At 44.4% G+C, this 114,177-nt stretch overlaps 2 protein-coding genes across 5 annotated transcripts; one reads left to right on the top strand and one right to left on the bottom strand.

Annotated features, from left to right (window-relative positions):
- Positions 1-11,151: 11,151 nt before the first annotated feature.
- alg9 (ALG9 alpha-1,2-mannosyltransferase) lies at positions 11,152-78,327 on the bottom strand. 4 transcript variants are annotated; one of them, XM_065024028.1, is made up of 15 exons: positions 78,090-78,325; positions 63,841-63,976; positions 54,872-55,006; positions 53,220-53,290; positions 52,873-52,961; positions 47,052-47,187; positions 46,558-46,645; positions 46,305-46,410; positions 43,655-43,777; positions 37,941-38,095; positions 37,043-37,172; positions 31,754-31,901; positions 30,526-30,655; positions 20,687-20,814; positions 11,152-11,522 (listed from the first exon to the last, which is right to left on the bottom strand). In XM_065024028.1, the coding sequence occupies exons 1-15, from the start codon at positions 78,230-78,232 to the stop codon at positions 11,399-11,401; spliced, it is 1,842 nt and encodes a 613-aa protein (XP_064880100.1). In that variant the 5' UTR covers positions 78,233-78,325; the 3' UTR covers positions 11,152-11,398. The 4 variants fall into 4 exon arrangements, with proteins under 4 accessions (XP_064880100.1, XP_064880099.1, XP_064880102.1 ...); XM_065024027.1 differs by having other exon boundaries at positions 46,305-46,645; positions 78,090-78,327; XM_065024030.1 differs by lacking the exon at positions 53,220-53,290 and adding an exon at positions 77,699-77,732 and having other exon boundaries at positions 46,305-46,645; positions 78,090-78,156.
- Positions 78,328-83,245: 4,918 nt separating this feature from the next.
- mia (MIA SH3 domain containing) lies at positions 83,246-113,558 on the top strand. Its single transcript, XM_065024031.1, has 4 exons — positions 83,246-83,440; positions 109,516-109,649; positions 112,840-112,950; positions 113,289-113,558. The coding sequence occupies exons 1-4, from the start codon at positions 83,317-83,319 to the stop codon at positions 113,310-113,312; spliced, it is 393 nt and encodes a 130-aa protein (XP_064880103.1). The 5' UTR covers positions 83,246-83,316; the 3' UTR covers positions 113,313-113,558.
- The last annotated feature ends 619 nt before the right edge of the window (positions 113,559-114,177 follow it).

Below are 114,177 nucleotides of genomic sequence, written 5' to 3'. Positions count from 1 at the left end.
CTATACAAACCCCAATACGAAAACAACATATAAACCCATGTCACACCCTGGCCTACCCAAACATATAACAAAAACACAAAATACCATGACCAAGGCGTGACAGAACCCCCCCCCCCTAAGGTGCGGACTCCCGGACGCACCTCAAGAGCATAGGGAGGGTCCGGGTGGGCGTCTGTCCATGGTGGCGGCTCCGGCTCGGGACGTGGACCCCACTCCATGAATGTCCTAGTTCCTCCCCTTCGCGTCCTGGGATCATCCACCTTCTCCGCCGACCATGGCCTAATAGTCCTCACCCAGATCCCCACATAACAGAGGGGCAGCTCGTGACAGAGGGGCAGCTCGTGACAGAGGGGCAGCTCGTGACAGAGGGGCAGCTCGTGACAGAGGGGCAGCTCGTGACAGAGGGGCAGCTCGTGACAGAGGGGCAGCTCGTGACAGAGGGGCAGCTCGTGACAGAGGGGCAGCTCGTGACAGAAGCAGCCCGGGACTGAGGGGAAGCCCAGTACTGAGAGGACGCCCAGTACTGAGAGGAAACCCAGCACTGATATAAAGCTCAGGCAGGTAGTAGGCTCCGGTAAATCCTGGCTGGCTGGCGGAACTGGAAGATTCAGGTTGACAAGCAGATCTGGAAGATTCTGGTTGTCTGGCAGATCTGGAAGAGACTGGTTGTCTGGCAGATCTGGAAGAGACTGGTTGTCTGGCAGATCTGGAAGAGACTGGTTGTCTGGCAGATCTGGAAGAGACTGGTTGTCTGGCAGATCTGGAAGAGACTGGTTGTCTGGCAGATCTGGAAGAGACTGGTTGTCTGGCAGATCTGGAAGAGACTGGTTGTCTGGCAGATCTGGAAGAGACTGGTTGTCTGGCAGATCTGGAAGAGACTGGTTGTCTGGCAGATCTGGAAGAGACTGGTTGTCTGGCAGATCCTGGCAGACTGGCGGCGCTGGGCCGACTGGCGACGCTACGCAGACTGGCGACGCTGGGCAGACTGGGAGCACTGGCGGCGCTGGGAGCACTGGCGGCGCTGGGCAGACTGGGAGCACTGGCGGCGCTGGGCAGACTGGCGGCGCTGGGCAGACTGGCGACGCTGGGCAGACTGGGAGCACTGGCGACGCTGGGCAGACTGGGAGCACTGGCGACGCTGGGCAGACTGGCGGCGCTGGGCAGACTGGCGACGCTGGGCAGACTGGGAGCACTGGCGACCCTGGGCAGACTGGGAGCACTGGCGGCGCTGGGCAGACTGGCGGCGCTGGGCAGACTGGGAGCACTGGCGGTGCTGGGCAGACTGGGAGCACTGGCGGCGCTGGGCAGACTGACAGCTCTGGCTGCTTCATGCAGACTGACAGCTCTGGCGGCTTCATGCAGACTGACAGCACTTGGCAGACTGACAGCTCTCTGCAGACTGGCAGCTCAGGCTGCTCCGAACAGGCAGGAGGCTCCGGCAGTGCAGGAGAGGAGACAGGCTCTGGCTGCGCTAAACAGGCGGGAGACTCCAACAGCGTAGGAGGGAAGGAAGGCTCTGGCTGTGTTGAACAGGCGAGGCGCACTGAAGGCCTGGTGCTGGAACTGGTGGTATTGGATTGAGGACACGCACAGGAAGCCTGGTGCGGGGAGCTGCTACCGGAGGACTGGAGTGTGGAGGTGGCACAGGATGCGCTAGACCGTGAAGGCGTACAGGAGATCTTGAGAGCAGTGTGGGCACAGGACGTGCAAGGCTAGGGATGTGCACAGGAGGCCTGGTGCGTGAGGCTGGCACCAACTTCACCAGCCGACTAACACGCACCTCAGGTTGAGTATAGAGCGCTAACTCAGGTGCTATCAAATCCCCGACACGATCCGTCGGACGAATATTGTATCTATAGCACCAAGCTAGCAACTCCCTCATTACTCTCCACTCCACTTTCCCCATTAACTCCTTCACAGTCTCTGCTTCGCTCACCTCTAACACCGGCTCTGGTTCTGTTCTCCTCCTTGGCTCCTCACGATAAACAAGGAGAGTTGGCTCAGGTCTATCTCCTGACTCAGCCATACTCTCCCTGAGCTCCCCCCCAATACATTTTTTGGGGTGACTTTCGGGTTTCGCTCTGCACCGCCGTGTTCTCCTTTTCGACTCCATACGTCTATAGCCCTCTTCGCATTGCTGCAGCGAATCCCAGGCAGGCTCCTGCACTCTCTCTGGATCGGCCGCCCACCTGTCGATTTCTTCCCACGTCGTATAATCCATGCCTCTGCTATCCATAACGTCCTCCCTTCGCTGTTCAAGCTGTCGCTGCCTGTAACCACGCCACTCGGTCCGTTTAGGGTGGGTGATTCTGTAACGTCGTTCTTCGTTTGTAGAAAGAGAGTCGGACCGAAATGCAGCGTGTAGGTTACTCATGTGCTTTAATAAAGGAAATAGCGATACATGAAATAACTGTGAGAATACAAAACAACAAACGGAACGTGAAACTATACAGCCTATCTGGTGAATACACAAAGACAGGTACAATCACCCACGAAATACAACGTGAACACAGGCTACCTAAATACGGTTCCCAATCAGAGACAACGAGAAGCACCTGACTCTTAATTGAGAACCGCCTCAGGCAGCCCAGCCTAACAACACCCCTACTCAACCGCAATCCCAACTATACAAACCCCAATACGAAAACAACATATAAACCCATGTCACACCCTGGCCTACCCAAACATATAACAAAAACACAAAATACCTTGACATTTACATTACATTTACATTTAAGTCATTTAGCAGACGCTCTTATCCAGAGCGACTTACAAATTGGTGCTTTCACCTTATGACATCCAGTGGAACAGCCACTTTACAATAGTGCATCTAGGTCTTTTAAGGGGGGTGAGAAGGATTACTTTATCCTATCCTAGGTATTCCTTAAAGAGGTGGGGTTTCAGGTGTCTCCGGAAGGTGGTGATTGACTCCGCTGTCCTGGCGTCGTGAGGGAGTTTGTTCCACCATTGGGGGGCCAGAGCAGCGAACAGTTTTGACTGGGCTGAGCGGGAACTGTACTTCCTCAGTGGTAGGGAGGCGAGCAGGCCAGAGGTGGATGAACGCAGTGCCCTTGTTTGGGTGTAGGGCCTGATCAGAGCCTGGAGGTACTGAGATGCCGTTCCCCTCACAGCTCCGTAGGCAAGCACCATGGTCTTGTAGCGGATGCGAGCTTCAACTGGAAGCCAGTGGAGAGAGCGGAGGAGCGGGGTGACGTGAGAGAACTTGGGAAGGTTGAACACCAGACGGGCTGCGGCGTTCTGGATGAGTTGTAGGGGTTTAATGGCACAGGCAGGGAGCCCAGCCAACAGCGAGTTGCAGTAATCCAGACGGGAGATGACAAGTGCCTGGATTAGGACCTGCGCCGCTTCCTGTGTGAGGCAGGGTCGTACTCTGCGGATGTTGTAGAGCATGAACCTACAGGAACGGGCCACCGCCTTGATGTTATTTGAGAACGACAGGGTGTTGTCCAGGATCACGCCAAGGTTCTTAGCGCTCTGGGAGGAGGACACAGTGGAGTTGTCAACCGTGATGGCGAGATCATGGAACGGGCAGTCCTTCCCCGGGAGGAAGAGCAGCTCCGTCTTGCCGAGGTTCAGCTTGAGGTGATGATCCGTCATCCACACTGATATGTCTGCCAGACATGCAGAGATGCGATTCGCCACCTGGTCGTCAGAAGGGGGAAAGGAGAAGATTAATTGTGTGTCGTCTGCATAGCAATGATAGGAGAGACCATGTGAGGTTATGACAGAGCCAAGTGACTTGGTGTATAGCGAGAATAGGAGAGGGCCTAGAACAGAGCCCTGGGGGACACCAGTGGTGAGAGCACGTGGTGAGGAGACGGATTCTCGCCACGCCACCTGGTAAGAGCGACCTGTCAGGTAGGACGCAATCCAAGCGTGGGCCGCGCCGGAGATGCCCAACTCGGAGAGGGTGGAGAGGAGGATCTGATGGTTCACAGTATCGAAGGCAGCCGATAGGTCTAGAAGGATGAGAGCAGAGGAGAGAGAGTTAGCTTTAGCAGTGCGGAGCGCCTCCGTGATACAGAGAAGAGCAGTCTCAGTTGAATGACTAGTCTTGAAGCCTGACTGATTTGGATCAAGAAGGTCATTCTGAGAGAGATAGCGGGAGAGCTGGCCAAGGACGGCACGTTCAAGAGTTTTGGAGAGAAAAGAAAGAAGGGATACTGGTCTGTAGTTGTTGACATCGGAGGGATCGAGTGTAGGTTTTTTCAGAAGGGGTGCAACTCTCGCTCTCTTGAAGACGGGAGGGACGTAGCCAGCGGTCAGGGATGAGTTGATGAGCGAGGTGAGGTAAGGGAGAAGGTCTCCGGAAATGGTCTGGAGAAGAGAGGAGGGGATAGGGTCAAGCGGGCAGGTTGTTGGGCGGCCGGCCGTCACAAGACGCGAGATTTCATCTGGAGAGAGAGGGGAGAAAGAGGTCAGAGCACAGGGTAGGGCAGTGTGAGCAGAACCAGCGGTGTCGTTTGACTTAGCAAACGAGGATCGGATGTCGTCGACCTTCTTTTCAAAATGGTTGACGAAGTCATCTGCAGAGGGAGGAGGGAGGGGAGGGGGGAGGGGGGGAAGGGGGAGGAGGATTCAGGAAGGGGGAAGGGGGAGGAGGGGAGGGGGAAGGGGGAGGAGGATTGGCAAGGTGGCAAAGAGCTTCCTAGGGTTAGAGGCAGATGCTTGGAATTTAGAGTGGTAGAAAGTGGCTTTAGCAGCAGCGACAGAAGAGGAAAATGTAGAGAGGAGGGAGTGAAAGGATGCCAGGTCCGCAGGGAGGCGAGTTTTCCTCCATTTCCGCTCGGCTGCCCGGAGCCCTGTTCTGTGAGCTCGCAATGAGTCGTCGAGCCACGGAGCGGGAGGGGAGGACCGAGCCGGCCTGGAGGATAGGGGACATAGAGAGTCAAAGGATGCAGAAAGGGAGGAGAGGGTTGAGGAGGCAGAATCAGGAGATAGGTTGGAGAAGGTTTGAGCAGAGGGAAGAGATGATGGGATGGAAGAGGAGAGAGTAGCGGGGGAGAGAGAGGGCGAAGGTTGGGACGGCGCGATACCATCCGAGTAGGGGCAGTGTGGGAAGTGTTGGATGAGAGCGAGAGGGAAAAGGATACAAGGTAGTGGTCGGAGACTTGGAGGGGAGTTGCAGTGAGGTTAGTGGAAGAACAGCATCTAGTAAAGATGAGGTCGAGCATATTGCCTGCCTTGTGAGTAGGGGGGGAAGGTGAGAGGGTGAGGTCAAAAGAGGAGAGGAGTGGAAAGAAGGAGGCAGAGAGGAATGAGTCAAAGGTAGACGTGGGGAGGTTAAAGTCGCCCAGAACTGTGAGAGGTGAGCCGTCCTCAGGAAAGGAGCTTATCAAGGCATCAAGCTCATTGATGAACTCTCCGAGGGAACCTGGAGGGCGATAAATGATAAGGATGTTACCTTCCTGTTTGGCCCTGTCCGGGGGTGTCCTCGGATGGGGCCACAGTGTCTCCTGACCCCTCCTGTCTCAGCCTCCAGTATTTATGCTGCAGTAGTTTGTGTCGGGGGGCTAGGGTCAGTTTGTTATATCTGGAGTACTTCTCCTGTCCTATTCGGTGTCCTGTGTGAATCTAAGTGTGCGTTCTCTAATTCTCTCCTTCTCTCTTTCTTTCTCTCAGAGGACCTGAGCCCTAGGACCGTGCCCCAGGACTACCTGACATGATGACTCCTTGCTGTCCCCAGTCCACCTGACCGTGCTGCTGCTCCAGTTTCAACTGTTCTGCCTTATTATTATACGACCATGCTGGTCATTTATGATCATTTGAACATCTTGGCCATGTTCTGTTATAATCTCCACCCGGCACAGCCAGAAGAGGACTGGCCACCCCACATAGCCTGGTTCCTCTCTAGGTTTCTTCCTAGGTTTTGGCCTTTCTAGGGAGTTTTTCCTAGCCACCGTGCTTCTACACCTGCATTGCTTGCTGTTTGGGGTTTTAGGCTGGGTTTCTGTACAGCACTTTGAGATATCAGCTGATGTACGAAGGGCTATATAAATAAATTTGATTTGATTTAATGTAGGGTATGTAAACATTATATAAAGTGGCATTGTTTAAAGTGACTTGTGATACATTTATTACATCCATTTTTCCATTATTATAGTGGCTGGAGTTGAGTCACTATGTTGGCAGCAGCCACTCAATGTTAGTGATGGCTGTTTAACAGTCTGGTGGCCTTGAGATAGAAGCTGTTTTTCAGTCTCTCGGTCCCAGCTTTGATGCACCTGTACTGACCTCGCCTTCTGGATGATAGCGGGGTGAACAGGCAGTGGCTCGGGTGGTTGATGTCCTTGATGATCTTTATGGATGATAGCGGGGTGAACAGGCAGTGGCTCGGGTGGTTGTTGTCCTTGATGATCTTTATGGATGATAGCGGGGTGAACAGGCGGTGGCTCGGGTGGTGGATGTCCTTGATAATCTTTATGGATGATAGCGGGGTGAACAGGCGGTGGCTCGGGTGGTTGTTGTCCTTGATGATCTTTATGGATGATAGCGGGGTGAACAGGCGGTGGCTCGGGTGGTTGATGTCCTTGATGATCTTTTTGGCCTGATCTACATGATCAGTCTCTGTGTGTAAAATAAAAAGTGGTTAATGTGAGCCTAACTCACATCTTAAGTCTTGAGTAAATACAATACACTAATATTGCAGTTAGCCATGACAGCCTTTATAATAGAACGCTTGTGACCACACACATCTAAATATTGCACATGGGGAAAAAAGATCTTATAAGTAGAAATAGAATGAAACAAACAGGCCTTCTATTTTTGCTCTATTATAGTGGCCACACCGGGCATACCCCTTTTTATTCACAGTATTGAAGAAGTGAGAAAGAGGGTAAGTGTGTGTTGTTCCTTTCACCTCTATAGAGGCATCCAGCTTTAGCCAGGCCCAGCTCCAGCTACACTTGTTTAACAAGCAACGCCTCATTTTCACCTAATTCTCTCATTCTGAAAATTAACCACATACTTGTTACTGTAATTTAGTTATTCCAATATGTTTTCATTAATTGAATTCCCTTAATCTATTTTATGAGAATTTGTAAGCTTCTTGTTTGCATAAAATAGACGGAGACCAGTCTTATCAATAATAGATAATAGTATTTATTCTCAGAGCGCGCTGCCACGTTACCATGAGCAACAGTTTATATACAATAACATGTCATTTCATTGCTTCTAGAATGAGTCCCCTCCTCCCGACCTAGAATTAAGTGAGTTTAAAAGTTCATTCCAACTCACTAACACACTCACAGGTCACACAAGATAACTGAATTAACTCTTGACCCCTCACCATTATCGATCACCACTTAGCTGACAGTTCTAATTAACAGAGAACCTAGGAATGCACTCACAGCCTTATCTAAAACACCCCAGAGCTCAGTTTCGTCGGTTCAACCACAGGTTAACGACCCTATCTGCTTACTTAACCCACAACCCACTCCTCTCCAGACTAGTTTGGAATGGTGTTCGTTATATTTAATTACTCCTTGTCCGTGTCACATAATCCCTTCTTATGAACTCATATTGTTAATCAGATATAATAAAACAGAGTATAAGTTTACTTAAGTTACAGTTTCATTTAAAATAAGAATATTGTTTAGTCATTTATTCATAATATTCCTAACAATACTGTAGAGGGAAAACATTACTGTTAGTAGTTCAGGTCATTAGCTGTTAGTAGTTCAGGTCATTAGCTGTTAACTAGTTAACGTCATTAGCTGGTTAACTAGTTAACATTTCACATATATTGCCAGGCTCCAGTAAGCAACTTAACACATTATAACTTGAGGAACGGCAACGTTACCAGTTTATACTATAGCGAATTAGTTAGGTTACTAACGTTAGCTAGCTACTGATCAGATGAGCTAAGGTTAGCGGTCTGACTTTATTAGCCAGCTAATCTTCACACCATAAACTTAATTATTTGATCAGTTAAGTTGGTTAATGTTGCTCAACATTTCTCTGGCTAGCTAAGGGAGAATTTGATCCAGCTAGCAAGATACTTAACAATGCTAACAATACTTGTTCCACCACACTTTCTCCCTCACCTCAAACTTTCCAAATGCCACTTGTTTTTCGGTTACGGCTCATGAAGTGTGCTTCATCACCCCCATCTCTTTGATCAGGCTTCTCACCCACCTCTTCGTTATCGGTCAGGGGTCATGTTGCTAAGTTACCTGGCAAACTGCCTTTCCACTTCCCCGCTGTCTTTCCAGAGTGCGCGCTGATGCTGAAACTAGCACATTGGTTGTCTCTTCTCTCTTCAGCCGCTTGCTGTATTCTGTTGTTAGAACAATTGGCTTGAATACAGACAGTATTGCTCCAAACATACATCACTCGATCACATACAGCCAGTAGTCATTCAACCCCCCCCAACCCCCCATCGGATCCAGACAGTATTGCTCCAAACATACATCACTCGATCACATACAGTCAGTAGTCATTCAAACCCCCATCGGATCCACACTAATCACATAGATCCCCTATTTTGGATTCATAACGGCGAATTTCGCCAAAAGGTGACTAGTTAGCATCCCTGGTTTGTGTTGCTGCCATGTTGTGCTGCTATCATGTTGTTGTCATGGTGTGTTGCTACCATGTTGTGTTGCTACCATGTTGTGCTGCTACCATGTTGTTGTCATGTTGTGCTGCTACCATGTTGTGCTGCTACCATGTTGTGCTGCTACCATGTTGTGCTGCTACCATGTTGTGTTGCTACCATGTTGTGTTGCTACCATGTTGTTGCTGCCATGCTATGTTGACGTCTTATGTCTCTCTTTGTGTAGTGTTGTCATGATGTGTGTTTTGTCCCATATTTTTTATTTTGTTTTACATTTTTAATTCCAGCCAGCCCCGATCCCGCAGGAGGCCTTTTGTCTTCTGGTAGGCCGACATTGTAAATAAGAAAATAACTTGTCTAGTTAAATAAAAATAAAATCATAACTGCAACAGAGTGATACTTCTGAAGATGGTAGATAAAGTGGGCAGTGTGAACAGTACCCTCTGTTCTATTGGCCGTCATTGTAAATAAGAATTTGTTCTAAACTGACTTGCCTAGTTAAATAAAAGGAAGGAAGGAAGGAAGTCTTGACGTTCTGCTTGCCTGAGTTAGAAAAACTCATGACAATACTATTTACCAAGAGAGTTTTCATCTAAATGTTTTTGTAGCTGTCTATTTACCACCACAAACCGATGCTGGTACTAAGTCTGCTCTCAATGAGCTGTATAAGGCCATAAGCAAACAAGAAAATACTTAACCAGAGCTCTCCTAATGGCCTGTTATTTAAACGTATGAAAACTGAAATTCGTCTTACCTAATTTCTACCAGCATGTCTCGTGTGCAACAAGAGTACTACACTGGCTCTGAATCTTGTCGGATGTGGCAGGGCTTGCAAACTCACGGATTACAAAGGGAAACCCAGCCGTGAGCTGCCCAGCGACACGACCAGACAAATCAGAGACCTGGTGGTGTGGTGCCAGCACAACCACCTCTCCTTCAAGACAAAGGAGCTGATGGTGTGGTGCCAGCACAACCATCACTCCCTCAACGTCAGCAAGACAAAGGAGCTGATCGGGGACTACAGGAAACGGAGGACCGAGCCACGCCCACATCCACATGTTTTATATATGATATATAGCTGGGTCTGATATTATACATGACATATAGCTGGGTCTGATATTATACATGACATATAGCTGGGTCTGATATTATACATGACATATAGCTGGGTCTGATATTATATATGATATATAGCTGGGTCTGATATTATATATGATATATAGCTGGGTCTGATATCTTCTCCCTCACCCCCCCAATCCTCCACCTTTCTCCCTCATTCCCCCACCCTCCTCCTCCTCCCCATCTTCCACCTGTCCCCCTCTCCTTTTCCCCATCCTCCACCTTTCTCCCTCCACTCCTCCTCCACCTTCCCCTCCACCCTCCTCCACCTTTCTCCCTCCTCCTCCACCTTTCTCCCACTCTTCCTCCAACTTTCTCCCTCATCTCTTCCCATCCCCCACCCTCCACCTTTCACCCCTCCCCCGTTCTCCCACTCCTCCCCATCCCTCACCTTTCATCCCTCCTCTCCTCCTCCCCCATCTTCTTTCCCCATCTTCCACATTTCTCTCTCCTCCTCCCATCCTCCACCTTTCTCCCTTCACTCCTCCTCCCATCCTCCACCTTTCTCTCTCCACTCCTCCACCTTTCTCCCCCTCTCCCATATTCCACCTGTCCCTCTTCTCTTCCCAACCTCCACTCCCCCTCCCCTCTACTGTCCTCCTCCCATCCTCCACCTTTCTCCCTTCACTCCTCCTCCCATCCTCCACCTTTCTCTCTCCACTCCTCCACCTTCCCATACTCCACCTTTCTCTTCCCCTCTCCCATATTCCACCTGTCCCTCTTCTCTTCCCATCCTCCACTCCCCCTCCCCTCTACTGTCCTCCTCCCATCCTCCACCTTTCTCCCTTCACTCCTCCTCCCATCCTCCACCTTTCTCTCTCCACTCCTCCACCTTTCTCCCCCTCTCCCATATTCCACCTGTCCCTCTTCTCTTCCCATCCTCCACTCCCCCTCCCCTCTACTGTCCTCCTCCCATCCTCCACCTTTTCTCCCTTCATCCTCCACCTCCTCCCATCCTCCACCTTTCTCCCCCTCTCCCATATTCCACCTGTCCCTCTTCTCTTCCCAACCTCCACTCCCCCCTCCCCTCTACTGTCCTCCTCCCATCCTCCACCTTTCTCCCTTCACTCCTCCTCCCATCCTCCACCTTTCCCATATTCCACCTGTCCCCCTCCTCTTCCCATCCTCCACCCCCCTCCTCTCTACTGTCCTGTTCCCATCATCAAACTTTCTCCCCCAGTCCCCCTCTTCTCCTCTCCTTCCTGTTGTTACTGTTCAGGATACTGTATATCTTCTGTTCACTTTTATTTATACTACTACTGTTATTCAATTTTACTTTATAGTTTAATGATTGTACTACTGTAATTAATTACTGCATTGTTGGGGAAGAGCTTGCAAGAAAGGTATTTCATTGTCCTTGTACACGGGACAATAACATTTGAATAGATAACAAGGAAATGAGAACTATGGTTAAAGTGTGTGTACTCCCTAAATAAAGGTATCTGAACTCAGTCTGTTTTACTTAGAGGTTTTTATTCTCCAATTAAAGTCTCGTACACTCGCTCTCTGACACACACACCTTACGCTATCACACATGTCAACATCACTTTCAAACATTTGATGGTCAGGACATGTCTCTTTCACACTCACATGACTTATGTTCTTAAAGGGTCAGAAATCTTTAAAACACCCATCCCACCCAGAGGAATGAGTGGAGATGTGTGGGGTGGAGGGGGAACAGGGCAGACTTCGGATCAGAGGTCAGGCATGGCTGCGTTTGCGAGGCTGCTTTGGTCGTCGTGGTTTCAAGATGACGTATCGTGTGTATGTGGTGTGATGCTCAGAGAGGAAGGGAATGAAGAACGCTCTGAACAGAGGAGACGACCTGAGAGAGAGGGAGAGGACAGAGGAGGAAGAGGACAGAGGAGAGAGAGAGACAGAGGACAGAGGAGAGCGAGAGAGGAGAGAGAGGAGAGGAGAGAGAGGACAGGAGGAGAGAGAGGAGAGAGAGGACAGGAGAGAGGGAGAGGACAGGAGGAGAGGACAGAGGAGGAGAGAGAGGACAGGAGAGAGGGAGAGGAGAGGACAGAGGAGGGAGAGGACAGAGGAGGAGAGAGAGGACAGAGGAGGAGGAGAGAGAGGACAGAGGAGGAGAGGACAGAGGACAGAGGAGGAGAGAGAGGAAGTAAATATCACATTACCATTATATTTACTGCTGTCACACATTTAACCTCTCATTGTATGTGTCTAAATTAAAGAACAAACCAGTAAAAAGTTGACACCTACTCATTCAAGGGTATATATACTCATTCAAGGGTACATATACTCATTCAAGGGTATATATACTCATTCAAGGGTATATATACTCATTCAAGGATATTTCTTTATTTTCACTATATTCTACATTGTAAAATAATAGTGTAGACATCAAAACTATGAAATAACACATATGGAATCATGTAGTAACCCAAAAAAAAGAAGGAAAAAAAAGAAATTAAAATGTGAGATTCTCCAAAGTAGCCTCTCTCAACCAGTTTCATGAAGTAGTCACCTGGAATACATTTAAATTTACAGGTGTGCCTTGTTAAAAGTTAATTTGTGGAATTTATTTCCTTCTTCGTGCATTTGAGCCAATCAGTTGTGATGTGACAAGGAAGCGGTGGTATACAGAAGATAGCCCTATTTGGTAAAAGACTAAGTCCATATTATGGCAAGAACAACTCAAATAAGCAAAGAGAAAAGGAGTTTATTGTGGACTACAGGAAAAGGTGGGCCAAACAGGCCCCCATTAACATCAACAGGGTTGTAGTGGAGAAGGTCGAGAGTTCTATTTTTCTAACTTAATTGAGGAAAATAAGAACAATCCGAAATTCCTTTTTGATACTGTCGCAAAGCTAACTAAAAAGCAGCATTCCCAAGAGAGGATGACTTTCACTTTAGCAGTGATAAATTCATGAACTTCTTTGAGGAAAATATTATGATTATTAGAAAGCAAATTACAGACTCCTCTTTAAACCTGCGTATTCCTCCAAACCTCAGTTGTCCTGAGTCTGCACAACTCTGCCAGGACCTAGGATCAAGAGAGACCCTCAAGTGTTTTAGTACTATATCTCTTGACACAATGATGAAAATAATCATTGCCTCTAAACCTTCAAGCTGCATACTGGACCCTATTCCAACTAAACTACTGAAAGAGCTGCTTCCTGTGCTTGGCCCTCCTATGTTCAACGTAATAAACGGCTCTCTATCCACCGGATGTGTACCAAACTCAATAAAGTGGCAGTAATAAAGCCTCTCTTGAAAAAGCCAAACCTTGACCCAGAAAATATAAAAAACTATCGGCCTATATCGAATCTTCCATTCCTCTCAAAAATTTTAGAGAAGGCTGTTGCGCAGCTGCCTTCCTGAAGACAAAGAATGTATACGAAATGCTTCAGTCTGGTTTTAGACCCCATCATAGCACTGAGACGGCACTTGTGAAGGTGGTAAATTACATTTTAATGGCATCAGACCGAGGCTCTGCATCTGTCCTCGTGCTCCTAGACCTTAGTGCTGCTTTTGATACCATCGATCACCACATTCTTTTGGAGAGATTGGAAACCCAAATTGGTCTACACGGACATGTTCTGGCCTGGTTTAGATCTTATCTGTCGGAAAGATATCAGATTGTCTCTGTGAATGGTTTGTCCTCTGACAAATCAACTGTAAATTTCGGTGTTCCTCAAGGTTCCGTTTTAGGACCACTATTGTTTTCACTATATATTTTACCTCTTGGGGATGTTATTCGAAAACATAATGTAAACTTTCACTGCTATGCGGATGACACACAGCTGTACATTTCAATGAAACATGGTGAAGCCCCAAAATTGCCCTCGCTAGAAGCATGTGTTTCAGACATAAGGATGTGGATGGCTGCAAACTTTCTACTATTAAACTCGGACAAAACAGAGATGCTTGTTCTAGGTCCCAAGAAACAAAGAGTTCTTCTGTTGGATCTGACAATTAATCTTGATGGTTGTACAGTCGTCTCAAATAAAACTGAAGGACCTCGGCGTTACTCTGGACCCTGATCTCTCTTTTGAAGAACATATCAAGACCATTTCGAGGACAGCTTTTTTCCATCTACGTAACATTGCAAAAATCAGAAACTTTCTGTCCAAAAATGATGCAGAAAAATTAATCCATGCTTTTGTCACTTCTAGGTTAGACTACTGCAATGCTCTACTTTCCGGCTACCCGGATAAAGCACTAAATAAACTTCAGTTAGTGCTAAATACGGCTGCTAGAATCCTGACTAGAACCAAAAAATGTGATCATATTACTCCAGTGCTAGCCTCTCTACACTGGCTTCCTGTCAAAGCAAGGGCTGATTTCAAGGTTTTACTGCTAACCTACAAAACATTACATGGGCTTGCTCCTACCTATCTCTCTGATTTGGTCCTGCCGTACATACCTACACGTACGCTACGGTCACAAGACGCAGGCCTCCTAACTGTCCCTAGAATTTCTAAGCAAACAGCTGGAGGCAGGGCTTTCTCCTATAGAGCTCCATTTTTATGGAACGGTCTGCCTACCCATGTCAGAGACGCAAACTCGGTCTCAACCTTTAAGTCTTTACTGAAGACTCATCTCTTCAGTGGGTCATATGATTGAGTGTAGTCTGGCCCAGGAGTGGGAAGGTGAACGGAAAGGCTCTGGAGCAACGAACCGCCCTTGCTGTCTCTGCCTGGCCGGTTCCCCTCTTTCCACTGGGATTCTCTGCCTCTAACCCTGTTACAGGGGCTGAGTCACTGGCTTACTGGGGCTCTCTCATGCTGTCCCTGGGGGGGGTGCGTCACCTGAGTGGGTTGATTCACTGTTGTGGTCAGCCTGTCTGGGTTGGCGCCCCCCCTTGGGTTGTGCCGTGGCGGAGATCTTTGTGGGCTATACTCGGCCTTGTCTCAGGATGGTAAGTTGGTGGTTGAAGAAATCCCTCTAGTGGTGTGGGGGCTGTGCTTTGGCAAAGTGGGTGGGGTTATATCCTTCCTGTTTGGCCCTGTCCGGGGGTGTCCTCGGAAGGGGCCACAGTGTCTCCTGACCCCTCCTGTCTCAGCCTCCAGTATTTATGCTGCAGTAGTTTGTGTCGGGGGGCTAGGGTCAGTTTGTTATATCTGGAGTACTTCTCCTGTCCTATTCGGTGTCCTGTGTGAATCTAAGTGTGCGTTCTCTAATTCTCTCCTTCTCTCTTTCTTTCTCTCTCTCGGAGGACCTGAGCCCTAGGACCATGCCCCAGGACTACCTGACATGATGACTCCTTGCTGTCCCCAGTCCACCTGGCCATGCTGCTGCTCCAGTTTCAACTGTTCTGCCTTACTATTATTCGACCATGCTGGTCATTTATGAACATTTGAACATCTTGGCCATGTTCTGTTATAATCTCCACCCGGCACAGCCAGAAGAGGACTGGCCACCCCACATAGCCTGGTTCCTCTCTAGGTTTCTTCCTAGGTTTTGGCCTTTCTAGGGAGTTTTTCCTAGCCACCGTGCTTTTACACCTGCATTGCTTGCTGTTTGGGGTTTTAGGCTGGGTTTCTGTACAGCACTTTGAGATATCAGCTGATGTACGAAGGGCTATATAAATAAATTTGATTTTGATTTGATTTGATTCAAAGTTCCTTGGTGTCCACATCACCAACGAACTATCATGGTCCAAACACACCAAGACAGATGAGAAGAGGGAACAACACCACCCTTTCCCTTTTAGGAGACTGAAAATACTTGGCATGGGTCCCCAGGTTCTCAAAAAGTTCTTCAGCTCCACCAGAGAGCATCCTGACTGGTTGCATCACTGCCTGGTATGGAAACTGCTTGGCATCTGACCGTAAGGCGCTACAGAGGGTAGTGCGTACGGCCCAGTTGATGGCAGGGGCCAAGCTTCCTGCCATCCATACTAGGTGGTGTCAGAGGAAAGCCCATAAAATTGTCAAAGACTCCAGTCACCCAAGTCATAGATTGTTTTCTCTGCTACCGCAGAGCGGTACCGGCGCGCCAAGTCTTGGACCAAAAGGCTCCTTAACAGCTTCTAACCCCAAGCCATAAGACTGCTGAACAATGAATGAAATGGCCACCTGGACAATTTACATTGACACCCCCTCCATGTGTTTTGTACACTGCTGATACTTGCTGTTTATTACCTATGCATAGTCACTTCACCCCCACCTACATGTACAAATGACCTCTATCCTGTACCACCGCACATTGACTACCCCGTACATAGCCTCCACATTGACCGGTACCCCTGTATATAGCCTCCACATTGACTCGTACCCCTGTATATAGTCCACCGGTACCCCCCTGTATATAGTCTCCACATTGACTCGGTACCGGTACCCCCTGTACATAGCCTCCACATTGACTCGGTACCGGTACCCCCTGTACATAGCCTCCACATTGACTCTGTGCCGGTACCCCCTGTATATAACCTCCACATTGACTCGGTACCGGTACCCCCTGTACATAGCCTCCACATTGACTCGGTACCGGTACCCCCTGTATATAGCCTCCACATTGACTCGGTACCGGTACCCCCTGTACATAGCCTCCACATTGACTCTGTACCGGTACCCCCTGTACATAGCCTCCACATTGACTCTGTACCAGTACCCCCTGTACATAGCCTCCACATTGACTCGGTACCGGTACCCCCTGTACATAGCCTCCACATTGACTCGGTACCGGTACCCCCTGTACATAGCCTCCACATTGACTCGGTACCGGTACCCCCTGTACATAGCCTCCACATTGACTCGGTACCGGTACCCCCTGTACATAACCTCCACATTGACTCGGTACCGGTACCGGTACCCCCTGTACATAGCCTCCCCCTGTATATAGCCTCCACATTGACTCTGTACCGGTACCCCCTGTACATAGCCTCCACATTGACTCGGTACCGGTACCCCCTGTACATAACCTCCACATTGACTCGGTACCGGTACCCCCTGTACATAGCCTCCACATTGACTCTGTACCGGTACCACCTGTATATAGCCTCCACATTGACTCGGTACCGGTACCCCCTGTATATAGCCTCCACATTGACTCGGTACCGGTACCCCCTGTATATAACCTCCACATTGACTCTGTACCGGTACCCCCTGTATATAGTCTCCACATTGACTCTGTACCGGTACCCCCTGTATATAGCCTCCACATTGACTCTGTACCGGTACCCCCTGTATATAGCCTCCCCATTGACTCTGTACTGGTACCCCCTGTACATAGCCTCCACATTGACTCGGTACTGGTACCCCCGTACATAGCCTCCCCCTGTACATAGCCTCCACATTGACTCGGTACCCCCTGTACATAGTACCCCCCTCTGTACCATAGCCTCCACATGCCTCCACATTGACCGGTACCCCCTGTATATAACCTCCACATTGACTCTGTACCCCCTGTACATAGCCCACATTGACCTGTACCCCCTGTATAGCCTCCACATTGACTCTGTACCGGTACCCCCTGTATATAGCCTCCACATTGACTCTGTACCGGTACCCCCTGTATATAGCCTCCACATTGACTCTGTACCGGTACCCCCTGTATATAGCCTCCACATTGACCCCGGTACCCCCTGTATATAGCCTCCACATTGACTCTGTACCGGTACCCCCTGTATATAGCCTCCACATTGACTCTGTACCGGTACCCCCTGTATATAGCCTCCACATTGACTCTGTACCGGTACCCCCTGTATATAGCCTCCACATTGACTCTGTACCGTAATACCCTGTACATACCTCCCCTGTATATAGCCTCCACATTGACTCTGTACCGGTACCCCCTGTATATAGCCTCCACATTGACTCTGTACCGGTATACCCCCTGTATATAGCCTCCACATTGACTCTGTACCGGTACCCCCTGTATATAGCCTCCACATTGACTCTGTACCGGTACCCCCTGTATATAGCCTCCACATTGACTCTGTACCGGTACCCCCTGTATATAGCCTCCACATTGACTCTGTACCGTACCCCCTGTACATAGCCTCCACATTGACTCGGTACCCCTGTACATAGCCTCCACATTGACTCGGTACCCCTGTACATAGCCTCCACATTGACTCGGTACCCCTGTATATAGCCTCCACATTGGTACCCCCCTGTATATAGCCTCCACATTGACTCGGTACCGGTACCCCCTGTACATAACCTCCACATTGACTCTGTACCGGTACCCCCTGTATATAGCCTCCACATTGACTCTGTACCTGTATATAGCCTCCCCCTGTACATAGCCTCCACATTGACTCTGTACCGGGTAGCCTCCCCCCTGTACATAACCTCCACATTGACTCTGTACCGGTACCCCCTGTACATAGCCTCCACATTGACTCTGTACCCCCGTATATAGTACCACCTGTATATAGCCTCCACATTGACTCGGTACCGGTACCCCCTGTATATAGCCTCCACATTGACTCGGTACCGGTACCCCCTGTATATAACCTCCACATTGACTCTGTACCGGTACCCCTGTATATAGTCTCCACATTGACTCTGTACCGGTACCCCCTGTATATAGCCTCCACATTGACTCTGTAGCCTCCACATTGGTACCCCCTGTATATAGCCTCCACATTGACTCTGTACCGGTACCCCTGTATATAGCCTCCACATTGACTCTGTACCGGTACCCCCTGTACATAGCCTCCACATTGACTCGGTACCCCCGTATATAGCCTCCACCCTCTGTACATAGCCTCCACATTGACTCCACATTGACTCTGTACCGGTACCCCCTGTATATAACCTCCACATTGACTCTGTACCTGTACATAGCCTCCACATTGACTCTGTACTGCCCCTGTCTATAGCCTCCACATTGACTCTGTACCGGGTACCCCTGTCCACATTGACCCTGTATATAGCCTCCACATTGACTCTGTGCCGGTACCCCCTGTACATAGCCTCCACATTGACTCTGTACCCCCTGTATATAGCCTCCACATTGACTCTGTACCGGTACCCCCTGTATATAGCCTCCACATTGACTCTGTACCGGTACCCCCTGTATATAGCCTCCACATTGACTCTGTACCGGTACCCCCTGTATATAGCCTCCACATTGACTCTGTACCGGTACCCCCTGTATAAAGCCTCCACATTGACTCTTGTTATTGTATTATTTTTTACTTTTGTTTATTTGGTAAATATTTTCTTAACTCTTTCTTGAACTGCACTGTTGGTTAAGGGCTTGTTAGTAAACATTTCACGGTAAAGTCTACACATGTTATATTTGGCGCACGTGACAAATAAAGTTTGATTTGATGAAGGTCAATCTGGCAATCCGGAAAATTTTAAGAACTTTGAAAGTTCCTTCAAGTGCAGTCGCAAATACCATGAAGTGCTATGATGAAATTGGCTCTCATAAGGACCGCCACAGGAAAGGAAGATCCAGAGTTACCTCTGCTGCAGAGGATAAGTTCATTAGAGTTACCAGCATCAGAAATTGACACTGTCTGTGATTTATTTAGAATTCAAGCACACTTAACCAGCATGGCTACCACAGAATTCTGCAGTGATACGCCAATCACCTGACCTCAACCCAATTGAGATGGTTTGGGATGAGTTGGAACGCAGAGTGAAGGAAAAGCAGCCAACAAGTGCTCAGGATATGTGGGAAATCCTTCAACTGTTGGAAAAGCATTCCAGGTGAGGCTGGTTGAGAGAATACCAAGAGTTTGCAAAGCTGTCATCAAGGCAAAAGGGACTTTGAATAAAATCAAATATAAAATATATCTAGATCTGTTTAACACTTTTTTGGTTACTACATGGCTCCATATGTGTTATTCCATAGTTTTGATGTCTTCACTATTATTCTACAACATTGTTACATTACAGCCTAGTCATTTTAATAATGTTTACATACTGTGTTACTCATCTCATATGTAAATACTGTATTATATTCTACTGTATTTACTAACTATTTTGGTTTCATCTGACCATATGACATTCTCCCAATCTTCTTCTGGATCATCCAAATGCTCTCTAGCAAACTTCAGACGGGCCTGGACATGTACTGGCTTAAGCAGGGGGACACGTCTGGCACTGCAGGATTTGAGTCCCTGGCGGCGTAGTGTGTTACTGATGGTAGGCTTTGTTACTTTGGTCCCAGCTCTCTGCAGGTCATTCACTAGGTCCCCCCGTGTGGTTCTGGGATTTTTGCTCACCGTTCTTGTGATCATTTTGACCCCACGGGATGAGATCTTGCATGGAGCCCCAGATCGAGGGAGGTTATCAGTGGTCTTGTATGACTTCCATTTCCTAATAATTGCTCCCACAGTTGATTTCTTCAAACCAAGCTGCTTACCTATTGCAGATTCAGTCTTCCCAGCCTGGTGCAGGTCTACAATTTTGTTTCTGGTGTCCTTTGACAGCTCTTTGGTCTTGGCCATAGTGGAGTTTGGAGTGTGACTGTTTGAGGTTGTGGACAGGTGTCTTTTATACTGATAACAAGTTCAAACAGGTGCCATTAATACAGGTAACGAGTGGAGGACAGAGGAGCCTCTTAAAGAAGAAGTTACAGGTCTGTGAGAGCCAGAAATCTTGCTTGTTTGTAGGTGACCAAATACTTATTTTCCACCATAATTTGCAAATAAATAAATTAAAAATCATACAAATGTGATTTTCTGGATTTTGTTTCTCATTTTGTCTGTCATAATTGAAGTGTACCTATGATGAAAATTACAGGCCTCTCATCTTTTGAAGTGGGAGAACTTGCACAATTGGTGGCTGACTAAATACCTTATTTACATACAGTGGGGCAAAAAAGTATCTGTTTTTATTTTGAGAACATTTGCAAAAACTTCTAAAAACCTGTTTTCGCTTTGTCATTATGGGGTATATTGTGTAGATTGATAAGGGGAAAAAAACATTTTCCTAATTTTAGAATAAGGCTGTAACATAACACAATGTGGAAAAGGGAAGGGTTCTGAATACTTTCCAAATGCACTGTGTGTATAAATATATATCTATCATCTATATATCTCATGTCTGTTTGTACCTGGCAGCGTTTAGGAAGGGTTTCGATGCGATGACGCTCCAGTCTGTGTTGTCAGCGTAGCGCGGCTCTCTGGGTGCTGAGGTCTCTAGGTCCAGATCCACAAGGTAATGGCACTGACGCACGTCCACCTGAAACAACAACACAACCAGAAGCTCTGTTGGAATCACTTTTACAGGAATGATGGAGTCCATCCAAATCATTTTGGCTACTGGACTCTGTCCACGCTTTTCAAGGCTGTGTTGAGAGATTGATTTGTCAATGATTCAAGCCCAGCTTAGATAATCCCTACCATTGTGTCGCTGAGTTGTCATAATGCTTCATTAAATGTACATTATACCAGGGGTGTTGGTAGACACAATGTAAGTAACCTAATGTGTGCCCCTCTTAACTGCCCTGAATGCCTCTGCTGTTGTATGCAGTAATCATGTGCCTATGAACCAGAGTTATACTGTTAACACTGAGGAGGTGTGTCCTAGTAGGAAGACCACTGAGGGGGTGTGTCCTAGCAGGAAGACCACTGTTAACACTGAGGAGGTGTGTCCTAGTAGGAAGACCACTGTTAACACAGAGGAGGTGTGTCCTAGACCACTGTTAACACAGAGGTGTGTCCTAGACCACTGTTAACACAGAGGAGGTGTGTCCTAGTAGGAAGACCACAGAGGAGGTGTGTCCTAGTAGGAAGACCACTGAGGAGGTGTGTCCTAGTAGGAAGACCACTGAGGAGGTGTGTCCTAGTAGGAAGACCACTGAGGAGGTGTGTCCTAGTAGGAAGACCACTGAGGAGGTGTGTCCTAGTAGGAAGACCACTGAGGAGGTGTGTCCTAGTAGGAAGACCACTGAGGAGGTGTGTCCTAGTAGGAAGACCACTGTGTGCAGCTCCCCCTGCACTATCAGCTCAAACATAAATAACATTGTCAGACCTACTTCTGACAAGCCTCCAAGTAAAGCAGTGAAAACAATAAAGCAACCCAGAAGTGCTAAAAATAGCCCATATTAACATATGTAGCCTAAGATACAAGGGTCATGAAGTCAATAACTTACTAGTAACAAATGACACTCATATTCTGTCATTTGCATCTTTCTTTTGGTGTTTTTCAGTCAGTAGAAAGGTCTCTTTAGTGTCCTAAGTTTTCATGTCTGTAAGCTGTTAGTGTCTTAACGATCCGTTCCACAGGTGCTTGTTCATTAATTGTTTATGGTTCATTGAACAAGCAGGGAAACAGTGTTTAAACCCTTTACAATGAAGATCTGTGAAGTTATTTGGATTTTTATGAATTATCTTTCTAACCCTAACCCTGAATTTATATGGAAAAGAAGAAACTGCACTGGGCCGGAAGTTTCCGGGAGAGAGATGGACTTTGGATTATTAATGGGACAAGGACGTGAGGCGGAAAGCTGGAGATATACATCTTACAAACTAGGCGTGGACTTCCATTTACAATTACAAGATGACAGACTGAGAATTGGATTGATTAAGTGAAGTTTAGGAAACGCAAAAAAACGTGTGGCCATTCTTCCCCAAGCTCCTGACTGAGATAAAGGTATGTAGAAAATGAGCATTAACCACCGGTGTAGTAATGGGTGCTGTGACCATTCTTCCCCAAGCTCCTGACTGAGATAAAGGTATGTAGAAAATGAGCATTAACCACCGGTGTAGTAATGGGTGCTGTGACCATTCTTCCCCAAGCTCCTGACTGAGATAAAGGTATGTAGAAAATGAGCATTAACCACCGGTGTAGTAATGGGTGCTGTGACCATTCTTCCCCAAGCTCCTGACTGAGATAAAGGTATGTAGAAAATGAGCATTAACCACCGGTGTAGTAATGGGTGCTGTGACCATTCTTCCCCAAGCTCCTGACTGAGATAAAGGTATGTAGAAAATGAAAATGAGCATTAACCACTGAGATAAAGGTGAAAATAGTAATGGGTGCTGTGACCATTCTTCCCCAAGCTCCTGACTGAGATAAAGGTATGTAGAAAATGAGCATTAACCACCGGTGTAGTAATGGGTGCTGTGACCATTCTTCCCCAAGCTCCTGACTGAGATAAAGGTATGTAGAAAATGAGCATTAACCACCGGTGTAGTAATGGGTGCTGTGACCATTCTTCCCAAGCTCCTGACTGAGATAAAGGTATGTAGAAAATGAGCTGTTAACCACCGGTGTAGTGAGCATTAACCACCGGTGTAGTAATGGTGTGGACCATTCTTCCCAAGCTCCTGACTGAGTGTAGAAAATGAGCATTGTGACCATTCTTCCCCAAGCTCCTGACTGAGATAAAGGTATGTAGAAAATGAGCATTAACCACCGGTGTAGTAATGGGTGCTGTGACCATTCTTCCCCAAGCTCCTGACTGAGATAAAGGTATGTAGAAAATGAGCATTAACCACCGGTGTAGTAATGGGTGCTGTGACCATTCTTCCCCAAGCTCCTGACTGAGATAAAGGTATGTAGAAAATGAGCATTAACCACCGGTGTAGTAATGGGTGCTGTGACCATTCTTCCCCAAGCTCCTGACTGACTGAGATAAAGGTGTTGTGACCATGTGAGATAAAATGAGCATTAACCACCGGTGTAGACCATTCTTAATGGGTGCTGTGACCATTCTTCCCCAAGCTCCTGACTGAGATAAAGGTATGTAGAAAATGAGCATTAACCACCGGTGTAGTAATGGGTGCTGTGACCATTCTTCCCCAAGCTCCTGACTGAGATAAAGGTATGTAGAAAATGAGCATTAACCACCGGTGTAGTAATGGGTGCTGTGACCATTCTTCCCCAAGCTCCTGACTGAGATAAAGGTATGTAGAAAATGAGCATTAACCACCGGTGTAGTAATGGGTGCTGTGACCATTCTTCCCCAAGCTCCTGACTGAGATAAAGGTATGTAGAAAATGAGCATTAACCACCGGTGTAGTAATGGGTGCTGAAAATGACCATTCTTCCCAAGCTCCTGACTGAGATAAAGGTATGTAGAAAATGAGCATTAACCACCGGTGTAGTAATGGGTGCTGTGACCATTCTTCCCCAAGCTCCTGACTGAGATAAAGGTATGTAGAAAATGAGCATTAACCACCGGTGTAGTAATGGGTGCTGTGACCATTCTTCCCCAAGCTCCTGACTGAGATAAAGGTATGTAGAAAATGAGCATTAACCACCGGTGTAGTAATGGGTGCTGTGACCATTCTTCCCCAAGCTCCTGACTGAGATAAAGGTATGTAGAAAATGAGCATTAACCACCGGTGTAGTAATGGGTGCTGTGACCATTCTTGAGCATTAACCACCGGTGTAGTAAAGCTCCTGACTGAGATAAAGGTATGTAGAAAATGAGCATTAACCACCGGTGTAGTAATGGGTGCTGTGACCATTCTTCCCCAAGCTCCTGACTGAGATAAAGGTATGTAGAAAATGAGCATTAACCACCGGTGTAGTAATGGGTGCTGTGACCATTCTTCCCCAAGCTCCTGACTGAGATAAAGGTATGTAGAAAATGAGCATTAACCACCGGTGTAGTAATGGGTGCTGTGACCATTCTTCCCAAGCTCCTGACTGAGATAAAGGTATGTAGAAAATGAGCATTAACCACCGGTGTAGTAATGGGTGCTGTGACCATTCTTCCCCAAGCTCCTGACTGAGATAAAGGTATGTAGAAAATGAGCATTAACCACCGGTGTAGTAATGGGTGCTGTGATTCTTCCCATTCTTGAGCATTAACCCCCAAGACCATTCTTCCTGACTGAGATAAAGGTATGTAGAAAATGAGCATTAACCACCGGTGTAGTAATGGGTGCTGTGACCATTCTTCCCCAAGCTCCTGACTGAGATAAAGGTATGTAGAAAATGACTAGAGATTCTTAAGCTCCTGACTGAGATAAAGGTATGTAGAAAATGAGCATTAACCACCGGTGTAGTAATGGGTGCTGTGACCATTCTTCCCCAAGCTCCTGACTGAGATAAAGGTATGTAGAAAATAGAAAATGAGCATTAACCACTGAGATAAAGGTATGTAGAAAATGAGTGTAGTAATGGGTGCTGTGACCATTCTTCCCCAAGCTCCTGACTGAGATAGAAAAGGTATGTAGAAAATGAGAGATAAAGGTATGTAGAAAATTAACCACCGGTGTAGTAATGGGTGCTGTGACCATTCTTCCCCAAGCTCCTGACTGAGATAAAGGTATGTAGAAAATGAGCATTAACCACCGGTGTAGTAATGGGTGCTGTGACCATTCTTCCCCAAGCTCCTGACTGAGATAAAGGTATGTAGAAAATGAGCATTAACCACCGGTGTAGTAATGGGTGCTGTGACCATTCTTCCCCAAGCTCCTGACTGAGATAAAGGTATGTAGAAAATGAGATAAAGGTATGTAAGAAAATGAGCATTAACCACCGGTGTAGTAATGGGTGCTGTGACCATTCTTCCCAAGCTCCTGACTGAGATAAAGGTATGTAGAAAATGAGCATTAACCACCGGTGTAGTAATGGGTGCTGTGACCATTCTTCCCCAAGCTCCTGACTGAGATAAAGGTATGTAGAAAATGAGCATTAACCACCGGTGTAGTAATGGGTGCTGTGACCATTCTTCCCAAGCTCCTGACTGAGATAAAGGTATGTAGAAAATGAGCATTAACCACCGGTGTAGTAATGGGTGCTGTGACCATTCTTCCCCAAGCTCCTGACTGAGATAAAGGTATGTAGAAAATGAGCATTAACCACCGGTGTAGTAATGGGTGCTGTGACCATTCTTCCCCAAGCTCCTGACTGAGATAAAGGTATGTAGAAAATGAGCATTAACCACCGGTGTAGTAATGGGTGCTGTGACCATTCTTCCCCAAGCTCCTGACTGAGATAAAGGTATGTAGAAAATGAGCGGTGTAGTAATTACCATTCTTCCCCAACTGACTGAGATAAAGGTATGTAGAAAATGAGCATTAACCAGTAATGGGTGCTGTGACCATTCTTCCCCAAGCTCCTGACTGAGATAAAGGTATGAAAATAGAAAATGAGCATTAACCACCGGTGTAGTAATGGGTGCTGTGACCATTCTTCCCCAAGCTCCTGACTGATGGGTGTTGTGACCATTCTTCCCCAAGCTCCTGAGATAAAGGTATGTAGAAAATGAGCATTAACCACTGAGATAAGGTATGTAGAAAATGAGCATTAACCACCGGTGTAGTAATGGGTGCTGTGACCATTCTTCCCCAAGCTCCTGACTGAGATAAAGGTATGTAGAAAATGAGCATTAACCACCGGTGTAGTAATGGGTGCTGTGACCATTCTTCCCCAAGCTCCTGACTGAGATAAAGGTATGTAGAAAATGAGCATTAACCACCGTGTGTAGTAATGGGTGCTGTGACCATTCTTCCCCAAGCTCCTGACTGAGATAAAGGTATGTAGAAAATGAGCATTAACCACCGGTGTAGTAATGGGTGCTGTGACCATTCTTGCTCCTGACCATTCTTCCCCAAGACCATTCTTCCCCAAGCTCCTGACTGAGATAAAGGTATGTAGAAAATGAGCATTAACCACCGGTGTAGTAATGGGTGCTGTGACCATTCTTCCCCAAGCTCCTGACTGAGATAAAGGTATGTAGAAAATGAGCATTAACCACCGGTGTAGTAATGGGTGCTGTGACCATTCTTCCCCAAGCTCCTGACTGAGATAAAGGTATGTAGAAAATGAGCATTAACCACCGGTGTAGTAATGGGTGCTGTGACCATTCTTCCCCAAGCTCCTGACTGAGATAAAGGTATGTAGAAAATGAGCATTAACCACCGGTGTAGTAATGGGTGCTGTGACCATTCTTCCCAAGCTCCTGACTGAGATAAAGGTATGTAGAAAATGAGCATTAACCACCGGTGTAGTAATGGGTGCTGTGACCATTCTTCCCCAAGCTCCTGACTGAGATAAAGGTATGTAGAAAATGAGCATTAACCACCGGTGTAGTAATGGGTGCTGTGACCATTCTTCCCCAAGCTCCTGACTGAGATAAAGGTATGTAGAAAATGAGCATTAACCACCGGTGTAGTAATGGGTGCTGTGACCATTCTTCCCCAAGCTCCTGACTGAGATAAAGGTATGTAGAAAATGAGCATTAACCACCGGTGTAGTAATGGGTGCTGTGGACCATTCTTCCCCAAGCTCCTGACTGAGATAAAGGTATGTAGAAAATGAGCATTAACCACCGGTGTAGTAATGACTGCGATGGGGAAATGATTCATGGGTTAAATTAGTGGGTTGATGGAAAGTTATTATTATTATTTAAATTGTCTTGATATAAGTTTGAAGACCATTAGAAAATAATTAGCCTTGAAGTATATGACATTTGTTTAAGGGGAATTCCTTTGGTATTGGAATGAATAAGAGTACTGTTGTAACTCAGTGGACTCCTTTTACACCTTCCTAAATGTTTTAAAATCTACAAGGACTGTAGACTGTACTTTTACAAACGTATAACTAAGCTACTGACTGAAGGAGTTATGACTGATTTGGAACAATACCATTTTCTGTCCGCCTGCTTGTGAAGTGGTGGCAGTATTAGTACCAACTAACCTTTGCTTCACAACACTACCGGTAAAGATTCTAGAATTCTATGTTTTAAAAGTTAATGATTTGAGCTGCCCCCCCCACACACACAGGTCTGTTTCTAGTCTGCCCCCCCCACACACACACAGGTCTGTTTCTAGTCTGCCCCCCACACACAGTCTGTCCCCTGAGATACATGTAGTACCACCGGTGTAGTAATGGGTGCTGCACTTCCCCAAGCACACAGGTCTGTTTCTAGTCTGCCCCCCACACACACACAGGTCTGTTTCTAGTCTGCCCCCACACACACACAGGTCTGTTTCTAGTCTGACCCCCCTCACACACACATGTCTGTTTCTAGTCTGCCCCCCACACACACACAGGTCTGTTTCTAGTCTGTAGAGAAGGCCTGTGTACAAAATGTTGATGTAACTGATTCCTGGTTTTCAAGTGAGTTGACACAGGTAGTAAGAATACCTGAAATCTCAGGAATTTAATTGATGTAGTGAGAATTGAGTTGACAGATGATATTTGGAATTTAATTTAAGCGAACCAAATTAAAATAAGCCTGGAATTAGTTAATTGATTGATTGCTGTTAAGACATTTAAATACCGTTAAAGGGGTACCCCATTAATGAATGTGTGGACACACATGAATGAGTGCATCGTGAATTCATGTTTCACACTAATGTCACCCATGGCCACAAGATGGAGATGAAGGACAAGATCAAGTCCTGAGGGTTTGCAGCCACTTGACAAACGTTTTAGCCCTTTTTGTTTGTGAAAACGTGCCAACTAACTGTCCATGTCGTTCATGCTCTCATTTCACAGGCACAGACTGCTCACTTCAGCCCAGCAAGGCTGCTCCATTACCACAATGTGCTGTGAACAATGTCTCATGTCACACTGAAGCACTGAGCGTCCTAAACCCTGCCACTCTTTACCAACTGATGATGATGGTGAGCCCTATGATTGTGCTGTCTGAGTTGAGCAGGTCTGTGAGCCACGCCCCGATTTATCTGATGTGAATTAAATGCTGATTTGGAACTATTTGTTGATGGTTCCGCTCAAAAATCACCACAAGGTGAACCATTCGTGGCTTATGCAGTACCTACAGCTGCCACTAGCTTAGAAAGTGTTAAACTACCACCTCATCTGTCAGCTCAGGCTGCAGAATTGTTTGCTCTTACTAGAGCATTGATTTTGGCTAAGGGTAAAACTGATACGATTCATACTGACAGGTCATTTGGAGTTGTGCATGACTTCGGAATGCTCTAGAAGCAACGTGGGTTCCTCACCTCATCTGGTAAGACAATTTCACATTCTAAATTGGTTGAAAACTTGGAGGCTATTTTGTTGCACTTCCTTTCTCTGTTAAAACCTCTCTGGGATATGTGGGATGCTAACGTTAACTATTCATGAAAATCGCAAATGAAATGAAATCAATATGCTAGCTCTCAAGCTTAGCCTTTTGTTAACAACACTGTGATCTCAGATTTTCAAAAATATGCTTCTCAACCATAGCATTTAGCGTTTAGCATTAGCATTTAGCGTTAGCATCAGCAGGCAACATTTTCACAAAAACCAGAAAAACATTCAAATAAATAATTTACCTTTGAAGAACTTCGGATGTTTTCAATGAGGAGACTCTCAGTTAGATAGCAAATGTTCAGTTTTTCCTGAAAGATTATTTGTGCAGGAGAAATCGGTCCGTTTTCTGCGTCATGTTTGGCTACCAAAAAACCCTGAAAATTCAGTTATAAAAACGCCGAACTTTTTCCAAAATAACTCCATAGTATCGACTGAAACATGGCAAACGTTGTTTAGAATCAATCCTCAAGGTGTTTTTCTACAGATCTCTTCAAAGATATATCGTTCGTGGAAGCGTGTTTTCCCCTCTGTATCCCATGGGAAAATGCATGCAGCTGAGAATTACGCACCAATTTAGACAAAGGACACCGGGCGGACCCCTGGCAAATGTCTCTTATGGCCAATCTTCCAATGATATGCCTACAAATACGTCACAATGCTGCAGACATCTTGGACGAACGGCAGAGAGCATAGGCTCCTTCACGATGTTTAAAATCAATCCTCTGGTTGTTTTTGTCATAAATAATCAATGATATTTAAACTGGACAAAAGCTTTGTGAATAGGAAAGGAGAAACAAGAAAGGCCGATCAGGCGAATGGCTGATGAATGGAAATTTCCACTGGCCACTGATTGAAAGTGCTGTATCTCCCTCATTTTTCAGAGTAAAAGACTGAAACGATGCCTAAAGACTGGCCACATGTAGAGGAAGCCACAGAGCCCGTGGACTGGATCCTAAGTCTTTGTATGGTGGATAGGCTTTCAATGGAAAAACAGCCTTTCAAAATAATAGTACTTCCATGTTGGATTTTCCTCAGGTTTTCGCCTGCCATATCAGTTCTGTTACACTCACATACATTATTTTAACAGTTTTGGAAACTTTAGTGTTTTCTATCCAAATCTACTAAATTATATGCATATCCTAGCTTCTGGGCCTGAGTAGCAGGCAGTTTAATTTGGGCATGCTTTTCATCCGGACATCAACATACTGCCCCCTACCCTAGTGAAGTTAAAAACATGTTTTTCTTTACAGGATATATCTGACCTGCAGTCTACTGCTGGGCCAATGGAATTTGGCATTTGACGCTTTAAAAAAAGACTAAGAATGAAAGTGGGAGTCTATGGGCCTTAGGCATAGGCTATTCACAATCACAGCTTTATGAGAGGTGCATATTAAGAGACGATGAGGCAAATCAAGTTCTGAAGACGGTACACTTCGCTTCTGTCCAGCCCACGATTTATAACCTAACTCATGACACACAACCTAGGCTTCAACGGTAAGACAGCCCGTTCCTCATCAGGTGACTCAACTTTGTTCCATCATGACCACACAGACACACCTGTTCCATGCTGAAGCTCCACCACAAAGGAATTACTGGAAAAGATCTGCCTCTACTTCAGTTGAGCCACTTTGCCCAGGCTTTCAACAACATTATCTTTCAACATATTTCTTTTTTATACCATCGTATATCACAATGTTTTATTGAGTACATAACCACCATATTACAAAGGTTGACATCTCCCAACCCTACTTTGTACGTGACAAATAAAAGTTTATTTGATTTAAGTAAATTTAAAACTTGATGGCTTTACTCAATACAAGTAGTATTTTACTGGGTGACTTTCACTTGAGTCATTTTCTATTAAGGTATCTTACCTCTTAAGTATGACAATTGGGTACTTTTTAAACCTCTGTCAACACACCCGCCACACAACAGAGGTCAGAGACTCACGTATCTTGTTGGTTCCTCCAGGTTCTGGTCGTTCATGTGGGCGGGGATAGTTTGAGTAGCAAATGGGCCGTCAGCGTACGGCTGGGGCAGCTGCCCTCTGAACTCTGATTGGATGAACTGCAGCTGCCAGCTGAAGAGAGGGCGGAGTCACACACTGGCATTCTAACACAATGAAATCAAGAACACTCAGAAACCGAAAGCCTTGTGGAAAGCTGCTATAGACCACTCAGAAACCTAAAGCCTTGTGGGAAGCTGCTATAGATGACACAGAGACACTCAGAAACCTAAAGTCTTGTGGGAAGCTGCTATAGACCACACAGAGACACTCAGAAACCTAAAGCCTTGTGGGAAGCTGCTATAGACCCCACAGAGACACTCAGAAACCTAAAGCCTTGTGGGAAGCTGCTATAGACCACACAGAGACACTCAGAAACCTAAAGCCCATTATTGTGGGAAGCTGCTAGACCACACAGAGACACTCAGAAACCTAAAGCCTTGTGGGAAGCTGCTATAGTCCACACAGAGACACTCAGAAACCTAAAGCCCATTATTGTGGGAAGCTGCTAGACCACACAGAGACACTCAGAAACCTAAAGCCTTGTGGGAAGCTGCTATAGACCACACAGAGACACTCAGAAACCTAAAGCCTTGTGGGAAGCTGCTATAGACCACACAGAGACACTCAGAAACCTAAAGCCTTGTGGGAAGCTGCTATAGACCCCACAGAGACACTCAGAAACCTAAAGCCTTGTGGGAAGCTGCCATAGACCACACAGAGACACTCAGAAACCTAAAGCCTTGTGGGAAGCTGCTATAGACCACACAGAGACACTCAGAAACCTAAAGCCTTGTGGGAAGCTGCTATAGACCCCACAGAGACACTCAGAAACCTAAAGCCTTGTGGGAAGCTGCTAGACCACACAGAGACACTCAGAAACCTAAAGCCTTGTGGGAAGCTGCCATAGACCACTCAGAAACCTAAAGCCTTGTGGGAAGCTGCCATAGACCACACAGAGACACTCAGAAACCTAAAGCCTTGTGGGAAGCTGCCATAGACCACTCAGAAACCTAAAGCCTTGTGGGAAGCTGCCATAGACCACTCAGAAACCTAAAGCCTTGTGGGAAGCTGCCATAGTGCTAAGTCAGTATCTAGATAATATGTGTGAAATGCTAGACAATGTATGTGGTATCAACAAAGAGACACTCAGAGAGAGCGAGAAAGACTGACTTGTTGGGCAGCAGAAAGCTGGAGGGGAACCGGTACCACTCTTTCCCAACACAGACACTGACGGGCCGGCCCTTTGGGACCGCGTGGAGAGTCGGGTCTCGGGAGATACGGTGGAACTCTGGGTACAGATCCAGTGGCGCGTGGTAGCCTGGAGGGATAAAAACACACATATTCAAGGGTTTTTCATTTATTTTGACTATTTTCTACATTGTAGAATAAAAGTGAAGACATCAAAACTTTGAAATAACACATATGGAATCATGTAGTAACCAAAAAAGTGACAAACAAATCTAAATATATTTTATATTTGAGATTCTTCAAATAGCCACCCTTGATGACAGCTTTGCAGTTTGGCCAGCTCTAGGAAGAGTCTTGGTGGTCCCAAACTTCCATTTTAAGAATGATCGAAGCCACGTTGTTCTTGGGGAACTTCAATGCTGCAGAAATGTTTTGGTACGTTAAAAGGGTGTCCTGACTCTCTGTGGTCTGTGGTACCCTTCCCCAGATCTGTGTGTCGTCACAATCCTCTCGGAGCTCTACGAACAATGCCTTCAACTCATGGCTTTATTTTTGCTGACATGCACCGTCAACTGTGGGACCTTATATAGACAGATGTGAGCCTTTCCAAATCATGTCCAATCAATGAAATTTACCACAGGTGGACTATAATCAAGTTTATTTAACCAGGTAAGTTGACTGAGAACACATTCCCATTTACAGCAACGACCTGGGGAATAGTTACAGGGGAGAGGAGGGGGATGAATGAGTCAATTGGAAGCTGGGGATGATTAGGTGGCCATGATGGTATGAAGTCCAGATTGGCAATTTAGCCAGGACACTGGGGTTAACACCCCTACTCTTATGATAAGTGCCATGGGATCTTTAGTGACCACAGAGAGTCAGGACACCCGTTTAACGTCCCATCCGAAAGACGGCACCCTACATAGGGCAATGTCCTCAATCACTGCCCTGGGGCATAGGGATATTTTTTTTAGACCAGAGGAAAAGGTGCCTCCTACTGGCCCTCCCAAATTGTAGAAACATTTCAAGGATGATCAATGGAAACAGGATGCACCTGAGCTGAATTTCGAGTCTCATAGCAAAAGGTCTGAATACTTACGTAAATAAGGATTTTATTATTTTTTATAAATTTGAAAAAGAAAAATATATATATATATTTTTACTTTGTCTTTATGAGGAATTTTGTGTAGATTGATGAGAAAAAAAAACAACAATTTAATACATTTTAGAATAAGGCTGTAAAGTAACAACATTTTGAAAAGGGAAGGGGTCTGAAGACTTTCCAAATATTGTTCATAGTTTTCTCCCAGGCAATTAAAAAAAATCAGATGTGTTTTATGCATCGACAAGGACTCAGAACATCCAGTTTCGTTGTTCCTGTAGTTAAGTATTCAGAGTAAAAAAACAAAAGATCAAAAACCAAGAAAATAAAACTGAGAAAACAGAATTTGGCAAAAAGTATTAATATTAACATAATTTAGTGTTTCCAATTGGCAATTACAGTCTTGCCCCATCGCTGCAACTCATCTACGGACTCGGGAGAGCCATGCCGTCCTCCGAAACACGACCCTGCTCGCCCATCGCTGCAATGCTTCTTGATACACTGCTCGCTTAACCCTTGTGGCCAGCCGGACCATTGTGCCGGAGGAAATACCGTCCAACTGGCGACCGGGGTCAGCTTGCAGGCACCCGGCCCGCCACAAGGAGTCGCTAGAGCAAGATGGAACAAGGAGATCCCTCCCCTAACCCGGGACAATGCAGGGCCAATTGTGCGCCGCCTCATGGGTCTCTCGGTCACGGCTGGAAGAAAAAATGAAGACCCCTGCCCTAGTCACTGTGTGGAGACTCCTGACCCCAGGCACTGTGTGGAGACCCCTGACCCCTGCCCTAGGCACTGTGTGGAGACCCCTGACCTAGTCACTGTGTGGAGACCCCTGACCCCTGCCCTAGGCACTGTGTGGAGACCCCTGCCCCCTGCCCTAGGCACTGTGTGGAGACCCCTGCCCTAGGCACTGTGTGGAGACCCCTGCCCTAGACACTGTGTGGAGACCCCTGCCCTAGACACTGTGTGGAGACCCCTGCCCTAGGCACTGTGTGGAGACCCCTGACCCCTGCCCTAGACACTGTGTGGAGACCCCTGCCCTAGGCACTGTGTGGAGACTCCTGACCCCTGCCATAGTCACTATGTTGAGACCCCTGACCCCTGCCCTAGTCACTGTGTGGAGACCCCTGACCCCTGCCATAGTCACTATGTGGAGACCCCTGACCCCTGCCCTAGTCACTGTGTGGAGACCCCTGACCCCTGCCCTAGTCACTGTGTGGAGACCCCTGACCCCTGCCATAGTCACTGTGTGGAGACCCCTGACCCCTGCCCTAGTCACTGTGTGGAGACCCCTGACCCCTGCCCTAGGCACTGTGTGGAGACCCCTGACCCCTGCCCTAGACACTGTGTGGAGACCCCTGACCCCTGCCCTAGACACTGTGTGGAGACCCCTGCCCTAGGCACTGTGTGGAGACCCCTGACCCCTGCCCTAGACACTGTGTGGAGACCCCTGCCCTAGGCACTGTGTGGAGACCCCTGACCCCTGCCCTAGGCACTGTGTGGAGACCCCTGACCCCTGCCCTAGGCACTGTGTGGAGACCCCTGACCCCTGCCCTAGGCAATGTGTGGAGACCCCTGACCCCTGCCCTAGTCACTGTGTGGAGACCCCTGACCCCTGCCCTAGTCACTGTGTGGAGACCCCTGACCCCTGCCCTAGACACTGTGTGGAGACCCCTGACCCCTGCCCTAGACACTGTGTGGAGACCCCTGCCCTAGGCACTGTGTGGAGACCCCTGACCCCTGCCCTAGGCACTGTGTGGAGACCCCTGACCCCTGCCCTAGTCACTGTGTGGAGACCCCTGACCCCTGCCCTAGTCACTGTGTGGAGATCCCTGACCCCTGCCCTAGTCACTGTGTGGAGACCCCTGACCCCTGCCCTAGTCACTGTGTGGAGACCCCTGACCCCTGCCATAGTCACTGTGTGGAGACCCCTGACCCCTGCCCTAGGCACTGTGTGGATACCCCTGACCCCTGCCCTAGGCACTGTGTGGATACCCCTGCCCTAGGCACTGTGTGGATACCCCTGCCCTAGGCACTGTGTGGAGACCCCTGACCCCTGCCCTAGTCACTGTGTGGAGACCCCTGACCCCTGCCCTAGGCACTGTGTGGATACCCCTGACCTAGGCACTGTGTGGAGACCCCTGCCCTAGGCACTGTGTGGATACCCCTGCCCTAGGCACTGTGTGGAGACCCCTGACCCCTGCCCTAGTCACTGTGTGGAGACCCCTGCCCTAGGCACTGTGTGGAGACCCCTGACCCCTGCCCTAGTCACTGTGTGGAGACCCCTGCCCTAGGCACTGTGTGGAGACCCCTGACCCCTGCCCTAGTCACTGTGTGGAGACCCCTGCCCTAGGCACTGTGTGGAGACCCCTGACCCCTGCCCTAGGCACTGTGTGGAGACCCCTGACCCCTGCCCTAGGCACTGTGTGGAGACCCCTGCCCCCTGCCCTAGGCACTGTGTGGAGACCCCTGCCCTAGTCAATGTGTTGTCCACTGTCACGGTTGGCGTTTCTAGACTAAGATTCCATCACAACCTCATACTTTAATTTTCAAAACATTATTTTGTGTATGCCTGCATGTATGTTTATGTACAGTTAAAGTCAGAAGTTTACATAAACTAGTTTTAATGACTTCAACCACTCCACAAATTTCTTGTTAACAAACTATAGTTTTGGCGAGTCAGTTACTGTAGGACATCTACTTTGTGCATGACACAAGTAATTTTTCCAACAATTGTTTACAGACAGATTATTTCACTTATAATTCACTGTATCACAATTCCAGTGGGTCAGAAGTTTACATACACTAAGTTGACTGTGGCTTTAAACAGCTTGGAAAATTTCAGAAAATGATGTCATGGCTTTTGAAGCTTCTGATAGGCTAATTGACATCATTTGAATCAATTGGAGAGCTTCTGATAGGCTAATTGACATCAATTGAATCAATTGGAGAGCTTCTGATAGGCTAATTGACATCAATTGAGTCAATTGGAGGTGTACCTGTGGATGTATTTCAAGGCCTACCTTCAAACTCAGTGCCTCTTTGCTTGGCATCATGGGAAAATCAAAAGAAATCAGCCAAGACCTCAGAAAACAAATTATAGACCTCCACAAGTCTGGTTCATCCTTGGGAGCAATTTCAAACGCCTGAAGGTACCACGTTCATCTGTACAAACAATAGTACACAAGTCTAAACACCATGGGACCACGCAGCCGTCATACCGGCTTGGGGCGGCGGCAGGGTAGCTTGGGGCGGCAGGGTAGCCTAGTGGTTAGAGCGTTGGACTAGTAACCCGAAAGGTTGCAAGTTCAAATCCCCGAGCTGACAAGGTACAAATCTGTCATTCTGCACCTAACTCACTGTTTCTAGGCCGTCATTGAAATTAAGAACTTGTTCTTAACTGACTTGCCTAGTTAAATAAAGGTAAAATAAAAAAAATACCGCTCATGAAGGAGATGCATTCGGTGTCCTAGAGATGAACGTACTTTGGTGCGAAAACAACAGCAAAGGACCTTGTGAAGATGCTGGAGGAAACAGGTACAAAAGTATCTATATCCACAGTAAAACGAGTCCTATGTCGACATAACCTGAAAGGCCACTCAGCAAGGAAGAAGCCACTGCTCCAAAACCACCATAAAAAAGCCAGACTACGGTTTGCAACTGCACATGGGGACAAAGATCGTACTTTTTGGAGAAATGTCCTCTGGTCTGATGAAACAAAAATAGGCCAATATGACCATCGACCATTTCCATGCTGTTTAGAAGGCACTGTCAAGTGTAGGTAAACTTCTTACCCCTTGGAATTGTGATACAGTGAATTATAAGTGAAATAATCTGTAAATAATTGTTCGAAAAATTACTTGTCATGCACAAAGTAGATGTCCTAACCGACTTGCCTAAACTATAGTTTGTTAACAAGAAATTTGTGGAGTGGTTGAAAAACTAGTTTTAATGACTCCAACCTAAGTGTATGTAAACTTCCGACATCTACTGTATGTATGTATGTATGTGTGCTTGTCTGGACCTCTGAACAGGGCTACTGATCTGGACAGAGACATCTACTGTATGTATGTATGTATGTGTGCGTGTCTGGACCTCTGAACAGGGCTACTGATCTGGACAGAGACATCTACTGTATGTATGTATGTATGTATGTATGTCTGGACCTCTGAACAGGGCTACTGATCTGGACAGAGACAGCAGAGTGAAGAGGATCAGGGTTCCCACAGCCAGCCAGTTAGACGACACCGTGTAGTGTTCTAGACGATACCGCTGGAACAGGAAGTGGTAACACTTCTACAAAACACAACACAGGAAACACTTGATCAATACACAGGAAACACTTGATCAATACACAGGAAACGGATGTCTTTATCCATTGTCTGACGTCGGATAGAGCGACGGCCGTCTGCATCGATTGGTCTGTTAACTCGCAAACACTCATGGGAATAGATGAAAGGTAGTTAGGCGTCAATACAATGTCACAACATTACCAAGGTGACATCGTCTAATGAACCACCTTTCATCCTCAAAAGAGTAGCTGTTCTGCTGACAGCTTTCTGCTGTGTTATCGAGTTGGCCAAATGTTCCAAAGTAACGAGGCACAGTGCCAGCTGTCAGAGTCAGATACATGCTGATTTCTGAGAACAGCCCCCCACAACTTTGGTGCCGTACAACTTCATCAACAAGCTGGCAACCTAGTAAACGTAATGGCCATTCAAACAAACTAGCAGTAACCTTCTAACTGGAACAAGTTTGCTCTGCTGATCAAGCACGGTTGATTGAGATAGTTTGCCTGATGAATTTGTACTGCACCAAAGTAATAGGACTGTTCTCAGAAATCAGTTGGTTTGCGTAGTTGTCTGCCGGTGTCCCATAGCTACGTTAGTCATTGGAGACTGCAGTGATTTTCAGAAGGTAAGAACTAGCGTTAGGCTGATGAACAAAAATCTAGATTTTTAGAGATGAGCTCCACGATTTGCCAGACAGGATCCTGGCGCTACTTGTCGGAAGAAAATGGTCTTTAACAGCAAACTATGTGTCTGTCTATGTGTGTGTGTGTACCTGTAGTGAAGACAGTGCTATGGCCCCTGCCAGACAGATGAGAGGGTAGATGGGGAACAGGAAACGTTCCTCTTTATGAGGTCTGGTGAAGAAAACCAGCATCCACAGGTACATAGGAGACAGAGTCAACCAATATGGCTTTCCCAGGTTCTGCACTGTAAAACACACACACACTATGTTAGAGTAAAGAAACATTTATTGGAAATGTTAAGATTTTACATTTATTATTGAATATACAGTACCAAATGTTTGGACACACCTACTCATTCAAGGGTTTTTTCTTATTTTTTTTTACTATTTTCTACATTGTAGAATAATAGTGAAGACATCAGAACTATGAAATAACACATATGGAATCATGTAGTAACCAAAAATGTAAAAGTGTTAAACAAATACAAATAGATTTGAAATTTTATTCTCCAAAGTAGCCATCCTTTGCCTTAATGACAGCTTTGTACACTCTTGGCATTCTCGCAACCAGCTTCACCTGGAATGCTTTCAAACAGTGTTGAAGGAGTTCCCACATATGCTGAGCACTTGTTGGCTGCTTTTCCTTCACTCTGTGGTCCAACTCAATTGGGTTGAGGTCTGGTGATTGTGGAGGCCAGGTCATCTGATGCAGCACTCCATCGCTCCCCTCTTGGTCAAATAGCCCTTACACAGCCTGGAAGTGTGTTTTGGGTCATTGTTCTGTTGAAAACCAAATGATAGTCCCACTAAGCTCAAACCAGAATGCTGTGTTAGCCATGCTGTTTAAGTGATAGCTTTCCAAGATGGTGTAGCGGTCTGACATCTGTTTTGTCTTGTCCCGTCCCGTGTATATATCGTTTTCTTCAGAAATATTTTTAAAATCAATTTCCATCTACAGACTGAACATACTCTCCTCCAACCCACCTCACCCAATGTGGTACGGGGGTTTCAGCAGGTTCTTCTGTTGCGATGTCCCCCCGTGGCCCATCTGCTAGCCCCGGCCTGCTAGCTGTCTGAATCGCCATATCGCTAGCTCGCCTAGCTACTCACTGGACCCTGTGATAACTCGGCTACACATGCCTCTCCCTAATGTCAATATGTCTATTGTTGTTTTGGTTACTGATTATCGTCTTATTTCACTGTAGAGCCTCCAGCCCTGCTCAATATGCCTTAGCTAGCCCTTATGTTCCACCCCCCACACATGCGGTGACCTCACCTGGCTTAAATGGTGCCTCTAAAAACAAAACCTCTCTCATCGTCACTCAATGCCTAGGTTTACCTCCACTGTACTCACATCCTACCATACTCGTCTGTATATTATGCCTTGAATCTATTCTTCCGTGCCCAGAAATCTGCTCCATTTACTCTCTGTTCCTAACTACTAGACAACCAGTTCTTATAGCCTTTAGCTGTACCCTTATCCTACTCCTCTTCTGGTGAAGTAGAAGTTAATTAAAAGGTGAAATAAATTAAATAAAAAGTGTTCCATGAATTCTAAATAAATCACGGAGTGTCACCAGCAAAGCACCCCAACACCGTCACACCTCCTCCTCCATGCTTCACGGTGGGAAACACACATGCGGTTATCATCCGTTCACCTACTCTGCGTCTCACAAAGACACGGCAGTTGGAACCAAAAGTCTTGAATTTGGACTCCACCCGTCTAATGTCCATTGCTTGTGTTTCTTGGCCCAAGCAAGTCTCTTCTTCTTATTGGTGTCCTTTAGTAGTAGTTTCTTTGCAGGAATTCAACCATGAAGGCCTAATTCACACAGTCTCCTCTGAACAATTAATGGTGAGATGTGTCTGTTACCTGAACTACGTGAAGCATTTATTTGGGCTGCAATTTCTGAGATGCAGTTAACTCTGATGAATTTATCCTCTGCGGCAGAGGTAACTCTGGGTCTTACTTTCCTCTGGCGGTCCTCGTGAGAGCATCATAGCGCTTGATGGTTTTTGCTACTGTACTTGAAGAAACGTGAAAAAGAAATGAAAGAAATGATGGACTGTTGTTTCTCTCTGCTTATTTGAGCTGTTCTTGCGATAATATGGGGTTATCTTCTGTATACCCCCCTACCTTGTCACAACACAACAGCTCAAACTCATTAAGAAGGAAATCAATTCCACATATTAACTTTTAACAAGGCACACCTGTTAATTGAAATGCATTCCAGGTGACTAACTCATGAACCTGGTTGAGAGACTGCAAAGCGGTCATCAAGGCAAAGGGAGGCTACTTTGAAGAATCTCAAATATATTTTTTCATTTGTTTACTACATGATTCCATATGTTATTTCATAGCTTTAATGTCTTCACGATTATTCTACAATGTAGAAAATAGTAAAACATTTAAGAAAAACATGCCACCAGAGGTCTCTTCACAGTCCCCAAGTCCAGAACAGACTATGGAAGGCGCACAGTACTACATAGAGCCATGACCACATGGAACTCCATTCCACATCAAGTAACTAATGCAGCAGTAAAATTAGATTTAACAAAAATATTTTAAAAAACACCTTATGGAACAGCGGGGACTGTGAAGCAACACAAACATAGGCACACACACACACACACACACACACAAACATAGGCACACACACACACACACACACACACACACACACACACACACACACACACACACAGATTTAGTCATGTAGATATGTGGTAGTGGTGCAGTAGGGGCCTGAGGGCACACAGTGTGTTGTGAAATCGGTGAATGAATTATAATGTTTTTAAAATGGTAGAAACTGCCCTAATTTTGCTGGACCCCAGGAAAAGCTGCCTTGGCAGCAGCTAATGGGGATCCATAAAAATACAAATACAAAAAAACCTGCAATGAGTAGGTGTCCAAACTTTTGACTGGTTCTGTAAATGTTTGGAAATTATACTGTTGTGTATAGAAATGCTTATTGAAGACATCATGTAGAGCAGTTTACTGTTTTAAACAGTAGGTTGTCTGTTTATACGTCTCCATGTTTCAAGTCACTTCACTGTGGTTAAATGTGGTGATTCGTGCTTTCAGTTATGTGCGAATGCTGCCATCTTTACACGGTTTTTTGGTTTGGGTATGTTCAACGTCCTCTATGCACTTCCTGATGAACCCAGAGACAGTATATTCGTCAATGTTATTCCCAGAAACTGCACGGAACATATCCCAGTCCGCATGATCAAAACAGTTGCATGGATTCCGAATGGTCAGACCAGCATTGGACAGACCTAAACACGGGTGCTTCCCGTTTTAATTTCTGCCTATAGGCGGGGACGAGCAGAATGGAGACATGGTCTGATTTGCCAAAGGAGGGCTTTGAATCCATCTCAGAATGGTGAAGAACAATGATCCAATGTATTATTCACGCGAGTGAGGCAAGAGATGTGTTGGTGGAAATTCTGTAGAATTTTCCTTAACAGTCTGTTGTTAAAGTCCCCGGCTATGATGAATGAATGCGACCTCTGGATATTTTGTTTCCAATTTCTTCAAAGTCCCATGTAATTCCTTCAGTGCCAGCGGGGTATCGGCTTGTGCGTGTGTGTGTGTGTGAGGGATCATAAAACATACTCCTCCGCCTTTGCTTTTCCCACAAAACTCGTTTACCATGTCCACGCAATGTACCAAGAACCCCGTAAACTGCATAGCCTGATCAAGCATCTCCCCCGATAACCAAGTCTCTGTGAGGCAGATTACGTTAGTCTCTCTTATCTCTCCGAGCTCACAAAGTTTATTGTCTAGAGACTGTACATTAGCAAGTAATATACTAGGAAGCGGAGAGTGGTTTTTCCTTTTCCTTAAATCAGACTAGAACTCCAGCTCGCCTCCTCCAGCAGTGTTTTTTCGTGATGAATGGAACTGCTGCAGTCTAGACCGAGGATTCCGCTCTGGAAAGTCATCTCAGATTTGATGTCCAGAGGTGCTTGTCGGTCATAGGAAATAATACTAATAATAATAATAATAATAATAATACTATAATAATACTAGTACATTTGTGACCAGATCATTATTTACAAAAATAAACAAAAGACTGCAAAGTCAGCTGGGAGCGAGCGACAGGGCAACCATCGTCAGCGCCATCTTGCTGCAAATTCAGGGCTTTGGGGCTGAAGTCCTCCCTGTGCAATTGGATCCTAGATTTCCTGACAGGACAACGCCAGGTAGTGAGGGTAGGCAACAACACTTTCGCCACGTTGATCCTCAACACAGTGACCCCCAGGGGTGTGTGCGCAGACTGCATAGCAACGCACGACAACAACTCAATCAAGAAGTTTGCTGACAACACGACAGTGGTAGGCCTGATTACCAACAACGACAAGACAGCCTACAGGGAGGAGGTGAGGGCGTGTTATAGCTCTGGCTGAGTGGTGCCAGTAAAATAACCGCTCACTCAACGTCGACCAAATGAAGGAGCTTATCGTGAACTACAGGAAACTGAAGAGGGAGAGTGCCCCCATCCTCATCCTAGATAAGGTCAAAAGCTTCAAGTTCCTCAGCGTGCACATGACTGAGGACCTGAAATGGTCTCGACACATCAACATTTTGGTGAAGAAAGCGCAACAGCACTGTACAACCTCAGGCGAGTGAAGAAATTTAGCAAGGCAACCAAGAACCTCACAAACTTCTACAGATGCCCCATTGAGAGCATTCTATCAGGCTGCATCACCGCCTGGTACGGCAACTACTCCGCCCTCAACCACATGGCTCTCCAGAAGGTGGTGCGGACAGCTAAACGCATCACCAGGGCCACGCTGCCTGGCCTCCAGGACATCTACAGCTCCTGGTGTCAAAGGAAGGCCAAGAAGAAGATCATCAAGGACCTCAGCCACCCGAGTCACGGACTGTTCACTGGGCAGACTGCGACAGTACAGGTGCATCAGAGCCGGGACCGAGAGACCAAAAAACAGCTTCTATTACCAGGCCAGACTTTTGAACAGCCATCACTAGCGTCTACCAGGTGATGCACACTCACTCACACAAAAGCTAATCACACACACCTCATACTCACCAACACCTTTGTCCTTTGTTGCTTTTATGAATTTTGTCTTGCTGCTTTTTGTTCTATGTTGCTCTGTCTGTATGCTACGTCTTGCTTGTCCTATGTTGCTATTGTCTATATTGTAATTGTTTTTAATAACCTGCCCAGGGACTGCGGCTGAAAATTAGCCGGCTGGCTAAAACCGGCACTTTCACTGAAACGTTGATTAATGTGCACTGTCCCTGTAAAAATAAAATAAACTCAAACTCAAACACGCTTACAACCAAAGCTGCTGTCCCAATTTGTAGAGACATTGAACCACTTGTCACTTTCTGTTTCAGTGAATTTAAATACCATATCACCGACATTGCTTATTGTAATATTTCTACTACTGCACATTGTATGTTAGTGCCACTGTTTATACGCACCAAATATTTCTTTATAAAGTAGATGGTGGGTGGGTGGGTGGCTGGGTGGGTGCGTGGGTGGGTGGGTGGCTGCGTGGGTGGCTGCGTGGGTGGGTGGCTGCGTGGGTGGGTGTGTGGCTGGGTGGGTGGCTGCGTGGGTGGCTGCGTGGGTGGGTGGCTGCGTGGGTGGGTGGCTGCGTGGGTGGCTGCGTGGGTGGGTGGGTGGGTGGCTGCGTGGGTGGCTGGGTGGGTGCGTGGGTGGCTGGGTGGGTGCGTGGGTGGCTGCGTGGGTGGGGTGGGTGCGTGGCTGCGTGGGTGGGTGCGTGGGTGGCTGGGTGCGTGGGTGGCTGCGTGGGTGGGTGCGTGTTACCATTGAAGCGCTGTAGTAGCGTCTCCATCAGAACAGTGAGAGGTAGAGACAGCAGCGCCAGGACAAACACCACATTGAAGTTCAGGAAACCATTTATAAAGTAGAACGGCCACGGCTCTGTACCTAAACACATAATGCACAACGCACAGTGTTAGATCAATGTTATGATACAAAACACAGTATAAGTCAATCATAAACAGTAAACATGCAGTCATGTTTCATGCAAAAAATTGTAAATAGCCTTGCACAAGCCTTGGCTTGACCCAGAACGGCTCATATGAGCAGGAGCCCATCTCCTGTTTCTGTAGCGTGAGGCAGCTTGATGTACAAGTATAGCCCCTGAACAGGACGCTAGTATAAGGCGCTAACTCCTGAAAGGGATTCTTTGCGATTTTGGGAATGAGGCCCTTTATCAACTTCCCCAGAATCAGATGAAACAGCAGATGTTTTCATGCAATATCTACATAGGAGTGATGGTTGCTGATAATGGGCCTGTGTTTCAATGGCACGTTGTGTTAGCTAATCCAAGTTAATCATTTAAAAAAAGGCTAATTGATCATTAGAAAACCCTTTTGCAATTATGTTAGCACAGCTGAAAACTGTTGTTCTGACTAAAGAAGCAATAAAACTGTCCTTCTTTAGACTAGTTGAGTACCTGGAGCATCAGCACTTGTGGGTTCAATTACTGGCTCAAAATGGCCAGAAACAAAGGACTTTATTTCTAAGTGACACCCAAACTTTGGAACGGTAGTGTACCTAGCTATCTAACTGCTTCAGAAGAGGACCTACCTAGCTAGCTAGCTAACTATATCAGAAGAGGACCTAGCTAGCTGCTTCAGAAGAGGACCTAGCTAGCTAGCTAACTCCTTCAGAAGAGGACCTAGGTAGCTAGCTAACTCCTTCAGAAGAGGACCTAGCTAGCTAGCTAACTCCTTCAGAAGAGGACCTAGCTAGCTAGCTGCTTCAGAAGAGGACCTAGCTAGCTAGCTGCTTCAGAAGAGGACCTAGCTAGCTAGCTAACTCCATCAGAAGAGGACCTAGCTAGCTAGCTAACTCCATCAGAAGAGGACCTAGCTAGCTAGCTAACTGCATCAGAAGAGGACCTAGCTAGCTAGCTAACTGCATCAGAAGAGGACTTAGCTAGCTGCTTCAGAAGAGGATCTACCTAGCTAGCTAACTCCTTCAGAAGAGGACCTATCTAGCTAGCTAACTCCTTCAGAAGAGGACCTAGCTAGCTAGCTAACTGCATCAGAAGAGGACCTAGCTAGCTAACTGCTTCAGAAGAGGACCTACCTAGCTAGCTAGCCAACTATATCAGAAGAGGACCTAGCTAGCTGCTTCAGAAGAGGATCTACCTAGCTAGCTAACTCCTTCAGAAGATGACCTAGCTAGCTAGCTAACTGCATCAGAAGAGGACCTAGCTAGCTAGCTAGCTAACTCCTTCAGAAGAGGACCTAGCTAGCTAGCTAACTGCTTCAGAAGAGGATCTAGCTAGCTAGCTCCTTCAGAAGAGGACCTAGCTAGCTAGCTAACTGCATCAGAAGAGGACCTAGCTAGCTAGCTAACTCCTTCAGAAGAGGACCTAGGTAGCTAGCTAACTCCTTCAGAAGAGGACCTAGCTAGCTAGCTAACTCCTTCAGAAGAGGACCTAGCTAGCTAGCTAACTCCTTCAGAAGAGGACCTAGCTAGCTAGCTGCTTCAGAAGAGGACCTACCTAGCTAGCTAACTCCATCAGAAGAGGACCTAGCTAGCTAGCTAACTCCATCAGAAGAGGACCTAGCTAGCTAGCTAACTCCATCAGAAGAGGACCTAGCTAGCTAGCTAACTGCATCAGAAGAGGACCTAGCTAGCTAGCTAACTGCATCAGAAGAGGACTTAGCTAGCTAGCTAGCTAACTGCATCAGAAGAGGACCTAGCTAGCTAGCTAACTGCTTCAGAAGAGGACCTAGCTAGCTAGCTAACTGCTTCAGAAGAGGACCTAGCTAGCTAGCTAACTGCTTCAGAAGAGGACCTAGCTAGCTAGCTAACTGCATCAGAAGAGGACCTAGCTAGCTAGCTAACTGCATCAGAAGAGGACCTAGCTAGCTAGCTAACTGCATCAGAAGAGGACCTAGCTAGCTAGCTAACTGCATCAGAAGAGGACCTAGCTAGCTAGCTAACTGCTTCAGAAGAGGACCTAGCTAGCTAGCTAACTCCTTCAGAAGAGGACCTAGCTAGCTAACTGCATCAGAAGAGGACCTAGCTAGCTAGCTAACTGCATCAGAAGAGGACCTAGCTAGCTAACTGCATCAGAAGAGGACCTAGCTAGCTAACTGCATCAGAAGAGGACCTAGCTAGCTAACTGCATCAGAAGAGGACCTAGCTAGCTAGCTAACTCCTTCAGAAGAGTACCTAGCTAGCTAGCTAACTGCATCAGAAGAGGACCTAGCTAGCTAACTGCATCAGAAGAGGACCTAGCTAGCTAGCTAACTCCTTCAGAAGAGGACCTAGCTAGCTAGCTAACTCCTTCAGAAGAGGACCTAGCTAGCTAACTGCATCAGAAGAGGACCTAGCTAGCTAGCTAACTGATTCAGAAGATGTATTCCTAGCTAGCTAACTTCTTCAGATGAGGACCTTGCTAGCTAGTGTGTGTGTGTGTGTGTGTGTTTACCATAGAGATCTGGGCCATGGGGGGTGAAGACATTATAGAGTAGAATATTGAGGGGAGCAATGACCAGTTTCCCATAGCAACAAGAATCCACCACCATCAGAGGCACCTGGAAAACACACACACACACACACACACACATACAGTTCTGAGTGCTTCTTCTCCGTACACAGCGATCAACTAAAGATAATGACAAAGTTCTTAATAAACATTCATAACTCAGTGGGTAGTGTGTGTGTGTGTGTGTGTGTGTCACCAGGAACAGCAGCAGAGAGACGGTTGCCCAGGTGATGAAACTATTCCACTTCCTCTTCAGCACAAGCAGGTCGAAGGCGATCGGTAGCCTAGTAACCACATCAACCAATCAGAGACAGCATGACTATTTTTATTTTATCTTTATTTAACTAGGAAAGTCAGTTAAGAACAAATTCTTATTTAGAATGACGGCATACCCTGGTCAAACCCTAACCCTGCCTTAGACCACTGCAACAATCAGGAGACCCTACTTAGAACCCCTGACCTCGAACCCAGTCGTATTCAAACTTTTTAAATTTCTTGTACATTTCTAGATCAACAAATAACCTTCAATTTAATGGCTCCCTCTTAGTTCTTTTGCTCCCTAAAACAAAACATAGCCCTGCCCTGGTAGTAAATTATTCTCCACTTGCTGCCAGCTGAAACTTACTATACAGTAGATGTTTTTATATCATACTTCTTTACAATTAACTCTGCACAAGGAACAGCTCTTACCCAAGCAGAGCGGAGAATGGCCAGCCAATGATAGCCCCAGCTGCCACACCCATCACAGCCAGGAAGGGCGTGTCTTGGAACCATCCAGTCATGGCAACCAGAGTAGAATACATACAGAAGGAAGAAGGCAGGAATGCTGGAGAGAGAGACAGAGAGAGACAGAGAGAGAGCGCGAGGGACGCAGAGAGAGAGATACAGGCAGAGAGAGAGAGACAGAGAGAGACAGAGAGAGAGCGCGAGGGACGCAGAGAGAGAGAGACGCAGAAAGAGAGGGACGCAGAGAGAGAGAGACGCAGAAAGAGAGGGACGCAGAGAGAGAGCGCGAGGGACGCAGAGAGAGAGCGCGAGGGACGCAGAGAGAGAGCGCGAGGGACGCAGAGAGAGAGCGCGAGGGACGCAGAGAGAGAGAGAGAGCGCGAGGGACGCAGAGAGAGAGAGAGAGCGCGAGGGACACAGAGAGAGAGAGAGCGCGAGGGACGCAGAGAGAGAGAGCGCGAGGGACGCAGAGAGAGAGATACAGGCAGAGAGGGAGAGACAGAGGAGAGGGAGAGAGATGGAGGGAAGATGAGTGAGAGATGGAGAAAGGGACAGAGAGAGAGAGAGAGAGAGAGAGAGAGAGAGCGCGCGAGGGACGCAGAGAGAGAGATACAGGCAGAGAGGGAGAGACAGAGGAGAGGGAGAGAGATGGAGGGAAGATGAGTGAGAGATGGAGAAAGGGACGCAGAGAGAGAGAGAGAGAGAGGGACGCAGAGAGAGAGAGACGCAGAAAGAGAGGGACGCAGAAAGAGAGGGACGCAGAGAGAGAGGGACGCAGAGAGAGAGGGACGCAGAGAGAGAGGGACGCAGAAAGAGAGGGACGCAGAAAGAGAGGGACGCAGAGAAAGAGAGGGACGCAGAAAGAGAGGGACGCAGAAAGAGAGGGACGCAGAAAGAGAGGGACACAGAGAGAAACAGAGAGGAGAGAGAGAGCAAGAGAAGTGTGAGAGGTCATGAGCAACATGTTTTTACAAAAAGATAGATTTAGAATAAGATAAACTTGGATTTTCTCACAAGGACATATAACCTTCACTCTAAACCAAAACTCCAAACCTTCAACCTGTTTTTGGACAAAATGTCATGGAAGGATTTCATTTCAAGGACTATAGTGAATAATCTGGCAAACCATGGCCAGCAAAATAAGCAAAAAATTAACCTGAGAATAGCATCCAACCTGGAACTGAGTAATATTTAGTATGAAGCTATTTTTAAAGGCAAGAAGAAAAACCGTGTGAAGTGAGAGGTGTCAAAGCTCCCATCACAGAGTACTAGTCCCTCATTGACATGAAGGATAAATTCACCCAGCTGGAGGTAAGGCAGGTGGAGCTGGAATAGCAGATGAACACACTCCAGTCAACACAAAAAAATAGTCCAGCTCAACACCACCCCCTCAACCAGACCCAGAGAGCTGCAGGTGAAGAGATCTGCTCTCTGGAATGTGGTGAGACAACATCAACAGAAAAAAGAGCAGGAGAAGAACAGACTAGAGAAGGAGGTGAAAACGATGATGTGTGACAGAGAACAGCCCATTGGAGAGGTGGCCACCCCCGCAGAGAAGCCAGCAGAACAGCCCATTAGAGAGGTGGCCACCCCCGCAGAGAAGCCAGCAGAACAGCCCATTAGAGAGGTGGCCACCCCCGCAGAGAAGCCAGCAGAACAGCCCATTAGAGAGGTGGCCACCCCAGCAGAGAAGCCAGCAGAACAGCCCATTAGAGAGGTGGCCACCCCCCGCAGAGAAGCCAGTAGAACAGCCCATTGGAGAGGTGGCCACCCCCCGCAGAGAAGCCAGTAGAACAGCCCATTGGAGAGGTGGCCACCCCCCGCAGAGAAGCCAGTAGAACAGCCCATTGGAGAGGTGGCCACCCCCGCAGAGAAGCCAGTAGAACAGCCCATTAGAGAGGTGGCCACCCCCCGCAGAGAAGCCAGCAGAACAGCCCATTAGAGAGGTGGCCACCCCCGCAGAGAAGCCAGCAGAACAGCCCATTAGAGAGGTGGCCACCCCCCGCAGAGAAGCCAGCAGAACAGCCCATTAGAGAGGTGGCCACCCCCGCAGAGAAGCCAGCAGAACAGCCCATTAGAGAGGTGGCCACCCCCGCAGAGAAGCCAGCAGAACAGCCCATTAGAGAGGTGGCCAGCCCCGCAGAGAAGCCAGCAGAACAGCCCATTAGAGAGGTGGCCACCCCCGCAGAGAAGCCAGCAGAACAGCCCATTAGAGAGGTGGCCACCCCGCAGAGAAGCCAGCAGAACAGCCCATTAGAGAGGTGGCCACCCCGCAGAGAAGCCAGCAGAACAGCCCATTAGAGAGGTGGCCAGCCCCGCAGAGAAGCCAGCAGAACAGCCCATTAGAGAGGTGGCCACCCCCGCAGAGAAGCCAGCAGAACAGCCCATTAGAGAGGTGGCCAGCCCCGCAGAGAAGCCAGCAGAACAGCCCATTGGAGAGGTGGCCACCCCCCGCAGAGAAGCCAGCAGAACAGCCCATTAGAGAGGTGGCCACCCCCGCAGAGAAGCCAGCAGAACAGCCCATTAGAGAGGTGGCCACCCCCGCAGAGAAGCCAGCAGAACAGCCCATTAGAGAGGTGGCCAGCCCCGCAGAGAAGCCAGCAGAACAGCCCATTGGAGAGGTGGCCACCCCCGCAGAGAAGCCAACAGAACAGCCCATTGGAGAGGTGGCCACCCCCGCAGAGAAGCCAGCAGAACAGCCCATTAGAGAGGTGGCCACCCCCCGCAGAGAAGCCAGCAGAACAGCCCATTGGAGAGGTGGCCACCCCCGCAGAGAAGCCAGCAGAACAGCCCACCTCAGATCCTGACCATAGCCTCGACACCACAGCAGAACAGTCCACCCCAGACCCTGACCCTATCCTCAACACCACAGGGGCCCAAGGGATCCCACCCCCTCTGAGAACCCCCCCACACACACACTGAGGACACACACAAGCCACAGATTGTACTCCTTATGGACTCAAACAAAATAAAATAAACTTTTCCCCACACACACTCTGGTGTCCAAACACCCATCGCCCTAGAACTAGGGTCACCCAGCCACATAACAATACACATAGGCACAAGGTAGTGATTGAAGAGGCGTGGTTGAAAAGTGATTGAAAAAGCTTCTTATATTTTCCCCAACGCACAAGTGGTGATCTCTCCACCCTGCTAGAGGCAAAAGAAACACACACCTATTTAGACGAGTTGCTGGCTAGTGGAGTAGAACACTTGAGCAAAAATATTTATGTCCAACGTTTCAACAGACAAGCTGTCTTCATCTCCACCCTGCTACCATACAGCGGGTAAATGCAAGTATTTTCCTGTGACTGTGCCTCAAAACCAAATGTCTACCTGGCCCACCATCCACCCTGGACTTGACGAGCAGGTCCACCTATACAAGGCAGCAGTGCCCACCAACGCCCGGACCCTGAAGGATATCGCCCTCAACCGCAGCCCCGTCACCTCACACAGGAGCAACAGATCAATAGACACCCGCCCAGACCAGCGAGACACCCGCCCGGACCAGCGAGACACCCGCCCGGACCAGCGAGACACCCGCCCGGACCAGCGAGACACTCGCCCGGACCAGCGAGACAACCGCCCGGACCAGCGAGACAACCGCCCGGACCAGCGAGACAACCGCCCGGACCAGCGAGACACCCTCCCGGACCAGCGAGACACCCTCCCGGACCAGCGAGACACCCTCCCGGACCAGCGAGACACCCTCCCGGACCAGCGAGACACCCTCCCGGACCAGCGAGACACTCTCCCGGACCAGCGAGACACCCGCCCGGACCAGCGAGACACCCTCCCAGACCAGCGAGACACCCTCCCAGACCAGCGAGACACTCTCCCAGACCAGCGAGACACCTGCCCGGACCAGCGAGACACCCGCCCGGACCAGCGAGACACCCGCCCGGACCCACGCCGACCACAGCACCAGACACTCTCCCAGACCAGCGAGACACCCGCCCGGACCAGCGAGACACCCGCCCAGACCAGCGAGACACCCGCCCAGACCAGCGAGACACCCGCCCAGACCAGCGAGACACCCTCCCAGACCAGCGAGACACCCGCCCGGACCAGCGAGACACCCGCCCGGACCAGCGAGACACCCGCCCGGACCAGCGAGACACCCGCCCGGACCCACGCCGACCACAGCACCAGCCACATCCCCACCCCAACCAATCAACATCCCCCCCAAGTCGACCATGCCCACACCCCATTTAGGCCCCCTCAGATCAGACCTATGCCCCTCCTGCCCACCCCATGCCCCCCACTCTCACAAAGAGGGCCTCAACATGAAAGTCACACATACACCCAGGCCGTGAGCAGGCAAACAGGCCCAACCCCCACTCTTACACTAGCCCAAGCCAATCAAATCAAATCAAATTGTATTTGTCACAGACAGAGATACAGGCAGAGAGGGAGAGACAGAGGAGAGGGAGAGAGATGGAGGGAAGGAGGGAGGAAGAGGGGAGGAAGAGAGATGGAGGGAGGAAGGAGGAAGAGGGGAGGAAGAGAGATGGAGGGGAGGAGGGAGGAAGAGAGATGGAGGGGAGGAGGGAGGAAGAGAGATGGAGGGGAGGAGGGAGGAAGAGATATGGAGGGGAGGGAGGAAGAGATATGGAGGGGAGGAGGGAGGAAGAGAGATGGAGGGAGGAGGGAGGAAGAGAGATGGAGGGGAGGAGGGAGGAAGAGAGATGGAGGGGAGGAGGGAGGAAGAGATATGGAGGGGAGGAGGGAGGAAGAGAGATGGAGGGGAGGAGGGAGGAAGAGATATGGAGGGGAGGGAGGAAGAGATATGGAGGGGAGGGAGGAAGAGATATGGAGGGGAGGGAGGAAGAGATATGGAGGGGAGGAGGGAGGAAGAGAGATGGAGGGGAGGAGGGAGGAAGAGAGAGATGGAGGGGAGGAGGGAGGAAGAGAGATGGAGGGAGGAAGAGGGGAGGAAGAGAGATGAAGGGAAGGAGGGAGGAAGAGAGATGGAGGGGAGGAGGGAGGAAGAGAGATGGAGGGAGGAGGGAGGAAGAGGGGAGGAAGAGAGATGAAGGGGAGGAGGGAGGAAGAGAGATGGAGGGGAGGAGGGAGGAAGAGAGATAGAGGGGAGGAGGGAGGAAGAGGGGAGGAAGAGAGATGAAGGGAAGGAGGGAGGAAGAGAGATGGAGGGGAGGAGGGAGGAAGAGATATGGAGGGGAGGAGGGAGGAAGAGAGATGGAGGGGAGGAGGGAGGAAGAGAGATGGAGGGGAGGAGGGAGGAAGAGAGATGGAGGGGAGGAGGGAGGAAGAGAGATAGAGGGGAGGAGGGAGGAAGAGGGGAGGAAGAGAGATGAAGGGAAGGAGGGGAGGAAGAGAGATGAAGGGAAGGAGGGAGGAAGAGAGATGGAGGGGAGGAGGGAGGAAGAGAGATGGAGGGAGGAAGAGATATGGAGGGGAGGAGGGAGGAAGAGAGATGGAGGGGAGGAGGGAGGAAGAGAGATGGAGGGGAGGAGGGAGGAAGAGATATGGAGGGGAGGAGGGAGGAAGAGAGATGGAGGGGAGGAGGGAGGAAGAGAGATGGAGGGGGAGGAGGGAGGAAGAGATATGGAGGGGAGGAGGGAGGAAGAGATATGGAGGGGAGGAGGGAGGAAGAGAGATGGAGGGGAGGAGGGAGGAAGAGATATGGAGGGGAGGAGGGAGGAAGAGATATGGAGGGGAGGAGGGAGGAAGAGATATGGAGGGGAGGAGGGAGGAAGAGAGATGGAGGGGAGGGAGGAAGAGAGATGGAAGGGAGGGAGGGAGATGGAGGAGTAGCACCCACCTGCTGAGGAGCAGAACATTCCAGAGCTCAGGAGGAGGAAGGCCAGCATCAGACGACCCACATGCAGCCCAAACTTCTTACACACCGCCCTGCAACACACACACACCTACCTTACACTAAAGATAAAATAAGAGACTGACACACACACACCTACCTTACACTAAAGATAAAATAAGAGACTGACACACACACACCTACCTTACACTAAAGATAAAATAAGAGACTGACACACACACACCTACCTTACACTAAAGATAAAATAAGAGACTGACACACACACACACACACACACACTAAAGATAAAATAAGAGACTGACACACACACACGAGGAGGGACAGATACTGACTTGTAGAAGTAGAGTTCACAGATGCAGCAGGAGAAGGCCAGGACACAGCGCACAAAGTAGAACACCAGCACCTAAAACAAAACATCACAACCTCACAAACACATAAACATCACCTCAACCTCACAACCACATAAACATCACAACCTCAACCTCACAACCACATAAACATCACAACCTCCACAACCACATAAACATCACAACCTCAACCTCACAACCACATAAACATCACAACCACATAAACATCACAACCTCAACCTCACAACCACATAAACATCACAACCACATAAACATCACAACCTCACAACCACATAAACATCACAACCTCAACCTCACAACCACATAAACATCACAACCTCACAACCACATAAACATCACAACCTCAAACTCACAACCACATAAACATCACACAACCACAAATGTGAGTGTGTGTGTTGCTACCTTGTTGGTCTGTAGGACGTGTGTGTGTGTGTGTGAATGTGTTTAACTATACTTGAAAAGTCCCCACAAGAATAGTAAACAAACAAACATTTGTCTAACTGGGGACATTTTGTTAGTCCCTATGAGATCAAATGCTATATGTAGAGGGTTTAGGGTTAAGGTTAGAATTAGGTACAGGGTTAGGAGCTAGTTTTAGGAACTAAAGTTTAGGAGCTAGGGTTAGTTTTAGGAGCTAGGAGCCTAGGGTTAGGTACAGGGTTAGCTTTAGGAGCTAGGAGCCTAGGGTTAGGGGCTAGGATTAGTTTTAGGAGCTAGGAGCCTAGGGTTAGGTACAGGGTTAGCTTTAGGAGCTAGGAGCCTAGGGTTAGGAGCTAGGGTTAGTTTTAGGAGCTAGGAGCCCAGGGTTAGGAGCTAGGGTTAGCTTTAGGAGCTAGGAGCCTAGGGTTAGGAGCTAGGGTTACTTTTAGGAGCTAGGGTTAGGTATAGGGTTAGCTTTAGGAGCTATGAGCCTAGGGTTAGGAGCTAGGATTAGTTTTAGGAGCTAGGGTTAGTTTTAGGAGCTAGGGTTAGGTATAGGGTTAGCTTTAGGAGCTAGGAGCCTAGGGTTAGGGGCTAGGATTAGTTTTAGGAGCTAGGGTTAGTTTTAGGAGCTAGGGTTAGGTACAGGGTTAGCTTTAGGAGCTAGGAGCCTAGGGTTAGGAGCTAGGATTAGTTTTAGGAGCTAGGGTTAGTTTTAGAAGCTAGGGTTAGTTTTAGAAGCTAGGGTTAGGTATAGGGTTAGGAGCTAGGGTTAGTTTTAGGAGCTAGGGTTAGTTTTAGAAGCTAGGGTTAGTTTTAGGAGCTAGGAGCCTAGGGTTAGGTATAGGGTTAGTTTTAGGAGCTAGGGTTAGTTTTAGGAGCTAGGGTTAGTTTTAGGAGCTAGGGTTAGTTTTAGAAGCTAGGGTTAGTTTTAGGAGCTAGGGTTAGTTTTAGGAGCTAGGGTTAGTTTTAGAAGCTAGGGTTAGGTATAGGATTAGGAGCTAGGGTTAGTTTTAGAAGCTAGGTTAGGTATAGGGTTAGGAGCTAGGGTTAGTTTTAGAAGCTAGGTTAGGTATAGGGTTAGGAGCTAGGGTTAGGTTTTCAGTCAGGGTTAAGAGAATGCAAATGAATTGTGTTCCCCACACAAGGTTAGTTATACAATACTGTGTGTGTGTGTGTCTGTCTGTCTGTGTTACCTTGTTGGTCTGTAGGATGTGAGAGTGTAGTGAGGCAGGGAGGGCGTGCAGCCACAGGTAACCGTAGGAACGGATGGCGTTAAGCGGGGAATACTCCCACGTCTGCATCCCATAGCCATACAACAAGAAGTGCATCTACAGGACAGGAAATTACATTATCAAATTAGTGAGGGAGAGAGAACAAGGTTTTCTACTGGACAAATGTAGGTGGTTCCCTCTACGTTTGATTCCTTGTGTTAGATCACAGTCTCTGAAATACCTGTAGTGGTACAGTCTTCTAAAACCACAGTAGTCTATGTAAAAAGCAGAGACCGAAAAAGTTTATCAAAAAAATAAACACGTGAAGAGAAATAGTCACATCTACAGGTTGGGTCCAATTCTGCAAGATGGAATACTGAGAGTAGGTGGACGGCTGAATGAATCTGCTATCACAGAGGAGGCTAAGCCCCGAGCTACTATGTCTAAGGACCTTCGAGTTGCCAGTCTTATTCTTCAGCACATCCACAGAGAAGTTGGAGCCTGGGGACGGAACCACATGCTCGCGAATCTACTGCATAGGTTTGGGATTCCACAAGCTAACCGCAGTAAGACACATCCTCTCAGAATGTACTGTATGCAGAAAGCTTTATGCTAAAGCTGCAGAGCAGAAAATAGCAGACAATCCTTCGCGAACGTCGGAATGGATGACTTCGGACCCTTCGAGGTCAAGAGAGAACGTAGTCTGGTGAAAAGATACGGTGTGGTCTTTACATGTCTGACAATCAGAGCAGTTCCCAATGAAGTTGCTCGAGACACTGATTCTTGATCCTCTGCGTTGCTTCATCTGCAGAAGAGGTTAGGTGACCATCATGCGATCTGACAATAGGACAAATTTTGTCAGAGCAGAGAGATACCTGCGTGAGGCCATTGAAGAGGACTGGCCACAGCTCATAGCCTGGTTCCTCTCTAGGTTACTTCCTAGGTTCTGGCCTTTCTAGGGAGTTTTTCCTAGCCACCGTGATTCTATACCTGCATTGCTTGCCGTTTGGGTTTTTAGGCTGGGTTTCTGTACAGCACTTTGAGATATCAGCTGATATCAGTATTATAAATACATTTTATTTGATTATTTGATTTGAAGATCTGAACCAGACAAAGATACCATGATGCAAAAAGGAATCAAGTGAATGTTCAACCCACTTGATGTGCTTGTCTCCTGGGGAAAGTGATCCTGTTTCAGCGTTGCCCCTGGATTTTCCCCAGCAGGAAGGAACTGTTTCTTGCCTTATTCTTCCCCAGCAGGAAGGAACTGTTTCTTGCCTTATTCTTCCCCAGCAGGAAGGAACTGTTTCTTGCCTTATTCTTCCCCAGCAGGAAGGAACTGTTTCTTGCCTTATTCTTCCCCAGCAGGAAGGAACTGTTTCTTGCCTTATTCTTCCCCAGCAGGAAGGAACTGTTTCTTGCATTATTCTTCCCCAGCAGGAAGGAACTGTTTCTTGCCTTATTCTTCCCCAGCAGGAAGGAACTGTTTCTTGCCTTATTCTTCCCCAGCAGGAAGGAACTGTTTCTTGCCTTATTCTTTCGTCAGCTGTGCAGGAGCATCCTCACTGGCATCGGAAAAGTGGAGTCGCTGTGCCTTCTTCATAGGTCAGAAACTTGCTTGATACTAGAGGTCGACCGATTATGATTTTTCAACGCCGATACCGATTATTGGAGGACCAAAAAAGCCGATACAGATTATTGGAGGACCAAAAGAAGCCAATACCGATTATTGGAGGACCAAAAAAGCCAATACCGATTATTGGAGGACCAAAAGAAGCCGATACCGATTATTGGAGGACCAAAAGAAGCCGACACCGATTATTGGAGGACCAAAAGAAGCCGATACTGATTATTGGAGGACCAAAAGAAGCCAATGCCGATTATTGGAGGACCAAAAGAAGCCGATACCGATTATTGGAGGACCAAAAAAAGCCAATACCGATTATTGGAGGACCAAAAGAAGCCGATACCGATTATTGGAGGACCAAAAGAAGCCAATACCGATTATTGGAGGACCAAAAGAAGCCGGTACCGATTATTGGAGGACCAAAAGAAGCCAATGCCGATTATTGGAGGACCAAAAGAAGCCAATACCGATTATTGGAGGACCAAAAGAAGCCAATACCGATTATTGGCGGACCAAAAGAAGCCAATACCGATTATTGGAGGACCAAAAGAAGCCAATACCGATTATTGGAGGACCAAAAGAAGCCAATACCGATTATTGGAGGACCAAAAGAAGCCAATACCGATTATTGGAGGACCAAAAGAAGCCGATACCGATTATTGGAGGACCAAAAGAAGCCGATACCGATTATTGGAGGACCAAAAGAAGCCAATACCGATTATTGGAGGACCAAAAGAAGCCAATGCCGATTATTGGAGGACCAAAAGAAGCCAATACCGATTATTGGAGGACCAAAAGAAGCCAGTACCGATTATTGGAGGACCAAAAGAAGCCAATACCGATTATTGGAGGACCAAAAGAAGCCAATACCGATTATTGGAGGACCAAAAGAAGCCAATACCGATTATTGGAGGACCAAAAGAAGCCAATGCCGATTATTGGAGGACCAAAAGAAGCCAGTACCGATTATTGGAGGACCAAAAGAAGCCGATACCGATTATTGGAGGACCAAAAGAAGCCGATACCGATTATTGGAGGACCAAAAGAAGCCGATACCGATTATTGGAGGACCAAAAGAAGCCGATACCGATTATTGGAGGACCAAAAGAAGCCAATGCCGATTATTGGAGGACCAAAAGAAGCCAATGCCGATTATTGGAGGACCAAAAGAAGCCAATACCGATTATTGGAGGACCAAAAGAAGCCGATACCGATTATTGGAGGACCAAAAGAAGCCGATACCGATTATTGGAGGACCAAAAGAAGCCGATACCGATTATTGGAGGACCAAAAGAAGCCAGTACCGATTATTGGAGGACCAAAAGAAGCCAGTACCGATTATTGGAGGACCAAAAGAAGCCAGTACCGATTATTGGAGGACCAAAAGAAGCCGATACCGATTATTGGAGGACCAAAAGAAGCCAGTACCGATTATTGGAGGACCAAAAGAAGCCAATACCGATTATTGGAGGACCAAAAGAAGCCGATACCGATTAAATCGGCCGATTTGTTTAAATTTGTAATAATGACAATTACAACAATACTGAATTAACACTTTAACTTTATATAAAACATCAATAAAATCAATTTAGCCTCAAATAAATAATGAAACATGTTCAATTTGGTTTAAATAATGCAAAAACAAAGTGTTGGAGAAGAAAGTAATATGTGCCATGTAAAATATGTGCCATGTAAGAAAGCTAACGTTTAAGTTCCTTGCTCAGAACATGAGATAATATGAACGTTGGTGGTTCCTTTTAACATGAGACTTCAATATTACAAGGTAAGAAGTTTTAGGTTGTAGTTAATATAGTTTTATAGGACTATTTCTCTCTATACCATTTGTATTTCATATACCTTTGACTATTGGATGTTCTTATAGGCACTATAGTATTGCCAGTGTAACAGTATAGCTTCCGTCCCTCTCCTCGCCCCTACCTGGGCTCGAACCATTGCACAACCTTCAATATGTCATAATTACGTGAAAATAACAATGTGTTCTTAACTGACTTGCCTAGTTAAATAAGAGGTATCAAAAAAATATTTAATTAAAAAATAATAATAATAAATCGGAAATCGGCACCCAAAAAATACAGATTGTTATGAAAACTTGAAATCTGCCATTCCGATTAATCGGTCGACCTGACACACCTGCTTACATGAATTGTTAGATATTACTGCAGTGTTGGAGCTAGAAACAAAAGCATTTCCCTTTTCCCGCAATAACATCTGCATGTGATAAATACAATTTTATTTGATTAATGCTGGAAATCTGCTACAGGTCTGTCAATCATTTCCGCCACTACGATTTCTTCATCCCGGCCGCGCTTCTCTCTACATAGGTCTCTGTCAGCTTCACTGGTAGAATGAATAGTGCCAGACGATCATAGACAATGTTCCCTCTGTTCCCTCTAAGCTCCCTTGGACTCCTGCATGGAAGAAACATGAGCCGGTGACGCTGAACCTTCTAGAGTTTTCCCCTTTAGTTATCACTATCAACATTTCTCTCTATTGTGGGAATTGTGATCGAATCAACGCCATATTAGCCACTTTCAATGTAATATACCGAAACACAATGAACTAGGCAAGATTTAGTGTGCAAAACTAAACTGTTCAAGGATTCTATTGCATTGAAAAGCACGAGACAAACCCATACTCTACACAGACCAGTGCACCATAACAAATAAGAGCTGCAGTAGGTCAATATGCAAATAGCCATTGCCATACATACACTAACTGCCTTTAAACAGCTTGGAAATCTCCAGAAAATTATGTCATGGATTTAGAAGCTTCTGATAGGCTAATTATTTGAGTCAATTGGAGGTGTAACTGTGCATGTATTTCAAGGCCTACCTTCAAACTCAGTGCCTCTTTGCATGACATCATGGGGAAATCAAAAGAAATCAGCCAAGACCTCAGAAAACAAATTGTAAACCTCCACAAGTCTGGTTCATCCTTGGGAGCAATTTCCAAATGCCTGAAGGTACCACATTCATCTGTACAAACAATAGTACGCAAGTATAAACACCATGGGACCACGCAGCCGTCATACCGCTCTGTCTCCAAGAGATAAAAGGTACTTTGGTGCAAAAAATGCCAATCAATCCCAGAACAACAGCAAAGGACCTTGCGAAAATGCTGGAGGAAACAGGTACAAAAGTATCTATATCCACAGTAAAACGAGTCCTATATCAACATAACCTGAAAGTCCGCTCAGCAAGGAGGAAGCCACTGCTCCATAACCGCCATAGAAAAGCCAGCCTACGGTTTGCAACTGCACATGGGGCTAAAGATCGTACTTTTGTCCTCATGTGCAAAAATGTCCTCTGGTCTGATGAAACAAAAATGGAACTGTTTGGCCATAATGACCATCGTTATGTTTGGAGGAACAAAGGGGGAGGCTTGCAAGCCGAAGAACACCATCCCAACTGTGAAGCACGGGGTTGGCAGTATCATCTTGTGGGGGTGCTTTGCTGCAGGAGGGAAATCAACTCAAGACATCAGTCAGGAAGTTAAAGCTTGGTCGCAAATGGGTCTTCCAAATGGACATTGACCCCAAATTTGTGGCAAAATGGCTTAAGGACAACAAAGTCAAGGTATTGGAGTGTCCATCACAAAGCCCTGACCTCAATCCTGTAGAAAATGTGTGGGTAGAACTGAAAAAGTGTGTGCGAGCAAGAAGGCCTAGAAACCTGACTCAGTTACACCAGCTCTGTCAGGAGGAATGGTCCAAAATTCACCCAACTTTTTCTGAGAAGCTTGTGGAAGGCTACTCAAAATGTTTGACCCAAGTTAACCTCTTAAGTCGACCCTCTACTTTTTCGAACATTCTGTTAAAAATCGCGCAACATTTCAGCGCCCTGCTACTCATGCCAGGAATATAGTATATGCATATGATTAGTATGTGTGGATAGAAAACACTCAGACGTTTATAAAACTGGTTAAATCACGGCTATGACTATAACAGAACGTGCGTTTCATCGAAAAGTGCAGGAAAATCTGATCACTGAAAATGGACAAATATATCCATGCGCCACTTCAACCCATTGATAAAGGTGAACCACATTAAATGGGGCCGAGGTTGCAATACCTACAGCTTCCACACGATGTCAGTCTTGTCATTTGCCTACTATTTGTTTCTTGGTCAAACGGACGCAAGGCAGCGCCTTTCTTCCGGTCTCCGACCGGATATTTTGGTTGAGATTTACCCGGACATTATTTCCAGACGTACTGCTATAGAATATACATCGCCTCGTGATCAATTTGATCGCTTATTGACGTTTACTAATACCTAAAGTTGCATTACAAAAGTATTTCGAAGTGTTTTGTGAAAGTTTATCGTCGACTTTTTTAATTAAAAAAAATGACGTTACGTTATAAAACGCTATTTTTTTCCTTGCTCACACAGTCTTCATAGATCGATATCTAGGCTATATATGGACCGATTTAATAGAAAAAAAGACCCAATAGTGATGTTTATGGGACATCTAGGAGTGCCAACAAAGAAGATGGTCAAAGGTAATGAATGTTTTATATTTTATTTGTGCGTTTTGTGTAGCGCCGACTATGCTAATTATTTTGTTTACGTCCCCTGCGGGTCTTTTGGGGTGTTACATGCTATCAGATAATAGCTTCTCATGCTTTCGCCGAAAAGCATTTAAAAAATCTGACTTGTTGCCTGGATTCACAACGAGTGTAGCTTTAATTCACTACCCTGCATGTGTATTTTAATGAACGTTTGAGTTTTAACTAGTACTATTAGCATTTAGCGTAGCGCATTTGCATTTCCAGATGTCTAGATGGGACGCCTGCGTGTAAGGTAGGAGCAAGAGGTTAAACAATTTAAAGGCAATGCTACCAAATACTAATTGAGTGTATGTAAACTTCTGACCCACTGGGAATGTGATGAAAGAAATAAAAGCTGAAATAAATTATTCTCTACTATTATTATTCTGACATTTCACGTTCTTAAAATAAAGTGGTGATCTCACAAAGGCAGTTCGAATCAAAACTCAAATTTGGACTCATCAGACCAAAATGACAGATTTCCACCGGTCTAATGTCCATTTCTTGTGTTTCTTGGCCTGATTCACACAGTCTCCTCTGAATAGTTGATGTGGAGATGTGTCTGTTACTTGAACTCTGTGAAGCATTTATTTGGGCTGCAATTTCTGAGGCTGGTAACTCTATTGAACTTATCCTCTGCAGCAGAGGTAACTCTGGGTCTTCCTTTCCTGTGGAGGTCCTCATGAGAGCCAGTTAGCGCTTGATGGTTTTTGGAAGAAACTATAAAATTTCAAGAACTTTTCCGTATTGACTGATCTTCATGTCTTAAAGTAATGATGGACTGTCATTTCTCTTTGCTTATTTCAGCTGTTCTTGCCATAATATGGACTTGGTCTTTTACCAAATAAGTCTATCTTCTGTTTACCAACCTTGTCACAGCACAACTGATTGGCTCAAACACATTAAGGAAAGAAATTCCACAAATTCACTTAACAAGGTTCACCTGTTAATTGAAATTAATTCCAGGTGAAGCTAGTAGAGAGAGTGCCAACCCAAGGCAAATGGTGGCTAATTTGAAGAATATAAAATCTATATTACTACATGATTCCATATGTGTTATTTCATAGTTTTTGATGTTTTCGCTATTATTCTACGATGTAAAAACTAGTAAAAATATAGAAAAACCCTGGAATGAGTAGGTGTGTCCAAACTTACTGTATTCCTCAACTTTCCTTATATTAAGCACATTCCTTCGCTTTACAACAGGAGTATCGCCTACCTGGCTGACATGAAAATGAACCGCAGGAAGTGTCCATCATACAGATGACATGCATTTCTTTCCCTTGCCCCTGTTTCCAACAGGTGAATTATAATGGCCCATTCTAAATCAGAACTAGTTTATTATTTTGGTATATGTACAGACCAGATTAAATTGAGAATAGTCTGATGGGTGACAACATTATGACCTGTGAATGATGTATTATCACTTGTGAATGATACCCAGTCTCAGGCAAGAAACAGCTTTTTTTTGTTGCAAACTTTTAAAATCATAAATCACACACACACCGGCCTAACTGTTTTGATAATGTTTATATCACAACTAAAGGGGCTAAATACAGAGTATGTTACCCCTTGGCAATACATTTTAAGATACTTCTATTGGTTTTTAAGTCAATACACGATTGTGCACCCCAATACATGTCACACATGCTTTTAAGTTACAGTGCATTCGGGAAGCATTCAGACCCTCTCATGTCTGGAGGAAGCCTGGCACCATCCTTATGGTGAAGCATGGTGGTGCCACCATTATGCTGTTGTTCAGCGGCAGTGACTAGTCAGGATCGAGGGAACGATGAACGGAACATAGTGCAGAGATGCTTGATGAAAACTTGCTCCGGTGCACTCAGAACCTCAGACTGGGGCAAAGGTTTCTATTTGTATTCATATTTATTATGGATCCCCATTAGTTCCTGCCAAAGCACTAGCTACCAAATGCACTGCATTACTTAATTTAGTAGCTAGTGAGCTTTATGGCTAAGTGGTAAGCTTCTTCCAAAAATCAAGCATTCACTTAGTAATAGCAGAGAATTGCCCCCAGGATCAAGAGCCTTGATGTCTAATATTGTTTTTTTGCATGCAGCAAACTGTGTAGCACTTTTGAATTACTTATTTATATTTATACTATATATTTGTATAGTTTAGGTCAAAGACCGTATAAAATGTTTGCAATGTGATTGTTAGCATTAAGTTAGCATTCTCTATGGGATTGTACATGTACTTGTTAGCATGGCTAATCTTTGGACTACAGAGAAAGGTTTGAAAGCAGTGCCCCTTGTGTTCAGTGCCGGTATTCCAAAATATCCCAGTACGGCACAAATTTGGTATGAAGGTATGACAATCTAGATACCGCCGAAGCTTAAAACTTAAAACATGCGTTGGTCGCACACTGATGTCAGCGACATCACGTAGCTTTGAGGTTAGATGGTTGGGCCAGTAACCGAAAGGTTGCTGGTTCGAATACCGGAACCAACAAGATGAAATAAATAAATACATCTGCCACTGTACCCTTGAGCAAGGCACTTAATCCTAATTGCTCCAAGGGTGGCCGTGACCCCAATCCTTGCGGGTGACTTTAAAAATATATACATATTTTACCTTTAACTAGGAAAGTGAGTTAAGAACAAATTCTTATTTACAATGACAGCCTACAATGTCTCATGGGGAGTTGGGCAAAAATACACATTACCATTACACATGTGTGAGTAACAGGACAAATAAACACCACCCAAATAATTATTGTTGTATTATTATTACTCACCGGCTCCCAGTAGTTGTAGGTCTCGTCACAGTCGGAGATGTTGCTAAGCAACGCTGCACAGAACCGGGCTGACAGGAGACATTTAAATGCCGTGGAACCTTCAGGAGCCCACACCTGGCCTCCTCTACTGACACACCTACACACACGCACAGACAGAGAGAGAGGGAGAGAGAGAAAGAGAGAGTGTGAGTCCTACTACAGCTACCCTCCACCAGACCCAAAGAGCAGCGACTTAGCAAAGGTATCGACACACAGACAGACAGACACACAGACAGACAGACGTGCCGTACCGGGAGAAGATGGAGCCGGAGAAGAAGGTAGACGTTTTAGGTGCCCACGGCTAAATGAGTCTTTTTGTTTGCGTTGTTTGCGTTGTTTGTATGTAATGTTGCCCCTACCGTCTCCTATGACTGAAACAAACTTCCAGACATCAAGACTGCGATTACTCACCACGGACTAGCAGAATCCTTTTTTCCTTTCACGACTCTGACGAGCCCGGAGCGAAGGATATCCTGCTTCCTCGGGAAAAGGCCCCGATCCCTGTGATCTGCGTGAAGTCTGCGTGAAGAGGAGGCGGAGAAAGAGGTGCCGAAGGGAGGGGCTGCCTTCTGAGAATTCCTAGGCGATCAAATAAACCCCCAGTTCCCTCCATTCTGCTAGCAAACGTACAATCTTTGGAAAATAAAATTGACGCGTTAAGCAGAAGATTAAACTACCAATGGGACATTAAAAAAACGAATATCTTAAGCTTCACGGAGTCGTGGCTGAACGACGACAATATCAACATACGATGTACCGGCAGGATAGAACAACGGCGTCTGGTAAGATAAGAGGCGGCGGTCAATGTATTTTTGTAAATAACAACTGGTGCACAATATCTAAGGAAGTCTCAAGCTATTGCTCGTCAGAGGTAGAGTGTCTCATGATAAGCTGTAGACCACACTACCGCCCGAGAGAGTTTTCATCTGTATTCCCCGTAGCTGTTTATATACCACCACAGTAAGAGGCTGGCACTAAGACAGCATTGAATGAGTTGTATTCTGCCATAAGCAAACAAGAAAACCCTCACCCAGAGGTGGCACTCCTAGTAGCCAGGGACTTTAATGCAGGGGAATGTGCAACCAGAGGGAAAATAACTCTGGACCACCTTTACTCCACACACAGAGACTCATACAAAGCTCTCCCTCGCCCTAAATTTGGCAAATCTTACCATTATTCTATCTTCCTGATTCCGGCTTACAAAGCAAAAATTAAAGCACCAGTGACTAAAAGCAGATGCTAAGCTACAGGACTGTTTTGCTAGCACAGACTGCAACATGTTCCGGGATTCCTCCGATGGCATTGAGGAGTCCACCACATCAGTCATTGGCTTCATAAATAAGTGCATCGATGACCTTGTCCCCACAGTGACTGTACGTACATGTTAGAGGTCGACCGATTAATCGGAATGACCGATTAATTAGGGCCGATTTAAAGTATTCATAACAATCGGTAATCGCCATTTTTGGACACCGATCATGGCCGATTACATTGCACTCCACGAGGAGCCTGCGTGGCAGGCTGACTACCTGTTATGCGAGTGCAGCAAGGAGCCAAGGTAAGGTGCTAGCTAGCATTAAACGTATCTTATAAAAAACAATCAATCTTACCATAATCACTAGTTAACTACACATGGTTGATGATATTACTAGTTTATCTAGCTTGTCCTGCGTTGCATATAATCGATGTGGTTAACAAAGACAGCCAACGTCGCCAAAACGGGGGATGATTTTCGCATTTGCGAAAAAAGCACAATCGTTGCACGAATGTACCTAACCATACACATCAATGCCTTTCTTTGTGCGTTTGCCAGCAGCACTTAGCTGTGCTTCAAGCATTGAGCTGTTTATGACTTCAAGCCTATCAACTCCTGAGATTAGGCTGGTGTAACCGATGTGAAATGGCTAGCTAGTTAGCGGGGTGCGCGCTAATAGCATTTCAATCGGTTACGTCACTCGCTCTGAGACCTTGAAGTAGTTGTTCCCCTTGCTCTGCAAGGGCCGAAGCTTTTGTGGAGTGATGGGTAACGATGCTTCGAGGGTGGCTGTTGTCGATGTGTTCCTGGTTCGAGCCCAGGTGGTCCTCCAACAAATCGGTATCGGTATTGGCGTTGAAAAATCATAATCGGTCGACCTCTAGTACATACCCCAACCAGAAGCCATGAATTACAGGAAGCATCCGCACTGAGCTAACGGCTAGAGCTGCCGCTTTCAAAGAGCGGGAATCTAAACCGGAAGCTTATAAGAACTCCAACTATGCCATCCGACGAACCATCAAACAGGCAAAGCGTCAATACAGGACTAAGATCAAATCCTACTACACTGGCTCTGACGCTCCTTGGATGTGGCAGGGCTTGCAAACCATTACAGACTACAAAGGGAAGCACAGCCATGAGCCACCCAGTGACACAAGCCTACCAGATGAGCTAAACCACTTCTATGCTCGCTTTGAGGCAAATAACACTAAAACATGCATGAGAGTTACCAGCTGTTCTGGAAGACTTTGTGATCACGCTCTCCCCAGCCGATGTGAGGAACACCTTTAAACAGGTCAACATTCACAAGGCTGCAGGGCCAAACGGATTACCAGGATGTGTACAGCGAGCATGCGCTGACCAACTGGAAAGTGTCTTGGCTGACATTTTCAACTTCTCCCTGTCCAAGTCCGCAATACCAACTTTTTTTTTTCAAGCAGACCACCATAGTGCCTGTGCCCAAGAACACTAAGGTAACCTGCCTAAAAGACTACCGACCAGTAGCACTCACATCTGTAACTATGAAGTGCTTTGAAAGTCTGGTCATGGCTCACATCAACACTATTATCGCAGAAACCCTAGACCCACTCTAATTTCCATACCACCCCAACAGATCCACAGATGACGCACTCTCTATTGCACTCCACACTGCCCTTTCCCACCTAGACCAAAGGAACACCTATGTGAGAATGTTATTAATTGACTACAGCTCAGCGTCCAACACCATAGTGCCCTCATAGCTCATCATCAATAACAATAATAATCTAAGGACCCTGGGACTAAACCCCTCCCTCTGCAACTGGATCCTGGACTTCCTGATGGGCCGCCACCAGGTGGTAAAGGTAGGTAACAACACGTCCGGCATGCTGATCCTCAACACAGGGGCACCTCAGGGGTATGTGCTCAGTCCCCTCCTGTACTCCCTGTTCACTCATGACTGCACATTCCCAGTTTCCCTGTTTCCTCCAGCATCTTCACAAGGTCCTTCACGTTTTTTCTGGGATTGATTTGCACATTTCGCACCAAAGTATGTTTATCTCTAGGAGACAGACCGCGTCTCCTTCCTGAGCGGTATGACAGCTGCATGGTCCCATGGTGTTTATACTTGCGTACTATTGTTTGTACAGATGAACGTGGTACCTTCAGGCGTTTGGAAATTGCTCCCAAGGATGAACCAAGACTTCTGGAGGTCTACAATTTATTTTCTGAGGTCTTGGCTGATTTCTTTTGATATTCCAGTGATGTCAAGCAAAGAGGCACTGAGTTTGAAGGTATGCCTTGAAATACATCCACAGGTACACCTCCAATTGACTCAAATTATGTCAATTAGCCTATCAGAAGCTTCAAAAGCCATGACACCATTTTTCTGGAATTTTCCAAACTGTTTAAAGGCACAGTCAACTTAGTGTATGTAAACTTCTGACACACTGGAATTGTGATACAGTGAATTGTAAGTGAAATAAGTGAAATAATGGAGGAAACTCATTCCACAATTTTAGATGAAGTTTTGTGGAAAAAGGACGAGGGGGGCGAAATACACTGCTCAAAATAATAAAGGAAACACTTAAACAACACAATGTAACTCCAAGTCAATCACACTTCTGTGAAATCAAACTGTCCACTTAGGAAGCAACACTGATTGACAATAAATGTCACATGCTGCTGTGCAAATGGAATAGACAACAGGTGGAAATTATAGGCAATAAGCAAGACACCCCCAATAAAGGAGTGGTTCTGCAGGTGGGGACCACAGACCACTTCTCAGTTCCTATGCTTCCTGGCTGATGTTTTGGTCACTTTTGAATGCTGGTGGTGCTTTCACTCTAGTGGTAGCATGAGACGGAGTCTACAACCCACACAAGTGGCTCAGGTAGTGCAAATGTGCATGTGTCTGCTCAAACGGTCAGAAACAGACTCCATGAGGGTGGTATGAGGGCCCGACGTCCACAGGTGGGGGTTGTGCTTACAACCCAACACCGTGCAGGACGTTTGGCATTTGCCAGAGAACACCAAGATTGGCAAATTCGCCACTGGCGCCCTGCGCTCTTCACAGATGAAAGCAGGTTCACACTGAGCACGTGACAGACGTGACAGAGTCTGGAGATGCCGTGGAGAAAATTCTGCTGCCTGCAACATCCTCCAGCAAGACCGGTTTGGCAGTGGGTCAGTCAATGGTCGGCCGCACAGCCCTCCATGTGCTCGCCAGAGGTAGCCTGACTGCCATTAGGTACCGAGATGAGATCCTCAGACCCCTTGTGAGACCATATGCTGGTGCGGTTGGCCCTGGGTTCCTCCTAATGCAAGACAATGCTAGACCTCATGTGGCTGGAGTGTGTCAGCAGTTCCTGCAAGAGGAAGGCATTGATGCTATGGACTGGCCCGCCCGTTCCCCAGACCTGAATCCAATTGAGCACATCTGGGACATCATGTCTCACTCCATCCACCAACACCACGTTGCACCACAGACTGTCCAGGAGTTGGCGGATGCTTTAGTCCAGGTCTGGGAGGAGATCCCTCAGGAGACCATCCGCCACCTCATCAGGAGCATGCCCAGGCGTTGTAGTGAGGTCATACAGGCACGTGGAGGCCACACACACTACTGAGCCTCATTTTGACTTGTTTTAAGGACATTACATCACAGTTGGATCAGCCTGTAGTGTGGTTTTCCACTTTAATTTTGAGTGTGACTCCAAATCCAGACCTCCATGGGTTGATACATTTGATTTCCATTGATCATTTTTGTGTGATTTTGTTGTCAGCACATTCAACTATGTAAAGAAAAAAGTATTTAATAAGAATATTTCATTCATTCAGATCTAGGATGTGTTTTTTCAGTGTTTCCTTTATTTTTTTGAGCAGTGAATATTCCTCCCATGGGCAAAGACATTCAAAAGGGGTGATGGTATTAATTAACAGTAATTTTGATCCAAATGTGCAAATTGTCCAAACAGATCCTCAAGGTAGATGGATTATTTTAAATATGTTATTGGAAAATAAACAGGTATGGCTTATTAACCTATACGGTCTGAATAATGATGATCCAAGCTTCTTTGAAAATATAAAAAAGAATATATCAACTCTACAACCAACACTAGACTCTAGTATTATGGTGGAAGATTTGAATACCGTTTTAAATACCTCTATGGACTGGAATGGAAATCACACCATCACCCTCATGCACTTAAGGAAATCATGAATGTCATGGATATATTGGAATTGGTGGATATATGGAGGCTTAAATACCCTGACCTAGTGAGATTTACATGGCGGAGGCTTAATCAAGCTAGTCGTCTTGATTACTTTCTTATGCCATTCTCTCTGGCACCAAAGTGTTGATAGAGGACAGAATGCAGTCGGATCATAATACTCTGACAGATTGTCCACGTGGGCGAGTATATTGGAAATGTAATCAAAGCCTACTAGGTGATAAATTGTTTAGAACTAAGACAGAAGAATTTACAACTGACTTTTCCAGACATAACACAGGTACAGCAGATCCCCTTACTGTATGGGACACTTAAATGTGCCTTTAGAGGCCCTGCAATTCAGTAGTCATCTATAAAACAAAATCAATTTAGATCAAAAGAGTCCATATGAACAAAGGGAATGGAAGGACTAACAGTACAGTTAGATAGCAATTAAAACCAACTGTACCTACGAGGCACCGAATAAATGAGAGGAAGAACACAAATAAACAAAGGAACTTATTCAAGAAAGATGTAATATATTATAAAAATAAAGTGAACTGGATGGAATATGGGGAAAACAACGCACCAAATTATTTTCAATCTTTCAATCTAGAAATTCTCCCCCAAAAATGTATTGAAACTTGTTACAAATGGAGTCAACGAATGATATTTTGAAAGAGAAAGTAGAATGTTTTCGTTTCAGGCTCCTCCATCTCCACTAACTGAAACTAATAGTATGGATGTTTTTCCTAATAATTCCTAATAATTCCTAATAATAGCCTACCAATATTTTCAATGGCTATCACTTTTATTATAAGGCCAAGTCCTCCCAGATTGAAGTTCCTAGGGCTTCCACTTGATGTCAACAGTCTTTAGAAAGAGTTTCAGGCTGGTTTTTGGAAAAATTATCCAGGAATTCTAGTTTTTCTAGGTGGCTCCCATTTTGGCTGTAGTGTTTCCAAGCACGTGGAAGAGCGTGCGTTCTTTGGTATTTTTCTCCGGTAAAGATAATAAGAGAGATATTGTCTCTAGAGACGTTTAAAACAGGTGATGTCATCGCATATGTGGGAGGTGGAACAACATGGTTGGTTAAGGTATATTGAGCAGGACTAGAGGCTCTACAGTGAAATAAGACAATAATCACTAACCAGGACAGTAATGGACAAGGCATATTGATATTAGGGAGAGGCATGCGTAGCCAAGTGATCGTATGGGTTCAGTGAGGGGTTGGGCTGGCTGGGGTCCCGGCGATTCAGACAGTTAGCAGGCCGGGGCTAGCATAAGGGCCTTAGAGGGACGTCGCGATGGGGAAAAGTCTGTTTTTGCCTCCTCGTACGGTGACGTCGATAGACCAGTCGTGGAATAAGTAGGGTTCCAAAGTTCAAAGAGTTACGTTACACATGAAGCTAACACAGACATATGGAAAATTCTGCTCTACCCAAAATTACAACCAACTAACTGCAGCATTACCTCAAAAATGGAAGAGGCAAGTAGAAGGGGAAAAAGTAAGGAACTTGTCTGACCGTCCTGCATAAAAGAAAAGTGTGATAAATAAAAAACATACCAATTTTATTTAAGGACCAAAAAATTGACAGCTGTGCCATATAAATTGCTAAATAGTTGGTTAGAGATTTTCGACGTACCCAGTCCATGGCATATGGTTTATGAATTGACATTGAAAACAACGCTAGATTTAAAACCTACTATACAAAATTATTGCAACCAATTGAATGTTATATATATGGGGGATACAATCTTCCCAGCTCTACAGATTTTGCTGTGAGGAGGCAGAGTCATTAGATAATTTATTTTGGTATTGTCCGTATGTAGCTCGTTTTTGGTCACAGGTCCAGGAATGGCTGAAGAATTGCAACCTCTGCCTAGAACTATGTATATAAACTGAAGGTAGAAGCCTAAGTGTTATTGTTTATCAGTTTACTCCAATTGGGGGAAGGGTGGTAGGGTATTCTAAAAAAAAAAGTACGTATATCTATATTAGAGGTCGACCGATTATGATTTTTCAACACCGATACTGATGCCGATGCCGAAATTGTGACACAATTTCCATAGTTAAAAGAAATTCATGTTAGCAGGCGATATTAACTAAATATGCAGGTTTAAAAATATATACTTGTGTATTGATTTTAAAGAAAGGCATTGATGTTTATGGTTAGGTACACATTGGTGCAATGACAGTGCTTTTTTCGCAAATGTGCTTATTAAATCATCACCCGTTTGGCGAAGTAGAAATTAACAGTTACCACATCGATTATATGCAACGCAGGACACGCTAGATAATCTAGTAATATCATCAACCATGTGTAGTTAACTAGTGATTATGTTAAGATTGATTGTTTTTTATAAGATAAGTTTAATGCTAGCTAGCAACTTACTTTGGCTTCTTGCTGCCCTCGCGAAACAGGTAATCAGCCTGCCATGCAGGCTCCTCGTGGAGTGCAATGTAAGGCAGGTGGTTAGAGCGTTGGACTAGTAACCGGAAGGTTGCAAAAATGAATCCTCGAGCTGACAAGGTAAAAATCTGTCGTTCTGCCCCTGAACAAAGCAGTTAACCCACCGTTCCTAGATCGTCATTGAAAAAAAGAATGTGTTCTTAACTGACTTGCCTAGTTTAAATATAGTTTTAAAAATGTTTTTAAATAAAAATAATGTAAAAATCAGTTATGAAAAATTGAAATCGGCACTAATTAACCGGCCATTCCGATTAATCGGTCGACCTCTAATCTATATAGGTATGTATGAATATTCTACTCTATATAGGTATGTATGAATATTCTAATCTATATAGGTATGTATGAATATTCTAATCTATATAGGTATGTATGAATATTCTAATCTATATAGGTATGTATGAATATTCTAATCTATATAGGTATGTATGAATAATCTAATCTATATAGGTATGTATGAATAATCTAATCTATATAGGTATGTATGAATATTCTAATCTATATAGGTATGTATGAATATTCTAATCTATATAGGTATGTATGAATATTCTAATCTATATAGGTATGTATGAATAATCTAATCTATATAGGTATGTATGAATATTCTAATCTATATAGGTATGTATGAATGTTTATGTATGCATATGTACACTGCTCAAAAAAATAAAGGAAACACTGAAAAAACACATCCTAGATCTGAATGAATGAAATATTCTTATTAAATACTTTTCCCTTTATATAGTTGAATGTGCTGACAACAAAACCACACAAAAATTATCAATGGAAATCAAATTTATCAACCCATGGAGGTCTGGATTTGGAGTCACACTCAAAATTAAAGTGGAAAACCACACTACAGGCTGATCCAACTGTGATGTAATGTCCTTAAAACAAGTCAAAATGAGGCTCAGTAGTGTGTGTGGCCTCCACGTGCCTGTATGACCTCACTACAACGCCTGGGCATGCTCCTGATGAGGTGGCGGATGGTCTCCTGATGGATCTCCTCCCAGACCTGGACTAAAGCATCCGCCAACTCCTGGACAGTCTGTGGTGCAATGTGGCGTTGGTGGATGGAGCGAGACATGATGTCCCAGATGTGCTCAATTGGATTCAGGTCTGGGGAATGGGCGGGCCAGTCCATAGCATCAATGCTTTCCTCTTGCAGGAACTGCTGACACACTCCAGCCACATGAGGTCTAGCATTGTCTTGCATTACAAATCAGCTGGGCTTGACAATCTGGACCCTCTATTTCTGAAACTATCTGCCGCCATTGTCGCAACCCCTATTACCAGCCTGTTCAACCTCTCTTTCATATCGTCTGAGATCCCCAAGAAGTTAGCTGCCGCAGTCATCCCCCTCTTCAAGGGGAGACACCCTGGACCCAAACTGCTATAGACCTCTATCCATCCTGCCCTGCCTATCTAAGGTCTTGAAAGCCAAGTCAACAAACAGGTCACTGACCATCTCGAATCCCACCGTACCTTCTCCGCTGTGCAATCTGGTTTCCGAGCTGTGGTCACGGGTGCACCTCAGCCACGCTCAAGGTACTAAGCGATATCATAACCGCCATCGATAAAAGACAGTACTGTGCAGCCGTCTTCATACCTCGCCAAGGCTTTCGACTCTGTCAATCACCATATTCTTATCGGCAGACTCAATAGCCTCGGTTTCTCGGATGACTGCCTTGCCTGGTTCACCAATTCTTTGCAGACAGAGTTCAGTGTGTCAAATCGGAGGGCATGCTGTCCGGTCCTCTGGCAGTCTCTATGGGGTGCCACAGGGTTCAATTCTCGGGCCGACTCTTTTCTCTGTATATATCAATGATGTTGCTCTTGCTGCGGGCGATTCCCTGATCCACCTCAGCCGCATAGGAACGACACCATTCTATATACTTTCGGCCCGTCATTGGACACTGTGCTATCTAACCTCCAAACGAGCTTCAATGCCATACAGCACTCCTTCCGTGGCCTCAACTGCTCTTAACGCGAGTAAAACCAAATGCATGCTTTTCAACCGATCGCTGCCTGCACCCGCATGCCCGACTAGCATCACCACCCTGGATGGTTCCGACCTTGAATATGTGGACATCTATAAGTACCTAGGTGTCTGGCTAGACTGCAAACTCTCCTTCCAGACTCACATCAAACATCTCCAATCGAAAATCAAATCAAAGTCGGCTTTCTATTTGCAACAAAGCCTCCTTCACTCACGCCGCCAAGCTTACCCTAGTAAAACTGACTATCCTACCGATCCTCGATTTCGGCGATGTCATCTACAAAATGGCTTCCAACACTCTACTCAGCAAACTGGATGCAGTCTATCATAGTGCCATCCGTTTTGTCACCAAAGCACCTTATACCACCCACCACTGCGACTTGTATGCTCTAGTCGGCTGGCCCTCGCTACATATTCGTCGCCAGACCCACTGGCTCAGGTCATCTACAAGTCCATGCTAGGTAAAGCTCCGCCTTATCTCAGTTCACTGGTCACGATGGCAACACCCATCCGTAGCACACGCTCCAGCAGGTGTATCTCACTGATCATCCTAAAGCCAACACCTCATTTTGGCCGCCTCTCGTTCCAGTACTCTGCTGCCTGTGACTGGAATGAACTGCAAAAATCGCTGAAGTTGGAGACTTTTATCTCCCTCACCAACTTCAAACATCAGCTATCCGAGCAGCTAACCGATCGCTGCAGCTGTACATAGTCTATTGGTAAATAGCCCACCCATTTCACCTACCTCATCCCCATACTGTTTTTATACTGTTTTTATTTTATTTATTTATTTACCTTTCTGCTCTTTTGCACACCAATATCTCTACCTGTACATGACCATCTGATCATTTATCACCCCAGTGTTAATCTGCAAAATTGTATTATTCGCCTACCTCATGCCTTTTGCACACATTGTATATAGACTGCCCATTTTTTTTTTTTCTACTGTGTTATTGACTTGTTAATTGCTTACTCCATGTGTAACTCTGTGTTGTCTGTTCACACTGCTATGCTTTATCTTGGCCAGGTCGCAGTTGCAAATGAGAACTTGTTCTCAACTAGCCTACCTGGTTAAATAAAGGTGAAATAAAAAATTAGGAGGAACCCAGGGCCAACCGCACCAGCATATGGTCTCACAAGGGGTCTGAGGATCTCATCTCGGTACCTAATGGCAGTCAGGCTACCTCTGGCGAGCACATGGAGGGCTGTGCGGCCCCCCAAAGAAATGCCACCCCACACCATGACTGACCCACCGCCAAACCAGTCATGCTAGAGTATGTTGCAGGCAGCATAACGTTCTCCACGGCGTCTCCAGACTCTGTCACGTCTGTCACATGTGCTCAGTGTGAACCTGCTTTCATCTGTGAAGAGCACAGGGCACCAGTGGCGAATTTGCCACTCTTGGTGTTCTCTGGCAAATGCCAAACGTCCTGCACGGTGTTGGGCTGTAAGCACAACCCCCAGCTGTGGATCTCGGGCCCTCATACCACCCTCATGGAGTCTGTTTCTGACCTTTTTGAGCAGACACATGCACATTTGTGGCCTGCTGGAGGTCATTTTGCAGGGCTCTGGCAGTGCTCCTCCTGCTCCTCCTTGCACAGACGGAAGTAGCGGTCCTGCTGCTGGGTTGTTGCCCTCCTACGGCCTCCTCCACGTCTCCTGATGTACTGGCCTGTCTCCTGGTAGCGCCTCCATGCTCTGGACACTGACACGCTGACAGACACAGCAAACCTTCTTGCCACAGCTCACATTGATGTGCCATCCTGGATGAGCTGCACTACCTGAGCCACTTGTGTGGGTTGTAGACTCCGTCTCATGCTACCACTAGAGTGAAAGCACCGCCAGCATTCAAAAGTGACCAAAACATCAGCCAGGAAGCATAGGAACTGAGAAGTGGTCTGTGGTTATCACCTGCAGAACCACTCCTTTATTGGGGGTGTCTTGCTAATTGCCTATAATTTCCACCTGTTGTCTATTCCATTTGCACAACAGCATGTGACATTTATTGTCAATCAGTGTTGCTTCCTAAGTGGACAGTTTGATTTCACAGAAGTGTGATTGACTTGGAGTTACATTGTGTTGTTTAAGTTTTCCTTTAATTTTTTTGAGCAGTGTATATCACTACTCTGGATGGTTCTGATTTGAATATGTGAACAACTACAAATACCTAGGTGTCTGGTTAGACTGTAAACTTTCCTTCCAGACCCATTAAACATCTCCAATCCAAAAATAAATCTAGAATCTGCTTCCTATTTTGCAACAAAGCATCCTTCACTCATGCTGCTTAACATACCCTCGTAAAACTGACCATCCTACCAATCCTTGACTATGGCGATGTCATTTACAAAATAGCCTCCAACACTCTACTCAGCACATTGGATGCAGTCTATCACAGTGCCTTCCGTTTTTGTCACCAAATCCCCATATACCACCCACCACTGCGACCTGTATGCCCTGTAATGCTCTCGTTGGCTGGCCCTCGCTTCATACTCGTCGCCAAACCCACTGGCTCCAGGTCATCTATAAGTTCATGCTTGGTAAAGCTCCGCCTTATCTCAGCTCACTGGTCACCATAGCAGCACCCACCCGTAGCACGCGCTCCAGCAGGTATTTCACTGGTCACCATAGCAGCACCCACCCGTAGCACACGCTCCAGCAGGTATATTTCACTGGTCACCATAGCAACACCCACCCCTAGCACGCGCTCCAGCAGGTATATGTCACTGGTCACCTTCCAGTTATCTGTTGCCAATGACTGGAACGAATTGCAAAAATCACTGAAGCTGGAGACTCATATCTCCCTCACTAACTTTAACCATCAGCTATATGAGCAGCTTATAGATTACTGCACCTGTACATAGCTCATCTGTAAATAGCCCACCCAACTACCTCATGCCCATATTGTTATTTATTTTATTTACATGTTTTAGCTTCTTTGCACCCCAGTATCTCTACTTGCACATTCATCATCTGCACATCTATCACTCCAGTGTTGACTTGCTAAATTGTAATTACTTCACTACTACGGCCTATTTATTGCCTTACCTCCCTAATCTTATTTAATTTGCACACACTGTATATAGACTTTTCTATTGTGTTATTGACTGCATGGTTTGTTTTTCCATGTGGAACTCTGTGCTGTTGTTTGTGTCACACTGCTTTGCTTTATCTTGGACAGGTCGCAGTTGTAAATGAGAACTTGTTCTCAACTGGCCTACCTGGTTAAATAAAGGTGAAAAATAAATAAAAAAAAAAGATGTATGGGTGTGTATGTATATATATATATACATACCAAAAAAAAGAGGTGTCAGAGGAAGGCCCTAAAAATGGTCAAATACTCCAGCCAGCCTAGTCATAGACTGTTCTCTCTGCTACGCACAGCAAGCTGAACCGGAGCACCAATTCTAGGTCCCAGAGGTTTCTAAACAGCTTCTACCCATAAGACTCCTGAACATCTCGTCAAATGGCTACCCAGACTATTTGCATTGCCTCCCTCACCCTCTTTACACCACTGCAGCGCTCTATTGTTATCTATGCATAGTCACTGTAATAACTATACCTACATGTACATACTACCTCAACTAACCGGTGCCCACGCACATTGACGCTATTGTCATTTTACTGCTGCTCTTTAATTACTTGTTACTTTTCTCTCTTATTCTTATCCATATATATTTTCTTTTAAACTGCATTGTTTGTTAGGGGCTCGTATGTTGTATTCGGCGCATGTGACTAATACAATTTCATTTCATTAGAAGATCATCTCTGTGGGCTCCAGCTAATATGGAGGTGCTCATAACACGGAGCATGCGCAGTGTGGAGCGTCACTTGGAAAACGTCATCCTTAATGCGCTCTACGAGTCTCAGACTGGACTAGCTGAAAGACTCCAGCTACAAATAAATACACACTGACCTCTGAGTTACAAGACCAACTGTAGAAGCTGTGTCTGTCAGAGAAGAAGAAAAAAAAGTGTATTTGTCAGAAGGGTCGGCTGGCTGCAGCTAAATTCAGTGTAGATGGAAGCAGCGGCAGACGGAATAAATAAACTGAAGAAGAGTGACAGAGATGAAGATAGCTAACTACTGACTGTGGCTAATTAGCTTCGAGACTGGCTGATACAACTAACTTAAACGCGTCCTGTAACGCAATGTTTCACAAGCAATACTCACGTTTAGCAACATATGGGTTGGTTGTCACTGACAGTGCAGTGAGCCAACATTAGCTAGCTAACTTAGCATTGACCCAATAGCATCCCCTGGAACTGTAGCTAGCTATCGCTACCGGCAAAATGTACTGTACTCACTCAGTCCGTGTGTCGGGGGTTTTGGTCTCCTCTCCGGCCTTCTCCTGTCTCTGCACCCGGGTTTCGCTCAGTAGATTCCCGCTGTTATTAGCATCTTGTCTACTGACTCGTCGCGTTTTTTGCTTACCCCCCTTAGCCGCCATGTCTACTACTGGCGCTCCCGTGCCTCGCCTTGTCCTCAATGTGGTGTTTTGTGGCAAAAGGCACCGCCATGTTTAGTGATGGCAAGTTAACTAGTGTAGACTGCGTGCTGTTCTGGACAACCCTGGAAGCTACAATTAAGCAAGAAGCCACGAGGAGGTGTGTATATTATGGTGTCCTTTCCGTCTCATAATTCAACAAAAAGTAGGGAGGAATGTTGAGCGAACGTGGAGAGAGTTGATAAGTCATAAAACATGGCCAGGAAGCAGATTATCATGTTGAGGAGCTGAGAGACAGTTGATGACATATTCTTATTCATTCCTTTACACTTGTGTGTATAAATTAGTTGTTGTGAAATTGTTAGATATTACTGCATGGTCGGAACTAGAAGCACCAGGATGTGAAACGGCTAGCTTAGTTAGCGGTGTGCGCTAAATAGCGTTTCAATTGGTGACGCCACTTGCTCTGAGACCTTGAAGTAGTAGTTCCCCTTGCTCCTTGTGGAGCGATGGGTAACGGTGCTTCAAGGGTGACTGTTATTGATGTGTGCAGAGGGTCCCTGGTTCGCGCCCGGGTATGGGCGAGGGGACGGTTTAAAGTAATACTGTTACACAAGTGTTTCGCTACACTCGCAATAACATCTGCTAACCATGTGTATGTGACTAAATACATTTGATTTGATTTGGAAATACTTATACTTTTTTATCAAATAATTTATTTACAGTACTCGTCAAAAGTTTGGACAAAAATGTTTCAGAGTTACTGTCATGTTGCAGAGTTACTGTCATGTTTAGGGGTCGACCGATTATGATTTTTCCAACACCAATACCGATTATTGGAGGACCAAAAAAGCCGATACCGATTAACCGGACAATTTTTGTTTCCATTTTTTATTCGTAATAATGACAATTACAACAATACTGAATTAACACTTTAACTTAATATAAAACATCAATAAAATCAATTTAGCCTCAAATAAATAATGAAACATGTTCAATTTGGTTTAAATAATGCAAAAACAAAGTGTTGGAGAAGAAAGTAATATGTGCCATGTAAAATATGTGCCATGTAATAAAGCTAACGTTTCAGTTCCTTGCTCAGAACATGAGATAATATGAAAGTCGATGGTTCCTTTTAACATGAGACTTCAATATTCCAAGTAAGACGTTTTAGGTTGTAGTTAATATAGTATTTATAGGACTATTTCTCTCTATACCATTTGTATTTCATATACCTTTGACTATTGGATGTTCTTATAGGCACTATAGTATTGCCAGTGTAACAGTATAGCTTCCGTCCCTCTCCTCGCCCCTACCTGGGCTCGAACCAGGAGCACATTGACAACAGCCACACTCGAAGCATCGTTACCCATCGCTCCACAAAAGCCGCGGCCCTTGCAGCGCAAGAGGAATAACTACTCCAAATCTAAAAGCGAGTGACGTTTGAAACAGTATTAGCGCACACCCAGCTAACTAGCTAGCCATTTCACATTGGTTACACCAGCCATTAGGCTGATAGGCTTGAAGTCATAAACAGCGCTGTGCTTGAGAAGAGCTGCTGGCGAAACACACGAAAGTGCTGTTTGAATGAATGATTACGGGCCTGCTGCTGCTCAGTCAGACTGCTCTATCAAATCAGACTTAATTATAACATTACACACAGAAATACGAGCCTTTGGTCATTAATACGATCGAATCCGGAAACTATCATTTTGAAAACAAAACGTTTATTATTTCAGTGAAATACGGAACCGTTCGGTATTTCATCTAACGGGTGGCATCCCTAAGTCTAAATATTCTTGTTACATTACACAACCTTCAATGTATATCATAATTACGTAAAACTCTGGCAAATTAGTTCCCATTGATAGTTCGCAATGAGCCAGGCAGCCCAAACTGTTGCATATACCCTGACTCTGCGTGCAATGAACGCAAGAGAAATGACACAATTTCACCTGGTTAATATTGCCTGCTAAACTGGATTAGTAGTTATAACTAGTGATTATGATTGATTGTTTTTTATAAGATAAGTTTAATGCTAGCTAGCAATTTACCTTGGCTTCTACTGCATTCGCGTAACAGGCAGGCTACTTGTGGAGTGCAATGGTTAGAGCGTTGGACTAGTTAACTGTGCGTATGCAAGATTGGATCCCCTGAGCTGACAAGGTGAAAATCTGTCGTTCTGCCCCTGAACAAGGCAGTTAACCCACAGTTCCTCGGCAGTCATTGAAAATAAGAATGTGTTCTTAACTGACTTGCCTAGTTAAATAAAAGGTATTAAAAAAATAATAATAATCGGAAATTGGCGCCCAAAAATACCGATTTCCAATTGTTATGGAAACGTGAAATCGGCCCTAATTAATCTGCCATTCCGATTAATCGGTCGACCTCTAGTCATGTTGCATAGTTACTGTCATGTTACTGAGTTACTGTCATGTTGCATAGTTACTGTCATGTTGCATAGTTACTGTCATGTTGCATAGTTACTGTCATGTTACTGAGTTACTGTCATGTTGCTGAGTTGGACCTGTTGCAGAGTTATTGTCATGTTGCTGAGTTGGACCTGTTGCAGAGTTATTGTCATGTTGCTGAGTTGGACCTGTTGCAGAGTTATTGTCATGTTACTGAGTTGGACCGGTTGCAGAGTTACTGTCATGTTACTGAGTTGGACCTGTTGCAGAGTTACTGTCATGTTGCTGAGTTGGACCTGTTGCAGAGTTACTGTCATGTTACTGAGTTGGACCTGTTGCAGAGTTATTGTCATGTTACTGAGTTGGACCTGTTGCAGAGTTACTGTCATGTTGCTGAGTTGGACCTGTTGCAGAGTTAGTGTCTTGTTGCTGAGTTGGACCTGTTGCAGAGTTACTGTCTTGTTGCAGAGTCACTGTCAATTTGCAGAGTTACTGTCACGATGCAGAGTTACTATCACGATGCAGAGTTACTGTCACGATGCAGAGTTACTGTCACGTTGCAGAGTTACTGTCACGATGCAGAGTTACTGATGCAGAGTTACTGTCACGATGCAGAGTTACTGTCACGATGCAGAGTTACAGAGTTACTGTCACGATGCAGAGTTACTGTCATGATGCAGAGTTACTGTCAAGATGCAGAGTTACTGTCACGATGCAGAGTTACTGTCACGATGCAGAGTTACTGTCACGATGCAGAGTTACTGTCATGATGCAGAGTTACTGTCATGCAGAGTTACTGTCACAATGCAGAGTTACTGTCACGTTGCAGAGTTACTGTCACGTTGCAGAGTTACTGTCACGATGCAGAGTTACTGATGCAGAGTTACTGTCACGATGCAGAGTTACTGTCATGTTGCAGAGTTACTGTCACGTTGCAGAGTTACTGTCACGATGCAGAGTTACTGTCACGTTGCAGAGTTACTGTCACGATGCAGAGTTACTGATGCAGAGTTACTGTCACGATGCAGAGTTACTGATGCAGAGTTACTGTCACGATGCAGAGTTACTGTCACGATGCAGAGTTACTGTCACGATGCAGAGTTACTGTCACGATGCAGAGTTACTGTCATGTTGCAGAGTTACTGTCACGTTGCAGAGTTACTGTCACGATGCAGAGTTACTGTCACGTTGCAGAGTTACTGTCACGATGCAGAGTTACTGTCTTGTTGCAGAGTTACTGTCACGATGCAGAGTTACTGTCATGTTGCTGAGATAGACTTGTTGCAGAGTTACTGTCAGTTGTGTCCCTATTCTCCTCTCTTATCCCAAAGTGTGTGCTTGCATACTTCCGTGATGAGGAGTTATGAAAAATATATTCCACTGGATGTGGAACACTGGATGTCATAAGGTGAAAGCACCAATTTGTAAGTCGCTCTGGATAAGAGCGTCTGCTAAATGACTTAAATGTAAAATGTAAATGTATTCCTATCGCTGAGGGCTGCAGCCATATTACAATGAGGGGATTCCTGAGGCTGCAGCCATATTACAATGAGGGGATTCCTGAGGCTGCAGCCATATTACAATGAGGGGATTCCTGAGGCTGCAGCCATATTACAATGAGGGGATTCCTGAGGCTGCAGCCATATTACAATGAGGGGATTCCTGAGGCTGCAGCCATATTACAATGAGGGGATTCCTGAGGGCTGCAGCCATATTACAATGAGGGGATTCCTGAGGCTGCATCCATATTACAATGAGGGGATTCCTGAGGGCTGCAGCCATATTACAATGAAGTGATTCCTGAGGGCTGCATCCATATTACAATGAGGGGATTCAAAGCCCATGGTGAAGTCAGCTGAAAACAAAGTGATGTATGTCAACAACGTGGTGTTGTGATGTAGGGCTCAGACTGTTTTCTCTTAGAGGTCATGGGACACCCTACAGTCATCAAAACAGTCTGACCACAGACCTCCAGACAGGGCTGCTTTCTCTCTGTAACACACTCACTCGCACTGTATTGAAGAATGTGTGCATGTGTGTGTCTTTGTGTGTCTCTCTATGTGTGTCTCTGTGTGTGTCTCTGTGTGTGTCTCTATGTCTGTCTCTGTGTGTGTCTCTATGTGTCTCTCTATGTGTGTCTCTGTGTGTCTCTCTATGTGTGTTTCTGTGTGTGTCTCTGTGTGTCTCTCTATGTGTGTCTCTGTGTGTGTCTCTGTGTCTTTCTCTGTGTGTGTCTCTATGTCTGTCTCTGTGTGTGTCTCTATGTGTGTCTCTGTGTGGGTCTCTATGTGTGTCTCTGTGTGGGTCTCTGTGTGTCTCTCTATGTGTGTCTCTGTGTGTGTTTCTGTGTGTGTCTCTGTGTGTCTCTCTATATGTGTCTCTGTGTGTGTCTCTGTGTCTTTCTCTGTGTGGGTCTCTGTGTGTGTGTCCTGTCCTCTTTCTAGACAGTGGGCGGAGTGTGCTACTCTGGGACCGGAGGGGTGGGGGGGGTTCTGTGGGCCTGAACAGAGATATCTTGTCCTCTTTCTAGACAGTAGGCGGAGTGTGCTACTCTGGGACCGGAGGAGGGGGGGGGTTCTGTGGGCCTGAACAGAGCTGTGTGTGTTTTCCTCCTTCTTAGCCTCTATTCAGACAGCAGAGCAGCAGAGAGAGAGAAGCAGAGTAAAGTAGAGAAAGATGTCCGCTCGAGGAGTGTGTGTGTGGGGTGTTGTGTTTTTGGTTGTTGTGTCTGTCTGTCAGGCCGGAAGACAGATGCCCAAACTCTCCAACAAGAAACTGTGTGCCGACGCTGAGTGTAGCCGTGAGTACAGATATAAATACAGTACTACTAAAACTATACTGCTACTATACTACAGTACTACTAAAACTATACTGCTACTATACTACAGTACTACTAAAACTATACTGCTACTATACTACAGTACTACTAAAACTGTACTGCTACTATACTACAGTACTCTCCCGTCTGGATTACTGCAACTCGCTGTTGGCTGGGCTCCCTGCCTGTGCCATTAAACCCCTACAACTCATCCAGAACGCCGCAGCCCGTCTGGTGTTCAACCTTCCCAAGTTCTCTAAAACGTCACCCCCGCTCCTCCGCTTCTCCACTGGCTTCCAGTTGAAGCTCGCATCCGCTACAAGACCATGGTGCTGCTTGCCTACGGAGCTGTGAGGGGAACGGCACCTCACTGCTGCTGCTACATGCTTACTAAAACTATGCTGCTCTAGGCTGATCAGGTACACACCCAAACAAGGGCACTGCTCATCCACCTCTGGCCTGCTCGCCTCCCTACCACTGAGGAAGCTACAGTCTCCGCTAAAGCCCAGTCAAAACTGTTCGCTGCTCTGGCCCCCAATGGTGGAACAAACTCCCTCACGACGCTAAGGACAGCTGTTCAATCACCACCTTCCGGAGACACCTGAAACCCCACCTGCTTTAGGAATACCTAGTACTAGGATAAAACTATCCTTCTCCCCTGCCCCCCTTAAAAGACCTAGATGCACTATTGTAAAGTGGCTGTTCCACTGGATGTCATACTAAACACCAATTTGTAAGTCGCTCTGCTAAGAGTACTACTAAATGACTTAAATGTAAATGTAAATGTACTACTAAAACTATACTGTTACTATACTACAGTACTACTAAAACTATACTGCTACTATACTACAGTACTACTAAAACTATACTGCTATACTATACTGCAGTACTACTAAAACTATACTGTTACTATACTACAGTACTACTAAAACTATACTGCTACTATACTACAGTACTACTAAAACTATACTGCTACTATACTACAGTACTACTAAAACTATACTGCTACTATACTACAGTACTACTAAAACTATACTGCTACTATACTACAGTACTACTAAAACTATACTGTTGCTATACTACAGTACTACTAAAACTATGCTGTTACTGTACTACAGTACTACTAAAACTATACTGCTACTATACTACAGTACTACTAAAACTATACTGTTACTATACTACAGTACTACTAAAACTATACTGCTACTATACTACAGTACTACTAAAACTATACTGCTACTATACTACAGTACTACTAAAACTATACTGCTACTATACTACAGTACTACTAAACTATACTGCTACTATACTACAGTACTACTAAAACTATACTGCTGCTATACTACAGTACTACTAAACTATACTGCTACTATACTACAGTACTACTAAAACTATACTGCTACTATACTACAGTACTACTAAAACTATACTGCTACTATACTACAGTACTACTAAAACTATACTGTTACTGTACTACAGTACTACTAAAACTATACTGTTACTGTACTACAGTACTACTAAAACTATACTGCTACTATACTACAGTACTACTAAAACTATACTGCTACTATACTACAGTACTACTAAAACTATACTGCTACTATACTACAGTACTACTAAAACTATACTGCTACTATACTACAGTACTACTAAAACTATACTGCTACTATACTACAGTACTACTAAAACTATACTGCTACTATACTACAGTACTACTAAAACTATACTGCTACTATACTACAGTACTACTAAAACTATACTGCTACTATACTACAGTACTACTAAAACTATACTGCTACTATACTACAGTACTACTAAAACTATACTGCTACTATACTACAGTACTACTAAAACTATACTGCTACTATACTACAGTACTACTAAAAACTATACTGCTACTATACTACAGTACTACTAAAACTATACTGCTACTGTTACTATACTACAGTACTACTAAAACTATACTGCTACTATACTACAGTACTACTAAAACTATACTGCTACTATACTACAGTACTACTAAAACTATACTGCTACTATACTACAGTACTACTAAAACTATACTGCTAGTATACTACAGTACTACTAAAACTATACTGTTACTGTACTACAGTACTACTAAAACTATACTGCTACTATACTACAGTACTACTAAAACTATACTGTTACTATACTACAGTACTACTAAAACTATACTGCTACTATACTACAGTACTACTAAAACTATACTGCTACTATACTACAGTACTACTAAAACTATACTGCTACTATACTACAGTACTACTAAAACTATACTGCTAGTATACTACAGTACTACTAAAACTATACTGCTAGTATACTACAGTACTACTAAAACTATACTACAGTACTACTAGAACTATACTGTTACTATACTACAGTACTACTAAAACTATACTGCTACTATACTACAGTACTACTAAAACTATACTGCTACTATACTACAGTACTACTAAAACTATACTGCTACTATACTACAGCACTACTAAAACTATACTGCTACTATACTACAGTACTACTAAAACTATACTGCTACTATACTACAGTACTACTAAAACTATACTGCTACTATACTACAGTACTACTAAAACTATACTGCTACTATACTATAGTACTACTAAAACTATACTGCTACTATACTACAGTACTACTAAAACTATACTGCTACTATACTACAGTACTACTAAAACTATACTGCTACTATACTACAGTACTACTAAAACTGTACTGCTACTATACTACAGTACTACTAAAACTATACTGCTACTATACTACAGTACTACTAAAACTATACTGCTAGTATACTACAGTACTACTAAAACTATACTGTTACTGTACTACAGTACTACTAAAACTATACTGTTACTGTACTACAGTACTACTAAAACTATACTGCTACTATACAACAGTACTACTAAAACTATACTGCTACTATACTACAGTACTACTAAAACTATACTGCTACTATACTACAGTACTACTAAAACTATACTGCTAGTATACTACAGTACTACTAAAACTATACTGTTACTATACTACATCTACAGTACTACTAAAACTATACTGTTACTATACTACATCTACAGTACTACTAAAACTATATGGTTACTATACTACAGTACTACTAAAACTATACTGTTACTATACTACAGTACTACTAAACTATACTCTTACTATACTACAGTACTACTAAAACTATACTGTTACTATACTACAGTACGACTAAAACTATACTAAGCGGTCTTCATTAAAGTAATTAAAGTAAAGGGGATTCTATTGAGGGGATATACTTTATTTAGCACACAGGAGGACTTTTTTCTCTGTTGAGATCATTTCCTTATTCATTTCTAGCCAGATGTAAAATGTTCCTGTAAAGGAGAGTGAGAGTAGGTGAGAGAGAGAAAAAGGGGGGTGAGAGCATACTTAAATTCCCACAGGACACCGGATAAGACAGGAGAAATACTCTGACGATACCCCCGGACAGGGCAAAAAAGCAGTAAAACCTTGAAATCAGCCCTATCCTTGACTGGAAGCCAGTGTAGAGAGGCTAGCACTGGAGTAATATGATAAACATTTTTGGTTCTAGTCAAGATTCTAGCAACCGTGTTTAGCACTAACTGAAGTTTATTTAGTGCTTTATCCGGGTAGCCGGAAGGTAGAGCATTGCAGTAGACTAACCTGGGCAGAAGATTTCAGATTTTTGCAATTTTACGTAGATGGAAAAAAGCTCTCCTTGAAACAGTCTTGATATGTTCGTCAAAGGAGAGATCAGGGTCCAAAGTAACGCCGAGGTCCTTCACAGTTTTATTTGAGACGATTGTACAACCATCAAGATTAATTGTCAGATTCAACAGAAAATCTATTTGTTATTTGGGACTAACATCTCTGTTTTGTCCGAAGTTTAAAAGTAGAACATTTGCCGCCATCCACTTCCTTATGTCTGAAACACAGGCTTCCAGGGAGGGCAATTTTGGGGCTTCGCCATGTTTCATTGAAATGTACAGCTGTGTGTCATCCGCATAGCAGTAAAAGTTAACATTGTTTCCTTAAACGGAGGCTTCAGGAACACCGACATTTACAGTTGAGGACGAACCATCTACAGAGACAAACTGATATCTTTCCGACAGATAAGATCTAAACCAGGCCAGAACTTGTCCGTGTAGACCAATTTGGGTTTCCAATCACTCCAAAAGAATGTGGTGATCGATGGTATCAAAAGCAGCACAAAGGTCTAGGAGCACGAGGACAGATGCAGAGCCTCGGTCTGACGCCATTAAAAGGTCATTTACCACCTTCGCAAGTGCAGTCTCAGTGCTATGATGGGGTCTAATTCCAGACTGAAGCGTTTCGTATACATTGTTTGTCTTCAGGAAGGCAGTGAGTTGCTGTGCAACAGTTTTTTCTAGCAGGGTCCGTAATTTGCTTTCTAATGATCATGATCTTTTCGTCAAAGAAGTGAAAGCCATCTTCTCTTGGGTAAATGCTGCTTTTTAGTTAACTTTTCGACAGTTTGAAAAATACATTTTAGATTGTTCTTATTTTCCTCAATTAAGTTAGAAAAATAGGATGATCGAGCAGCAGTGAGGGCTCTTCGATACTGCACGGTACTGTCTTTCCAAGCTAGTCGGAAGACTTCCAGTTTGGTGTAGCGCCATTTTCGTTCCAATTTTCTGGAAGCTTGCTTCAGGGCTCGGTTATTTTCTGTATACCAGGGAGCTAGTTTCTTCTGACAAATGTTTTTTGTTTTAGGGGTGTGACTGCATCTAGGGTTAAAGGTTAAATTGAGGTCCTCAGTTAGGTGGTTAACTGGTTTTTGTACTCAGATGTCCTAGGGTAGGTGGAGTCTAGAAAGGCATCTAGGAATCTTTGGGTTGTCTGAGAATTTATGGCACGGCTTTTAAAGATCCTTGGTTGGGGTCTGATCAGAATATTTGTTGTGATTGCAAACGTAATAAAATGGTGGTCCGATAGTCCAGGATTATGAGGAAAAACATTAAGATCCACAACATTTATTCCAAGGGACAAAACTAGGTCCAGAGTATGACTGTGGCAGTGAGTAGGTCCAGAGACATGTTGGACAAATCCCACTGAGTCTGATGGCTCGAAAGCCTTTTGAAGTGGGTCTGTGGACTTTTCCATGTGAATATTAAAATCACCAAAAATAGAATATTATCTGCTATGACTACAAGGTCCTATAGGAATTCAGGGAACTCAGTGAGGAACGCTGTATATGGCCCAGGAGGCCTGTAAACAGTAGCTATAAAAAGTGATTGAATAGGCTGCATATATTTCATGACTAGAAGCTCAAAAGACAAAAACTGAGTCATTTTTGCTGTCGTAAATGTTAGCAACACCTCCACCTTTGCGGGATGGGCAGGGGATATTGTCACTAGTGTAACCAGGAGGAGAGGCCTCATTTAACACAGTAAATTCATCAGGCTTAAGCCATGTTTCAGTTAGGCCAATCACATCAAGATTATGATCAGTGATTAGTTCATTGACTATAACTGCCTTGGAAGTGAGGGATCTAACATTAAGTAGCCCTATTTTGAGATGTGAGATATCACAATCTCTTTCAATAATGTCAGGAATGGAGGTCTTTATTCCAGTGAGATTGCTAAGGCGATTACTGCCATGTTTAGTTTTGCACAACTAGATCGAGGCACAGACACAGTCTCAATGGGGATAGCTGAGCTGACTACACTGACTGTGTGGGTGAGTCCCAGAAAGAGGGCCAATTATCTACAAATTCTATCTTTTGGGAGGGACAGGAAACAGTTTTCAACCAGCGATTGAGTTGTGAGACTCTGCTGTCGAGCTCATCACTCCCCCTAACTGGGAGGGGGCCAGAGACAATTACTCGATGCCGACACATCTTTCTAGCTGATTTACACGCTGAAGCTATGTTGCGCTTGGTGACCACTGACTGTTTCATCCTAACATCGTTGGTGCTGACGTGGATGACTATCTCGATACTCTACATTCGCCGGTTTTAGCTTTAGCCAGCACCATCTTCAGATTAGCCTTAACGTCGGTAGCCCTGCCCCCGTGTAAACAGATTAGCCTTAACGTCGGAAGCCCTGCCCCAGTTTTAGCTTTAGCCAGCACCATCTTCAGATTAGCCTTAACGTCGGTAGCCCTGCCCCCTGGTAAACAGATTAGCCTTAACGTCGGTAGCCCTGCCCCCTGGTAAACAGATTAGCCTTAACGTCGGTAGCCCTGCCCCCTGGTAAACAGATTAGCCTTAACGTCGGTAGCCCTGCCCCCTGGTAAACAGATTAGCCTTAACGTCGGTAGCCCTGCCCCCTGGTAAACAGTGTATGATCGCTGGATGATTCGTTTTAAGTCTAATACTGCGGGTAATGGAGTCGCCAATGACTAGAGTTTTCAATTTGTCAGAGCTAATGGTGGGAAGCTTTGGCGTCTCAGACCCCGTAACGGGAGGAGGAGACCAGAGAAAGCTCAGCCTCTGACTCCAACCCTTTGCTTATTGGGGAAAATCAGTTGAAAGTTTCTGTCGGCTGAATCAGCGACACCGGTTGAGCGTTCCTACAGCATTTCCCTCCAGAAACCATGAGAAAGTTGTCCGGCTGCGGGGACCGTGCGAGGGGATTTATACTACTATCTGTACTTACTGGTGGCACAGATGCTGTTTCATCCTTTCCTACACTGAAATTACCCTTGCCTAACGATTCCGTCTGAAGCTGGGCTTGCAGGACGGCTATTCTCCTGTATATTATGAGTACAGCGACTGCAATTAGAAGGCATAATGTTAATGTTACTACTTAGCTTCGGTTAGTGGAGATCCTGTAGAACCATGTCCAGATAAACCGTCCGGGGTGAAAAAGTGGAGCGAGGGGATTAAAAAAAATATATATATATAAAACTGTAATTAAAAAGTAGAATCTGTGAAGTTGGCCGGTAGCAAAGTAAGTTTAGCAACAAACCAGCAGCATGTAAACAAGTCTGACCAGAAATGACGCATCAGACTGTCAGAATGTTGAGGCTCTCTTTGCAGGAGGGGCATTGGTCTGATCATCTGAGGGTGTGGACATGGTTGGTTTGGGGAGGTATTGATTGGTGGGGGTGTCACGGTGCTGACTTTTGCCCAATGCCTGCAGCAAAAGCCTCTACCCCGTCCTCTGGCTGGGCAGATTACTTTGGGACTTTAGTTACTTCGGTGTAACAAGGGCCTAGCCGTGCGGCTCTACCAACCTTTCTATTTATTCGTAATGGCCCTTCGCTTGAGTTGGGTTTGTTCCTTCGTTCACGTTGTCACTCCCTTATTGTCCGGTCTAGTATGAGGCCTTGGATAGATATACTCCTATTTAAATATTCTTAAGCGTTATGGATTCCTCCTATATTTCCTTACTTTCAAGTTATCTTTACCTATGTATATATCAATACCTAATAACAACTCCTAGTAGTTATTATGCTCGTCAGCTAGTAGTCACTCGGAAACTAGTATTGGTATATGTTTTGACTCTCTTAAAAATATATTATTGTCCACACAATGCAATATTCTTTAGTGCAATCACTTTAACCCATAACCAGGGTCACTTTCTGTTCAGTGAGAGTGTCAAAGGCGTTTGCTCTCCAGATCGTTAATCTGGCCTAGTTGTCAAAGTTTCAAGCTTTTATTAAGTCACTCTGTTTTTTGTCTTATACACATCATTACAAATCAATGGTTATACAGTTTCTAAATAACAACAATAATGCTCAATCAATCCTTAATGCTTTAAGCTATGCCAGATAATATTGCAAAACTTTAAATGCGTTAACACTTCTAACAATATTGACGAAATAGCAAAAATAGTTCAATTACCTTAAATGCTCAGCCCCTTGGTCACTTTCCCGTAATCGGTATTCTCGCAGCTATGATGCTAGATTCCGAATTCCAGTATCTCTATACACTTCCAACTCTGTGTATGGACTCAATATATTGTAACTGGTACTTGGCTGTTTTTCCTTGAATTGCTAATCACCTCTGGTTTCTGGTGTCAAAAATGCGAACGCCCGCTTTGTCTGTGATCAAGAGGTGGTTAGACCACTGTTTTTCGGAGACTCAGTCGGGTTCACAAGATTCAACCAGCTTCTTCAGAGTATGACCCAATAAGTACTTAAGCAAAAATATCCAACTCTCAAAATATTGTTCTAGTCCAACAAAAAGTGTATATCTTAATACTATTCACTTCCAACTCTGTGCATAGACTCAATATATGGTAACTGGTACTTGGCTGTTTTTCCTTGAATTGCTAATCACCTCTGGTTTCTGGTGTCAAAAATGCGAACGCCCGCTTTGTCTATGTGATTAAGAGGTGGTTAGACCTCTGTTTTTCGGAGACTCAGTCGGGTTCACAAGATTCAACCAGTTTCTTCAGAGTATGACCCAATAAGTACTTAACCACAATTATCCGGTTCTCAAAATATTGTTTTACTCTATCAAAAAGCGTATAGTGCAATAGTAAATTTACCTATGATGATTCTCCATATGAAGTCTGTCTCATATGTTAACGAGGATCATCCTGTCTTATGATCTCTGTTCTCTTTATATACCTTTTTACAGGGGAAGTTCCCACTGGGGCTGTAGACCTACGTAACCTTAGGCCTGTGTGTTAAACGGAAGCTTCCTATTATTACCCTTTAAGGTCATGCACTACTGACTCTCACATTGCCGCTTCCGTGTTACTGTTGGCTGATTCCACTCAATCATACCAGCTGGTTGTTTCTACCACTGGAGGTGGCGTAGGTGGTATGTCAAGTGTAAGCTGGGAGAAGTCTATGATAGGTATCTCCTCTGCTTCTCCCTGTTGTCCAGTTTCTGCAGGTGTGGTCCATGGTTCCATGAGGTCCCCCTGTTGTCCAGTTTCTGCAGGTGTGGTCCATGGTTCCATGAGGTCCCCCTGTTGTCCAGTTTCTGCAGGTGTGGTCCATGGTTCCAGGACGTCCCCCTGCTGTCCAGTTTCTGCAGGTGTGGTCCATGGTTCCATGAGGTCCCCCTGCTGTCCAGTTTCTGCAGGTGTGGTCCATGGTTCCATGAGGTCCCCCTGTTGTCCAGTTTCTGCAGGTGTGGTCCATGGTTCCAGGACATCCCCCTGCTGTCCAGTTTCTGCAGGTGTGGTCCATGGTTCCATGAGGTCCCCCTGTTGTCCAGTTTCTGCAGGTGTGGTCCATGGTTCCATGAGGTCCCCCTGCTGTCCAGTTTCTGCAGGTGTGGTCCATGGTTCCATGAGGTCCCCCTGCTGTCCAGTTTCTGCAGGTGTGGTCCATGGTTCCATGAGGTCCCGTGGATGCCCTGTGTTGTTGCCCCCATTGCTTGATGGAGTGGGCAGATTCTCTTCATCTCTTGTCACAGGGGTGTGGATGTGGCTGGTGATGCTGTGGTCGGAATGTAGGTCCTCTCGGCATGGGTCCTCTAACAGTCAAGCACCCAAGCTAACGGTGTCTAGCTTGCTAGTTACTCCCAGACACAAATGAGAGAACAGCTCACGGACCATTTTACTCGCCCTAGCAGAGCTGGTTAGGCTGTTATGTTATCCAGAGCGTTGGTGACTTCAACTGTGCTGCTGGCAACCATTTCTGCTTTTTGCCAACGTTTACTGACACGGCAATAGTCAACGTGTGTTGAGCGTTCGTAAATTCATCAGTTATTCTGCATAGAGGGCCGATTTTAAGTTTTCATAACAATCGGAAATCTGTATTTTTGGGCGCCGATATGCCTAATTTATTTATTTATTTATTTTGTATAACTTTATTTAACTAGGCAAGTCAGTTATGGCTGCAATCCCCCTATCGGGATAAGTGTCATCAAGAACCGCTGAATGGCATAGCGCTACATACAATAAATAAGACTATACATTTATAAATAAATACATTTATATTCATGAAATCACAAGTGCAGTATAGGAAAACACAGTTTAGCCTTTTGTTAATCCACCTGTCGTGTCAGATTTTGAAATTATGCTTTACAGCGAAAGCAATCCAAGAGTTTGTGTAAATTTATCGATCACACTATAAAACATTAAGTACACTTAGCATCAGGTAGCTCGGTCACGAAAATCAGAAAAGCAATCAAATTAATAATTTACCTTTGATCTTCGGATGTTTTCACTCACGAGACTCCCAGTTACACAACAAATGTTATGTTTATTCCATAAAGCTGATTTTTATATCCAAACGCGACAAACAAACTGAGGCATTTATGGTCAGAAATCCACAGGAAAGAGCGGTCACGACAACGCAAACGAAAATTCCAAATAGTTTCCATTATGTCCACAGAAACATGTCAAAGTTTTTGATAATCAATCCTCAGGTTGTTTTTAAAATATATAATCAATAATATATCAAACGCAAATGTCTTTCACAGTAGGAGAGGGGAAAACAATAGCTGTCCAAACTCTGTTACGCGAGCAAAACTCATGTGACCACTTGACACGATGTTATCTTTCTGGCTCATTTTTCAAAATAAAAGCCTGAAACTATGTCTGAAGACTGTTGACACCTTGAGGAAGCGATAGTAAAAGGAATCTGGTTAATATCCCTTTAAACCCAGCAAAGGGAAGCTATGGAACATGGAGTTTTCAAAATAGAAGCCACTTCCTGTTTTGATTTTCCTCAGGGTTTAGCCTGCAATATCAGTTCTGTTATACTCACAGACAATATTTTGACAGTTTTGGTGGGTTAACTGCCTCGTTCAGGGGCAGAATGACAGATTTTCACCTTGTCAGCTCGGGGGATCCAATCTTGCAACCTTAGTTAACTAGTCCAACGCAATAACGACCTGCCTCTCTCTCGTTGCACTCCACAAGGAGACTGCCTGTTACGCAAATGCAGTAAGCCAAGGTAAGTTGCTAGCTAGCATTAAACTTATCTTATAAAAACAATCAATCATAATCACTAGTTAACTACACATGGTTGATGATATTACTAGATATTATCTAGCGTGTCCTGCATTGCATATAATCTGACTAAGTATACAAGCATACAAGTATCTGACTGAGCGGTGGTAGGCAGAAGCAGGCGCATAAACATTCATTCAAACAGCACTTTTGTGCGTTTTGCCAGCAGCTCTTCGTTGTGCGTCAAGCATTGCGCTCTTTATGACTTCAAGCCTATCAACTCCCGAGATGAGGCTGGTGTAACCGATGTGAAATGGCTAGCTAGTTAGCGTGCGCTAACTAGAGGGACGGAAGCAAAACTGTTTCACTGGCAATACTAAAATGCCTATAAGAACATCCAATAATCAAAGGTTAATGAAATACAAATGGTATAGAGGGAAATAGTCCTATAATAACTACAACCTAAAACTTCATACCTGGGAATATTGAAGACTCGTGTTAAAAGGAACCACCAGCTTTCATATGTTCTCATGTTCTGAGCAAGGAACTGAAACGTTAGCTTTCTTACATAGCACATATTGCACTTTTACTTTCTTCTCCAACACTTTGTTTTTGCATTATTTAAACCAAATTGAAAATGTTTCATTATTTACTTGAGGCTAAATTGATTTTAATTGATATATTATATTAAGTTAAAATAAGTGTTAATTCAGTATTGTTGTAATTGTCATTATTACAACAACAACAACAAAAAAATCGGCCGATTAATCGGTATCGGCTTTTTTTGGGCCTCCAATAATCTGTATCGGCTTTGAAAAATCATAATCGGTCGACCTCTAATTCTGCACTCAGACGAGAGTGCTCTGAAATTGGAGTAGATAGCCAGAGCGAACTTACCAGCAATGTCTATCAGCAGTTGTCGCAGTGACATTCTATTGAAATGGTTACTTGCAGAGTGGAGTCTTTTATTAAGACGTGAACCATAACCCATAATTAAACAATGAACCATAATCTCAACTCATGACGTTACTACCCTGCATGAATCTGCAGGTAGCTAACCAACCAAGTTTAATGTTAGCTAGCTAATATTAGGTTATGACTAGCCAAGCAAATTGCTCTGAGATATGAATAATACATGTAACGTTAGCTAGAGTGCCAGCCAGTTAATGTTAGCTAGCTAGTTAATGTGTACTGTTAAAACTTGTTAGGGCCGTGGTTCCGTGGTGGGAACATAAATCAGCGGAAATGTTCAAGTGCGCCACCTATAGTTGTTGATAAAACTCAAACTTTCATTAAAATGCACATACAATGTACTGAATTAAAGCTACACTCGTTGTGAATCTATCCACCAAGTCAGATTTGTAAAATGCTTTTCGGCAAAGCATGAGAAGCTATTATCTGATAGCATGTATCCCCCAAAATACTACGTCACCTAACGACAGATTTTGCGATAGCCGGGGGATACTCAAAACGCAGAAATAAAATATAAAACATTCATTAACTTTGACAAGCTTCTTTCTTGGCACTCCTAGATGTCCCATAAACATAATTTTGGGTCTTTTTTCGATTAAATCGGTCCATATATAGCCTAGATATCGATCTATGAATACTGTGTGAACAACGGAAAAAAATAGCGTTTTCTAACGTAACGTCATTTTTTTAAATTAAAAAAGTCGACGATAAACTTTCACAAAAGACTTCGAAATACTTTTGTAATGCAACTTTAGGTATTAGTACACGTTAATAAGCGATAAAATTGATCACGAGGCGATGTAAATTCTATAGGTGTCCGTCTGGAAATAATGTCCGGAGAAATCTCAACCAAAACATCCTGTCGGAGACCGGAGGAAATCGGTTCCCTTGTTTCGGTTTGACCAAGAAACAAAGCCGAAGCAAATGACAAGACTCTAGACATCGTGTGGAAGCTGTAGGTACTGCAACCTCGACCTCATTTAATCCGGTTCACCTTTAACAACTCCTGGAAGTGGCGCATGGATATTTTTTTCCATTTTCAGTGATCAGATTTTCCTGCACTTTTCGATGAAACGCACGTTCTGTTATAGTCACAGCCGTGATTTAACCAGTTTTAGAAACGTCTGAGTGTTTTCTATCCACACATACTAATCATATGCATATACTATATTCCTGGCATGAATAGCAGGGCGCTGAAATGTTGCGCGATTTTTAACAAAAAGCTGCGAAAATTCGTAACTTCCCTAAGAGGTTTTAACTTGAAATGAAAATGACTTTCAAAATTAGAAATGTGTAATATCTGAAAATGTAGCAAGCTAGACTATCTTACCTGTACACATCATGGATGGACGCCTCTCCCGGTTGCCATGGTTGCCCTTAGTTTGAAGATGTAATCACGGTTGCCATGGTTGCCCTTAGTTTGAAGATGTAATCACGGATGCCATGGTTGCCCTTAGTTTGAAGATGTAATCGGGATTTCTCCATCCCCTTAGCTTTCATACTCTAATTCCACTGATTTCAAAACTCTGTCCTCCAGAAAGTGGAGAGCAACACTTATGCAGTTCTACTACGTGATACTTAAAAAAAAAAGCTGCGTTACACAGGACCAGCTCAAATAGACAGAAGCGTGCTATATGGCAGATCAATTCCGAACTCATCCCTCGGCATGTCCAGCCCACTCATTATCTCAGCCAATTTATTTATTTTAATTGTATTTAACCTTTATTTATTTAACTAGGCATGTCAATTAAGAACAAATTCTTACTCGCAATGATGGCCTACCAAAAGGCAAAAGGCCTCTTGCGGGGACAGGGGCTGGGATTAAACATAAAAATAAATAGCAAATATATAAATATAGGACAAAACACACATCATGACAAGAGACAACACTACATAAAGAGAGACCTAAGACAACAACATAGAAGGCAGCAACACATGACAACAAGGCATGGTAGCAACACAACATGAAGCGGCACAGCATGGTAGCAGCACAAAACATGGTACAAAACATTATTGGGCACAGACAACAGCACAAAGCGCGCAACAATACATCACGCAAAGCAGCCTCAACTGTCAGTAACACGGAAGCCAAACCGGCTGTGCGCATGCGCCATCGTACATATATTTATTTTGCCCCCTACACCAAACGCGATCACGACACGCGGGTTAAAATATCAAAACAAACTCGGAACCAATTAAATTAATTTGGGGACAGGTCAAGAAGCATTAAACATTTATGGCAATTTAACTAGTTAACTTGCACTTTAGTTTTTGTTCTGGGATATTAACATTAGGTTATTTTACCTGAAATGCACAAGGTCCTCTACTCCTCCTTCCAGGCTTTTTCATCTCTGAACTTATATGGTGATTGGCATCTAAACATTCATAGTATTACCACGACGACCGGCAGTTCGTCATTCAATCACCCATGTGTGTATAACCAATGAGGAGATGGCACTTGGGTACCTGCTTCTATAAACCAATGAGGAAATGGGAGAGGCAGGACTTGCAGCGTGATCTGCATCAGTAATAGGAAGGACTTCTATTTTAGCCCTTGGGAACACAGACGCTCGTTGACACGTTGAAGCACACGCGAGCGGTGTGGTCAGCCTGTAAGAGTGTCCATGATTGAGTCTTTGAATAAAGAGATGGAGGTAAAACTGTCCAGTTTGAGTGTTTGTTGCAGCTCGTTCCAGTCGCTACCTGCAGTGAACTGAAAAGAGGAGCAACCCAGGGATGTGTTTGCTTTGGGGACCTTTAACAGAATGTGACTGGCAGAACGACGTGTTGTATGTGGAGGATGAGTGCTGCAGTAGATATCTCAGATAGAGGGGGAGTGAGGCCTAAACGTGTTTTAAAAATAAGCATCAACCAGTGGGTCTTGCGACTGGTATACAGAGATGACCAGTTTACAGAGGAGTATAAATTGCAGCGATGTGGCCCTATGAGGAGTATTGGTGGCAAATCTGATGGCAGAATGGTAAAGAACATCTAGCCAATCATGGCTAGCGGGATGGTTGCCCCCATTTTCTGTGACTAAACCAACTAGGCTCGTAATTAAACAATTGTATTTGTATGTACAGATGGCATGCAAGTCTATTATTAAGGGACATTTACGTTTTCATTTTCCAGAAAACACTTATTTTTTTATTTTTTTTAAAGTACTTTCAAATGGTTCTCCTGTGAAGTAGTGACACCTAGTTTCCTGAAAAGAGTTCCCCAAAAAATATGAGGGCACTGGTGCTCACAAATTAAAATGCCAGGTCTCACAGCAAAATATTTAAGCATATGTTCACACTGTATATCCCTGACTGGCTAGACCAATATATCCTTTACTACAGCTAATAATACTAATATTATAATAATAATATTATAATTATAAGTAATAATTTATTAATAATATTATATTACTAATATCTAAATCCACGTGAAATTACAACCTTAGCTAGATGAGTTATGAAATGAGTAAATGAAAATAGTTTTCTAACTAACTAGCTTTCTTCTGTCTTTGGATTGCTTGAAAGTTGTCACATTCAAAAAGCTCAGCGGCTTGACTTACTTGACCGTGCAGTCCGTTCCGACTATAAAACCCATGTTTAGGTTATTCAAACCTGATCTGTCTTTGACGACAACTAGTTAGATCAGGTCTTTGAATTAACAATGGTGAAGTCGTTTTCTCATCAATATTTTGGATTAGTGCTGATGACATGGTGACACTGCTCCTGCCTTGTCTCAGCTAGCTAGATGGTAGCCTGTACATGACATGGTGACACTGCTTCTGCCTTGTCTCAGCTAGCTAGATGGTAGCCTGTACATGACATGGTGACACTGCTCCTGCCTTGTCTCAGATAGCTAGATGGTAGCCTGTACATGACATGGTGACACTCCTTGTCTCAGCTAGCTAGATGGTAGCCTGTAAATTGGAAACACTTATCTCCCTCACTAGCTTTAAGCACCAACTGTCAGAGCATCTTACAGATTACTGCACCTGTACATAGCCCACCTATAATTTAGCCCAAACAACTACCTCTTTCCCAACTGTATTTAATTAATTTATTTATTTTGCTCCTTTGCACCCCATTATTTTTATTTCTACTTTGCACATTCTTCCATTGCAATACTACCATTCCAGTGTTTTACTTGCTATATTGTATTTACTTTGCCACCATGGCCTTTTTTGCCTTTACCTCCCTTCTCACCTAATTTGCTCACATTGTATATAGACTTTTTTTTTTTTTTTTTTTTTTTTTTTACTGTATTATTGACTGTATGTTTGTTTTACTCCATGTGTAACTCTGTGTCGTTGTATGTGTCGAACTGCTTTGCTTTATCTTGGCCAGGTCGCAATTGTAAATGAGAACTTGTTCTCAACTTGCTTACCTGGTTAAATAAAGGTGAAATAAAATAAATAAAAAACATGACATGATGACACTGCTCCTGCCTTGTCTCAGCTAGCTAGATGGTAGCCTGTACATGACATGGTGACACTGCTCCTGCCTTGTCTCAGCTAGCTAGATGGTAGCCTGTACATGACATGGTGACACTGCTCCTGCCTTGTTTTAAGCTAGCTAGATGGTAGCCTGTACATGACATCATGACAAAACTCAGCAATGAATCATATAACAGTTACAAAGTTTAACCTCTTCAGTCGACCCTCTACTTTTTTGAACATTTTGTTCAGCGCCCTGCTACTCATGCCAGGAATATAGTACGTTCATATGGTTAGAATGTGTGGATAGGAAACCCTCGGACGTTTTTAAAACTGGTTAAATCACGACTGTGGCTATTACATAACGTGCGTTACATCGGAAAGCGCAGGAAAACCTGATCACAGAAAATGGAAATAAATATCCTTGCGCCACTTCCAGCAATTGTTAACAGTGAGCCGAATTAGATAAGACCGAGCATTCAACTCCCACAGCATCCCCATGTTGTCGAGTATCTTGTGAATTTAATCATCTTTGATTCTTGGTTGAACCGAAAGAGGGGCACCGCTTACCTCCGGTCTCCGCCCAGATCATTCCGGAAGAGCTCTCTCCTGAAATTTTTTCCAAGACGACAGCTAATGATATTTACATCGCCTACGGATGATTTTTATCGCTTATTAACGTTTACTAATACCTAAAGTAGCATTACAAACGTATTTGAAGTGTTTTGTGAAAGTTTATCGTCTACTTTTTGAATTTTAAAAAATGACGTTACGTTGTGAAATCGCTGTTTTTTTCGTTTATCACACAGTCTACATATAACGATATCTTGGCTTTATATGGCCCGATTTAATCGAAATAAAGACCCAATAGTGTTTATGGGACATCTAGGAGTGCCAACAAAGAAGATGGTGAAAGGTAATGACTGTTTTCTATTTTATTGTGCGGTTTGTGTAACGCCGAAATGCTAATTATTTTGTTTACGTCCCCTGCTGTGCTTTTCTGTTGTAGTGTATTGGTGCATGCTATCAGATAATAGCTTCTCATGCTGTCGCCGAAAAGCATTTTAAAAATCGGACTTGTTGCCTGGATTCACAACGAGTGTAGCTTTAATTTGATACCCTGCATGTGTATTTTAATGAACTTTTGAGTTTTAACTAATACTATTAGCATTTAGCGTAGCGCATTTGCATTTCCAGAGCTCTAGTTGGGACGCAAGCGTCCCAAGTAGAGGCAACAGGTTAAACTACCCTCATGTCAAAAGAGAACAGCTCATTCAAAAACAGAACAAAAGAAAATAGTGTGAAATTTAGGTCCCCCTTTTGACTCCCGCTAGGGTGTCACTCAATTATCCTTTATTTCAGCAGTCATAGCATTTCATGAAAATAATAAAAAGTTTATTACTAATAACAAGTTATATATGCCTTTGTTGTATGCTTTTGTTCCCCCCAAGGGTGTCACTTATCAAAAACAGGATAAAACTTTATTGCTATTGACATGTAAGATGTAGGATAAAACTTTGGTCATGGAAAACAGAGTAAAGAATTATTAGAAACCATCTGGTCCTCTCAGCTACTCCTATCCTGTACCAGGTGGGCTCCTTGCCACCCAGGGACTCCAAACCATGTGTCATCCTCAGTCAGTCCCATCCTCCCCTGAAAGCATGCTTCCGTATCGGCATCGCCAACTGGAGCATCAAGCAAAGGCATATGCCTGAAGCCCTCACCACATCTGTAACAGACTTCTCAAAACACGGTATGATGCAAGCAGCACATCACATCAATAACAAATAATACAAGAATTAGGGTCAGAAATCCAGTAACCATCATACCAGTGTACTTACCAAACCAGGCCAAGAGAACAGACTCCTCCACCCCCCCGTGGACCTCATCTTAGCAGACAGTGCATCAAGCCCGCCTTAGATTGTGAAGTTTAAAAACTATCATCTGGACTGGTATTATTAGGAATATACGTGCAACATTGTTTACCGAACATCTTGCAGGCGTCCCCCTGACTGGCAAGAAGCACATTCAAGGCAAGTCTATTCTGTCTGGAAACCCCAAATGTGGCCTCAAGCTGTTCAGACATACTAGTGAGTGCATCACGGGAGTAATTCACAAAACGCTGTTGATTATAGTAGATATAATTAATCCATGCAGTCTGTCCAGCATCCACCATGGCTGGACCCATAGTAGGTAGTAAGTGCCAGAGTCCATCATTCCTACCCAAGGCCTGAAACTCATGAGGAATCCCCACTGGCACTCCCAACAGGTTAGTGTGTATGTCAACTACATCCTCTGTCCATGGAGTACTACATCTATGTCTCCCATGGGATGGAATGTTTTCAGGTCCCCTGGTTACAGAACTCAGCAGCTGTTCAGCAACAACATCAACAATGGTCAGTGGAATTATCAAACTGGTCAGACCACACGTACCTTGCCATTCTCCTCTAAGAATGGGTCTCAGCACTCTTTTGGCTCCACTCATCCAACATACATCAGCCAGACCACTAGTTTGGTTTAGGCCTGTAACTGGCCAAGTGGAATTAATGGTTATGTTACTCCTGCAATCAGCTTCAGGCAATCTCCCATAATCAATGCCATTACCTGTACCCGTGATGCACTCGTAATTGCCCCCATATGCCTCAACACCCCAAGAGGCCCGATGAGGAGGTACTGCAGGAAACACAAGGCTCAAAGAGGAACAGAGGGTTGAATTGGGCTTAACCTGGTAAACACTTCTCAGAATACACAACCACCCCTCTCCTTCTCCTACAGCAAATGGGTGTGTAGCCAGAACAGGTCTATCATGACTACAAATAATACAGTCCTTTCTTCTCAGGGTTTTAGCTGTGTACCTCATATAAGACAGCCACAAATTGTCCCTACTATCAAAACCAGTCTCAGTTTCTAATTGATCCATAGCCGAATAGTCTCTAACATTAATTACCTGAATGGTATTTTTAACACAGTGGTGGTAGAGGAGTGTGTCCGGTTACCTCTGGTCTTGGCAGTACCTTAATAGAAAACACACCCATCATGTCTGTCCTCGTCCTTTGTAGTCCGAGGGTGTGAGTGCCTGCATCAGAGAGCTTAATAGTTTTGATGGTTAGTAGGATTTCATCACCTTTACAAAGTTCAACATTGCTCCCAGGTTTCCCCATATCATGGAAAACCTATCCACCCTTGTGGGATCCCCCATGCTATAAGGATACCCTCTTCTCCAATCCTAGAACTGTCCGAAGTCGGTTATCATGTAATCTCTACTCTAACTTCTTGTCTACCCAGATCTAGGGATCTCTTATGCTTATTTTGGAACAAAATACACATCACTTAGCCAGAGCCAGACACATCTTCACTTCTATGAACAAAAACAGGGGTGATAGGACAGGTAGGGTTACTTCATTCGAGAGTTGGCCCCCGGAATTCTGTTAATTCCAGTTCTTCTCCCGAACTCTGTTTATTGTCCGACAGTGAAAAAATGTCTTACCCTTCCTCCGTGCGATATGAATCTGGGTAGCTCTTTCAGCTAGCTGTCACCAGGGGTCTTCTATGGTCCCCAAGCCTCTGGGACTGGATTGAGTGACTTCACCTGTAGTTCACCTGTAATGCATAAAATCCTGGACATACAGGCTTGGTTAACAAACAATTTCTCATATGTTTTATCTGATTATATCTTTAACTTCTATTCCCAATTGTTAGCTTACATTTTTTTTTTTTTTTTTAATTAGTTTCTTATCCAATAAGCCCCATCCTATCCTAGACCACAATTTACCCATCCCCCTTTTGATACCTGACTCTGCCCAGGTATCAACCTTACCTACTCTAAATAATGACTTAGGTAAGAGTAGTATATTATCTTTATGTCTGACATCATCATGAAGGAGCCCCTTTTAGTTTTCCACATGTCCAATTCTCCCTTGGGCGTCAATCCAGTACCAATTCCCTGTCAAGTTTCTTATCGACTTAAGAAATATCTGCGCTACTTATATTTTCTTAAATATATATTTACCAATTTAAACCTTTTCTCTCATATTTCTCAAGTACCACTAAGCTTCTAACTGTTTGACTTTATCTAAAATCATGTCTATGAGTGTCAATCTCTAAAGTCCTTACATTTCCTTAATCAACCTAACAATAATCCTAAATCATCACAGATGTCCTATATACCTGTTCAATTTAATACTTTTAAAAAAAAAAATTTTAAACTCCTAATGGTCAAAAAAAAAAAAATAATAATCAAAACAAATGCTTATCATATCAAAATCCTTCCTTCAAGGACTCTCAGTATTCTATCTGACAATAACATGAATTTAATATATGTTGCAGAGTGCAGAATTCCTTATCTACAGTAATTTATCACCCCTAAGAACTGAAACTTAATTTTCTATTTAATTCCCTGCCCTATTGGCTTAATATATATCCTATCCTAACCTCCTAACCTAAACTCCTTTATAATGAATTTACCTTAAAACTAGTATCTCAATATGACCACATTCATTATACCAATGACTCTCCCCTAAGGCTGATCAGACCTTAGAAGACAGTCATGATAAGGTCCATGAGTCAACCCACCCTTTTATAGTCAAGTTCTATACTACACTAGACATATTAAAGAACCCTTCATCCTTAAAATCCAAATTCACTTGTGTAATTTAAAACTCATAAAATAAAAACTCATAAAGTTCCATATTTGAGCGTGTCTCTTTAAAATACCTTTGCACCAAAACAAATAGTCCTAACAAATGTTTTATGTGTATATATTTGCAAACCTTAATGATTAATCAAAACTTCCAGGCCTTTCCAATTTGGTCGTTTATGGCCTCATTCTCCCCAAGATTATAATCCCTGATATTTAATAAAAATAACGTATTTTCCCTTGGCTCCTTCAACTCACATTTACATCTCAATAAAACAAAACACCATCTGCGTGTTCCTCAAGGAAAAACAACTTGCCCCTGTTACGTATGTCTACGTATCAAGGGAAATGTTCAAATAACCAAATTCAACCTCGCTAGTTTACCGAAACATGTACAATTATGTTTTACCATAGAGGTTGCTTTTCACCATTAATACCCTGACACCGTTCCACATAATGGAAACAGTGCTCAAATTCACTGGTGCTATTCAAACGATCAAACCAAGAATCAACAACCATCAGAATCCACCATCACGATGTTTTATGACTCAGACATCCAATCCCTCTCTCTCACGGCCCAATTACAGTCCAAATAAACGCCACAAATCAATGATACCAACCCAGCGAATCAGCTGCTAGTTTTTAGCATCTTTCCTGACGATTTACATACTCCTTTTTAAAAATGTATTTCGAAATGTTTATCAACTTCTGAAAAGTGACTCAACATTAATGCCCGCACCTCCTTCTAAAGGACACTAACCATTTTCTCTGTCACCCCCAGTCAAGACATCATTTCCGTGGCGACGGAAACCTCGCGAGTGATGTCATCAACAAGCGCTCAATCTTGACTCATTTCGCAACGATTTTCAACTCATTGTAAATAATGGTTGGCTGTCTGCAACAACAGTATTTCGGGTTCGATAAACCAAACCTAATTTATCACATCTGTTGAATCCTGAATTAGAGTTTACAACATCAATCAACATCTCTCAATTCGCTAATCTTATAAAAACATTTCGATGGACACAAATCTATCGTAATTGTTCCCCCGTTATTATTCAGAATTAATTTGATTCAAGTCACTGTCTTCTCTATTGATACAGTAATTTAAATACGACCCAATTCTCAATACATTATTCCAGCAGATCATCTAGTGAACAGACATCGTCTTGCATCAATTCGCTTCGTTATTATTTTAAATTGAAATAGTCTATCAATTTAACCTAAACAATCTATTGAAAACGTTCAATTTATCTCTTATACAAACACTAGCGACCATAACTTTCCAGGCAAACATTCAAATAGATTATTTACAATCAAAAACTCTGAATTCAGCCAGCGCCATGACTGGCAATGGAACTCGGGCCTCCCGCGTGGCAGGCGAGAATTCTACCACTGAACCACTAATGCTATTGCGAATAACTAAAATTACTCCGGATATAAACCCCATTTACAAAGTAAAATCAAAACACGTCACTATCGGTAATTCCCAGAAGAATAATAGCCCAATTTTAATAGTACGAACGTTACTCCAGCTATGATTCTCAAATTCCAGCCATGATTCTCAAATTCCAAATTACACATATTAGCAATCAAAGAATAAAATCGACACTAATGACTAGGAAACAGATATTGCGCCTTTTAATTGAAAGTAGATTGTTTACATTAATCACGCAATGATAATTAGTTTGATGGAAAACCTTAGGCTTTGTACAACATTATAAATTACATCGAGCATCCCTCGAATTCTCTAACTTTATGGAAAACAGTTTATTCAATAAATCCCGCAACTTCTCTCATACTGGGAAGAAAAATTATAACATGTTCAGACCTTAAGGGCAGTTTAATTTAACATGTTTCACCCAGACGGAGATAATCCAATATGCGTTCTATAGTTACATCGTTAGGGTAAGATAACCAGAAGTGGACACACTCTAATCAGTTTCTAGAGCTCAATTTCCCAGATTTTGTAGATTATTTTAATAGTGCTTAAAAACTTCATCTTTACTATAACTTTCTCTGCAAAACAACCAGTTCAATTACAACCAAAACCTCCCACGTGGCAGGCGAGAACTCTACCACTGAACCACCAATGCTTATGGAACTGAGATTCTCCGCAAATAGACCCAATTTTCAGTTATCTGCATTTGTTACTCCGGCATCTGAACAACAGAAAACAGCACCAACCTAAACGCCCAAAGTTTTCCCTCAATCAGGATTCTCATCAATCTCGCTCCCTTCGTATCTGACCTTTCTTTCTTAAATACGTGATTTTTGTTCTTTTCTGCCTCTTTCTCTCTATGTAACCACCAACAATCTTAATGGAAACAATTACAACCACCTTGCATTTTAATATAAACAGTTACAAATAGACAAAACATACAAATACTGGTTATATCTCTGACCTCTATTAATCGACCCCTATCAGACCGAGCTAAGCGGATTTACTGGATAGAATTCAACTCTAGAATTCAATTCTATCCCCTACTGACCCCTATCGAATTAATCCTATCAGAATTAATACACGTTATCTCTCTGACCTCTGAAAGCCGATCCTTATCAGTGAATTTCTATCGGACTGAGCCGTGCCGGGTCGCGGGAGAAAATGACCATTTCCCCCCTCGGTGCCAGATTTAATGAATAGTAATTAACTATCCCCTTACCGATCTCTATTCCTGATTTATATCACACTAACCCCTATCAGAATTAATACACATGTCCAACCCCTATCGGAACTGAATTTATATATGTCCGACCCCTATTGGAACTTTCTAGGCCTTTAAGTGATCTCTCATCAATTGAAAGCTATCAGACTGAGCTGACCGGGTCACGTGACAAAATTACAATTTCTCCCCTCGGTTCCAGGTTTAATGAATAGTAATTAACTATCCCCTACTGATATCTCATCAATGATTTATATCACACCAGCCGTCGCTGGCTTGTTTCTACATATCTTCACTACACTGTTCTTTTCGACTCGTCAGCAAATTTATAAATTTACACAAGAATTCATACTTACTCGGAAATACTGATCAGAATTTAGGCAGACTATACGACAATATGCAAAGTTTGATTTAACAGGTTTTGCTTACCTTATTTATGGTGCACCTTTAGATCAGTTTCCCGAGTTGTGCAGAATTGTTGTCCACCCCCCGAAAATCAAATCATCACCGTCCTTCTCGAATCGTCCTTTCCACGCGCTCACCCCCTCTCTCACACCCAATCAGCTCACTTCGACTGGACCGTTAGTTAACAATCCTCTGCGTACCAAGTTCTGTTAGTAATTAAATGTGTAGATGGGTGAGCCGGTCAAGGATCGATTCAGACTAAGTGGTAAATTTTATGACAAGTAAACAGTTTATTCAGAGTGGAAATATCTAGTACAGCGTAATTACGGCTCTTCCGTTAGTTCGTGTTGGAACAGCAGGCAGAGAGCGCGTAAACAGTCAGCACAGCCCTTATATACGTCACAGAAAGTAGGTTGACTCTAGGAAGATCGGATCTCCGGATTGGTTCAGCTGGTTGTAGTCTGTAGTCTTCCGCCATTGGCTCAGTTGTCTGTCCGTCATCGTAGAATCTTCTTCAGGCACACAGTGTTCGGTTAAAAGGGAGATTATGTGTGTAATGTGGGAGCTATCCTGTAGGGGACCCCACAGGCTTTACTGTGAAAATACGTTGCTATGTGTTGTCTCAGTTATAACAATGCAATAGCCATGTATTTAGCAGTAGATTGGTCTCCTGCATAATAGCAATTCTTTACATTAGCAGCCAATGTCATGCCTTTTTTCATGCCTTTTTACACGAGACACCTGCATGCATGCACTTGTTGTAGCCAGTTGAAATGGACATTTCACCAACTTTTTAATTTAATTTTTAATTTCATCTTTATTTAACCAGGTAGGCTAGTTGAGAACAAGTTCTCATTTACAACTATGACCTGGCCAAGAAAAAGCAAAGCAGTTCGACACAAACAACAACAGAGTTACACATGAAATAAACAAACATACAGTCAATAATACAGTAGAAAAAGTCTATATACGTGGGTAGTATATGGTGCTTTGGTGACCAAACGGATGGCACTGTGATAGACTGCATCCAATTTGTTGAGTAGAGTGTTGGAGGCTATTTTGTAAATTACATCGCCCAAGTCGAGGATCGGTAGGATAGTCAGTTTTACGAGGGTATGTTTGGCAGCATGAGTGAAGGATGCTTTGTTGCGAAATAGGAAGCCAATTCTATATTTAATTTTGGATTAGAGATGTTTAACATGAGTCTGGAAGGAGAGTTTACAGTCTAACCAGACACCTAGGTATTTGTAGTTGTCCACATATTCTAAGTCAGAACCGTCCAGAGTAGTGATGCTGGATGTGCGAGCAGCGATCGGTTGAAGAGCATGCATTTAGTTTTACTTGTATTTAATTAAGAGCAGTTGGAGGCCACGGAAGGAAAGTTGTATGGCATTGAAGCTCGTAAGGAGTTTAGTTAACACAGTGTCCAAAGAAGGGCCAGAAGTATACAGAATGGTATTGTCTGCGTAGTGGTGGATCAGAGAATCACGGCGGAGGAAGTCTGTTATAGCCTCCTCGTGCGGTTACATCGAATTGACCAGTCGTGATGGATTAGTAGTTCCGTGTTGCAAAGGGGTCCTGCCCAATTGGCAAAATAGGTATATTGGCCCAAGAAATTGGCCGATGGACCTATTCAGCTAACAGTCCGATATGCTCTAGAAAGCTAGCAGATGGGCATTCAGGGGACGCCGCAACGTAGGATCTTGGCTTGGTATCTTGAAATAAGTGGTAAAAGTGATTTATTTGTGAAATATTCGACTTCATGGCTCACAGAAGTCAGGGATCAACTTGATTATAGATAGATGATTATATGAGAATATTATATTTTAAACTATTTAAATACTCAAATCATTTCAATGAGAGATTCCCTTTTCTGTACCCTTTGTGTGCGGGACCGAAGTTGTTGCCGGGGATGCAAGGCCTGAGCACGTTGGAAAGTTAAAACCTGTGTTCCTCCATACTGTTACTATAGTAAGTTGATATAATACTACCATAACTGTGCTTCTTCAACAACTACAATCATATACTGATTGTACTACCTGTGTGTGTGTGTGTGTGTGTGTGTGTGTGTGTGTGTGTGTGTGTGTGTGTGTTAGACCCCATCCTGATAGCACGTGCCTTAGAGGACTACTACCCTGGAGACTGCCGCTTCATCTCTCTGCGTCAGGGTCAGGTGGTCTATGTCTACGCCTTGCTGAAGGACCGAGGAAACATGTTCTGGGCTGGCAGCGTAAGGATCTGTGTGTGTGTGTGTGGGGTGGGGGGGCGTGTGTGTGTGTTGGTGCTTCTTACCCATCCCGGATCCGGGAGAATTGTCATCCACTGACACTAAGTAGCATAACGCAACGGACAAAACATCTTACTAGAAAATATTCATATTCATGAAATCACAAGTGAAATAAACACAGCTTATCCTTTTGTTAATCACCCTGTTATCTCAGATTTTGAAAAATATGCTTTACAGCCAAAGCAAGACACGCATTTGTGTAAGTTTATCGATAGCCTAGCATAGCATTATGCCTAGCTAGCAGCAGGCAATCTGGTCACGAAAATCAGAAAAGCAATCAAATTAAATCGTTTACCTTTGATGAGCTTAGAATGTTTTCACTCACGAGACTCCCAGTTAGATAGCAAATGTTCCTTTTTTCCAGAAAAATTATTTTTGTAGGCGAAATAGCTCCGTTAGTTCTTCACAAATTAGCTCCATAATATCGACAGAAACATGTCAAACGTTGTTTATAATCAATCCTCAAGGTTTTTCACATATCTATTCGATAATACATTGCTCAAAAAATAAAGGGAACACTAAAATAACACATCCTAGATCTGAATGAATGAAATATTCTTATCAAATACTTTTTCCTTTACATAGTTGAATGTGCTGACAACAAAATCACACAGAAGTTATCAATGGGAATCAAATTGATCAACCCATGGAGGTCTGGATTTGGAGTCACACTCAAAATTAAAGTGGAAAACCACACTACAGGCTGATCCAACTTTGATGTAATGTCCTTAAAACAAGTCAAAATGAGGCTCAGTAGTGTGTGTGGCCTCCACGTGCATGTATGACCTCCCTACAACGCCTGGGCATGCTCCTGATGAGGTGGCGGATGGTCTCCTGATGGATCTCCTCCCAGACCTGGACAAAAGCATCCGCCAACTCCTGGACAGTCTGTGGTGCAACATTGGTGGATGGAGCGAGATATGATGTCCCAGATGTACTCAATTGGATTCAGGTCTGGGGAACGGGCGGGCCAGTCCATAGCATCAATGCCTTCCTCTTGCAGGAACTGCTGACACACTCCAGCCACATGAGGTCTAGCATTGTCTTGCATTAGGAGGAACCCAGGGCCAACCGCACCAGCATATGGTCTCACAAGGGGTCTGAGGATCTCATCTCGGTACCTAATGGCAGTCAGGCTACCTCTGGCGAGCACATGGAGGCCCCACAAAGAAATGCCACCCCACACCATGACTGACCCACCGCCAAACCGGTCATGCTGGAGGATGTTGCAGGCAGCAGAACGTTCTCCACGGTGTCTCCAGACTCTGTCACATGTGCTCAGTGTGAACCTGCTTTCATCTGTGAAGAGCACAGGGCACCAGTGGCAAATTTGCCAATCTTGGGGTTCTCTGGCAAATGCCCAACGTCCTGCACGGTGTTGGGATGTAAGCACAACCCCCAGCTGTGGACGTCGGGCCCTCATACCACCCTCATGGAGTCTGTTTCTCACCGTTTGAGCAGACACATGCACATTTGTGGCCTGCTGGAGGTCATTTTGCAGGGCTCTGGCAGTGCTCCTCCTGCTCCTCCTTGCACAAAGGCGGAAGTAGCGGTCCTGCTGCTGGGTTGTTGCCCTCCTACGGCCTCCTCCACTTCTCCTGATCTACTGACCTGTCTCCTGGTAGCGCCTCCATGCTCTGGACACTACGCTGACAGACACAGCAAACCTTCTTGCCACAGCTCACATTGATGTGCCATCCTGAATGAGCTGCACTACCTGAGCCACTTGTGTGGGTTATAGACTCCGTCTCATGCTACCACTAGAGTGAAAGCACCGCCAGCATTCAAAAGTGACCAAAACATCAGCCAGGAAGCATAGGAACTGAGAAGTGGTCTGTGGTTATCACCTGCAGAACCACTCCTTTATTGGGGGTGTCTTGCTAATTGCCTATAATTTCCACCTGTTGTCTATTCCATTTGCACAACAGCATGTGAAATGTATTGTCAATCAGTGTTGCTTCCTAAGTGGACAGTTTGATTTCACAGAAGTGTGATCGACTTGGAGTTACATTGTGTTGTTTAAGTGTTCCCTTTATTTTTTTGAGCAGTGTAGTAGTATTTATATATAGTAGTATTCATATAAAGTAGAATATATTTATTATAGTATTTATATATAGTAGTATTCATATAAAGTAGAATATATTTATTATAGTATTTATATATAGTAGTATTTATATAAAGTAGAATATATTTATTATAGTATTTATATATAGTAGTATTCATATAAAGTAGAATATATTTATTATAGTATTTATATATAGTAGTATTCATATAAAGTAGAATATATTTATTATAGTATTTATATATAGTAGTATTCATATAAAGTAGAATATATTTATTATAGTATTTATATATAGTAGTATTCATATAAAGTAGAATATATTTATTATAGTATTTATATATAGTAGTATTCATATAAAGTAGAATATATTTATTATAGTATTTATATATAGTAGTATTTATATAAAGTAGAATATATTTATTATAGTATTTATATATAGTAGTATTCATATAAAGTAGAATATATTTATTATAGTATTTATATATAGTAGTATTCATATAAAGTAGAATATATTTATTATAGTATTTATATATAGTAGTATTCATATAAAGTAGAATATATTTATTATAGTATTTATATATAGTAGTATTCATATAAAGTAGAATATATTTATTATAGTATTTATATATAGTAGTATTCATATAAAGTAGAATATATTTATTATAGTATTTATATATAGTAGTATTCATATAAAGTAGAATATATTTATTATAGTATTTATATATAGTAGTATTCATATAAAGTAGAATATATTTATTATAGTATTTATATATAGTAGTATTCATATAAAGTAGAATATATTTATTATAGTATTTATATATAGTAGTATTCATATAAAGTAGAATATATTTATTATAGTATTTATATATAGTAGTATTCATATAAAGTAGAATATATTTATTATAGTATTTATATATAGTAGTATTTATATAAAGTAGAATATATTTATTATAGTATTTATATATAGTAGTATTCATATAAAAGTAGAATATATTTATTATAGTATTTATATATAGTAGTATTTATACATAGTAATATTTATTTAGTTTGTATGGTCTGTGTGTTTACCAGGTCCAGGGGTCGTACTACGGGGAACAGGAGGCAAGACTGGGGCATTTTCCCAGCAGTGTCGTCGAGGAGACACACGCTCTCATGCCAGCTACCAACGAGGTCATGACTGATGTAGGTGGACACACGAACACTCGCACAAACAAATACACACACACACACACACACACAAACATAATGAATAATTTTTCCGCAAAATCAATTGATATAGAATATTAGGCATCTCTCCTCCCTCTCTTCTCCCCTCTGCTCCTCTTCTCCTCTCTTCCTCTTCTCCTCTTCTCCTCCTCTCTTCTTCTCTCCTCCTCCTCTCTGGTCCTCTCCTCTTCTCCTCCTCTCTTCTTCTCTCCTCCTCCTCTCTGGTCCTCTCCTCTTCTCCTCCTCTCTTCTTCTCTCCTCCTCCTCTCCACTCCTCTCCTCCTCTTCTCTCCCTTTCTTTTCCTCTTATCCAGAATTGGGACTTTTACTGTAACTGAAGACTGAAGTGTCCTGATTCTTTGTCTCCCGGCTGGCGCACTGCAACATGAGGACAGGCCTGACATCATCAAACCAGTATCTCTATTATCTACAAGCTATGATGAAAACACGTTATAGTTTAATGCTGTTTCTTTATTACAACCATGCATATACAGTATGTTCTTTAGAATATACCTTCCTCTCAGCTGTTTAATGTTATCTCTGTGGCTTTAATCTGAAAGAATAAAGATACTATGCTGCTCTGATCACTGCTGTCTCTTCTGGTGTCTGGCCTTCATTATCACTGCTGTCTCTTCTGGTGTCTGGCCTTCATTATCACTGCTGTCTCTTCTGGTGTCTGGCCTTCATTATTACTGCTGTCTCTTCTGGTGTCTGGGCTTCATTATCACTGCTGTCTCTTCTGGTGTCTAGCCTTCATTATCACTGCTGTCTCTTCTGGTGTCTGGCCTTCATTATCACTGCTGTCTCTTCTGGTGTCTAGCCTTCACTATCACTGCTGTCTCTTCTGGTGTCTAGCCTTCATTATCACTGCTGTCTCTTCTGGTGTCTAGCCTTCATTATCACTGCTGTCTCTTCTGGTGTCTAGCCTTCATTAGTACTGCTGTCTCTTCTGGTGTCTGGCCTTCATTATCACTGCTGTCTCTTCTGGTGTCTGGCCTTCATTATCACTGCTGTCTCTTCTGGTGTCTGGCCTTCATTATCACTGCTGTCTCTTCTGGTGTCTAGCCTTCATTATCACTGCTGTCTCTTCTGGTGTCTGGCCTTCATTATTACTGCTGTCTCTTCTGGTGTCTGGCCTTCATTATTACTGCTGTCTCTTCTGGTGTCTGGCCTTCATTAGTACTGCTGTCTCTTCTGGTGTCT

The sequence above is a fragment of the Oncorhynchus nerka genome, linkage group LG10 (assembly GCF_034236695.1).
Source record: "Oncorhynchus nerka isolate Pitt River linkage group LG10, Oner_Uvic_2.0, whole genome shotgun sequence".
Lineage (NCBI taxonomy): Eukaryota > Metazoa > Chordata > Actinopteri > Salmoniformes > Salmonidae > Oncorhynchus > Oncorhynchus nerka.
This window is presented reverse-complemented; position numbering and strand designations above follow the sequence as displayed.

Excerpts from the sequence above, each read along its gene's own strand:
- alg9 (XM_065024027.1), bottom strand. The coding sequence starts at position 78,232 with ATGGCGGCTAAGGGGGGTAAGCAAAAAACGCGACGAGTCAGTAGACAA. Across the intron at positions 38,096-43,654 it reads GCTACTACAGCGCTTCAATG|TGCAGAACCTGGGAAAGCCA; the intron begins GTAACACGCACC and ends TGTGTTTTACAG. Across the intron at positions 31,902-37,042 it reads ATCAGTAGCCCTGTTCAGAG|GCTACCACGCGCCACTGGAT; the intron begins GTCCAGACATAC and ends TTATCCCTCCAG.
- mia (XM_065024031.1), top strand. The coding sequence starts at position 83,317 with ATGTCCGCTCGAGGAGTGTGTGTGTGGGGTGTTGTGTTTTTGGTTGTT. Across the intron at positions 83,441-109,515 it reads TGCCGACGCTGAGTGTAGCC|ACCCCATCCTGATAGCACGT; the intron begins GTGAGTACAGAT and ends TGTGTGTGTTAG. Across the intron at positions 112,951-113,288 it reads CCAACGAGGTCATGACTGAT|AATTGGGACTTTTACTGTAA; the intron begins GTAGGTGGACAC and ends CCTCTTATCCAG.